Source organism: Mustela nivalis, assembly GCF_964662115.1.
Source record: "Mustela nivalis genome assembly, chromosome: 1".
Taxonomy (NCBI): domain Eukaryota; kingdom Metazoa; phylum Chordata; class Mammalia; order Carnivora; family Mustelidae; genus Mustela; species Mustela nivalis.
The window spans coordinates 84,700,251-84,844,429 of record NC_139020.1 but is presented as its reverse complement, the minus strand read 5'-3'; the positions used below and the strand labels follow the sequence as shown (position 1 = coordinate 84,844,429).

At 39.4% G+C, this 144,179-nt stretch overlaps 1 protein-coding gene across 1 annotated transcript; it reads right to left on the bottom strand.

Moving 5' to 3' along the window:
- Positions 1–51,756: 51,756 nt before the first annotated feature.
- Positions 51,757–122,751, bottom strand: OTOL1 (otolin 1; the record flags this gene model as incomplete). Its single annotated transcript, XM_082696672.1, has 5 exons — positions 122,497–122,751; positions 60,759–61,130; positions 56,813–56,902; positions 53,276–53,347; positions 51,757–52,655 (listed from the first exon to the last, which is right to left on the bottom strand). The coding sequence occupies exons 2-5, from the start codon at positions 61,120–61,122 to the stop codon at positions 51,757–51,759; spliced, it is 1,425 nt and encodes a 474-aa protein (XP_082552798.1). The 5' UTR covers positions 61,123–61,130; positions 122,497–122,751.
- Between the last annotated feature and the right edge of the window lie 21,428 nt (positions 122,752–144,179).

Below are 144,179 nucleotides of genomic sequence, written 5' to 3'. Positions count from 1 at the left end.
TTCCTTATTATGGAATATTACACCTCTACTTAAAAAGCATGAGTTAGAAGGAGGAGGAGTCAAGATGGCGGAGAAGTAGCAGGCCGAGACTACTTCAACTAGCCGGAATCAGCTAGATAGCTTATCTAAAGATTGCAAACACCTGCAAATCCATCAGCAGATCGAAGAGAAGAAGAACAGCAATTCTGGAAACAGAAAAACAACCACTTTCTGAAAGGTGTCTTCTTTTTTTAAAAAAATTCTTTTTTTTTTTTCTCTTTTTTCTTTTTTTTTTATTGTTTCCTTTTTGAACCACTTTTTATCCCCTTTCTCCCCCCTCACGATTTTAGATCTCTTCTAATTTGGTTAAAGCATATTTTCCTGGGGTTGTTGCCACCCTTTTAGTATTTTACTTGCCCCTTCATATACTCTTATCTGGACAAAATGACAAGACGGAAAAATTCAACACAAAAAAAAGAACAAGAGGCAGTACCGAAGGCTAGGGACCTAATCAATACAGACATTGGTAATATGTCAGACCTAGAGTTCAGAATGACAATTCTCAAGGTTCTAGCCGGGCTCGAAAAAGGCATGGAAGATATTAGAGAAACCCTCTCGAGAGATATAAAAGCCCTTTCTGGAGAAATAAAAGAACTAAAATCTAACCAAGTTGAAATCAAAAAGCTATTAATGAGGTGCAATCAAAAATGGAGGCTCTCACTGCTAGGATAAATGAGGCAGAAGAAAGAATTAGTGATATAGAAGACCAAATGACAGAGAATAAAGAAGCTGAGCAAAAGAGGGACAAACAGCTACTGGACCACGAAGGGAGAATTCGAGAGATAAGTGACACCATAAGACGAAACATTAGAATAATTGGGATTCCAGAAGAAGAAGAAAGAGAGAGGGGAGCAGAAGGTATACGGGAGAGAATTATTGGGGAGAATTTCCCCAATATGGCAAAGGGAACAAGCATCAAAATTCAGGAGGTTCAGAGAACGCCCCTCAAAATCAATAAGAATAGGCCCACACCCCGTCACCTAATAGTAAAATTTACAAGTCTCAGTGACAAAGAGAAAATCCTGAAAGCAGCCCGGGAAAAGAAGTCTGTAACATACAATGGTAAAAATATTAGATTGGCAGCTGACTTATCCACAGAGACCTGGCAGGCCAGAAAGAGCTGGCATGATATTTTCAGAGCACTAAATGAGAAAAACATGCAGCCCAGAATACTATATCCAGCTAGGCTATCATTGAAAATAGAAGGAGAGATTAAAAGCTTCCAGGACAAACAACAACTGAAAGAATTTGCAAACACCAAACCAGCTCTACAGGAAATCTTGAAAGGGGTCCTCTAAACAAAGAGAGATCCTACAAGTGGTAGATCAGAAAGGAACAGAGACCATATACAGTAACAGCCACCTTACAGGCAATACAATGGCCCTAAATTCATATCTCTCAATAGTTACCCTGAATGTTAATGGGCTAAATGCCCCTGTCAAAAGACACAGGGTATCAGAATGGATAAAAAAACAAAACCCATCTATATGTTGCCTCCAAGAAACACATTTTAAGCCCGAAGACACCTCCAGATTTAAAGTGAGGGGGTGGAAAACAATTTACCATGCTAATGGACATCAGAAGAAAGCAGGAGTGGCAATCCTTATATCAGATCAATTAGATTTTAAGCCAAAAACTATAATAAGAGATGAGGAAGGACACTATATCATACTCAAAGGGTCTGTCCAACAAGAAGATTTAACAATTTTAAATATCTATGCCCCCAACGTAGGAGCAGCCAACTATATAAACCAATTAATAACAAAATCAAAGAAACACATCAACAATAATACAATAATAGTAGGGGACTTTAACACTCCCCTCACTGAAATGGACAGATCATCCAAGCAAAAGATCAGCAAGGAAATAAAGGCCTTAAACGACACACTGGACCAGATGGACATCACAGATATATTCAGAACATTTCATCCCAAAGCAACAGAATACACATTCTTCTCTAGTGCACATGGAACATTCTCCAGAATAGATCACATCGTCGGTCCTAAATCAGGACTCAACCGGTATCAAAAGATTGGGATCATTCCCTGCATATTTTCAGACCACAATGCTCTAAAGCTAGAACTCAACCACAAAAGGAAGTTTGAAAAGAACCAAAATACATGGAGACTAAACAGCATCCTTCTAAAGAATGAATGGGTCAACCGGGAAATTAAAGAAGAATTGAAAAAAATCATGGAAACAAATGATAATGAAAATACAACTGTTCAAAATCTGTGGGACACAACAAAGGCAGTCCTGAGAGGAAAATATATAGCGGTACAAGCCTTTCTCAAGAAACAAGAAAGATCTCAGGTACACAATCTAACCCTACACCTAAAGGAGCTGGGAAAAGAACAAGAAAGAAACCCTAAGCCTAGCAGGAGAAGAGAAATCATAAAGATCAGAGCAGAAATCAATGAAATAGAAACCAAAAAAACAATAGAACAAATCAACGAAAGTAGGAGCTGGTTCTTTGAAAGAATTAATAAAATTGATAAACCCCTGGCCCGACTTATCAAAAAGAAAAGAGAAAGGACCCAAATAAATAAAATCATGAATGAAAGAGGAGAGATCACAACTAACACCAAAGAAATACAAACAGTTATCAGAACATACTATGAGCAACTCTACAGCAATAAATTTGACAATCTGGAAGAAATGGATGCATTCCTAGAAACATATAAACTACCACAACTGAACCAGGAAGAAATAGAAAGCCTGAACAGACCCATAACCAGTAAGGAGATTGAAACAGTCATTAAAAATCTCCAAACAAACAAAAGCCCAGGGCCAGACGGCTTCCCGGGGGAATTCTACCAAACATTTAAAGAAGAACTAATTCCTATTCTCCTGAAACTGTTCCAAAAAATAGAAATGGAAGGAAAACTTCCAAACTCATTTTATGAGGCCAGCATCACCTTGATCCCAAAACCAGACAAGGATCCCACCAAAAAAGAGAGCTATAGACCGATATCCTTGATGAACACAGATGCGAAAATACTCAACAAAATACTAGCCAATAGGATTCAACAGTACATTAAAAAGATTATTCACCACGACCAAGTGGGATTTATTCCAGGGCTGCAAGGTTGGTTCAACATCCGCAAATCAGTCAATGTGATACAACACATCAATAAAAGTAAGAACAAGAACCATATGATACTCTCAATAGATGCTGAAAAAGCATTTGACAAAGTACAGCATCCCTTCCTGATCAAAACTCTTCAAAGTGTAAGGATAGAGGGTACATACCTCAATATCATCAAAGCCATCTATGAAAAACCCACCGCAAATATCATTCTCAATGGAGAAAAACTGAAAGCTTTTCCGCTAAGGTCAGGAACACGGCAGGGATGTCCATTATCACCACTGCTATTCAACATAGTACTAGAGGTCCTAGCCTCAGCAATCAGACAACAAAAGGAAATTAAAGGCATCCAAATCGGCAAAGAAGAAGTCAAATTATCACTCTTTGCAGATGATATGATACTATATGTGGAAAACCCAAAAGACTCCACTCCAAAACTGCTAGAACTTATACAGGAATTCAGTAAAGTGTCAGGATATAAAATCAATGCACAGAAATCAGTTGCATTTCTCTACACCAACAGCAAGACAGAAGAAAGGGAAATTAAGGAGTCAATCCCATTTACAATTGCACCCAAAACCATAAGATACCTAGGAATAAACCTAACCAAAGAGACACAGAATCTATACTCAGAAAACTATAAAGTACTCATGAAAGAAATTGAGGAAGACACAAAGAAATGGAAAAATGTTCCATGCTCCTGGATTGGAAGAATAAATATTGTGAAAATGTCTATGTTACCTAAAGCAATCTACACATTTAATGCAATTCCTATCAAAGTACCATCCATCTTTTTCAAAGAAATGGAACAAATAATTCTAAAATTTATATGGAACCAGAAAAGACCTCGAATAGCCAAAGGGATATTGAAAAAGAAAGCCAACGTTGGTGGCATCACAATCCCGGACTTCAAGCTCTATTACAAAGCTGTCATCATCAAGACAGCATGGTACTGGCACAAAAACAGACCCATAGATCAATGGAACAGAATAGAGAGCCCAGAAATAGACCCTCAAATCTATGGTCAACTAATCTTCGACAAAGCAGGAAAGAATGTCCAATGGAAAAAAGACAGCCTCTTCAATAAATGGTGCTGGGAAAATTGGACAGCCACATGCAGAAAAATGAAATTGGACCATTTCCTTACACCACACACGAAAATAGACTCAAAATGGATGAAGGACCTCAATGTGCAAAAGGAATCCATCAAAATCCTTGAGGAGAACACAGGCAGCAACCTCTTCGACCTCAGCCGCAGCAACATCTTCCTAGGAACAACGCCAAAGGCAAGGGAAGCAAGGGCAAAAATGAACTATTGGGATTTCATCAAGATCAAAAGCTTTTGCACAGCAAAGGAAACAGTTAACAAAATCAAAAGACAACTGACAGAATGGGAGAAGATATTTGCAAACGACATATCAGATAAAGGATTAGTGTCCAGAATCTATAAAGAACTTAGCAAACTCAACACCCAAAGAACAAATAATCCAATCAAGAAATGGGCAGAGGACATGAACAGACATTTCTGCAAAGAAGACATCCAGATGGCCAACAGACACATGAAAAAGTGCTCCATATCACTCGGCATCAGGGAAATACAAATCAAAACCACAATGAGATATCACCTCACACCAGTCAGAATGGCTAAAATCAACAAGTCAGGAAATGACAGATGCTGGCGAGGATGTGGAGAAAGGGGAACCCTCCTACACTGTTGGTGGGAATGCAAGCTGGTGCAACCTCTCTGGAAAACAGCATGGAGGTTCCTCAAAATGTTGAAAATAGAACTGCCCTATGACCCAGCAATTGCACTATTGGGTATTTACCCTAAAGATACAAACGTAGTGATCCAAAGGGGCACGTGTACTCGAATGTTTATAGCAGCAATGTCCACAATAGCCAAACTATGGAAAGAACCTAGATGTCCATCAACAGATGAATGGATCAAGAAGATGTGGTATATATACACAATGGAATACTATGCAGCCATCAAAAGAAATGAAATCTTGCCATTTGCGACAACGTGGATGGAACTAGAGCGTATCATGCTTAGCGAAATAAGTCAAGTGGAGAAAGACAACTATCATATGATCTCCCTGATATGAGGACGTGGTGATGCAACATGGGGGCTTAAGTGGGTACGAGAAGAATAAATGAAAGAATCTGGGATTGGGAGGGAGGCAAACCATAAGTGACTCTTAATCTCACAAAACAAACTGAGGGTTGCTGGGGGGAGGGGGTTTGGGAGAAGGGGGTGGGATTATGGACATTGGGGAGGGTATGTGTTTTGGTGAGTGCTGTGAAGTGTGTAAACCTGGTGATTCACAGACCTGTACCCCTGGGGATAAAAATATATGTTTATAAAAAATAAAAAATTATATTAAAAAAAAAAAAAAAAAAGCATGAGTTAGATCTGTGTCTTCTGATTTCAAAGAGATTCATGATGCAGAAGAGATAGAATGGTGTATACCACTCTGCTTACATTGGTCACCTTAAAAAAAAGAAGAGAAAAAATTTTTTAAATAATAAAATATGAATAATGTGGAAAACAGTATGATGTTACATTAAGTAAAAATAAAGACTACAAAGTTCTATCTCTACTGTAACTGTAGAATGTAAAAAATTTTAAATCAATCAATAAAAATAACTTGGACACAGAACAATGTTGACTAGGTTTTTACAAGCAGTTTTTGTTTCCATTTTCTTGCTATTTTAATAGGTTTCAAAAATAAGTGACATTTTTAAAAGAAAATAAAGAAATCATGACCTATCATAGTTCTAAAAAACTTCTACAAAAAAGCATTTTCACTGATTTTTGAAGCAGGAAAGACTCCCTGCTTAATAAATCTTCTTCCGCATACAAATACATTCAGTGCTGGAACCAATCTCATTCAGTCTTTCCCAAGCATTATTAAGAAATGAATATTTCCCAAAATAAACCTCTAATAAGCGGCATAAATCTGTCACTTAAACCTGCTTAGCATTAGAAACAGTAAAAGTAAACTCACTGTTTTCTTTTCAATAATGTTATTATGCTACTTTACACAAGCAGGATACTTTATAATTACTTTTCAAATACCTTTCAAGTCATTTTCTCTTGTGATCGTTTAAAAAAAGAAGTGATAAGAAACTGGTGAAGGAGATATTCTTAGCCTGATTTTATAAATGAAAAGGAAAATGTTTGAATGACTACCCAAGGTCACTCGGTTAGTTAAGTAGGAACAGTGCCCAGTTACTCTGACTTGACTTCAGTGTTTTTCCATTTTTATCAGTAAAAATCTGGCAGTCACATTCTCACAGTAGTTTCTTAAAGTGCTAATGAAATATTTTATCAAGTCTCTCCTGTCTTCAGCTGAGGTGATCACTCACCAGTTGCTTTTCCTTTGGGATAGAAGAAAAATTGGATTCTATAACCACAGCTCATAGTTACCTCCCAAGAGTCACCAGGGAGAATAAAGATCAGATTATTTAGAATGGGATCTAAATCACTGCTTATAATTCATAACCATCAGGAGAAAGAAGTTTGATGGCAAACTAAGTAAAATACGTTAATAACATAGTATATGTTGTGAATAAGTGAGCCAAAATTAGTTCTTATGACATTAAGAAAAATTTTCACAAATGTAGGTTAAAGATGCCCAATTGCTTTTCCATTTATTTTTCAGTAGACAGAAACACATATAAATGTAAATTTTTCCATTTTTTTTTTTCCTAGAGAAAACTTAGGGAAAGAAGAGACCACTGGGAAAGGCTAGGAATAAAAAGATAGGAATACATGAAAAGAATGAACAAGTATGATTGGAAAATGTTTTACCCTTAGGGTTGTATTGTCCTGATCCAACTAACCCAGTTCTTTTGGGTCACTTTTCCCTCTGGACATGATTGACTTGCACTGAGGCGTTATACTTTCGCTTTCCACCAGTGAAGAGCGGCCCACATTTGTAAGACGGATGACTTGTCATAGAGCCATTCTTTGCGGCCAAGTAAAGAATGAAGAAGCCTCCTCTTCTTGTGGTGAAGCCTTCATTGTTGATTGGATTCATTACTACTGCATGCTCTTGTGCCCACATATTAGGAGAAGAAGGGAAATAGAGAAGGGAGAAGAGAGGAGAACCTTGGAGTAGAGAGGGTGGGTGTCGGTAGTACTCAGAATTTATCTTCTGATCTTCTCCTGAGACCAAATAGAAATGTAGCATGGGTCCCAGTGTACATGGATGACTTGTTACACTTTTGACAGCTCTATCTATCACATTTTCCTAAGCGACCTACAGCACCCTGCCTCACCACCAAAAGACAAACATTTCCTTCTGGGAAATTAGGTTAGGGGCATTTGTCATAAACCTATGGGGATAAAAGAGAGAGTTGTGGAAACGAGAGGACAGAAGACTCTAGTAAATCAAGAACAATGAACTGTCATATTTTAGCCCCAAGAAAAGGTTATAAAGGAACTCTTCCAAACTTAGACTTTTCAAAATGGCTAAAAAATGACAGGGCCCTGATCCCCACAACACATATACACACACACACACACACTCTCTCTCTCTCTCTCACTCTCTCTCTCTCTAACAATTGGTAGCTGCCTGTGGTGTGGTGGTGGTGATTGTTTAAGTCAAGTTGGTTTATTCTGGTTTTGCTTTCATCTTCTATCAAGAGCTGGAATTTTAAAACACCTTTAAGTTGCCTATATTATTACGAACAAGATATTTAGGTGCATACATTATAAATGTAACAAATATATTAAGTAGCTATGAGAAGTAAAACTGATGGATTCTTGGGATATCTTCTGGCACTGGTGAATGTTTTTGTACCACATGATTTTATGGTACCAACAAAATTTCTCCAAAAAGTAATTAGCAGAATAAAATAGGACATCCTGGGACGCCTGGGTGGCTCAGTTGGTTAAGCAGCTGCCTTCGGCTCAGGCCATGATCCCAGCGTCCTGGGATCGAGTCCCATATCGGGCTCCTTGCTCCGCAGGGAGCCTGCTTCTCCGTCTGACTCTGCCTTCCACTCTGTCTGCCTGTGCTCTCTCTCGCTCACTCTCTCTGACAAATAAATAAAATCTTTAAAAAAAAAAAAATAAAATAAAAATAAAATAGGACATCCTGTAGAGGTAGCCCCTATTAAAGGTTATTCTGACAATTACTCTGAATAAACAAACCTGAGATAAAAAGTTAAGATTAATAAGCTACTGTTACTTCTTTGGAAAATGACCACACTGAGACTTGGGAGACAGAGGATACCATTCCAGCCCAGGAAAAGCCTTGTCTGGCTCCATCCCTACAGGGCACATTGCTGTCCTGTCTAAAAGTTGGTATCTTTATTTGTCCAATGACAGAGTAACCAGATATTACCCCTGGGACTGCTGTAAGGTTAAAAATAAAACAGTTAAGTAAAAAGTGTCTAGAAATTATAAATTTGTAGGTTACCATTTATTATTTATTGAAATTATTAAAGATAAGGATCATTCTTAAGATCTGTAGGTTATTGAATACTGGGTGAGAAAATAAAATAGAGGAGCAAGGACTGTTATTAGAGATAAGTTTTTATCATATTATCACCTGTAAAAAAGCTAAGACAAAGCATTCTGGTAAACTTGAGTGTGTCAGGAAATACAGTAACAATAACAACAACAATAAGCTTGGCATCTGTCTGTATGCTAACTTGCAACTTAAAAATCCATTGAAACTTCCCAATGTGGATATTATTATTCCTGCTTTATAATTAAGAAAAACATTAAGTGACCTTCCCAAAGTAACCCAGCGCTAAACAACAGAGTTCTCAAATCCAGAGCCCTACCTTCTCCTCATATGTTTTCACAAAGTGTTACTCAGCTAGCAGCTTTGCTAATGAAGACAGGTGCTGACGTTCAATTACTGAATTCAAGTAAAAAGTTTTTAAGTAAAAATAACAGAAGAGGTGCCTGGGTAGCCCAGTCGGTTAAGCAACTGCCTTTGGCTTAGGTCATGATCTCAGGGTCCTAGAATCGAGCCCCGCATTTGGCTCCCAGCTCGGCAAGAAGTCTGCTTCTCCTTCTTCCTCTCCCCCCTGGTCTCTTGCTCTTTCTCACTATCAAATAAATAACTAAATAAAATCTAAAAAAAAAGAAAGAAAGAAAATACAGAAAATGGCACATGTTCGCAAGAATGTGGAGAAAATGGAAACCCCATGTACTGCTGGTAAGAATGTAAATTGGTACAGCCGCTGTGGAAAACAGTATGGAAGCTCTTCAAAATTTAAATGTAGAATTACAGGTAATGGGTAGTTTTGTCATAAACATCTTTGCCTCAAGCATTTTTGCCACAAGCCCTTTTACCACAAATATTTTCAACAGAAATATTTTCACCACCTAACTAATCAGACATAAGGTGATTTTGCCATAAAAGATAAAATTGTGAAAAATAAAAAGAGATAATGAAAGATGAGAATGAATTTAAAAATTAAAAAGATGATTACAAAACAAAAACTATTTGAACACATTCAAAATGTATAGTATAGATTCACAGCAGTACTAGAAATAATAACGGATTCATTTTGTGCATTGTACCTAAGCACCAGTCTTCAAAATCTATTGTTCATATTACACATTTTTGTTTGTTTTCTTGTTCATTCATCTCATTTGGCATTGCACTTTTTCTTTTTTCACTGAAGTTTCTTCTTTCATTAAGAGAGGTATCAGTTTCCATACACTAGGGTGCATATTTGTAACTGAGCTTTGTATCACACTATAAAAGCCTTCTACATTGTTCTTTGTTCTTGGCGTATTGTCACATTTGTTGACACATGTTCCCAAGTTCTACGGGAAATGTGGCCTCAAAACTGTCACTGTATAGGCCATTATGAGGCTAAGATTTATACAATATAAAAATGGGAGTACTGCATCAAAATGGAGAAATGAAACCAAACTGTTGATGAGTTATATTTTTATCTTTTATAGCAAAAGTGCCTTACAGACAATTAGTTCTGTGGCAAAAATGTTGTAAAAATGTTCATGGCAAAAATGCTTTCAGCAAAGATCTGCAGCAAAGATGTTCACAGTGAAAATACCAGACATGAGAATTACCATGTGATCCAATAATTTCACATCTGAATTGAAAGCAGAGATGTGAACAGGTACTTGCACACCCATACTCACAGGAGTGTTATTCACAATAGTCAAAGGTGAAAGCCACCTAAGTGTCCATCAACAGATGACTGGATAAACCAAATGTAGTCTACACATTCAACAGAGTAATATTCATTGCCCAAAAAAGGAAAGAAATCCTGACACATTCTACAACATGGGTAAACCTTGAAGGCATTACATTGAGTGAAATAAGCAAGTCACAAAAGACCAAATGCTGTGTGATTCCACTTCCATGAGTGGCCTAGAGTAGTCAAAATCATAGAGACAGAAAGAAGAGTGGTTGCTAGAGACAGGGGAGGAGAAATAGGGAGTTACTGTTTAATGGAATAGAATTTCAGTCTTATAAGACGAAAACAGTTCTGGAGTTAGATTATGGTGACAGTGATACAACAATGTGAATGTAGGAATGCCTGGCTGGTTTAATTGGTTAAGTAACTGCCTTCAGCTCAGGTCACATTCCTAGGGTCCTAGGAACAAGCCCCACATCTAGTTACTTGCTCTGCAGGGAGCCTGCTTCTCCTTCTCCCTCTACCTGCTACCCTGCCTGCTTGTGCTCTTTCTGTCAAATAAATTTAAAAAAAAATTCTTAAAAAATAATAATAATGTGAGTGTACTTACTCTCACTGTATACTTAAAAATGGTTAAAATGGTAAAATTTTATGTTCTATATATTTTCATATATATTCTATATATATATACTATATATTCATATATATTGTATATATTTTCACAGGCTGGGTGAGCTCAGAATGCAGCCAGAGATCAGGGAGATGGAAGTGATTGGGCAGTTTTCTCCGAGGGCACACTGTAGAGTGGGGCCCTGAGCTCTTGGCTCCTGTGAACCAGAGATTGGGAGGCTGTCGTTTTCAATCCCGTCCTCCAGAGCTCTACAGAAAGCATTCAGGGAACAAAAGCTCCTGAGAGCTAACCCAAGCCGATAACTTAGCCTGGCCACAGGCAAGGGGGCGCAATTCTGCCTCCGGCAAAGACATTTGAGAATCACTACAACAGGCCCCTCCCCCAGAAGATCTGCAAGAACATCCAGCCAAGAACAAGCTCAGTGATGAAGGAGAACAGCGGAACTCCAGAGGAGGGGAAAGCAAAGCACAGAATGCATGACTTTCTCCCCATGATTCTTTAGTCTTGCAAAGTTAATTAAATTTTTAAAAATTTTTTTTCTTATTCTAATTTTTTTCCCTTTCCACTTTTAACATTTTTTAACTAGTTTATTTTAATAATAACTTTCTATGAAAAAAAGTCTTTTTAAACCTTCATTATTATAGTCATAGTTAATCCTTCATTGTATCTAACTTTATTTTTTATATACATAGAGGGTTTTTTTCCTTCTAAAAACCTTTGGGATACAATTTCTTCTAATAGATCAAAATATACTCTAAATCTAGCACAGGGCTTTGTTCTAGTCTCCAGTCTGAACAAATTCTCTCCACTTTCTTTTTCTTTCTTTCTCCAACCAACTTATCAATTTCTTCTTTAGAATTTTTTTTAGATTTTCATCTATACAGTCATAGTCCATCCCTTCATTGTGTTTACCTTTATCTTTGTATATCTATATAATTTTTTCTTTCTTTAAAATTTTGGGAGCTAGTTCTTCTAAGAGACAAAAATACACCCAAAATTAAGTGGGTGGCTCTGTTCTATTCACCAGTCTAATATATATATATACATACATATACATATGTATATGTATGTATATATATATTCACCAGTCTAATATATATATATACATACATATACATATGTATATGTATGTATATATATATTCACCAGTCTAATATATATATATACATATGTGTATATATATTTTTTTAACTTTTTAAAAATTTTTTAAACTTCTTTTTATCCCCTTTATTCTCCCCCCAATTTGAGGTCTCTTCTGATTTAGTTAGTATACATTTTTCTGGGGTCTTTGCCACTGTTTTAGTATTTTAATCTCTCATTCATATCTTTTTATCTGGATAAAAAGACAAGGCAGAAAAACTCAACACAAAAAAAAGAACAAGAGGCAGTACCAAATGCTAGGGACCTAATCAATACAGACATTGGTAATATGTCAGATATAGAGTTTAGAATGACAATTCTCAAGGTTCTAGCCAGGCTCAAAAAAGCAATGGAGATAAAAGCCCTTTCTGGAGAAATAAAAGAATTAAAATCTAACCAAGTTGAAATCAAAAAAGTTATTAATGAGGTGCAATCAAAAATGGAGGCTCTTACTGCTAGGATAAATGAGGCAGAAGAAAGAATTAGTGATATAGAAGACCAAATGACAGAGAATAAAGAAGCTGAGCAAAAGAGGGACAAACAGCTACTGGACCACGAGGGGAGAATTCGAGAGATAAGTGACACCATAAGACGAAACAACATTAGAATAATTGAGATTCCAGAAGAAGGAGAAAGAGAGAGGGGAGCAGAAGGTATATTGGAGAAAATTATTGTAGAGAATTTCCCTAATATGGCAAAGGGAACAAGCATCAAAATCCAGGAGGCACAGATAATCCCCCCTCAAAATCAATAAACATAGGTCCACACCCCATCATCTGTAGTAAAACCTACAAGTCGTAGTGACAAAGAGAAAATCCTGAAAGCAGCCCGGGACAGCAAATCTGTAACATACCATGGTAAAAATATTAGATTGCCAGCAGATTTATCCAACAGAGAACTGGCAGGCCAAAAATAACTGGCATGATATATTCAGAGCACTAAATGAGAAAAACATGCAGCCAAGAATACTATATCCAGGTAGGCGATCACTGAAAATAGAAGGAGGGATAAACAGCTTCCAAGACAAACAAAAAATAAAAGAATTTGTAAGCACCAAACCAGCCCTACAGAAAATATTGAAAGAGGTCCTCTAAGCAAAGAGAGAGCCTAAAAGTAACAGACCAGAAAGAAACAGAGACAATATACAGTAACAGTCACTTTACAGGAAATACAATGGCACTAAATTCATATCACTCAATAGTTACCTTGAATGGAAATAAGCTAAATGCCCCAATCAAAAGACACAGACTGGTATCAGAATGGGTTAAAAAAAAAAAAAAACAAGACCCATCGATATGCTATCTACAAGAAACTCATTTTAGACCCAAAGTCATCTCCAGATTTAAAGTGAGAGGGTGGAAAACAATTTACCATACTAATGGACATCAAAAGAAAGCTGGGGTAGCAATCCTTATATCAGATAAATTAGATTTTAAGACAAAGACTATAATAAGACATGAGGAAGGACACTATATCATACTCAAAGGGGCAGTCTAACAAAAAGATCAATAACTTTAAATACCTATGCCCGTAACATGGGAGCAGCCAACTCTATAAACCAATTAATAACAAAATCAAAGAAACACACCAACAATAATACAATAAGAGTAGGGGACTTTAACACCCCCTTACTGAAATGGACAGATCATCTAAGCAAAAGATCAACAAGGAAATAAAGAGCTTAAATGACACACTAGACCAGATGCACATCACAGATACATTCAGAACACTCCATCCCAAGGCAACAGAATACACATTCTTCTCTAGTGCACATGGAACATTCTCCAGAATAGATCACACCCTGGATCACAAATCAGGTCTCAACTGGTAACAAAAGATTGGGATCATTCCCTGCATATTTTCAGACCACGATGCTTTGAAACTAGAACTCAACCACAAGAGGAAAGTTGGAAAGAACTCAAATACATGGAGGCTAAAGAGTAGCCTACTAAGGAATGAATGGGTCAACCAGGAAATTAAAGAGGATTTGAAAAAATTCATGGAAACAAATGAAAATGAAAAACATAATGGTTCAAAATCTGTGGGACAGACACAAAAAAGGCAGTCCTGAGAGGAAAATATAAAGCGATACAAGCCTTTCTCAAGAACCGAGAAAGGTCTCAAATACACAACCTAACCCTACACCCAAAGGAGCTGGAGAAAGGATGCAAAGAAAGCCTAAACCCAGCAGGAGAAGAGAAATAATAAAGATCAGAGCAGAAATCAATGAAATAGAAATCAAAAGAACAGTAGAACAGATCAACAAAATCAGGAGCTGGTTCTTTGAAAGCATTAAAAAGATTGATAAACCCCTGGCCAGAGTTATCAAAAAGAAAAGAGAAAGGACCCAAATTAATAAAATCATGAATGAAAGAGGAGAGAGCACAGTCAACACCTAAGAATTATAAATAATTATAAGAACATATTGTGAGCAACTATATACCAACAAATTTGACAATCTGGAAGAAATGGATGCATTCCTAGAGACTATAAACTACCAAAACTGAATCAGGAAGAAATAGAAAACCTGAACAGACCCATAACCAGTAAGGAGATTGAAGCAGTCACAAAAATCTCCCAACAAACAAGAGCCAAGGGCCAGGCAGCTTCCCAGGGAAATTCTACCAAACATTTAAAGAAGAATTAATACCTATTCTCCTGAAACTGTCAGGAAGGAAACTGTCAGGAAAAGTTCCAAACTCATTTTATGAGGCCAGCATTACCTTGATCCCAAAACCAGACAAAGAACCCATCAAAAAAAAAAAAGAATTGTAGACCAATATTCTTGATGAACACAGATGCAAAAATTCTCACCAAAATATTAGCCAATAGGATCTAACAGTACATTAGAAGGATTATTCATCACAAAAATGTAGGATTTATTCCTGGGCTGCAAGTTTGGTTCAACATCCACAGATCAATCAATGTGATACAATACATTAATAAAAGAAAGAATAAGAACCACGTGATTCTCTCAATATGAAAAGCATTTGTCAAAGTACAGCATCCTTTCTTTATCAAAACTCTTCACAGTGTAGGGATAGAGGTTACATACCTCAATATCATCAAAGCCATCTATGAAAAACCTACAGCAAATATCATTCTCAATGAAGAAAAACTGAGAGCTATTCTCTTAAGGTCAGGAATAGTTCTCAGTTTTTTCCTAAGGTCAGGAACACAGCAGGGATGTCCATTATCACCACTGCTATTCAAAATAGTACTAGACATCTTAGCCTCCGCAATCCGACAAAAAAGGAAATTAAAGGCATTCAAATCAGCAACGAAGTCAAACTATCACTTTTTGCAGATGATAGGATACTTTATGTGGAAAACCCAAAAGGTTCCACTCTAAATCTACTAGAACTCATAGAGGAATTCAGTAAAGTGTCAGGATATAAAATCAATGCACAGAAATCAGTTACATTTCTATACACCAACAACAAGACAGAAGAAAGAGAAATTAAGGAGTCAATCCCATTTACACTTGCACTCAAAACCATAAGATACCTAGGAATAAACCTAACCAAAGAGGCAAAGAATCTGTACTCATAAAACTATAAAGCACTTATGAAAGAAATGGAGAAAGACACAAAGAAATGGAAAAATGTTCCATGCTCATGGATTGGAAGAACAAATATCATGAAAATGTCCATGCTACCTCAAGCAATCTACACGTCTAATGCAGTCCCTATCAAAATGCCATCAATTTTTTTCAAAGAAATGCAACAAATAATCCTAAAATTTATATGGAACCAGAAAAGACCCCGAATAGCCAGAGGAATGTTGAAAAAGAAAGCCATAGTTCGTGGCATCACACAATTCCAGACTTCAAGCTCTATTACAAAGCTGTCATCATCAAGACAGTAATGTACTGGCACAAAAACAGACACATAGATCAATGGAACAGAAAAGACAGCCCAGATATGGACCCTCAATTCTATGGTCAACTAATCTTTGACAAAACAGGAAAGAATGTCCAGTGGGAAAAAGACAGTCTCTTCAACAAATGGTGTTGGGAAAACTGGAGCGCCCCATGCAGAAAATGAAACTGGACCATTTCCTTAGACCGCACACAAAAACAGACTCTAAATGGATGAAGGACCTCAATATTAAACAAGAATCAATCAAACCCCTTGAGGAGAACACAAGCAGCAACCTGGTCAACCTCAGCCTCAACAACTTCTTCCTAGAAACATCACAAAAGGCAAGGGAAGCAAGGGCAAAAATGAACTATTAGGAATTCATCAAGAACAAAAGCTTTTACATAGCAAAGGAAACAGTCAACAAAATCAAGAGACAACTGACAGAATGGGTGAAGATATTTGCAAATGACACATCAGATAAAGGGCTAGTACCCAAAATCTATAAAGAACTTATCAAACTCAACACCCACAGAACAAAAAATCCAATCAAGAAATAGGCAGAGGAAGTAAACAGACATTTCTGCAAAAAAGACATCCAGATGGCTAACAGACACATGAAAAAGTGCTCCACCTCACTTGGCATCAGGGAAATCCAAATCAAAACCACAGTGAGATACCACCTCACACCAGTCAGAATGGCCAAAATTAACAAATCAGGAAACAAAAGATGCTGGCAAGGATGTGGAGAAAGGGGAACCCTCCTACACAGTTGGTGGGAATGCAAGCTGGTGCAACCACTCTGGAAAACAGCATGGAGGTTCCTCAAAAAGTTGAAAATAGAGCTACACTACGACCCAGCAATGGCACTACTGGGTATTTACCCTAAAGATACAAATGTAGTGACCCAAGGTGGCACATGTACCTGAATGTTTATAGCAGCAATGTCTGCAGTAGCCAAACTATGGAAAGAACCTAGATGCCCATCAACAGATGAATGAAAAAAGATGTGGTATATATACACAATGGAATACTATGTAGCCACTAAAAGAAATGAAATCTTACCATTTGCAACGAAGTGGATGGAACTAGAGGGTATTACGCTGAGTGAAAGAAATCAATCAGAGAAAGATAATTATCATATGCTCTCCCTGATATGAGGAATTTGAGAGGCAGGTGAGGGGTTTGGGGGATAGGGAAGGAAAAAATGAAAAAAGATGGGATCAGGAAGGAGACAAATCACAAGAGACTCTTAATCTCACAAAACAAACTGAGGGTTGCTGGGTCGAGGAGGGTAGGGAGAGGGTGGTGGGTTTATGGACACTGGGGAGGGTATGTGCTATGGTGAGTGCTGTGATGATTCATAGACTTGTACCCCTGGGGCTAATAATACATTATATGTTAATTTTTTTAAAAAAGAAGAGTTGAGAAGCAAAGGAAACCAATGCACATATGAAGGCTGTGATGTTTGCTAGTCCTATGAGTAATAAAGTCCTTAATGTCTGGGGGGGTGGGGAAGAGTTTAACTCTTTATTTCTGCTCAGATCATGATCTCAGGGTCATGAGATCAAGGCCAGATAATGCTCCACACTTAGCAGAGGTCAGCTAGAGATGGTCTCTCTCCCTTTCCTTGTGCTTCTCTCCCCCACACTCTCAATCTCTCTTTCTCTCTTTCAAATAAATAAATCTTTAAAAGAGAGAGATTCTATTCATTCTGTTTCGCTGGAAATCTTTAATATTGTATCTAAAAATCTTAAAGAAAAATTGAGTCTTTAAAAAATACCTAGTGTGCTCAATATTATCAGCCAGTTGAAAACTTTAAGGTAAAACCACAATAAGACACCACTGTAGATGTATCATAATTACTAAAGTGAAAAATAGTAATACCAAATGCTGGAAAAGATGCAGAGAAACTGGTTCACTCATACATTGCTGGTGAAAATGTAAAATGGTACAATCACTCTGAAAAATAGTTGAGTAGTTCCTTTCAAAACTAAAAATGGACTAAAGCATTTATTTTCACAGAAGAACTTATACACTAACATTTATACCATATTCTTTCATATTAGTCAAAAATTGGAAACTCCCCAGATAGATGTCTTTCAAAGGATGAATGGTTCAACAAACTGTAATACGTCCATACCATGGAATACTATTCAGCAATAAAAACATATATATACTGCAGCAACAATGTGAATGAACCTCAAAAAAATTATGTTCAGTGAACAAAGTAAACCTCAAATCTTGAAAGATTCTACCTCTGTAACAATCTTGAAATGATGTAATTATAGAAATTATAGAAATGATGTAATTATATAAATAGAGAACAGATTAGTGGTTGCCAGGGAGTAGAAATAATAGAGGGATGGGTATGCTATAAAGAACAAAAGAACAAAAGAAGAAAAAGGAGTCTTGTGATGGTGCAATTGAGTATCAGTTGTTGTGGTGGTCAAACAGTTTACACTTAGAGCTACATATACACACACAATGCATGTATAACAAATGAAATCTGAATAAGCTTTATGGATTGTGCCAATGTCATATTCTTGGTTGTAATATTGTCCCATGGTTGTGTGGGATATTGGCATTGAAGATTTAGGAAGGAATGCATGGAACTGCTCTGCACATTTCTTTGTAATCTCCTATGAATCTATAATTATCTCAAAATAAAAATTAAACTAAATAACTTTATTTTTAAAATATTAATATAAACTTTATTTATGTAGGAAATTAGACCTTATTCTAAATAAATTCTTTTATTCCGGAATATTTTTTTAAGATTTTATTTATTTAGGGGTACCTGGGTGGCTCAGTAAGTTAAGCATCTGCCTTTGGCTCAGGTCATGATCCCAGAGTCCTGGGATTGAACCCCACATTGTGTTTCCAGCTCAGTGGGGGGTCTGCCTCTCCCTCTCCCTCTGCCTGCCACTCTCCCTGCTTGTACTCTCACTCTGTGTCAAACAAATAAATAAAATCTTTAAAAAAAAAAAAGATTTTTTTATAACCAACCTTTAATTTACAACCAAATTAAATAACTTTTGAGAAGACTCATTTTATTTATTTATTTGAGAGAGACAAAGATAGAACATGAGCATGGGGGAAGGGCAGAGGGAGAAGGAGAAACAGGCTCCCTGCTCAGCAGTGAGCTGGACTCAGGACTCTATCTCAGAACCCTGAGATTGTGATTGAGCCAAAGGCAGACACTTAACCACCTGAGGCACCCAGGTGTCTCTAGAATTTTTTTAATAAACGTGCATTTTTCCTGATCTACTCTAAGACCAATTTTTTGCCCATTTCATTTGCCAGTGATTTATTTCCCAAACAGTAAATGCTTATGTAATGAAATAAAATTAAGAGGCAAACTTTCATCTATTAAGACTGTTTACAGATTTGTGAAATGTAGCTACACAAAAGACATCAGACCTAATGAACAAAATAGCCATTTCCACTCTAATAAATAATGTGATTCTATTATTTTAACAGTTTATGGCCCCCTTTAAGAGAAATAAGCTTTGAGATTAGGAATGCCAAAGACTATTCCACCACAATATTTTTATCAAATGGGTTGCTGCCCTTTCAATACTAAATTGATGAGCAATCATGGAAGACAATCTTATTAAGCTAGTTTGCATATTTATGAAGACCCTGTAGCTTAATAAACTGTGATAGAGCAATGAAAGTTTATGGAGATCCCTAGAAGTGTCAGAATAGTACTCCAAAGACACAATAAAATGTAGTAATTCACTTTTAAATCCCAACCTGTCTAAAATAGAAACCGGTAGCTTTTTTATTACTAGCCCTGCCTCCCTCATAACCAAACCAAATTTTTTATGTAGTGTTCTGTTCACCAAATATTTAGTTGACCATATTGAAGTCCTGCCATGGTCTAGAGTGTATGCAATAAATTTAAAACATTTAGGTTTAATTTTATGAAAGCTGACTTCTATATTCTTTAGCTATACATGTAAAGGGGGAATGGATAGAGAAAAGGAGAATGGTAGCTAAGATGATAAGTAATACACTATACCAATAAAACAGCAACAGCACTACCCCTAAAGCTAAAATATTCTACTAGCACACTGTGATCTGGAACTAGAGAATGAATCACATGTTCTTGTTTTAAGCAGAACACTTACCAACTTAGAGTTTATCTCCACTGTGATGACAATTACTCTTCAAACTGGAATTAAAGGTAAGCATTTATGCATTATGTAAACTAAAAGCAACTGATAATTTTTTAGTGGCAATAGCCTTTAAAAGCAGGATTCAGTAAGTTAGTGGTCAAAATCCAATTCCAGTCCAGGGCCTTTTTTCCCAGCATCCACCAATGAATGAATCTGAATTCAATGAATGAATGAGTCTGGACTCATTCTCATGACTGGTTGAGAAAGGATAGAATCGTACCCAAAGCTATACTGTATATCCCAGCCCATCACAGTATAATTACAATGATTTCTACAAAAATCAAAGAAGTGTTTCTAAAAATGTATTTAATTTTAAGTAACTCACCGATTTTTCCTGAGAAACTCACAGAATTAAAATCTCTGGCAAACCAAGTTTAGATGGATAAGTTGTTTGTGTTTGTTTGTCTTTTTAACTAAGCTGAGTATTTTTTTCAAAAACATTCTCTGTATAGATCCAGCCAAAACTATCTATACTTTTAAGCCAAACTCCCTCAACTAGTATCTTTTCTACACATCTACCAATGTATGTCTGAGGTAAGTAAGAGTAGAGAGAAAAAATCTGGACCTAAACCAAACCAAAGGGAAAACAGGCACTAGATTTTGTGTCCTTTAATTTACAAACAAATTAAATAACCTTTGAGAAGACTCAGTTTACAGTTAATATTAGAGCAGAGGCTTTTCTTCTCCATATCAAGGTTTCTTCTGCAAACCATGAAATCACACCAAATTGGCTTTAAAAGAGATTGGCCACAAAAAGACCTTAACTTCACTTACTTCCTTGCTGATACAGTTATATGGGGCTTGGGGGTGGGATGTTTTTTGTTTTTGTTTTGTTTTTTACTTAACAGTGAATCATTTCAAATCAAGTAAACAAATTTAACACCTTATAAAGTTAAATGCATTGTTAAGAATAATAGTTCCCATGTACATTCTACCAAAACAAGTTGAGTCCTTTGGACTCCATTAAATCCCTTTAAAATAATTATTATATCAGCTTTATAGGCTACACAGAGCTGATACCATTGTCTTCATTTTACGATGAAGAAACTGAGTCTCATAGAGATTATTTCCCCAAATCATACAAATAATTAACAACAGAATTAACAATAAAATTTTCCTTCCACCTTCACTGTGCTTACTCAGAAGTAGTCACAATTTACAAATATATTTTTAAATAACACTTTAATTTGGAAAAAAAAATGTTTTGGACTAAAACACAGACATCCATAGCGTACATCACTTATTTTCCTTTTAAATTTCAATTGGATAACCCCATATGCTGTTATTACTGTCAGTAACTGCAATATAATCTTAAATTTATCTTCAATTAATTCAATGTAGGAAATCTTTGAACAGACACCTTTTTAATTACTTTAATTGATTCCGAAGCCAATTATGCCTTATTTTTAGTCTCCCACAGAGACCTATTCTTAATAATCTTCTTTTTGTGCAACTTAACCATTTGCATGAATCTTTGCTGCCTTTTTCAAAACTCAACATGCATGCTCAGGGGAGGGAGTTTAAATACATAGCTACAGAAGACACCACAATGATGGAGGTACCATTTACATACAGAAATGGGAGAGTTGTGTATTTATCAGAAAATGTTTCTACAAGATGGCACTCAAGTGGCTTACTCTAACAAAATCATTATGACTTGATGATTTTCTAACAGATGGAAGTAAAATGTTTTGCAGAAGGATGACTTTTTTATTTCACAAAAAGATGTCTTATGGGCTAGCAGTGGTCCTGCAGAAATCAAATTTCTATAAAATATTAGCCAGGCGAGGCAATCATATAAAAATCTTTAAATGTCTCTAAAATGGGAGCTTTCAAGACTAAAAGGAAAATGGGAAACAGGCAACAGATGTGACAAGGAGAGTTAATAGCTTCAATCTGTAAAAAGCACTTTTAAATGAATAAGAAAATAATTTTAAAAACAAAACAAAGAACATGAATGGAAAATCATAGAAAAAATTATTAAATGGCACATATGTTCAACTCAATTAGTGTTCAAAGAATGTGGGCAAGACCATGGTGAATGTATGATAGAGGTATGCTGCCAATGGCATTGTGAACTGAAAGGTCCTGCTGAAAAGGAATGTGAAAATACATAGTAAGGGGCACAAGAAAAAGCCATTGCACTCTGACCTAACCATCCCCCTTTTGGGAGTGTATGTCAGATGAGCAGACACTGTTGAGTCACTGACCCATCCTCAGCCCCTTTGTCTTATGGATCTTCTGGCCAGATGTGGCCATGTGTCATAGTAATTAATGGTCAAGGAGAATAAGAGTAGGTCTGCTGGTGCACCTTTTGTTTTTCTTTCTTCCTGCTTTAGATGGGAAAGTGGCAGTTGCTGGCATAGCAGCCATATTCTGAACATAAAAGACCAAAAATATTATAGAGACAAGGCCTTGAAATCAGTGAACCACCATATCAATGCCAACAGCAACCATATAACATCCATACTTGTTATGTAAGAAAAACAAACCCTGGTTTATTTGAGCCACTGGATGATACACAAAGGAATGAATTCAAAAGGAGAAAATAATGATATGCTTATGACAATTACAAGATTTTTCTACAAGAGTAAGCAAGGAAAGCAATCTGGTAACTACTAATGTTTAAGAATAGTGATGCAAATGAATCAGATTTAAATGACCAACCTGTAGACCAAGAGAGTGTGATATACTGCTTATATTAGTGACCCCAATTTTTTGAACCTTTTCTTAGATTCCACTCTTTACCATGAGACTTTGCCGTTATTCTCAACAGATGCAAGGCAATTTTTCTGCCCCTTGATTCTGAGTTCAGCCATAGAACTCAGACAATGAGATGTGAGCAAGCATGGCCCAATATTCTTGTCCCTACAATATTCTTGTCCCTACACTAGCACCATGGCCATCTCTATGAGAATAATTCTTGGCTAGAGGCCGAGACATGTGGAGTGGAACCAAGTATCCCCAGTGGTCTGAGATGAAGGTATTCTAAACTGACAGGCAGGCAACTCCCAGATACATGAGGGAGCCCAGCCAAGATCAGCAGAGCTGCCTAGATGTCCTAGATGACCCACAGCATCCACATGAGCATGCCCAGAGGAGATCCTAAGCCCACCCACCAAGAACAGCTGATCCCTACAAATTTGTGAAATAAATGTTTACTCTTGCTTGTCACAGAGGTTTTGTAGTTGTTACATAGTATTATGTGGCAAAAGATAACTGACCTAATGTAAAACATCAAATTTTGTTAAATATTTATTCACCCATTTAATAACCACTGCACATCTACATTTTATCAGGCATTATGTTCAGCAAAGAGAGGCAGAACACAGATCTGCATTACTCTGTGAGAACAAAGTTGTGAATAGGACCTATATAGGGAAAGACTCAGAAGAATGCTAATGCCATACGTGGTCTTTATTTGTGTGTGCATGTGAGTTTTTACTTTTTTTCCAATGGCCTTTCAAGCACGATTTTTGTAGTTTGCTGGCATGCGAAGGCTGGCGGAGTAAATGTGAATTGAAAGAGTAAAGAAGACAAGTGACCAGAATGAGGCAGAATTGGGTGAAGAGATGTTAGAGTAATGGGAAGAATACAAAAACATATTTGTAAGCTCAGAAAATATGGGAGAGAGGAAAAAATTGATACAGTCAGTGACAAGAGACAGGGGACACAGGATGCCCAGCACAGGTGGGGCTTAGCTGGGGCTCCAAGAGATGGTCTCACTCTCTCAAAATGTGGGGACAGGGCAGGGCAGTTTTATGTCCTTTCAAAGATTGTGGGCAGAAAAGCAATAAAACTGCAACCTCAAGATCTCTATTTTCTTAAGCCCTGATGGAGCAAAATTATGTATGAAGAATAGAGACTGTCAGGAGGAGGAAGCAAAGGGTTTGAAAGAAACAGTAAACGTCTGTGCAAGGGGGCTGAGTGTGGGTCATCCAAATGATGCCTTAATGATGTTCAGACTTACTGTTATCTGTCTCATAAGAGAAGTTAGGTCTCTGAGAAAAATTCTGAGAAGTATTTGGAAGTAACAGCAAAGAAAAACCCATATTAAAATAATGCCTTTTTTATTATCTTGACTGTTGGCACTTATGAAAATTTCATTTCTAAAATTCCTAGTTAATTTATTTAGGATTCTGCTTAGATTCAGCAAAACATGGAAATTTAAGTATAAAGAATTAAAATATAGAACAAAAAATGCCCAGATGAGAAAAAATTTCAAGTTATCTTCATGTACTCAATTTACAACTATAACTTTAATTAGAACTTTTTAATTGCTCCATTTCTTTTTTCTTTCTTCAATTCTATTTTTGCTGCCTTCATAGTGTCTGCCTTAAACTGTATTAAAAGATTTCATAGCTATAAATTTCTTGGGATTTTTGAAATCAAGTAACCAAAAAAAAGTGAATCTAATCAGAAATATATATATGAGATAATGATGTTTTTGGTGAAAAACATGATTTAATTCCCCTTTCCCCAACTGCTACCATATTACTTTCTTTTAAAGCATGTTGGAAGAAGCTGATTTAAATTATTTAAAAGCTAGCTTAACTCTGACAACCAGGAAATTGGAAGTTTTAAGTTTTGAGGAAAAGAACACAGTGAGATCCAAAGTTATTGACTTCACCAACTTGAGGAATAACCTGAGTAACCAACAAGATTACTTCTACACTCACAGGTGGCTGGATTCTCAGGGGGGGAAAAAAGGCATTTTATATGGACAGACTTTGCCCAAAGGTTCCTAATCTGGTTGGAGTCATAAACCCACCAAAAACACATGTCTGCATATAGACATTGAAACTTTGTGTATCATTTCAGGGGGCTACAGATCCCACAAGGCCCATTCAGGGGTCTTTGCTGAACCTCTTCTAAATCCAGATTTTGAAGGTTCCATCAGATTGAGGAGTACTAAACCAAACAAACGTTACTCTTGCCCTGTTCACTGCTGCAGCAGCCTTACCTAGAGTGTTAACAAACTGGTGTTTCACCCTAAGGCACCCACCTGTGATAGCAGATCAAAATGCAGAGTTTACAGAGAAAATTATGAAAAATGATCCCCTGAATCTTGGACCTCTCAGCCAGGCTAATTTTTTTTTTTTTTTAAGGATTTTGTTAAAGGATTCCTTGAACAAAACCAAAGCGTCGGCCCCAACTACCCCTCCTAAGAGAGTGCTCCCTCACCTCAAGCCCAGTAAGGAGGGACTTCCGTGAGCAACCCAGAGAACCCAATCTATGTGATTTACATCCCTCCTCTTGGGAGGCAGAGTGGCCTGGGAGCAGAGTCCTAGCCTGAGAAATCCAGAGTGACAGACAAGTGATTGACACGCACAGGGGAGAATTGCTGAGAAGAGCTGGAACCAACCTGTCCTCCCACAAATGATCAGAGGAAAGCACACACAAGTGTTCCCATATGCCTGCACTGACCAAACACAAGTAAGAGCCAGAGTGAGGTCAGCATCAGACCCATGCAACCCACAGGAAAAAAACTCAAGCAAGAAAAAGCTGAGGTGGAGTTCAGACACCCTATAGCTCACAGACGAAGCCTCAAACACCCACCAATACTGATTTGCATGCCCTCCTCCCTCCAAGACAACAGCAGGTGAGAAATCCCCAGCAATGGGAATCACAGAGGGAGCTGTAAAAGAACCCCAAAGAGAGAGACCAGTAAGTACCCGCCCCTGCCAGCTCACTCCAGCATATCTTGGGGAGGAGCTTTATTAGAATCTGTACCTACCCACCTCTCCTGTGCCCTCTCCTTTCTTCCCTGCTATGGATAACAGGAAGCTGTGAGTTGAGGGAAAACCTGAGGAAGAAAGAAAAGGACCATGATTCTGTCTCCCAAGGGGATAAGCTGAGGGAAAGGAGATGTGTGACAAATCAATTATGAAATATGGGTTATTAGAGAGGACCAAAGATTTTAATTTCCAAATTCTTGTGACTTGACTCCATTGAGGTCATGTCTTTTACCTAGGAAAAGTTCACTGCACTTGCTCACGTTTTTAGTGGGAAAGCCTCTTCCACCAAATAAAACTTGAGGGAGATAGAGGGAGACCAAGACAAGACTGCATTTTGATTGTCTCTCCAATCATTTATTCAATCTATGCATTCATTTAACCTAAAGCATGAAAATTTAACAGCATTTAGGAGGATGCAAACTCTTTGGTATGCCTGCCTGATAAGGCTAGGAGATAAGTTTGCTTCACTGCCAAAATGATTTTTTAAATTCAATGAGAATGACTTTAGGCAAAATAGACACTATCCGGTTCATCCTCCATGTGCCTTATACACCTCCCACCTACCCTTCAGAATAAGCTGTTTAATTTTTTGCCTAATAGGTGACGGCTTGTGAGTTCAAGATAGGAATGCCTCCGCCTTAGTATAACAGGGATGGATTTTATTTGGATTCAAGCAACTCTGAGTCAAAATTCCAGCTGCATCATATACTGGCTTAGTGACCATGGACAAGATATTTAATGTTTCTGAAAGTTCCTATCTATAAAATATATCAAACGTCTGTCTCCCAGGTTACTCCAAAGTTGAATAAGAAACTGCATGCAATGTGAGGCATCTAGACAGTGATGGCCCAGTGAATATTAGCTCCCTTCTTTCTCCCCCTTTATTTTTTATTGCTCAGTTCATTAGATGAGAAAATAGGGTTGTATAAATAACTGTTCATCACATATACTGCTAGCTTTTCTTTTAGCTGTTTTGAAGGCTTTAGCAAAATTACGTTAAGGGAAAATTCTACCTAATTATAAATAATAACCAAAAATTGATTTGGCCTCAATTAAAACAATTTCATCCAAGATTCTTCAAAACATTAAAGTTAAAATATGTGGCAACAGTGTAATTAAAAAGTCAAAAGTCTTGTAATTACCTTGTTTTTGCAGTGAGTAAAGGTAAATGCATGAAATTTTTTAATTCTCTACAAAGGACTGTGTTTACCTTTCACTTGGCCTCATCAATTTTTATTTGTTTTTTACTATCATTTTAAGTTCCTTTTCAATGACTGCTTCAATAACTGTAACTTCGGGGTGATTAAGCTTTGTCTTTGAGCGAGTAACTTTAACTGCTGGCTTTTCCAAGGAGTTATACATTCTGACTAGCATCGACGACTCACCAACTGAAGATTTGCAATGACTTAGTAATAGATCGAATTCTAAATGAAGGTTGTATTTATGTTGACAAGACCAGAAATTAAGACACAGTCAAAGCAGCTCAAAAACAAGTATAATCTAAGCAGTTACCCAGCCCAAACACGCATTCTGTATGAGAGCCTCTCCATCACATCTCTGATCAACGATTGTCCCCCTTCTGCTTGGAAACCTCCAGTAAAGCAACTCACCATGATCAGGGCATCTAGTTAAATTTTAAGACAGGTGCAATTTTTAGATGGTGTCATTTTATACTGAACTGAAATCAACTGGCTCATTAACAGAGATCCCTCCAGTCCCTACATCAGTCCCTACCTCCCTTCAAACTCTGTCTGCTCTGAGTCCTCAATTGAATGTCATCTAAGATGAATGTCTAATCAGTTGGCAATTGTCTCTAATGGCATCAAAACTGATCCTTTCAGGGGTACCTGAGTAGCTCAGTGGGTTAAGGGTCTGTCTTCAGCACAGGTCATGATCCCAGGGCCCTGAGATCGAGCCGCATGTCAGGCTCTCTGCTCAGCGGGAAGCCTGTTTCTCCCTCTCCCTCTCCCTCTGCCTCTCATTCCCCTGCTTGTACTCTCTTTCAAATAAATAAAATCTTTAAAAAAAAACTGATTTCTTTTAAAGGGGTATGTATATGTGTGTGTTTAACTTCTTTATGAATGAAATCTAGGATGAATGAATCTAGGGTGTGAATGTTCTTTTAAAAAAAAAAAAGATTTTATCTATTTATTTGACAGAAAGAGAGATCACAAGTAGGCAGAGAGGCAGGCAGAGAGAGAAAAGGGGAAGCAGATTCCCTGCTGAGCAGAGAGCCTGATGTGGGGCTCGATCCCAGGACCCTGGGATCATGACCTGAGCCAAAGGCGGAGGCTTGAACCCACTGAACAACACAGATGCCCCATCTGAATGTTCTTCAAAGTGAAGAAAAAACTAGAAAAGAAGTTAGGGATCCCACATGACCTGCAGTGACTTTTGTGATGTTCACTTTCCATGTATCAGATACTGTACTAAATGCCTTGTTCTTATTTAAACCTCCAGTGACTCACAGGTAGGTACTGTCATTGTTGTCTTTGATAGTGAGGAAACAGATGTTGAGAGAGAGCACTTGTCCAAATTCACACAACTTGGAGGCAAGATTTTTTCACTATCAGTTGGCTCCTAGAGACTAATATCTTCAGTTCTATGCAATCAATGGTTTTATCGGCATCTAGTTACCCAAACAATTTAATATCAAGTTCCTAATCTATATTCTGTGTTTTCTTCTTCAGAGACTACCTGTGCAATCATTGATCTTCTTAACTTCTTTCGTCCTGTTTTTCATAAGTTGTGCACATTTTAGGGTCTTGGTCAGGGACATGTTACATCCAGGAGAGTAGCTGAAGATGGTTTCCAGCAATATACATTGGTGTCAATGTCAGATAAAACTGCAAAATTCATCCCTTCTTCTCTCCATCTAGATAACACTCTCCACTTTACTCTCAGAAGTTGGGATAGTTAAAGCACTGGTGGGTAGTATGTTAGTTTGATGAGCTCTTAAACTATTTAGGCTGCTAGTCACTGATCTACTAGTGGAGATAATTTCTTTTATATTCCTGAAGCCCGGTGGCGACAGTTTTAACTAACCCTCAATTAACAAATCAAACAAGCTTTTCTCAGATACCAAAATCTAGAAGAAGGAGACCTTTGCCCACCCCACCCACATGTAACTTGGATCACCCTCCTCAACACCCACACACAAACACACATTCATTCACTTGTGTGAATAAACAAAAACTAAACATGCTAAATCTGAAATAACACCCAACATTTAGGCTATACAATCTAGCCCAGGCAATCTAAGAAGCAGAATGATCCCAGGATTATGTCGTAAGAGTGAGCTAATTTAGCCTACTCTTATTTTCTCAGACCACTATCTGTTATCTATGCCAATGAGAAGAGACATACTTCTACTGGATCTTGCTGAATCAACTATCCCTCCCATCTTCCTAATAGAAGCCCCAATAAGACCTAACCTCCAGTGACTCCATTAGGTTCCTGCTCCAGGAGTGGCTCCTGAATAATCTTAACCAATCACTGCAATCCTATCCCTCTTTGCCAATGATTAATTCAGCAACCCAGGTTTAAGTCAATTAAAACATAGGTTCCCCGTGGAGACCATTTCTGGGCCAGGGATGAGCACATGACCTAAAGGGATACAGAAGCCTGAAGAGTGAACTTCATTCCACTCCACTGTTGGTGAAGACATCAGTTCAGGAAACTTATTCACAAAAACTTGAAGTAAAACTAATAGTTTATTATTCTCCAATATAAAATTCAAGCCAATAATGTACCTTTCCACCAAAAAGCTGTCAAATATCCCAGCTCCTTTCTTCTACCCTACCACTCTGCATTTCTCCATAGAAGACCTCCATCTCAAGGACTAAGCCCACCAACAAGCCCTCATTCTGCTACATTTATGAGATTTATCATAGAAATTGACTTACATGGTTATGGAGGCCACAAAGTCCCATGATCTGCGATTTGCAAGCTGGAGAAAAATGGTTCAATTCAAAGGAATCCAGAGGCCTAACAACCAGGGAGGTCAATGGTGTAAGCCCCAGTATGAGTCCAAAAGTCCAAAAATGGAAGAAGTGCAAATGTGAAAGCCTGGTCTGAGTTTGTAGTCTCAAGAACGAGGAGTGCCAATGTCTTAGGGTAGTCAAGGCAGGCAAAGAGCGAATTTGCCCTTCCTCCTCCCTTTTATTCTCGTTAGGCCCTCAATAGATCGAATGATGTCCACCTGCATTGATGAGGACTTACTTTACCCAGTCTACAGAATCGATTCTAATCTCTTCCAGAAACACAGACACACCCTCACAGACACACCCAGAAACAATGTTTTACCAGCTATCTGAACATCTCCTGGCCTAGTCGAGTTGACACATAAAACTAACCACCACAGTGTGTAACAAGGAAGAATAGACACTGGGTAACAACTAAAGTGTCTGATATTGGGGGCATTATTTTCACTGGGACAGGATCAAGGTAGCATGTTTCCTTAGATGTTACTGGCAACCTATAATCACAATGAGACCTATAATCTCTCAAACAAGGTAGCATGTTTCCTTAGATGTTACTGGCAACCTATAATCACAAAGAACCAAGAAAACAACAGAAATACAGTGAGTATGCTGGCCTCTTCATGACTGGGGCCCACACTACCTCTTTACCACCTATTATGTGTGGTAATAAATTTCTTTATTGGATGAATTAGGCTTCCCTTCAGTAGCAGCTGAAAGGACCCAGCTACTATAATGGTCGAAAGATAAAAGGAGGAGGGAAGGAGACAAGCAACTGGACCCCAATTATCTTATAACAATTTAACGAGGGTTTTAAGTTCTCTCTTTAGATGTAAGGTCAAACTTCTTTACTGGTTTTTATTCTATCCCCTCAACACATTTTCAGTGGCTTCAAGAATATTACTGAGTAGGGGCATCTGGTGGGGCAGTCAGTTAAATGTCTGATGTTTGATTTCAGCTTAGGTCTTGATCTCAAGCTGTGAGTCCAAGCCCTGCATTGGATTCCATGCTGGGCATGGAGCCTACTTTAAATAAATAAATAAATAATACTAACAAGGTACGCCTGGGTGGCTCAGTGGACTAAAGCCTCTGCCTTCAGCTCAGGTCATGATCTTGGGGTTCTGAGATCGAGCCCTGCATCAGGCTCTCCGCTCAGCAGGGATCCTGCTTCTCCCTCTCTCTCTTTCTGCCTTTCTGCCTACTTGTGATCTCTGTCTGTTAAATAAATAAATAAAAACCTTAAAAAATAATAATACTAGCAAGTAGTTTTCTACAGGACCATTTAAGTCATCTGTATTTTTTAATTTTTTTAATTTTTATTTATTTTTTAATTTCTTTTCAGTGTTCCAGAATTCATTGTTTATGCACCACACCCATTGCTCCATGCAATATGTGGCCTCCACAATAACCACCACCAGGCTCACCCAACCTCTCACCTCCCCTCCCGTCCAAAACCCTCAGTTCCTCAAAGTCCACAGTCTCTCATGGTTCATCTCCCCCTCCAATTTCCCCAACTCCCTTCAGGGAGTGTCATCTGTATTTAAAAACAGAACTGATTTGATGCACATAACAGGAAGGGCTGCCTTGTGCAAAATTGCAAGTTACTCTAAGCATGGTACACAATAATATTTCTTAATTAGAGAGGTTTGTTCTGATCTCTACATGTATTGAAATTGCTCAATGGCTCAGCTTTAACTAGTAGTCACTGAAGCTGCATAAGTGTGAATAATAATCTAAAATCATCATTGCATGCTAAGGACAACACCTAATATCAGCATAAAATATAAAAGTACAAGAAAAAACAGAAAAGGTGATGTTTCCATCACACTACAAAATGATCTACAGTCACTTAAGTATCTGCACAAATACACTGCATTTAAGCTCTTCTATGCTTTAATCCATGATTCTATAACCAAGTTTAACACATAAGTTCATACCTCAGAAGATTTATAGTCCATTTACAAAAACTGATTTATGCTATTGCAACACACAGGGAAAATGACTATTTCTGTCACTTGTTGGAGCAGAAATCATGGCGATATACACCTGGTTTTGCAGGGGGAAATCAGTTGGAAGGCACACTCTTCAACTAAACAAAACATAAAGACTATCAGTAACATAGTAATTATATGCAGTTCAGTCTACACTATAAAACATTCACCGACTCTCCCACTCTATTCCAATCTCCTCCCTTAGAAAGAAAAAAAAAATTTGTTGCCATGTTTGAAGACCTATGGGTCATTCTAATCCTGTCTGAAGAACTAGTATTATCACATCAGTTCTAAATTGATGAATAACTGCACAGACATTTCTCACAAATGAGTACCTCCAAATTATGATAGCCTGCATTTGCATTTTTCCCACAAAATCTCACACCATGCCAAGCATTTCAAATCATTGCTATTCTAACACCAACTCTTCTACTGTAGCATGAAAGAAAATCTTAGAACATTTCCTTCGAAATGTATTTTCTAATAGTTTCTGATCACAACACTTCTAAGAGACATTTCAGTTTATCTGTAAAAATTATTTTATAAAACAGGTGCATAAATACATACATACACATATCATGGTAAGTCATTTTGAGCAGCAAACATTCACCTGCATTCTCTCACCTATGCTCTACAGGAAGAGTACCCTTCTCAGCCCAGTTATGGCTTTAGTTAGAAGACCTTCTTTGCAAATGGAACCTGAGTGATACAAGTTATGTCATGTCCTAGCAGAAACTTTAAGTGGAATTGCAAGTTTTCACTATTTGCTGAGTTTCAGCACTTCACCATTTAGAAAACTTTCCCTAAGTGTTTGTTACTGCTACTGACTTCCATAATGAAAGGATATATGGGACAGACTTAATCCCTGTCCACAACCTGAAGCCCAGACCAACAGAGCTACGCAGAGCTGAAGAAAGCTACAACCAACCTATAAACACATGAATGAGAAATAAATGTTGCAATCCATTAAAATTTGGGAATTGCTTGTTACTGAGAAAAAGCTCACTAATGTACATATGCAAAGCTTCTGAAAGACATTTAAAAGGATATAATAAATGTAGCCCTATACTGGCCCTTTTGGGGATGCTGAGTGGCTCTGTTGGTTAAGCATCCAACTCTTAATTTTGCCTCAGGTCATGATCTCAGGGTTGTGAGACTGAATTCTGAGTGAGGCTCCACACTCAGAACAGTGTCTGCTTGAGATTCTCTCTCTCTCTCTGCACCTCCACTTCTCTCTCTCTCTCTCTCTCTCATATAAATAAATAAATAAATAAATAAAATCTTTTAAAAACTTTTTAATTGGCCCTTTTGAACCTGATACTTACAAGTTATTTGACCAAAAAATGGTCATTAGAAGCCCAAAGGACTGTTTTCCTCTTGACACTTTAATAATAGATTTATCTTTTGTCTGCTCTGACATTTCTCAGTAGAGCTGAATAGCCCAAAATCACTACACACTTGAGGGTAAAGGAAGGGAAATCCCTACTAAGAAGTTCAAAAATTTTATCTTGATTATAATAGAATGAAACCAAACTAAACCATGAGCCTAATTTTTTCCATCTTAATCCACCTGTCTCTTTCACCTTGATATCATTTGTAAATGGCATCCCTATATTTGACTATAAGAATTTTTAAGGATAAGATAGGGACCCTGTCATATTCATCTCCAGATATATCCCCCAGCACTTTTAAGTACCATCCACAGAATGGATCTTACTTACATAGATAAGATGACAAAGAGACAGACAGACAGACAGACAGACTGATCTAGCTATCCCAGCCTGTGGTAGATTTTAGCTGCAACAGTTTTGGGAGAATCTGCTTCATTGGATTCTCATCAAATGCACTCCACTTGATTGTAGCCACATTCTGCCATTTGTAGTTCTCCAAATTCACAGACCTCTTTCTAAACTCTGCAATTCTATCTCTAGGAGCCTCTGCCAGGAATGGTCTCCTCCCTTGTTCACCAGACAAGTATTTCAAAACATAGTTTAGTGACATCTCTGCTGTCTTTCCTGCTGAGCTGCCAGCTCCATGAAGGCAAAGACTCCTCCTTCTTGTTGAAATCTGTATCCTTGGCATCTAGCATGATGCCTATCGTGAGGTAGAAGCTCAGTAAATACTTGCTACATGGAGAAATAAGTTACTTCAAAAGCTCCCCTAATCCTCACAGACTGTTTCCAGTTAATAAATTTTCTATTTCTTTTTTTTGTTCCAATTAACAAATACTTTTAAAAATTTACAAAATTGTATAATGATTATCAGAGCACGTGACACTAAGTGACCAATAAATAGTTGAGGAGTAAAATTTTAAGGCAGAAACAGACTGGATTCTCAAATCTGTGTCCCCATTCTGTTTTTAGCATACATAACTGAGAACTGGATCTACAGTGAGAGATTAAATAGTTCAGTTTGCTTAGGTTAAATATCTCAGAACTATGTTTTCTTTTCCAGCAGAGTCTCACCTTGAGGATGGGCAAAGACAGTTTGGGTCCACAAAGCAGACACACTTTTTTTTTTTTAATGTATTTCTTTTTTTTAGATAGAAAGAGAGAACACACATACAAGCATGGGGGTAGGGTGGGTCAGAGGGAGAGGGAAATAGAATCCTAAGAGACTCCACCCTGAGCATGGAGCCTGATGTGGGGCTCCATCTCACAAGCCAGAGTTCATGAGCTGAGCCAAAACCAAGAGTCTGATCCTTAATTGACTCTGTCAGTTAGGGAACCCCCAAACGACATCCCCCCCACACCCTTTTTTTAATTGCTTTTCACCACTTTTGGTCCTTCTTTCACATCACATAAATAGCCTTCATTGATATTTATTTTTTATTTTTTCTGGGTTTTTTACCCTTATTTTTAAGGTCATGTTAAATCATTCTCCTCCGTATAAGGTGTTAGACTCCACTTCCCAATCTAATGTCACCAACTTCATAAGCATGCTTTGTAATCTCCTGGAAAATCACGATTGCCATATTACCACTGGTTTCTAAGAAAACAGTCACCCTGGAACACCCTAAGGTTCCTAGATAAGCAGTCAGCCACTGATGGTCACAGGCCCGAAACTAGTGATCCAGCCCCATATATTTTAATTCTTTATTTTTTAATGAAGCAATTATATGTTGATAAATTTCTTTTTTCCTTTGTCCAACATTTCTTAAAGCTATTTGGCCCAAATTCAAAGAAAATGTTAGGAAATGATAGCGTTATTGGATTTTAGAAATAAGAGTCTCATTCATCATTCTCGTTCCCCAATCTCCCTCCAAAAATATTCCCCATCAACTTTCTAGTTTCTGAAATTCCGCTACTAGAAATTCTGTTGGTTGACTTCATTTGCTTTGAAGAAATCAATATCTAGGGGTAAAATAAACAAACAAAGAACTTTTAGATACAGGTTAGAAGATGGCAGAGGTATCAGAGACCTAAATATCATCAGGTCCAAGGAGTGCAGCTAGTTATCAAATAATTCTGAACACCTACAAACTCAACAGGAGATGGAAGAGAAGAAGAGCAGCAATTCCAGGAATGGAAAATCAACCACCTTCTGGAAGGTAGGACTTGAGGAGAAGTGGATCAGAGGGGATATACAGGAAGAGAGACCACAGTCAGAGGGGCTGACTCCTGGCAAGCAGTAGAGCAACAGAATACAAAACTGGAACTTTTAGAAGTCTGCTCCACGAGGGATGTCACTCCACAGGCTAAGTGAGGGGCAGAGCCCTCACGGGGACAGTGTGGTCTCAGGACCCTCAGGGAGACAGAAAGACCAGGAGTGTCTGAGTGTGGCAGAGCAGCCAGGTATCAGAGTGGGGAAGCCAGCTGCAGAGACGGAGCCGAGGAGTTAACTCTCAGCTCGGGGTTACCTTAAACCTTGATCCAAGGCATAGTCGGGCCACTGTTTTCAAGCAGGAACATCACAAGTGGCAGATCCGGGGAGAGCCCCTCGTTCCTCCCCCTGGGAATGCAGTGCAGGAGCACACTGCAGGAATCTGCTGGGTTTGGAGACTCCAAGAGGGGCCATACACCAGAGATAAAAATGCTCGGTCACAGGCCAGGTGAGCATGGAGTGTGCCAGAGACCAGTGAGATGGGAGAGATTAATGATTTTCTCTGAGGGTGTGCTGAGGAGTGGGGCCCTGAGCTCTTGGCTCCTCCCAGCCTGAGATTGGGAAGCCATCATTTTCATTCTCCTCCTCCAAAGCTCTACGGAAAGAGTTCAGGGGAAAAAAGCTTCCAAGAGCGAACCGGAGCAGATTACTTAGCCTGGCCCCGGGCAAGGGCGGTGCAATTCCGCACCGGGCAAAGACATTTGAGAATCACTGCAACAGACCTCTCCCCACAAAGATCAGCAAGAACATCCTACCAAGACCAAGCTCACTGTCAATGAGAACTGCAGAACTCCAGGGGAAAACAACACAAAGAATTCAAGTCTTTTTCCCCATATTCTTTTGTCTTTCAAAGTTAAATGTTTTTAATTTTATGATTTTAATTTTATTTTTTCTTATTCTGTATTTTTTTTAATTTTTCCTCTTTCCTATTTTAATGTTTTTTAACTATAGGTTTTTCTTTCTTTGAAATTTTGATATACAGTTTCCTCTAATAGATAAAAATTTACCCTATATCTGGTGCATGGTTTTGTTCTAGTCTCCAGCTTATTGCATTCTTTCCTCTTTTTTTTTCTTTTTTCAACCGTCTTATCTTATCAATTCCTTTTCTAGAGTCTTTTAAAACTTTCATCTTTACAGTCATATTCCATCCCTTCATTGTGTTTACCTTTATGTTTTTATATATATGTTTTTCTTTCTTTAAAAATTTGGGAGGTAGTTTCTTCTAACAGACCAAAACACACCCAGAATCAAGTGTGTGGCTCTGTTCTATTCACTAGTCTAATACATATATATATATTTTTTTTTCCTCCTCTCTTCTCCCCCAATTTTGGCTCTCTTCTAATATGGTTAGTGTATATCATTCTGGGGTCATTGCTACCTTTTAGTATTTTGTACTCTAATTCATCTATTCTTACCTGGATAAAATGACAAGGCAGAAAAACTCACCACACAAAAAAAAAAAAAAAAAAAAAAAAAAAAAAAAAAAGAGGCAGTACTGATGGCTAGGGACTTAATCAATACAGACATTAGTAATATGTCAGAACTAGAGTTCAGAGTGACAATTATCAAGGTGCTAGCTGGGCTTGAAAAAACCATGGAAGATACTAGAGAATCCCTTCCTGAAGAAATAAAATCCCTTTTTGGAGAAATAAAAGAACCAAAATCTAACCAAGTTGAAATCAAAAAGAGCTATTAATGAGGTGCAATCAAAAATGGAGACTCTTATTGCTAGGATAAACAAGGCAGAAGAGAGAATTAGTGATATAGAATACCAAATGACAGAGAATAAAGAAGCTGAGAAAAAGAGAGACAAACAACTGATAGGTCATGAGGGGAGAATTCGAGAGATAAGTGATACCATAAGATGAAACAATATTAGAATAATTAGGATCCCAGAAGAAGAAAGAGGGAAAGGGGGCAGAAGATATATTGAAAAAAAAAAATTATAGCAAAGAATTTCCCTATTATGGCCAAAGGAACAAGCATCAAATTCCAGGAGGCACAGAGAACCCTCCCCTCCAAAATCAATTAAAATAGGTCCCCAACCTGTCATCTAATGGTAAAACTTACAAGTCTCATTGACAAAAGGAAAATCCTGAAAGCAGCTCAGGACAAGAGGTCTATACCATACAATGGCAGAATATTAGATTGACAGCAGACCTATCCACAAAGACCTGGCCAGAAAGGACTGGCGTGATATATTCAGAGCACTAAACAAGAAAAATATGCAGCCAAAAGTACTATAACCACCTAGGCTGCCATTAAAAATAGAAAGAGAGATTGCTGCTACAAACATTCGGGTGCACGTGCCCCTTTGGATCACTACGTTTGTAGCTTTAGGGTAAATACCCAATAGTGCAATTGCTGGGTCATAGGGCAGTTCTATTTTCAACATTTTGAGGAACCTCCATGCTGTTTTCCAGAGTGGCTGCACCAGCTTGCATTCCCACCAACAGTGTAGGAGGGTTCCCCTTTCTCCACATCCTCGCCAGCATCTGTCATTTCCTGACGTGTTGATTTTAGCCATTCTGACTGGTGTGAGGTGATATCTCATTGTGGTTTTGATTTGTATTTCCCTGATGCCTAGTGATATGGAGCACTTTTTCAAGTGTCTGTTGGCCATCTGGATGTCTTCTTTGCAGAAATGTCTGTTCATGTCCTTTGCCCATTTCTTGATTGGATTATTTGTTCTTTGGGTGTCGAGTTTGCTAAGTTCTTTATAGATTCTGGACACTAATCCTTTATCTGATATGTCGTTTGCAAATATCTTCTCCCATTCTGTCAGTTGTCTTTTGATTTTGTTAACTGTTTCCTTTGCTGTGCAAAAGCTTTTGATCTTGATGAAATCCCAATAGTTCATTTTTGCCCTTGCTTCCCTTGCCTTTGGCGTTGTTCCTAGGAAGATGTTGCTGCAGATAGCAGCAATGTCCACAATAGCCAAACTATGGAAAGCACCTAGATGTCCATCAACAGATGAATGGATCAAGAAGATGTGGTATATATACACAATGGAATACTATGCAGCCATCAAAAGAAATGAAATCTTGCCATTTGCGACAACATGGATGGAACTAGAGCGTATCACGCTTAGCGAAATAAGTCAAGCAGAGAAAGACAACTATCATATGATCTCCCTGATATGAGGAAGTGGTGATGCAACATGGGGGCTTAAGTGGGTAGGAGAAGAATAAATGAAACAAGATGGGATTGGGAGGGAGACAAACCATAAGTGACTCTTAATCTCACAAAACAAACTGAGGGTTGCTGGGGGGAGGGGGTTTGGGAGAAGGGGGTGGGATTATGGACATTGGGGAGGGTATGTGCTTTGGTGAGTGCTGTGAAATGTGTAAACCTGGTGATTCACAGACCTGTACCCCTGGGGATAAAAATATATGTTTATAAAAAATAAAAAATTAAAAAATAAATAAATAAAATAAAATAAAATTGCCATTTTAATCCTAAAAAAAAAAAAAATAGAAAGAGAGATAAAAATCTTCCAGAACAGGGGCACCTGGGTGGCTCACTAGGTTTAGCTTCAGTCTTAAGCTCAGGTAATGATCTCAGGGTCCCAGGATCAAGCCCTGCATAGGGTTCTCTGTTCAGCGGGCAGCCTGCTTCCCCACCTCTCTCTGCCTGCCTGTCTGCCTCCTTGTGATCTCTGTCAAATAAATAAATAAAATCTTAAAAAAAAAAAAAAAGCTTCCAGGACAAACAAAATCTAAAAGAATTTGCAAACATCAAACCAGTCCTACAAGAAATATTAAAAGGGGTCCTCTAAGCAAAGAGAGAGCCTCAAGGTAACAGACCAGAAAGGAACAGAGACAATATATAGTAACAGTCACTTTACAGGCAATACAATGGCACTAAATTCATATCACTCAATAGTTACCCTGAATGGAAATAAGCTAAATGCCCCAATCAAAAGACACAGACTGGTATCAGAATGGATTAAAAAAAAAAAAACAAGACCTATTGATATGCTGTCTACAAGAAACTCATTTTAGACCCAAAGTCATCTCCAGATTTAAAGCGAGAAGGTGAAAAACAATTTACCATACTAATGGACATCAAAAGAGAGCTGGGGTGGCAATCCTTATATCAGATAAATTAGATTTTAAGACAAAGACTATAATAAGACATGAGGAAGGACACTCATACAAAGGGGCTGTCCAACAAGAAGATCAACAACTTTAAATACCTATGCCCCTAACATGGGAGCAGCCAACTCTATAAACCAATTAATAACAAAATCAAAGAAACACACCAACAATAATACAATAAGAGGAGGGGACTTTAACACCCCCTCACTGAAATGGATAGATCATCCAAGCAAAAGATCAACAAGGAAATAAAGAGCTTAAATGACACACCGGACCAGATGCACATTACAGATACATTCAGAACATTCCATCCCAAAGCAACAGAATACACATTCTTCTCTAGTGCACATGGAACATTCTCCAGAATAGATCACACCCTGGATCACAAATCAGGTCTCAACTGGTAACAAAAGATTGGGATCATTCCCAGCATATTTTCAGACCATGATGCTTTGAAACTAGAACTCAACCACAAGAGGAAAGTTGGAAAGAACTCAAATACATGGAGGCTAAAGAGTAGCCTACTAAAGGATGAATGGGTCAACCAGGAAATTAAAGAGGAATTGATAAAATTCATGAAAATGAAAAACACAATGGTTCAAAATCTGTGGGACACAGCAAAGGCAGTCCTGAGGGGAAAATACATAGTGACACAAGCCTTTCTCAAGAACTAAGAAAGGTCTCAAATATACAACCTAACCCTACATCTAAAGGAGCTGGAGAAAGGACAGCAAAGAAAGCCTAAACCCAGCAGGAGAAGAGAAATAATAAAGATCAGAGCAGAAATCAATGAAATAGAAATCAAAAGAACAGTAGAACAGATCAACAAAATCAGGAGCTGGTTCTTTGAAAGCATTAAAAAGATTGATAAACCCCTGGCCAGAGTTATCAAAAAGAAAAGAGAAAGGACCCAAATTAATAAAATCATGAATAAAAGAAGAGAAATCACATCCAACACAAAAGAAATACAAATAATTATAAGAACATATTATGAGCAATTATACACAAGCAAATCTGACAATCTGGAAGAAATGGATGCATTCTTAGAGACTATAAACTACTAAAACTGAATCAGGAAGAAATAGAAAACCTGAACAGACCATAACCAGTAAGGAGATTGAAGCAGTCATCAAAAATAACCCAACAAACAAGAACCCAGTGCCAGACAGCTTCCCAGGGAAATTCTACCAAATATTTGAAGAAGAATTAATACCTATTCTCCTGAAACTGTTCCAGAAAACAGAAATGGAAGGAAAACATCCAAACTCATTTTATGACGCCAGAATTACCTTGATCCCAAAACTAGACAAAGACACCCTCAAAAAGGAGAATTACAGACCAATATTCTTGATGAACACAGATGCAAAAATTCTCACCAAAATATTAGCCAATAGGATCTAACAGTACATTAAAAGAATTATTCATCACAAAAAAGTGGGATTTATTCCTGGGCTGCAAGTTTGGTTCAACATCCACAAATTAATCAATGTGATACAATACATTAATAAAAGAAAGAACGAGAACCATATGATACTCTCAATAGATGCTGAAAAGGCATTTGACAAAGTACAGGATCCCTTCCTGATCAAAACTCTTCAAAGTGTAGGGACAGAGGGCACATACCTCAATATCATCAGAGCCATCTATGAAAACCCACAGCAAATATCATTCTCAATGGAGAAAAACTGAGAACTATTCCCCTAAGGTCAGGAACATGGCAGGGATGTCCACTATCACCACTGCTATTCATATAGTACTAGAAGTCCTAGCCTCAGCAATAAGACCAAAAAAAAAGAAATTAAAGGCATTCAAATCAGCAAAGAAGTCAAGTTATCACCCTTTGCAGATGATATGATACTTTATGTGGAAAACCCAAAAGACCACTCCAAAACTGCTAGAACTCATACAGGAATTTAGTAAAGTGTCAGGATTTAAAATCAAGGCACAGAAATCAGTTGCATTTCTATACACCAACAGCAAGACAGAAGAAAGAGAAATTAAGGAGTCAATCCCATTTACACTTGCACCCAAACCATAAGATACCTAGAAACAAACCTAACCAAAGAGGCAAAGAATCCATACTCAGAAAACTATAAAGAAATGGAGAAAGAAAAACATGAAAGTATGAAAAAAACATGAAAGAAATAGAGAAAGGCACAACGAAATGGAAAAATATTCCATGCTCATGGATTGGAAGAGCAAATACTGTAAAATGTCTACAGATTGAATGCAACCCTATCCAAATACAGCCAATTTTTTTTCAAAGAAAAGGAACAAATAATCCTAACATTTATATGGAACCAGAAAAGACACCAAATCGCCTGAGGAATGTTGAAAAAGAAAACCAAAGTTGGTGGTATCACTATTTCAGATTTCAATTTCTATTATGAAGCTGTAATCATCAAGACAGTATGATACTGGTACAAAAACAGACACATACATCAGTGGAACAGAATAGAGAGCCCAGAAATGGACCCTCAATTCTATGGTCAACTAGTCTTCAACAAAACAGGAAAGAATGTCCAGTGGAAAAAAGACAGTCTCTTCAACAAATGGTGTTGGGAAATTGGACAGCCACATGCAGAAGAATGAATCTAGACCATTTCCTTATACCACCCACAAAAACAGATCAAAATTGATGAAAGACCTCAATGTGAGAAAGGAATCCACCAAAATCCTTGAGGAGAACACAGACAGGAACCTCTTCGACCTCAGCTGCAGCAACCTCTTCCTAGAAACAACACCAAAGGCAAGAGAAGCAAGGACAAAAATGAACTACTGGGACTTCATCAAGATCAAAAGCTTTTGCACAACAAAGGAAACAGTCAACAAAATCAAAAGACAACTGACAGAATGGGACTAAGATGTTTGCAAATGACATATCAGATAAAGGGCTAGTACCCAAAATCTATAAAACACTTATCAAACTCAACATCCAAAGAACAAATAATCCAATCAAGAAATGGGCAGAGGGGGGCACCTGGGTGGCTCAGTGGGTTAAGCTGCTGCCTTCGGCTCAGGTCATGATCTCAGGGTCCTGGGATCGGGTCCTGCATCGGGCTCTCTGCTTGGCAGGGAGCCTGCTTCCTCCTCTCTCTCTCTGCCTGCCTCTCCATCTACTTGTGATTTCTCTCTGTCAGGTAAATAAATAAAAATCTTTAAAAAAAAAAAAAAAAAGAAATGGGCAGAGGACATCAACATACATTTCTGCAAAGAAGATATCCAGATGGCCAACAGACACATGAAAAAGTGCTCCACATCACTTGGCATCAGGGAAATCCAAATCAAAACCATCTCAGTGAGATACCACCTCACACCAGTCAGAATGGCTAAAATTAACAAGTCAGGAAACGACAGATGTTGGCAAGGATGCAGGGAAAGGGGAACCCTCCTACACTGTTTGTGGGAATGCAAGCTGGTGCAGCCACTCTGGAAAACAGTATGGAGGTTCCTTAAAAAGTTAAAAATAGAGCAACCCTATGATCCAGCAATCATATTACTGGGTATTTACCCTAAAGATACAAATATAGTAATCTGAAGGGGCAAATGCACCTGAATATTTATAGCAGTAATATCTGCAATAGCCAAACTATGGAAAGAACCTAGATGTCCATCAACAGATGAATGGATAAAGAAGATGTGGTATATATATACAATGGAATACTATGCAGCCATCAAAATTGAAATCTTGCCATTTGCAACAATGTGGATAGAACTAGAGAGTATTATGCTAAGCAAAACAAGTCAATCAGAGAAAGACAATTATCATATGATCTCTCTGATATGAGGAATTTGAGAGGCAGGGTGGGGGTTCATGAGGGATAGGGAGGGGAAAAAAAGAAACAAGATGGGATCAGGAGGGAGACAAACCATAGGAGACTCTTAATCTTAGGAAACAAACTGAGCATTGCTGGGGGGTGGTGGGGGAGGGATAGGTTGGCTGGGTCATGGATACTGGGGAGTATATGTACTATTGAATGTGTGAATGCTGTGAATTTTATAAGACTGATGATTCACAGACCTGTACCCCCTGACGCAAATAATACATTATATGTTAATTTAAAAAAAAAAAAAAACCTTTTAGTCATTACACCTAAGCATTAATTTGCTTTTTTGGAGAAAATTTTAGTCCTACAAAGATAGAGAACCATCAGGGAAGCTTACTTTTGAGAGTTTGGGAAACCTAAGAGGAATGAATAAAACAGAGGAGGGGACACAGAAAACAAACTGACCTACTTATAGAAAAAAAGAAGTCAATTAAGACCCAAGTGTCTTGTTTGCAAACAGTCTAAAAAACTTCTACAGGGGCACCTGGGTGGCTCAGTCACTTAAGTGTCTGACTCTTGGTTTTGGCTCAAGTGATGATCTCAGGGTTGTAAGATCTAACCCTGCATCAGACTCCAGGCTGGTCATGGAGCTTGCTTAAGATTCTCTCTCTTCCTCTCTCCCTCTCCCTCTCTCTCCCAACAGAGTACATACAAATGGCCGGTCATCATATGAAAAGATGTTCAGCATTTTAGTTGTTACTGATACACACAGCAGCATGGATAATCTCCCAGACAGGATGTTGAGGGGGAAAAGCCAAACAGTTGACAAACTACATGATTCCATTTATACGTAGTCCAGGAGCATGCAAAATTAACCTATGGCAATAGAAATTAGGGTAGTGGTTATGTTGGTGCAGTGAGGTGATTTGATTAGAAGCAGGCACAAGGAAGCCTGCCAGGTGCTGGAAAATATTCCATATCATGCCATGGTGGTAGTTTCATAATTAGCCATCTGTTGATGCTCATCAGGCCATACATTCCACATGTGTGCACTTTTCTGCAGGCATAGCATATCCCAATTTTTTTTTTTTCTGTTTTAAATTGGAAGACTTTGGTTGGAATGTGAATGCTATAATCTATGGATTCTTGGGTCACACGTTTTGAGTTATGGAATCTAGACTTTGGACTCTTTCCCTCAAGAGAAGCTGGTGACATGATTATTGAGATTCCTTCTAAGTAAGCTCAAGTAAATTCCTCTGGTGTCTTTGTTTCATTTTGTTGTTGTTGTTGTTGTTTTTACTTTGCCAGGTCCACTTCTGATTTCCCCAGAGAGTTCTTTAGTCCTCTCTTGCTTGTCAATCCAATGACTTAGAAACAAGATTTAGGATTCCACATGGTAACACCCAATTGTGAAAATGTTGTTCTTGGATTTTTTTGTTGTTGTTTACATTTTTCTCCTGCTGAGGCTGAACCTTTTGAAATAAATTGCTTACCTAGTACTCCGTGGGGTAGTTAAATAAGAACATCAATCAACGAAATCGCTGGATTAAGTGTTTTCTCAATTTCCCCTATAATAGCCCTGGCATTTAGGTCCTTGGCCATTCCCAAGACAAAAAAGATGGAACATCAATTGTCCTCATTTAGTCTCCTCTTCTATTTGACTGTGACTTCCTTGAAGACAAGAAATTATCTCATTCATCTTCATATCCCTGGCATGGAGCCCAGTGCCTGGTACATAGTAGGTGCTCATTAATTTTTCCTGAATTAAAATGAATGAATAAGACCTTCACAGAACCTTTTGCCAGAGGTAATTTTAACTTGCATTCAACATCCAAGGAGAGTGGGCGTGCTGCTTTGGCAATAACTCTGACATTGAATAATCTGGATGTTCCAAATTTCTTGTTGCTCATTTATCCTCGGGGGGGAAAAAAGGAAACAGGGAAGGATCATGTTTTGTGGGCCTGGCAGACACATCTCAGACTCATCGCCCCGCAAGATGGATCAGATGAGGCAGCAGGAAGACCAAGGCCACCTGCCCTGCTGCTGTCTTCTGACTGCTGATGTTGCTTTAATCACTGAGCCAATGCAATTTTCTGCCACTAACCCTTGCTATGGTCCACTAGGAGGTCTCATCTGTCATTGTCATTACCTCTCAGATCAGCAAAACATCCGTCTTTAGTTGAGCCCTCCTTCCGTGTCTTGTTCAGGTGCATAGGAAGCTCATGGCCAATGTGACAATCTAAAACAATGGTCCTGGGTGCCTCAATATGAAGGCAAATCCATGCACTTTAGCGTGCTGACTCTCTTAACAGTGATTTTGAGGAAAGGGTGAACTTCACTCTATTTCAAAGGAAAAACATTTTATTGTTATGTATCCTTTTTAAAACAGACTCTTTTGGTATGTTTTTTAATAACTCAGATATTTCACCAGAAGGCCTTAATGAAATGTATAGCTCTGATTCAATTAACACTATCACCTCTGATATTACACGGAACCCAAACCAGCCCTGATTTCACCGGCCCTTCTACTCATAAGCCCATCAGCTGAAAAACCAATACATTTCAGACCAAAAAAAATGAGTCTGAACCCAGAACCATATACAAAATATGCCCTCTCACATTTGACTTTAATAAAGTTGGCTTTTTTACTCTGTGCCAGACACAATTCTAAGAGTTTTGCCACTATGAATTCATTAGTAATCTCAAAATCCCATTTTAGAGATGAGAAAACCAAGGCACAGACTAAGTGCCTTGCCTTGCTTCTTGTAACCTAGTACCTCCAGTTCCTGAGCCCATGCACTGAACCACTTCAATCAGCCAGCAGAGGTTCTTTGAACCCAAATGTCAGGCCTGAAGCTTTCAAATAGTACTCCACAATGTTAATTAACTAATTCATTCTGCAGCCCTGGCCCAGAACAAAGGGGAAAAGTGCACAGGTGAGTGTTAGCTCACGTGCGAGTGCACAATGACCAAGTGGCCCACAGAACTCTGTCCTACCACTTATCAATGTTTCGTTCTTTCTCATCATAAGATCTATGAAGACAGAGGGCTCCCTGTTGTAATCACTGACTTCTCCTCAGTACCTCAGCCAGGCACACAGAAACCCTAAACAAATGAATGACTACACAGAGAGCATGTGAGCCTACTGCCTCGTCAGCTCTTTGCACAAGCTCAGTACCAGAGAGGCTTCCATGCATTTTCCTGCCTCAGACGGAAGGACCCTGAATACACAAATCTATCATACCCATCTCTATTAGATGCAACACCATTCTTATAATTCAATCCACAATAAGTATGCTTTAATCCTAAGCTCCCAGAACAATCAAGCACTCCTACTAAGTTTTTCCACCAAATTCACATGGATGGTACAGTAGGCTAATCAGAACATCCCACTATAGTCTCGATTATCAGTAAAGCCCTTGGTGGCACCAGCAGTTTTACAAGAAGCCCACTCTTGCATTCCCTGCTGAGATGTCAGTGGACTCCTGTCCCCCTTCTCATTCCCTTTTCTGCTTGAGTTGCTAGCCTCGAGAAACTAGGCTACTACCATTCTTTTTCCCATTATACCAGGTGTCACTGGCCAAGCCTTTTAGAAAACTGCCCTGCTCCATCGATTAAGAATGGCTTCATGGATCCCACCCCTAACAGATGGGTGTCCTTTAGGACATGGCCTAATCGGCCCATGCTTGGTCTCCTTGTGTGGTACATGTCACTTAAGACACTGTAGACACATAAAGCTCTGTGCTTGGCACATTGGTAGGACCCAGGAAAGTAGTTATTATGGCTCCATAATTCCCAACATTTCTCTCTCCTGCCTGGCCCCACATCATTGTCATTGGCAGCTACACTGCTCTCGATTTTTCCTTCTCACTATGTCCTTCTTCCAGGTCTTACAGCATTCTTAAACCTTTTAGTTTAGGGTGCCTGGGTGACTCGGTCATTTAAGTGTCTGACTCTTGATTCTGGCTCAGGTCACAATCTCAGGGTCCTGAGATCAAGCCCTATGTCAGGCTCCATGCTCGGCGGGGAGTCTGCTTGAGACTTTCTTCCTCTCCCTCTGTCCCTCCCCCTGCCTGGAAGCTGTATCTCTCCAAAACAAAGAAATCTTCTTTTAAAAATAAATAAATAAATAAGTCCTTCGCGTTTATAGTCTCCTTGCCTCATTTAAAACCTTTGTGTAAATGGCTATCAGACACATGAAAAAATGTTCATCATCATTAGCCCTCAGGGAGATTCAAATTAAAACCACATTGAGATATCACCTTACACCAGTTAGAATGGCCAAAATTAACAAAACAGGAAACAACATGTGTTGGAGAGGATATGGAGAAAGGGGAACCCTCTTACACTGTTGGTGGGAATGCAAGTTGGTGCAGCCTCTTTGGAGAACGGTGTGGAGATTCCTCAAGAAATGAAAAATAGAGCTTCCCTATGACCCTGCAATTGCACTCCTGGGTATTTACCCCAAAGATACAGATGTAGTGAAAAGAAGGGCCATCTGTACCCCAATGTTTATAGCAGCAATGGCCACGGTCGCCAAACTATGGAAAGAACCAAGATGCCCTTCAACGGACGAATGGATAAGGAAGATGTGGTCCATATACACTATGGAGTATTATGCCTCCATCAGAAAGGATGAATACCCAACTTTTGTAGCAACATGGACGGGACTGGAAGAGATTATGCTGAGTGAAGTAAGTCAAGCAGAGAGAGTCAATTATCATATGGTTTCACTTATTTGTGGAGCATAACAAATATCATGGAGGACAAGGGGTGTTAGGAGAAGGTAGTTGGGGGAAATTGGAAGGGGAGGTGAATCACGAGAGACTATGGACTCTGAAAAACAATCTGAGGGGTTTGAAGTGGCAGGGGGGTGGGAGGTTGGGGTACCAGGTGGTGGGTATTATAGAGGGCACAGATTGCATGGAGCACTGGGTGTGGTGAAAAAATAATGAATATTGTTTTTCTGAAAATAAATTGATAGCTGTAATAAAACAAACAAACAAACAAAAAAAAAAAAAACCTTTGTGTAAGTAAGTTTACAACTATAAAATGTATTAATGCCCAGGGCTCAACATGGAGTCCTGTTGGGCTGGAGTGGGAGATAAAAATGGATTGGATCTCCACTTAGAAGGACTGCCACATGCAGGTGACAGGAGACATGTGCCCCCTCCACTGTTCTAAGTCTCTCACTGCCGCCCCAGCAAACAGCCCAGAGTTCCTGCGCCCCAACAGGGAAAGGAAATGCATAACTCCCTGAAACATAAAACAAGGTATTTTAGGAAGCCAGTTTCTTTATTATGAAATCTGAGTCTCCATTTTATTTATTTTGCAACTGCTTGATTTTTTTTTTTTTTTAAGTTTCCATCCAAAAGCAAAAATAATCTGTGAGCACCACCTTGTGGAAAGATCTACAACAACCACATCAATCTTTATTCACTGTGAAGGCTTATTTACGGTGCTGGTGCTGGGAGAGAGCAGTAAACAGACAAAAGTCCCGGGCCTCGTGGAGCTTACACTCTAGTGGGAAGACAGAAAATAAACAAGATCAGTAAGTGATCTTACTGAAAGACATGATATATTAGAGGGTGCTGCATGCTGTGGAGAAAAACAAAGCGGGGAAGAAGGTCAGGGTATGAGGACTGCAATTTAAAATCTCATGGCCCAAGAAGGCCTTACTGAAACGGTGATGTATGAACAAAGGCTTGAGAGGAAAGGAAGGGGCCCAATATACAGTTAGCTGGGAGAAGACCCATGTAGATAGAAAGGCACAGGCAAGCCCTAAGTGCAAAAATGCTTGGCAAATTTGAAGAATTAGCATTGAAGGCAACACCCAGAGCAAGTGTGGAGTAGATGGCAGGAAAGTTCAAGAGGAAGTGAGGGCCATGTCACTTGAGACCTCTCTGTTCAGAGCAAGGATTCAGCTTTGACTCCAGAGGAGAAAGGAGCCTCAAGAGGCTGTGAGCAGAGGAGTAAGATGATCCCACTTTTTTTTTTTTTTTTTTAAACAGGATTTCTCTGCTAGAAGGAGTCAAGGACAAAAAAAGGGAAAACTGCCTTTAGACCCAAGCAAGTGTGGCCCCTGCCCCAGGCACCATGCTTTAGAGCTTTCTGCATGAAAGAGACACACGACATGTAAATTTACGATAGTGCACAAGGCACTATTTTTAGAGATCAAGGCTCAATTCCAGCACAGCGCAGCCAGCAGTCTTAAATATGTATTCCTATTACTACCACTTACAGGCCGTGGGGAAACTCTTCTCCGCACCTGTGGCCTAACGTGCATCAAATAAAAGATGACTATCTCCAAATGCCATCAAGGCTAATGGGTTGTACTGCTGCGAACACAGGAGATGGACACCGCCTTGGGGTGTGGGGAGTGTTTGAGCAATGAATGTGCTTAATTAAGAGAAGTGCAACTTAATTTACCAATTTCCTGAGATTATATCTCAGCTGAGCTGAGTTTCCATTTCCTTGTTCTCTTTGTGTTCCAGCTTCTCATTCTTGAGAATTGCCTGGTGCTTGCAACCGTTGTGTGCTTAGGGGCTGGAAATATTAAACAATTCCTCTCTCCCTAAATTTGAAATTTATGCGCGTCCAGATAGAAAATTCTTGATGGATCTAGATTTAGAATATTGTGTTAAGAGATGGCAAAAATGGTAATAGAAGTGATTGCCGTTTGTATTATAAAATCTAAATATTTGCAACACTGTTTACAATAACGCATTATGCACAACCCCAATTACAATTTCTGAACCTGATATGTACAATTCATGGTTCATTTCCAGAGCTTCTGGCCAAGTGGAATAAACAAACGTTCTCCAAATTGAAATTAACTTTTAAAAATTAATTTTTTAAATACAGTGATTCAACAAAAGTGGTCTAATTTGGTCAAAGTATCAATAGAACCTGAATTAGGTGTAGATATTGATCATGAAAGCATGCATTTTGCTAAAATTGGGTTCTAAAAATAACACCTGGAGAAAAGAGATATAGTAATTTCTGAACTAACATCTTTCTCTCATTACTCATCCAAATATCACCTGCCCATTAATAGAAAAGCCAGACACACACAATAGTAAGGTAGGCATCGTTGATGTTTAACTGTCAGTCATAAAAGCTACGGCTTTTTCTTTTACTTTTTCAACATAAAAATATACATTAAAGCAAGAGGATAGAAGATATTTTAAATAGATATATTTTCAATGTACATAGAAATCTCAAAAGGGAATCATGTTTTTCAAAGTTTGTCTGCCAGAGCAAGCCCATCACCCACTTGCTTGCCAATTTGACTCACTAAGGCTTGCAAATCTATGTAACGATATGCCTTCACCGAACCAAGTTCAATTTGGAGTCAATAAACTAGTTTCTTTTAAAAATGAGGCCGCTAAATTATTATATATTCACAATTATTAAATATTCATATTGCAAGTGAATTCCCAAATTCTCACCTGTTCACTGAATAGCCAGAATTAATTATTAGAGACATGATAATAATGAAGCCAAAGAATTTATCCAAATTAAATGTCCTTCCATGAAGAAAGGAAGGCTGAAATTTTAGCTGAATAGTGATTTAATTTTACTCTTGTATCTTTGGGGGACATTTAGCTTTCCTAAGTACAATAATTTGATGAGTGCCTGGATCATTGCTATGACCGAGCAATATCTTTATCAACTTACAAGTCCATCTAATACAGGTTTTGTATTTTTTTTAATGGGTAAACCTTTACACTGATTCATTTTAAAGACAGTTTAGCTAGTCTTGAGCATGTGTACTCTCCCTGAATAAACCTAACACAGGAACAGCTCCATTTTGTTGGAAAGCAATCCTAACAGTTTCTAAACTTTTGAGAGAAACCCATTCATCACGTGTCACCCGTTAGCCTTATGCTCACACAGAAAAGAGTTGTACACATTTATATGAGATATAGAAGATATTTAGTAAGAATACATTTATTAATTACAGATATCAATCATATTTTGTATACAGATATTATCTAAATGGCATGACAAATGCCATTATAATGCTAAATGAGGAAAAAGCTAGCTATAAAGTTAATAGACATATGCTTCCAAATACATATAAATATATTCTTTTAAAAAGGTGATGTCTTAAGGGGCGCTTGGGTGGCTCAGTCAGTTAAACATCCAACTCTTGATTTCCACTCAGGTCATGATCTCAGGGTCGTGAGATCAATTCCCACCCAGGGCTCTGGGCTGAGGATGGAACCTGCTTAAGATTCTTCCTCTCTCCCTCTCCCGCTGCCCCTTCCCCATTCTCCTTCTCTTGCTGTCTAAAAAATTTTTTTTAATTTTTAAGAAAAGGTGATGTCTTAAAATACTCATAGTAATTGACTCTATGTGATACAATTTTTTCTTACTTTTTTTGCATTTTTTTATAATTATGAAAAAAGTAATAAAAGTTATTCTTTTTAATTGCATTACCTTATATTGCCTGACTTATTCCACTGAACCCAAACTACAGTGTCCAAGACACAAGTTTATGGTGAAATTCCAGAATTTTCCTCTGGGTACAAAAGGAACCCAGTAAAAATGCTGTCATCCTCAGGGCTGACATATACACCATTCCAATCTTTTGAAACTTCCAACCAGACTTGGTCCCCTGCGCTTAATTTCAGGATGATGAGGAGAGAGGCCTGGTCTATTTCATGACCATAGAGCGTTTCTCGGGACTTGAAGCGCTTCTTATTCCAGGCCACCAGGCTGATGCGAGCAGGTCGGCCCCTCACAGTGACGTGATAGGAAAAAACATATGCCCCAGGAATACTACAGTTAAATTTGCCAGTGATGGGGCTGTAATTCCCTTGGTCATTATAGAGAACCTTGTCAAACTTGATCGGGATGTTGGGAGGAGGGAAAGGCTTGGATAAGGCAGCACTGAAAGCTGACCGCATGGCTCTGGCCACCTCCCCCTTAGAGCCTTTGAGGCCCCGAGAGCCCTTCTTGCCGATAGATCCCCGGACCCCTTTGCTCCCAAGCTCACCTTTTGGCCCCGCAGGTCCCACAGGACCAGGCAGACCCAACTCTCCCTTTTCTCCTTTAACCCCTGGATCCCCTGGGGCCCCAGGCAGGCCATCTGGGCCGCCTTTACCTTCTGTTCCAGTATCTCCTTTGCTACCTTTTTCTCCTTTCAGACCGTCCTCACCTTTTTCCCCTTTTGCTCCCCTCTCCCCGGACTCTCCACAGTAGCCCTTATCCCCCATCTCGCCCTTCTCCCCCTTGGCCCCAGGCTCTCCGCTCGAGCCTGGTGAGCCCACAGCCCCCTGGTCTCCTTTATCTCCTTGGGTACCATTTGCACACGTGTCCCCCTTGGAGCCTTTTTGTCCTTTCAGTCCCGCTGGTCCAATGTTTCCTCTATCCCCTTTAGGACCAAGGCCACCTGAAACGGAAAATTAAAATAATGTGTAAGGATCACGTAGGCTATGAACAGAACACTCCCGTCACGGAGCTCACGGAGAAGAAACGACACCGCGTGACTGGTACTGGAAACCTGGCTCTTGTCCCAGCCACGACTGTGCCATTCAGATCACACCGCTCTCTCACGCGGGGAAGAGTTAATGCCACCAAGAAGCCAGAACCTACATTTAGATCATATAGATCCAGTTCTATTTTCTTCTACTTTTAAGCCAATAAAGAGTTTAGAACTATAGTGGCTCATTATAGTCCATTACACTTAGCATTTTGGCCCCACCCAAGTAGTCTCCTCAATCTCCATTATATCCCTCCAAACCCAAAATCTTCCCAGCAAAGAAACTGAAACCCACAAAGATTCAGGGACATTTTCCCCAAGGACAGCTAGACTGATGAAACGAGTTCAGATGCTTCTATCTAGTCTCCAAACTACCAGACCAGCACTTGCAATCAGTACACTGAATTATTAGATTAACAGCAATTTCATATTCCATCTTACCTCCCGATAACTTTAAGCACAAACAGGAAGGAAGCTAGGAGCTATGCTGTGCGTGGGACTGTACACGGTAGATACAGTTTATGCTCTACCTGGTTCTCCAGGCTTTCCGGGGTATCCTGGAACTCCGCTTGTTCCTGGGTCCCCACGTTCTCCCTTTAGTCCTGAAACGATACCAAGATTACCTTTCCTCCAACTATAGTAGCTATGATGTAAGTAACATCCATTTCCCAACCACGTCACATTCCACTGCTTCCCTTACCAAAAGGCATAAAGGGAAAACAACATGGAAAAATAACATATTGAGCATCATTAGAAATAATTTGTTCTAATCGATGGTAAACCATTTAAATGAGGACAGTGCCAATCTCTTCAAACAAACTCAGCTTTTCCACCCACCCCCCCACACACACACACTTTTCCATACCTCTTGAAATCTCTATTAAACTCATGACATTTTGCCTTGTGTTATTTATGCATATGTTTCTGGTTTTCCTCTTACAAACTCTCAATGACACTGAAAATGTCCCCTTCTTTATATTCTCCACAATCCCTAAAAAGAGTGTCACCACCATATAAGTTTAAACACAGAGCACAACATTCTAGTTAGCTAAAACTAATCACATCAAAAACCCTTCCAGGAAAGTAAATATAAATACAGATATAAAAATAAAGTCTTTGACGTAGAGCGTAAGTGAGAAACTAATTTTCATTTTGTTTGGAAAATGTTTCATACACACTTTGGACAAATCATAAAACTGTGAGAATTCATGTTCAAAAAGAAATCTAAAGATGCAGATTTTTAGGTATTTGCCAGAGTACCACAAAGTGGATTTTTATATTGGGTCTGGCTAAAGACCCATCCTGTTAGAGTATAGCTACACTAAATGTATTTTAATTATAAATAATCGTAGTAATAATAGCTAACTCTTATTGAGCATTTCCTTTTTACCAGGTAATGTTCCAAGCTCTTAACATGATTTTTTAAAATTTAATCCAGACTTCTAAATTCAAAATTAATTCTTATTTGATATTAATGCAGCCTCTTGTATAACAGGGAGGTTCGTGTAACAGAGCACCTGTCATTAATTGGAATATTTTTTACTTACAAAAGTTTATAGCATCTCCAAGGTAGAACAGATTTTTTTATAGATTTTATTTATTTATTTGTCACAGAAAGAGAGACAGACAGACAGACAAACAGAGAGGGCACAAGCAGGGGGAGCAGCAGGCAGAGGAAGAAGCAAACTTCCCACTGAGTAAGGAGCCCCATGTGGTACTCAATCCCAGGACCTTGGGGGTCATGACCTGAGCCAAAGGCAGACACTTAACCAAACTGAGCCACCTAGGCATCCCGTGCAGATATTTTTATCACCACTTTTTATCACAGAAAAAAAAACAAACAACTATGAACATTTACAAATTTGCATAGAGTCAGACACGTCTGCATATAACATTGGTTGGCATCAATTTGTCAAACATGTTATTTATGATAGAACTAACTTTTTTCATTTTATTTTTGCTAAAAAAAAAGAACTTCAAAGTCAAATTACAAGTCATGAGAAGAGACTCCCCCAGATTTCACAAGACCAACAGAGAAATTTCACCATAAGCTGCTCAGTCGTTTTTTGAGTAGCTAACCTCCTCCCATTACCATTCCTCATAAAATTGACAATTTGGAAATTAACCCATAGGCCATCAGGAAACTGTCTGAGTTCCTTTGGAGAGAACCCAACTCTGAACAGAAGTGAGCGACCAGTTCTATTCCCCATCCTTGCTAATACTCATATGCCAACCATCACCGCACAGTTACTCCTGGTTCTCAAGTTCATTTAAGGAATTTAGCTTCTCACACTGGATATACTTAATCAGGTTGTGGCTAACCAGAATTGCAGTCATTCAACTCATTTATTTTTCTTTTTTTTTTTTTAATGTATTTATTTGACAGATAGAGATCACAAGTAGGCAGAGAGGCAGGCAGAGAGAGGGGGCGGGGGAGCTGAGCAGAGAGCCAGTTGTGGGGCTCGATCCTAGGACCCTGGGACCATGACCTGAGCCGAAGGCAGAGGCCCCAACCCACTGAGCCACCCAAGTGCCCCTCGACTCATTTATTTTTCTAACTTTCAATCTTAACCAAGAGTCCAAGCTAAGTCTGGAGGTAAAAGGAAAGTAAAGTTGCCACTTTATAGAGACTGACTGAATGAATTTCTACTTTTGATCTTTCATCAAAGCATATTCTTAAGAAACTTATCTTGTGGTACTTCCTTGTTTTTTCTTCTACTTCCAGAAGTCTAGCTTCCAAAATGTATGAATCACTGGGGTTTCATCACTCATCTTTATTTCACAGGGTTTTCTGCTAACATAATTCAGCCACAAAAGGATTAAATGTTTCTGAGAATGAAAATCGCGTAACTGACAAGTGTGAAGTACCTCTCTCACCTTAGCATCTTTTTTGAGTAATTACTTCACTGAATGTTCTACCAGAAACGAGTTAGACAGTTCCTGAGCCATGTGGAGGGTGATGTATAGATGGTATTAGGTCTTTTGACATGTGACACGGAGGCTAAAACATTTAACTTGATGGATAGATGGTATTTCTACAGGCTGGCAGTATTCACTGAGGAATTTCTAAATGTCCCAGTGAGTCTGTAACCTTCCCTCAACATCTTGAAGCACTTAGAGAACCACGGATTTCCCAGGGCAGGACACCCTTCTGGCTGATACATCTGCAGAATTAGAGAACTTCTGAACTGGAAAAGATCTATGAAAGCACACATAACCACAAATCTTCTTCGATAGTAAATAGGGTATAAATAAATATCCAGTCTATTCCCCTTGGTTTCCAGAGAAGGTAAAGTGACTGGTTCAAGGTCATTGATACAAGTTCGATGTCTTTCATTTTAATTCAGTGCTCTTCCCACCATAGGTATTGCCCAGAGTTGAGTGAGCCAAAGGCCATGTCCTATTCTTTTTAGCAGAGATGCTATGCACCTAAACAGAATATTCTATAGGATTACCTACTCTATTTAGTTCTATCTAATACAAAATTAATTTGTCTCATAAGGAAAAGAACACTCAGTAGTATGTAAGAAATGACACTCCCCTCAGAGACTATGTCTTGTGGCTCCCAGTCACTAGGTCAGCTATGTGGCCAATGAGAGATAGAAAAGATGTGTGAGAGCCTCTGTGTGTACGGGGGGGCGGGGGGGAATGGAGAGAAAGAGAGAAATGTTGCCAGGAAAGTGTAAAATTTTTCAGTGGGCTATTTAGAAAGTTAACATTTTTATATCAAATATAACTTACAACATGCTTTACCAAATTATTACATTTTTAAAAATGGTTTTACCTATGGGACATCTGGGTGGTTCAGCTGGTTAAAGGTTTGCCTTTGTCTCAGGTCATGATCTCAGGGTCCTGGGATCCTGCTCAAATGGCAGTCAGCTTCTCCCTCTCCCTCTGCCCCTCCCCCCTGCTCATGCTTTCTCTCTCTCTCTCTCAAATAAATAAATAATCTTTTTAAAAAGTTATTCCACCTGCAAGAATATGGCATTTACTTAGCAAGTTGCTCTCCTGAAAAATGATGCAGAACACACCTTGAGTTTTGACATGAAATCAATATAATTACTTACCCTTCTCTCCTTTCTGGCCTTTTGGACCTTGGGGTCCGACAACTCCTGGTGGCCCTGGGATCCCCAAATCACCAGCCTCTCCCTTAAGACCTGGAAATGAGATTTAAAAACCATCACGATTTTTTTAAAAATCTCTTTTGAAATGCATTACTTCTAAAAAAAAAAATTTTTTTTTAAGCAACCATTTTATTGAGACCAATGACTGTTAGTGTTCTAATAATAAAATATGGGTAACAATAAACTACTACATAACCCTCAGGACAATATTTTTGCCTGATTTGTAATTTTGTACTACCTGGATAGATAAATTGAGTCCATTAGTACTTGTCACTAGATTCGTGGCAGCAATCAAGTGATTCAGGAAAGCAGCACAATATTGAACAACAAGAACAAAATGATTATCTGGCTCTTCACCTGATGTGGACCACACTTTCAAATTGGAAGTAAAACCACAATACCTAGCACTTTTGGTTTTCCCATTAGCTCACTTTTGCAATTCTTCAGGATCTACTGCTGAGACTCCTACACACCAGCTCCTGCCAGCGTCAGCCCTCAACATCCCAGCATCCTTTCCCTCATAGAGCTGAGATAAACATTGAAAAACCACCACACAAATAAGTAGACGTTATCACACTGTAGTTAGTGATTGAAGGAAAATAGGAAGGCCCTAGTATAGTACAGTAAATCTAATTTATGGGAGCAGAGGAGACATCCCTGAGAAAATGTCAATAAGCTAAGATCCACTGAATACATTAGGATTTTCTGAGGAAAAAGGAAAAAAAAAGTATTTCAGGAAAAACAAGGTGGAAAAGAACACGGAGTTTTTTAGAAACTGAAAGAATAGCGGAATAGGTAGAGCTAATAATTGGATGAAGGAGGCTAAGAGGGAGGCAAGGGTGAGATGGTACAGGGCTCAAATGTCACTGGGTGTCCTGTCTCGTCCAGGCAGTGCAGGTCCTGCCACTTACCTCGGCCACACAGGGACCCTGAATCTAGAATAACTACACTTCCTGCATGCCCAGACTTGTTTGAGCCTTCGGAATTCTCTCACAACCCCTGACTGGAGTCATTTATGGCCAGGTTCAATGAAATTGTACTACTCATCTTAACTTCCCCTTAATTTTTGTAACTAAGGCTGATGGAATGGAGAAAATTATATTCAACAGAACTTTTCTTTGAAAAAAAAAAACCACATTTGTTTGGAAGACAGTACTCATAATAGAGGTTAAAGCCAAAGGCAAACTCAAATAACCAAAGGTGGTGATTAAGTTCTGTCTAGAAAAAAAAAAGGAGAGCAGAGAGGAAAGGAGTGGAGAAGGAACAGGCAGGGTGGACAGAAGCAAGCAAGATGGCCAGTTGCAGTCCGCTGTGCAATGTCTCCCTTCCTCATGAGCCCCAAATACCCATTGTGGTTATACTATTCAAGGAAATGATAAAGGGCAGTGGCCAGGTTGCCACAGGGAGCACACAGAAACTGCATGGGAGGGCACAAGAGGCAGCGAGGCTCGCCCATCCATCCAGGTGACACATACATGTGGGCGAGATGGGTATAAGTACTAAAAGGCTAGACATAATGGGAAGAGCAGGTACACAAACCAAATCTGACTCCACATTCTGCATTTAGAGGCAGTATAACCTCCAAAATTACCTAAAACTCTTGGAAATGTGATTAAATCATCCATTGAAATGTAATAATATTTTTAACAGCTTGTATGAAGATTAGACATGGTAAAAAGTGTTTAACGGTTCTTGGCACATAGTAGGTAACTATAATTACAACTACTAAATGAGAGAAGTTGGAGATAAAATTTCATGTAGACTCTTACCTTTGCTAACTATTAGTTACATTTGTACACTTTAAGGCATTTTCATTCAGAAACTATAAAATTAGGCTTGTGACTTTTAAAGTCCACATTTAGTATCCACATTACAGTGGATAATGTAAATGTCATGTGTGCAGTGTGTTTGTGTGCGTGTGTGTGTGTTTGTGTGGTCAAGAAAAGAAAGATAATGAAGAAAAATTAAAATAGTTGTGTTTGTGTTGGCTCATTTTCATTTTCAAGCTTGATTAATGTCCCTCTTATGCTAGATTTCTAATTTTTTAACAAAATGGTATTTTTGAAACACTCTAGAACAAATGTCTATGAATCTCAGAAGCAAGACCCTATGGGGCTGACTATTTCCCAAGATAAGAAAAGACTCCTACTACAACTACCTGGAAAAAGAAACACAGTTTTCTGAGCATTTATCCATCCCAGGTACCGCACTGAGCCTCTCTTGATGACCCCATGAAGTTGGTTTTATTCTTATCCCATTTTACTACTTTGAAAACTGAAACAGAGGTAATGAAGCTTCCCCAAGGCTGGACCGTGAGAGACAAGACATTCTGAGCTCCTAAACACTCTGTGCAGAACCAGTCAGACTAAAATATATGAGCACCCCAGGCAGGCAAAGTATTTGGCACATCTCCAAAATATTTGTCCTATGTATTTAAAGGAGAGGCTGAGCTCTGAGAACAGCCCAGCTAACCCACCACTGGGTAAAACCAAAGCTCCTACATGACAGAACCACAGCCTTAGAAGACAGTTCAGCAGCCAGCTGTGTTTGCTTGACCATGCCTTTGGAGGTCTTCACCCCCTTGTGCAGCTCACCAGCCAGAGATGATACTAAAGAGAAATTTGGGTAAATGTAATTTTCTCAGTATCATTGCATTTCCAATAATGTTTCCACAACCCAGAAATCTCCATGCCCTGACCACTGCCCAGCAACTGTCCCTTTTCATTCCAGCTCTGCATGAATATTGATCACATTTCCCAAAAGGTTCCTGTTAGAAGACAAAATGAATGAAAAGCTTAATGAGAATGCACAATTCCTGATTTTATAACTTGACGTTCCTCAGGCAAGACACAACAAATATGTCTATATGGTCTTTTTCCAGGGGATAGCAAATTTGAAATTGACATTTTGATCTCAGTTTTACCTGATTTCTCTGCTATAAGACATGTAAAAGCTGAAATGTATTACAGTAAAATCCAGCATGTGCATCATGTGTATATTAAAGGTATCTGGAATTTTGAAACATGTTACCATGGTCTTCAATGGAGAAAACTGTGGGACAAGGATACAGTGCTGCCTGGGAATTTCAAAGAAGAGCAAACTGAATCCTGCTCCTTATTCTCCACCTCACAGACATGCCATTTCTAATCTGAACTACAAAAAGCACTCCAGAAACCCATCAGGCAAGCACACACTCTAACCAGACAGCAGAATTTTCACTTACCCTTTTTACATCAGCCATTAATGAAAAGACTACACCGGAAACATGTAATTTGAAGAACCACGTAGCAGTGCTGGGTTTGGGAGCCCAGTTTCTGCTCTAACCAGCACTGTCCAATAGAACTTTCTGCAATGATAGAAATTTGGGTATCGGGACGCCTGGGTGGCTCAGTTGGTTAAGCAGCTGCCTTCGGCTCAGGTCATGATCCCGGCGTCCTGGGATCGAGTCCCACATCGGGCTCCTTGCTCCACGGGGAGCCTGCTTCTCCCTCTGACTCTGCCTGCCACTCTGTCTGCCTGTGCTCGCTCTCGCTCTCTCTCTCTCTCTGACTAAATAAATTAAAATAAAATTAAAAAAAAGAAATTTGGGTATCTGTCCAGCACAATACAGCAGTCATTGACCCATGCGGCTACTAAGCATTTGTAATGTGGCTAGTACGACTGAGGAACTGAATATTTAGTATTAATCTTTATGTTTATTTTTATTCATAGCCGCACATGTGGCTTCCGGGCAGCACAGCACCCATTTGCATTTGTTCCCATGTTACTCCTAGGTCTGTCACCATTCGCAGGACAACATAGAAACCCTCCTGGCAATTCTGCCCCCAATCCACCTCTCAACTCCAAGGTTACCCAGGTAACAAATACCGCTTTGGGTATGTTCAATTACCTGGCTTTCCAGTCTGTCCAGGTTCTCCTTTTGGCCCTGGTACAAATGAACAACAATCACAGCAGTTCAAAAAGATATCAGCCGTGTCAAGAGTGAAGTTTTCGAAGGGGAAGAGAGTGGCAGCATCGAAGGCAGACTCTGGGGCTGAAGGGCTTGGGGTTGCTTCTGTCAGTTCAGCAGCTTCCATGAAAGGAACTTCCTTTTCTTCTGGAGCTGGGCCACTGGACGGCTTGAGACCCTTCAGCATCTCTTTTCCCTCAGATTTCTTCGTAAATTTAGTATGTGGTGTGGTCTTTGCTACTGTGTCCATACCAGCAATCGCCAAAATAATTAAAATGGCACAAAGCCAAGAAAACATCCACATATTTGAGGCTGGAAAAAAAGATATAATGGCAATATATATACCTATTACATGAGATCCCAATGTAATTAAGAAGTGATATAAATATATAAGAAGGAAATATAGGTTCATATATGAACTATAAGAATAAACAGTATGATAATATTGAACAATATTTTAATGTATTTTAATGCAAATATATGCTTGAATCACAACAGGATATTTTATTTACTTAAAGTATTCATTATAAGGAACATTTTGTTTCAATTCTCTTTTCTGGTACTTTTCCTAGTGTTACATGTTCTAAAATATTGTTCTCAATCATTCAAATTATCTTGCCAACTAGCAAACATGATCTATAATAAATGCAACATGACTTAATAGCTTATACACCCTGTGGAAAACAAATATGTATAATTTCCTGACTGACCTCAGTCAGATTTATAGGAATCAAATACATTTGTATTAGAAGGAGATGAAAAATATTGAGCTGAGTAGTGTATTCCAGCAAACTCAATTATTTCGAGAAAAATACTGGAGAAAGAGTCCTTAAATCTACTAGGGCTAATGGTCCTGTTGTGAGAGCAATTTTTTAGAATCTATTGTAATAAATGGAGGGAGAGAGGGAATAAAAAATCATAAACGTGAATATATGCTATGTCCTTAGATTCTTCACATGTCATTTAACTCTCCAGTACTTTGCTTTATAATTTGAGGAGTTTTTCTGAAAAGTCACATCTATCCTTGTATTATTTTAATGGGGCAAAGAGTGACTATTCTTATTAAGGCTTTTATTAAACAGAGTGATATGACATAAAGTTTCCAATGAAGTAAAATTGTGAAGTTCTTAGTGGTGTGATGCCCAGCAACTCACAACAGTCCAGAGCCTGCTAACAGATGGCCAGGATTAGAAATACATGCTTTCTGGAGCGCCTGGGTGGCTCAGTGGGCTAAAGCCTCTGCCTTTGGCTTCGGTCATGATCCCAGGGTCCTGGGATGGAGCCTTGCATCAGGCTCTCTCTGCTCAGCAGGGAGCCTGCTTCCTCCTCCCTCTCTGCCTGCCTCTCTGCCTACTTATAACCTCTGTCAGTCAAATGAATAAATAAAATCTTTAAAAAAAAAAAAAGAAAGAAATACATGCTTTCTGGTTGGAAAAAGGAGGAGTATGAGGATAAAGAGAATGGAAATAAGGACAGTGATAACATCTAGTATTTATAAAGTTCGTACTGTGAGTAGGTGCCTTATATTCATCAATCCAATCAGTTCTCAAAACAGCTCTGCCATGTAGAAGACACACCACTGATCACCTTCACGGATAAGGACACAGGGACCAAGAGGTTAAATGCCTCACTCAAGATCACACAATCAGGAAGTTGTGAATTCAGAACTGAAATCCAGGTCTGTTTAACTTCAAAGCCTCAACCCTTTCCCACAAATCACGTGGCATTTGTAAGGAGGAGATTTAAGAACAATAAATCCAAGCATAGAATCAATGCGAGAGCTAGAAAGGAGACAGAATAATTCAGAACAGATGAGAATGGACAATGATAGGATGCTACATTTCTAAAATCTTACAAAAACCCAAATAAGTTAACTTTCCTTCATGTGGTCTTTGCTACCATATTCATCTACTCAAACAGTATTTACTGAATATCAACAAAGTCACAAGCACTGAGAAAGCAAACATAAGCCATAGTCTCTGTCCTCAGGAAGTGTACAGTCTACCAGGAAAGATGAAAAACAACAAAAGCAGAAAGGGAAGTATGAAGGGCAAATGATCAAACTGCATTTCCCCAAATATAGATCCCACGCCCCTTTCCTCCCCCGGACCCTGCAAGAGTGAGCATATAAACCACGGTTGCCAAGCATCTCTAAAAGAAAAAGAAAGAAAGAAAGAAAGAAAGAAAGAAAGAAAGAAAGAAAGAAAGAACCACTTTCTTAGAGCAATCTCAAAATCTCCAAAGAGAATAAAGACCTAAATGTCATACCTGAAACCATAAAAATCCTAGAGGAGAACACAGGTAGCAATTTTTTTGACGCTGGCCACAGCAACTTCTTTCTAATATGCCTCTTGAGGCAAGGGAAACAAAAGCAAAAATAAACTATTAAGACTACATCAAAATAAAAAGCTTCTGCCTGGTAAAGGAAACAATCAACAAAACTAAAAGGCAACCTACAGAATGGGAGAAGATATTTGCATAATGACATATTTGACAAAGCATTAGTATACAAAATATACAGTACACACCCATAAAAAAAAACAAATAATCTAGTTAAAAATGGGCAGAAGACTAGAATAGACATTTTTCCAAAGAAAGCATACAGATAGCCAACAGACCAAAGATGTTCAATATCACTCATCATCAAGGAAATGCAAATCAAAACTACAAGATACAACATCACACCTGTCAGAATGGCTAAAATTAACAACACAAGAAACAGCAAGTGCTGGCAAGGATGTGGAGAAAAGGAAACACTCTTGCACTGTTGGTGGCAATGCAAACTGGTACAGACACTCTGGAGAACAGAATGGAGGCTCCTCAAAAAGTTAAGAATGGAACTACCCTAGGATCCAGCAACTGCACTACTAGGTATTTACCCAAAGGATATAAAAATACCAATTCAAAAGCATACATGCACTTCAATGTTTATTGCAGTATTACCCACAATAGACATATTATGGAAATAGCCCAAGTGTCCACTGATAGATGAATGGGTAAAGAAGATGTGAGATAGATGATTGATAGATAGATAGATGGATGAATGATAGACATAATGGAATATTATTCACTCATAAAAAAGAATGAAATCTTGCCATTTGTAACAACATGGATGGAGGTAAAGAGTATTATGCTAAACAAATTAAGCTAGTCAGAGAAAGACAAATACCATATGATTTCACTCATGTCAAATTTAAGAAACAAAACAAATGAGCAAAGGGGGAAAAAGAGAGAGAGAGACCAAGAAAGAGATTCTTAACTATAGAGAACAAACTGCTGGTTACCAGAGGGGAGGTGGGTGGCAGATGGGTGAAATAGGTGGTGGGGATTAAGGAGTGCACTTGTGATGAGCACTGGGTGTTGCATGAAGTGAATCACTGTATTGTACACCTGAAGCTAATATACTGGATGTTAACTTACTGGAATTTAAATGAAAGTTTAAAAACTTAGGTACAGAGAAGTTAAGTAGCTTGCCCAAGATCACAGTGTTAATAAGCAATAGAGCTAGGATTAAAATCTAGGCCCATTTGACTCTAAAATCAACCCACATAACTTTCAGTGTGCCATGCTGCCTAGGGATTAATGTGTGATCATTGAGACTGCAGAAGGAAGTAAGTCAAACCATCATGGAGCTCAGCTCTAGTCCCTTCAGTTGAAGAAAGTGGCTTCCCACAGAGAAGAAACAGGAACTTAATGGGAGACATGAAAAAAGAGGTATTAGAAGTCTGGTTCAGGCAGTGGAATGTATCACTGTGGAGCAAACAAAGTTACAGAGGGAAACAAAGCACATCCAACCGGAAACCAAAGAGCTACAGAAAAAAATAAGCAGAGCAACTAATATAAGGAAGGTGCTCGGTGTCCCTATTTGGGAGTGTGAATTGTCCTCATACATGTTTTCCTTGCATTGTGGCTTCCTGCTTCCCAGTTTAAATATAGATGTTAAAGGATAATATAGTTGGTACTTTAAGACTATGATGAAGCTTCCCAGGAATCAGAGATGAGGAAAAACATAAAACCCTTTGAAAAACAGCAACGCAAGAGTCGATAACAAGCTGACGGTGCATATATATAATATCTTTTTAATTGGAATTTTTTCATGTTTATGCAAAAACATAAAAACCTAACCAAAGGAAACTTCCACAGTGAGTTAAGCAAGTAAGGGCTTCAGACCAAATTTTAAGTCACTAAAACAATAAAACATAGCTCAAATGCAAAGTCTGACTTTAATGGAGGCATAAATCTTAACAGATGGATAAGAAGTAAGATTTAAAAGGAGGTTGAAGTCCCCAGTAAACACAAAGACAGTAGGCCTTTTTACTCATCCTGAAGACTGCCTGGGCTATCAGCATTTCAAGAGCAGGAAGTTGGGTTTCTCTCTCTCTCTCTCTTTTTCTGTGTTTTCCATGCCTAGCATAATGTTTGCAAATAATATGTATCCCGTAAATCTCTGTTGAACCAAAATGCAGTAAATGTAGTAAATTGCATTGTATTCTCCAATTTTCTACTCCTCCCCATATTCACACTCTTTGATACATGGAGTTTGCATCATCTGCCACAAAAGAAACGAGGTCTATATTCCAAACTCTTGACTTTGAGTTCAGTTATGATAGGACTTTAGCCTGTAGAATGAGGTGGAAGTGACAGGGTGCCATTTCCAAGACTAGGTGTCAAGAGACGTTATATGTTTCTGCTTGCTCTCTTGCACTTTTTGGTCATTTCCATGAGAAGGATGTACATGGCCAAGCTTGCTAGCCACAGAGAAGGATGAGAGACATATGGAGCAGAGCCACTCCAGGTAAGTTGCCCTAGCCAAGCACAATCTGGATAACAGCCCCCATCTGATCCATAAAGACATTATGAGCCCAGGTGAGACAAACTGAGGTCAATCTAGATAACACAGTCCTCACGAATCCCACAGATACATAACAGTTATCTATTGTTGTGCAACTAACTATCTCAGACTAAGTGGCTGAAAATAAACATTTTATCAGAGCTCATAGTTTCGTGGGTCAGGACTGTGGGCCTGGATCGGCTAGGTGATTCTTCTGCTCCATAAGACATCAACTTAGGATCACGTAGCAATGCTCAGCTAGTGCATGGGCTAGTCTGGAAAGGCTTCACTGCCAAGTCCAGTGCCTTGATAGAAATGGGACAAAAACTGGGCTCTTCAACCACCTAGTCCCTCTAGCATGCCAATCTCAAGATTGTCAAGTTTCTTCAGTCATGCCTTAGAGCTTCCAAAAAGAGTATTCCAAGAACACGGAAGTGGTCAATCCATTTAGACTATACCTGAGAAGGGCACAACACCACTACTGTTAAGTTCTATTAGTCACAGCAGGCACAGAGGCCAGCCAGACTCAAAAGGAAGGGCCACAGACTCTCATTCTCAATGGGAGGAGTTTCAAAACAGTCTCTGGTCATCTTGAATCCACCACAGACACTCAAACTGTAATTTGTAAGCCATAGAGTTTTGACAAGGTTGGCAGCAAAAGCTAACTAATACCAACAGTTCCAGCCTCTGGCTTAACACCATATTTGCTGTCATTGAGACAAACTGACTCAGCAGGCTCCAGGCACACCATTTTATCTTTACCCAGCAGCAGACCTCTCGTGTGCTCCTCCTTCCCATCCATCAGCCCCCACAGTCCTGGAAGTTGCACCCATTCCCAATTCCTGAACAGAAGCTGGGCCAGCCCTTGTTGAGTTGCTCTCAGAAGGAATTGTGAAGATGCTCAACCGTGAATGCCCCTTCTAACCTTGAGATTCTATGATGTGATTTGATAACAGTAGATATTTCATCAGTAAGTAAAAATTTGCTCATAGCATAAAATTTCACTCGAAATATGGGCAACATTACATTTCTTTTACTGATATGCCTTTGTCTCTCATTAAGATAATGCCCATGCTTGAGAGGACATTCTTTGATGATCTGTTAGTTTTTTTCTCAGTAAAGTTCTTTTCTCAGTATTTACACTGACTTAAGAGTCTACATTTGTAAAATGACTTGGCAAGTTTAATATTGAGGCTAGCGCCATGGATTACCAAAAAATGTAATAACTGACTAGCAAGTACTATACTATAAGAACTAAAAGCCACTGGCTTTGTAGACAGTCAGCCGTAAGGTTCAGCTCTTCTACTTACTAGTTGTTTCATTTGGAGCAGGTTACTGTACGTCTCTAAGTCTTGGTTCCTCGGTTCCAAAAGGGAGGTAATAGTAGCTTCATTTTGTGTGGTTGTGAAACTTAATGAGATAATGCATGAATAGGTCTTAACACAGTGCCCTTAGCAACTGTGAGCTATTATTTTTAGTGAGGATAAGAACTCATGAATTTAACTAGCCAGAAATAGTATTTCAAAGCCGTGACAAGTATCTCCTAGTCTCATATTATGTCAGTGGCCTTTGGCCCCCTTTCCATCTCCTTTTATGTACTCCTCTCTATCTCAAGGACTCAAAGCCTAAAAATTACTTTTCCCAGAATCTCTGTCATCAGGGTTCCAGTTCTGCTTCTGCCAGCGAGAGATACTTGCATAGCACAAGAAGACAAAAAAATAGCAGAAGGCATTATTTTCGGCTGGCTGCAGCTGGAATGCATGGACTTGAGCAGAACTAAAACACACCGACATCATTTCCTGTCTTGGTTCTGTGGGTGGCTGTGACCACTGGCAGCAGTTTTCTTCAGTTTCTGCCATGGGCATCAATAGCAAAGTCCCAATACTCTGAAAGCTAGAGACAAACCTGGCAGCTAGTAGCAGCCCTGTGCCCCTCCCAACCAGCCCCCACCCCCGTTTCAATGACTGCATTAGTGCCCAGTTACCTATATTAAATCCAGATTTAACTCTCTACTTAATCCTGAATCCTGTATTACTCTTCTTCTCCATTTACTTTATCTCTACTTCCTTTATTATAAACTCTCAGCCTGTCTTAGCCTATCTCATATTCAATCCTATATTCTCTTTTCTCTTACCCCAACCACTCCTGGCCACCCATAACCTCTTAATCTGTTACATCCCCAAAAGTTTTGTCAAAAGATCCTCCCACAGGGCCACCTGGGAGGCTCAGTGGGCTAAGCGTCTCCCTCTTGATTTTGCCTCACATCTCAGGATCATGAGATGGAGCCCTGCATAAGGCTCCATGCTCATGGGGAGTCTGCTTGAGATTCTCTCTCTCCCTCTGCCCTCCCACCTTAAATTAAAAAATGAAGTCTTTTTTAAAAAGATCTTCCCACAATCTTCTGGGCATACAAATATATAATCCCCACCAATGTTGTCTTTCAGATGCATTTTTGAATGCTGATTGAAGTATAAATGTAAAGACTTTGAAATAATCTGAGGCACATGGATATGTGTGGATCAGTTGTCAGGTGACAAAATGATGATCTTTTCTGACTTTATACAGAGCAATCTTCCCCCTCTGACCCCTATATAGTTACATAAGATTCTAAGATGGATCTTTATGCATATAGCATTCTTTTCCTACCTTAAGTTACTTTTAATTTCTCACATTTCATTATGGCTGATATTCCATGCTGTGCTCCTTCCCATACCCAAGCTTCACATTATTCTTTCCTTCTTTCCATCAACAAAAGTTTATTAAATACCTACTCTGAGTCAGACATCGTATTACACGCAGGAGTTAGAGCAAAAAATATCTGCTGTCATAGAGCTTACATTCTAACGGCAGTGACAAATACCAGACGGTAAAAACAATCAATATTTCAGACTGTAATAAGCACGATGGAGGAAATAAATAGGGGTATTTGATAAAGAGTGACAAAGAAGAATGGTTTCAGATAGGTTCTTAGAGAAAGCCTATGGGAGGAAGGAGCACTTAAGCTGATAGGAAGGCCTGAGGAAAGAGCACTGACGAATCAGAGGGAGTTCACCACAGGAGGAGCAAGAAGGGCTTTCCAAGCAGCAGGAGCCCCATGTGCTCCGTCACAGAGAGAGCGGGAAGGCCCAGCCTCTGCATGTCTGGGGGGAGAGAGAGAGAGAGAGAGAGAGAGCGCCTGGCATGGTTTTCCTGGAACACATGGAGTAGCTGCTATAATCCATAAGGATTTGGGCTTTGCCCCGCAGGCTGTAAGACATCACTGAATGTTCAAGCAGGGGAGAGACCCGGCTGCTGTGTGGAGGGTGGTTGCAGACGAGACAAAACAGGAAGCAGTAAAAGCAGTGGGAGTCAGGGTAGTCCAGGTAGTAAGAGACAGGGAGGCTCACACATTTGTTGCCATTATTTTATAAATTAAAAGATCAAGCCACTCTGGAAAATAATCATTATTGTATTTAATATCTGTCTGAAAAGTGAGTTTGTAACTTAATTAATTTGGAACTTAACTTTACAGTTTGAGTCTAGATGGGTCCTGAGAATTGTGGTGTTAATATAGATCACCTCGAGAAAATGAAGATGAGAGAGCAAAGTAGGAGTCTACATGTGGGAAAATTCTTGATGACTATGATTAATAATTATTTTCCCTTAGGAATATGAGATGAGGTTTAGTCATTGATCAAGGTTTAAGTTCAAAATACACAATGAATCAGAGATAATTTTGCACTAGGCAGTGCAACCTAGACACACAAATGTTTGCCTAGAAATGATGCTCATTAACTTTTGTCTCCCTAAGACCAGAGTTAATGAATCCCTAGCTTCTCTGAGTGGATTTTAGGAGTAAAAGGAGTTCTTAGCCCCAGCTGCTGATAGAACAGCTTGAGTGGGACAAACTGGGTTGGGCTGAGAGGCTTCCCTGCGCTCAGGGAGGGAAGGAAAAGAGACAGGGTTGTAAGACGTCTGAGCTCTGGTCAAAACACAGGGATGACTCTGCGCTTGTTCTACAGGGATGTCGGTCTCCCCCGTAACTTTCCCGCTTCAGAAAATAAGGGAAAGCAGAATGGAGAGTTAGGGGCAGCAGCTGCAAGGGATCACTACCGTCACACCCACTTCCTGCCAGGTCACCCTCAGGACGAAAGTCCCACTACAGGAGGAAAAGGAAAATGGGGAAGGACAGTTGGCACCGCGACCTCCTTCTTTCCTGCAGAGCTACATCCATCCACTGATCCATCCTACCCTCCTTTCTTTCCTAACGTGCCTAGTGTTGAGCTCTCGACACTAGGCCACCTCTAGAGAGAATTTCCAATCCGTTCTTTTCCTTCCGCCCCGTTCTTCCAGCGAATTCAGACGAGCCTTCTAAAGCCCAGATTTTCAATTCCTTCGCAAATGTAATGCCATCCAAGGGAAGAAGGAGAAATTTTATAACCGCAGATTATTTCTCACTTGACTGTTTAAGGGCAATTCCAGAGTGATTGTAATCAGCTCTGATAAGCTTTGCTCATCCCTTTGTATTGATAGATGCGGCAAAAGCACCATAATTTCTATAATCCAGTGGGAGACTAGTTCTCCCAGAGTGTCTAAATAAGTGAACCCATTGCGATTTTATTAAAGACATTGAATATCATACGACATCCCACCAAGTTACGTGTTTCTTGTATTTAACAAGGGTGCAGTAAAATAGAAATGTTCTCAGCATTTTTCTGTTCGATAAAAGGGATTGGCTTTGGCTCAGAATCTAATTCTTAAAAAAGAAGAAGAAGAAGAAGAAGTCCAGCAGCAAACATACTTTTTTTTTTCCTCAGTGCATGTCACCACTTTCTCAGTTACTCCTCTTTTCCTCCCACCCTGTCTTAAATCAAGGCGGTATGACAGGAAGCAGAATGTTCCAAATGGCAAGTGAAGCCGGTGGCCCAGGATGGGGCGGGGAAAAACGACATGCACTCTGCAGAGCTGGGAGGAATCAAAACAGGGCAGGGCAAAGTCATAATTCAGGTGGAAAAGCGAACTCCCTCAACATGGGTGAGGAGACAGGTTAAAAATATACATTAAATGGAGACATAAAAATAAGCCCTCATTGCACATCTCCAAAACCTAAAAGAAACCTTTTAAGGATGGGATTCGGCAAAGCCAAGAACAAAACTATTACAACTCCATTTCATCTTTTTTTCTTTTCCTTCGCAGGAATTCCGAGTGTCTGCCAAAGTGGTTTTCCTGCTGTAGAGATAAGGAGGAAGGAGTTGGGGAAAGCACAGTGTGAATATCTGTGTGTGCGGCTGGAGAATTGTTTGGCTGATGGAGTCCGCTAATTGTAAGACAGCCGGGGAGCTGAGTGTGAAAGGTGGGCGACGTGGAGGAAAGGCCAGTTGGCTGTACTTCCTGCTCCTTTTTTCTGTAAACCTACAACTAGTCTAAACAATAAAATCCATTAATTGGAAAAAAGGAAAAAGCAATGGAGTCTGAACATGATTGATTTCTTCACTTATTTGTTTATTAGTTGGTCCCAATAACAGTTAATAATCTAACAGAGCTACTGTTGAAAAACTGAATTTAAAATTGACATGTACTCACAATACTTTTTTGCTAATAAAGGTATTATGGCCTGTCACTAAAAATCTCAGATGAAGCCAAACTGAGTTCCATGTTAGAAACTTCATCCACGAAGCAGAGATTTCACTCTTTCCTACTTCCTTGATACAAATGATTTATATGCCCATTAAATAAGTATATGCAAACCTCAGCAAACCACTTTACCTTTCTGGAGACCATGCAGAGTGCTTGCTGTAGGACATTCCTGTGTAGGGAATCACTATGGAAAAAGAGGAGGAGGTCCTCTCTCCTGCTCCATCAGGTCCATCAACAAGTAGCCAGAGGTTCCCTGATGGGGGATGTTCTGGGGAAGCTTCAGGATACAGAATCTAACAGATTGGAGGGTTTCAAAGAAAAGGAGTTCGTCTTTGAAGGAAAAGGTGGTTTTTGAGTGACATGCTAGATACAGAATTTTCATCACTAGCAACTTTCCTTCCATTGATAGCCTTGCTCCTTGGTGCTGAAAGGTGTGTGTTGCTCCTTTTATTGGCCTATTCACATACTCAGATGTAGGGAACTCAAATGTGAAAGAAAACTACTAAAGATATGGCATGAAAGAAGTGCTTTATTATAAAAATATTTCTAATTTTTCCACTTGTCTTTCCATTTGTCTTCCACTTCCACTTGTCTTTAATTTCTGCAATATTTAAGATCCTTCCCCCTTTTTTTCAGCCCAGGGTTCTGAACCTACTCCAGTCCTCTGACTATCTCATAAACAGACATTTGGAAAGTCAGAAGTTTGCCAACAGACATGGTCTACATCCCGAAATAATATCAGTCCCTATCCCTCCCATTGGAATCTGAACTAGTTTTGGAGTCATTAACTTAAATCAAGCTTAGAGAAGGCAGCATAGAAAAATTTTAATCAGAAGTTGACAAGAGAAATTAATCCAGGCCAATAGGTATTGGAGTTAGTTCCTGCCCTGTCTCTAGTTCTCAAAAAAATTATTGAAAAACTCTTTATTGCTCCACACCACTCAAAAGGCCATTATCAGCACACTGTACCATCATTTTAAAAAGGCAGAAACCTGGAAGGGTATGGGCCACACTGTATTTATCCAGGTTGTGCTAATCTGCTGATCCTAGCATTGTCCTGATTTCTCAGACTCTGTAATTTAGCATTAGGCTCCAAGACTTCATTGTGGATCTGGGTTCTATTAACTCCAGGAGAGGGAGCCCTGAGCCTGGGTCACTAGGAACTGTGGGGGGGATTAGGGGGGCAGGGTGGGTGTGAGGAGTAAGTGGCTTTGCCACTACGAATCAGTGTCCTATATTAAAAACAGTAAGTTTGGACTAGAGGAGCCAGAAATAAAGTCTTCACTAGTTCTAAAATAGTGAGACTCTTTAACCAACAAATTCTGCCTAATCAAAGCACTCAATAATTAAATAGTATTTTATCTTCATTTTGTCACCTGCTCTGGGGCCTATTCTAGGACTTCAGAATCAGGTCATGGGAAGCTCTACCTATAGCAGTGGCTCCGGAAGACACTTTAGAGATCAAGGGCTCTCCCAGGGAGAACTGAGAATCCCAGAATAACGGTATCTCTGATAAGCATCAGGTTTGGTATCAGCCCAGAGAAGAACAGAAGGGAAACTGTCCCCGAAAAAGCTTCCAAGACATTAATGCTTCGCATCAAAACCAGCAGTCACTTTCTCTTTCAGGACAGCCTTGCTATTTAATACCACAAAAGACCAAGGACAAAGAATGGCATTGTATAAGCTCTGTAACTCAAGCAATTAGCCAGGTAATGGTCTGTGGGGTTCATTATAGCAGAATGTCAATTAAAACACTTGGAAGGAAATTATGCAAAGCCCTTAGATTTCAAATCTTATAAACCACCCAGTAAGACTAAATTATAGTAAATGTCATATCACTATAGTAGGTATCCCATAAATGAAAGTAAAGTTTTTCTAATATGGACTCTTGCTTAATATCTCATAAATCTAAGAAATTAAAAAGAGCGGCCAAGTGTCTAGTCTTGATTCAACAATAAAGGAAATGAGATCAAGGATGTCATGTTTGAATTGAATATCTTCTTCCCTACCTTTGGTCTAATTAAGTAATACTTTATGTACCTCTAGTTAATTGTTTTTTAAAGATTAAAAAATGTAACTACTAATTTGGATTTCTGCCAATGGAACTTAAGCAGGAAGATAAGAGGAGGAATGGGTAAAATGTGAATTTCAGAAAGCAAATTATTTCTCAGAAAGATCTTTAGATAAGATTTCTCTGTTTAAGAACTTGTCTGACTTCATTCCCACAGAAGCACAGTACTTCTTTTTTTGTGTATGTGTAGATACGTCATCAGAAAAACTGACTTCTTCAAAATAGAAAATAAATGATAGAGCTCTTTATGAATTTTCAAAAAGTGCAAATAGCATTTTGCATCCAACAGTGATTTTTCCTAAACGCTGGTAGAAAGAACATGATATACAAAAATTAGTTTCTGTCCTGAAAACACTCAAGTCAAGTTTAAGCCAGCAGTTAATTTTTATTCATGAATTATAGATGCTTTAGAGAAGGGAGGGAAAATAAAATGACTAATAGATCTAGAAATGTAATGTTCCACTAATTCCATCATCAAAAACTAAATGCATGTTGAATTGGTATTTTTATTCATAATTGTTCTGTAAAAAAAAAAAAAAAAAAACCCACAGGCATAACACATAACATAGAAAACAAAATGTCTTTTTTCCTTACCAGATCATTGTTATGAGAGAAACCATATTTTTCATGTGACTGCCTACATCATCTCAACTGAAGATAGACCACAATATTATAACCTAAACAAAAGCTGATTTTTAAGACCTTCATTGCACATCAGCTGTGAAAGGGGATTAAATATTGCATGGAACCAAAAATACGTAGTTCTATCCCAGTAATCTCAATATATTACCATCTCCCTTTAGAATTTATTCATTCTGCTTATCTCACAGATATTCATAAACTTAGTGACTTCAAAATTAAAAATGATTCTATACCCCATACCACAATCTACACATTTCAAAAATCAATACAAAAAATAGATTTAATACCATAGAGGAAAGACTGCCTTCTATCATTTGCATGCTTTGATCATTTCTATTCATATTCTTATTTCCTTGGGGCAAATTATATCAACAGGACTTTTTTAAGCCTAGGATATTATTGCAAAAGGCCTGATGGAAGATAAAATAAATCAATGTTTATAATCATCACCTACCTTATGGATGTTTCCTTATCAGTAATCCCTCTCCTAGAAGGCACATTGGAAAATTCAATCTCATTTATCATTAGACAGGGGTCTGTTTTATTTCTTTCAAGATTTGCCCCTACCCAATGAGAGGTGAGTGCCCTTGGTGAGGGGAGTGGTGACTTTTTCTGACTCTGAAGAAAGGCTCTGAAATCCGATGAAAGGCAAATGCCTTGGGAATACTGAAGTCTTAGCTCTTCACTGGCCTGACCTTGTCTTGAGAGATTATCTTTCACCCTAATACTTTAAGGTCGTGACATCGTAATGTCCAACAATTCTCCTGTTTAGTAAATATATTTTTCTCAAGGATCTCCCCTTGAATCTGTTATTCGGGCAGCATTTGGGTATTCGGAAGCCTCTGCTTCCATTGCTGAGTGAGCCCTCAGTGCAGGAGAACAACCACTTGCATGACATTTCTGAACACACACACCCCACCATCCCCCGCACCCCCCCCCCACCGCTGCCTTTTATTGCATGGACCTGCCAGCCATTGACAATTGACCAGGACTTGTAGATTCCTGGCCAGGTCCAGGAATATCTAGGAAAGTATCCTTGCCATCTTGTTCAGGACTATAACAAGAGGTCCCCAAGAATTCATAAATTACAAAAGCACTATTGGCCTCTTGATAGATCACTCATTCAGCAAGCAAGCATGCAAGCAAGCCAGCATTCACGGGAGCCTGACAAGCATCTGCTCACAGAGCAAGAGAAAGACCAACAGGGTTCCTACTCTCATGGAGTTTATATACTAATGGGAGAGGCATTTAAAGCAAAAATATGCAAATAGTAAATATCAGGGACTAATAAGCTAGTAAGCATTATGTACAAACTAAAATAAAATGAAGTAATGGAGAGTGACCAACTACTTCTTTAAACTGGATGCTCAGGGAAGACCTTTCTGACAAGCTGGCACTGAAACTGCTGCAGTCTGAATGAAAAAGAACCATGGAGATGGAGGAAACCAGAGAATGGGCAAGACCACCCCAAAGAGAGAGAGGCTGAGATGGCAACAAGCTTCAGACCATCAGAGTGACCCAAAATGGATCAGAACTCAGATCCGAAGAAAACCAAATTAAGTCCCAGACAAGCAAAATGATTGAGTACCTTGCTGTACTATGATTAAGTACATTAACATATCTAAGACTAGACCTATAGGCGAGGACTGCTCCATCATCAAAACATAGAAAATGGAGTCTGTGAGGCACAAAAAGAATTAGAACCCATCCAGACATTCCCAAGGAGCCTAAGCCAATGGGATTTAAGTATCACAGTCCCATTAGTAAGTTGATCCCCATTATGAACTGGATGCAGCTGATTAGCTTAAGCAGAAGCCATGAAATATTTGATTAATGTAAATCCTCTCATTCTGATTCCACACTTACCAAGCGCTTCCTGATTCTGCCCTCAGGGGGGATATGCTGTCATAAGACTTCGAATAATTCGACACAGTGATTGCTTAGGGTAACATACAAAGTGGGTTTCTAATTATCATCTGGCTTTCCCTGTAACTTGTTGGCTTGGAGAAAATGCTACGGACAAACGTACAAGTAGAGCAGCCCACGTGGTTCTAGCTCTCCTTGTAAATTACTGGGCATCATGAAAGCTATCTGCTTCCTCCTCATTTTAGTGTTTCTGGGGTCCTGATCACTGATGGACCCCAAAAGTGCACATTTAATCAAGCCTCCACCTAAAGTATCCCAGCCAAGCTCTAGCTGCCTTTTCTTTAGCAGCCACTGCCTCCAGTGCTGAGGATACATACATGTCTGGGGCTACCGCATCCTCAGTGAGCCTAGTGGTGGGTATCATGAGCACTGGGTGTGGTGCATAAACACAATGGATGCTGGAACACTGAAAAGAAATAAAATAAAATAAAATAAAATAAAATAAAATAAAATAAAATAAAATAAAATAAAATAAAATGGAAAACAAAAACCTGAAAACTTCAACTGGGCTTGATGAAGAAAGTTCATGCTCTGGAACATGCAATCAAGTTTAATGAAGTCCATCTTTGAGTTTATCATACTATCTGAGATCCTTGGCAAGCAAATATTAGTTTCCTCATCTATAAAATTGAGGAATTGGGTTAGGTCTTTTTTCATAGATTCTTAATGACCCAAGTAATATATTAGTGTATTTTTTTCTGTAAGCACATAAAACAGTAGAGAGAACAATCCCCCCCAGTTGTTGTCTCCTGCTTCTGCTGCCCCAAGATGAGCATAGTTATTGCATATGACTCCTTCCAAACCTTCAAGCATTTATATATGTCTACATACATATAGCTATTTAGAAAATACAGTGTTGTTCTCTTTATGTTTAATAAATGACTCCACATTGCACATCTTGTTTTGTAATTTGTTTTTACTAAACGTTATATCTTAGAGATTTTTCCGTAGTGGGACTTACAGCTCTCCCTTAGTCTCGTTAATTGTTGCATAATATTCCATTATATGACTACATTCTACATTTATTTGTTACTCATCAAGTGGAGGTTAGACTTTTTCTAATATTTATCCTCTGCAAAATGTTGCAGTGAATATCCTTGCCCATACTTTATTGTGCATATAAAAGAGAGTAGCTAGAACAGCTTCCAGGAACAGGAACTACCAAATGATGGCATCTGAGTCTAGACTCAAGTTCTAGTCCCTAGACCACCTGAATCATGGAGTGCTTATTAAAAATAGAGAAAGAAATACATATGAGGAAAGAAGGCGGCAGCTTTCTTGGTCCCATCTCAGACCTTCTGAGCCAGAACTCATGGATGTAGGAGCCAGGAGCAATACCTTAAATACTTTAGGAAGTTTGCACCAGAAAGTGGGAGAACTCCTAGACCACTCTGCTCTGGTGCTATCTATCTCTAAAAATGTACTAACATGCTCACCTGCAAACCGCTTCCAGGTGCAAGGCACTGCCTTAGGAGCTTTACACATATTTCCTATTGAATTGGAACTCCCACCATCCAGGACCAGAAGTGGGTTGGTTGCGATTATATCTGGATCCCAGTCCAAAGTTAGGTCTAAAAAAAACATATGAGAGCCCATGGACACAGTGCTTCCCACCCAAGCACACCCCCAAAAGAGTTATCTTTCACCTCCACATTCCACCCCTGTGACTGTCCCTTCCATCCACGTTTGTTTCCACCATGGCTCCCTCCCAGCATGTGCCCTGATGAGCTCTGGGTCCCTAATGCCTGCTGCTTCCTGCTGGAGGGAGATTGGCCTGTGGCCCCAACAGTTCTGTTTTATTTTCCCTTTGTCACTATCAAATCTGCCAGAAAAGCCTTTCTCCTTAGACAACATGTGAGGAAAGAGAAGCTAAATGAGCAAAAACCCATGTCCATTGTGCTTAGAAGATTACAGAGCAGAGAAAGCCATAAATGTTAATATATTAGTAATTGTATTTGGTGAAGACTTTCCAAATGAAACATTGAAAGGTAGGTACTATTATCTGCATTTTATAGATAAGAAAACTGAGCACAGAAATGTGATGAAATTTACCCAACCAGGGACAGGTAGACCCAGGATTCAAACCCAGGTCTGACTGCTACCAAAACACAGCTCACAAGTCTGCTTTATACTGTCTTTCATCTCTACTCCACGTGTCTATGATTTTTTATCCTTCCCCTTTCCGGACACTTCTGGAGGACTTCATTCCCGAAGTATAAGAAACAACCTTGAGCATGAAGTTTAAAGGAGTGTAGCCCACAGAAATCTTCATCAATTCATTTGGAAGTGTTCAGCAGGCATCACACATTATGCTGAGTCACATCCAGAATTCATGCCAGCCTCTAACTCCTTACACTCTCTGGCATGCTAGCATCAGATGAATTTATGTACCACTAAAGTTAGATAGCTTAAAACACCTCATTGCCTAAGCCCTCGGTAATGCTGATGAAATACATATAGCTGCACTTATAAATCATTATCTTGACTTACATTTTAGAAATTGAAAATAATGTTTTCCAAGAAGTTGTTGGACAGTTGCAACTCACTAAAATGGAAGGGCTATCATTGCCCTCTATGCCCTGTATTTCTATACTAGATCACCTTTCACACAGTTACCATGAGCTAAATTGTGCCCTCCCCCGACCAAATTCAGATGTTGAAGCCCTAAACCCAATCTGGAAACTTTGCGAGATAATTAGTCTCAGATGAGTTCAAAAGGGTGGGGCCCTTGTGAGGGGACCAGGGAGATCTCTGTCCATCATGGGAAGACATTGCAAGAAGGCAGTGTCTGCAAACCAGGAAGAGCTCTCACCAGAACCCTGGCACGCTCTGCACCCTAATCTCAGTCTGCCAACCTCCAAAATGTTAAGAAAATACATTTCTGTTGTTTAAACCACGCAGGCTATAACATTTTGTCATGGCAGCCCAAGTTGACTTGGCAACACTATTAGATCACTTTGTTTTGGTCATTTTTATGCATTTCTTTTAAGACAAAATTAACACAAAGGTTTCTTTGTGGTTTTGTTTTGTTTTGTTTTTTTACTTATAACTTAATTCAAATTTAGTTAAACAGAAGAATGTCCTTATTCTTAGAGTGAAAAGCTAAAGTACTTAGCTCTAGTGAAAAGTATTTAGCTTTTCACTGGTCCCCAAAGAACTTATAAAGAGAGAGAGATAAAAATTACAAAATGTTGACAATTGTTGAATTTAAGTGAAGAGCATACAGGTACTTATTCCATTCTTTTTTCATTTTTCTGTAGACTTCAAAGTTTGAAAAATGAAAAGTTGGAAGTGTATTAGTCAGATTCTGCTGTGACATTGTTGCATAACAAACATCTCCAGAATTTCGGCAGTTTACAACAAAAGGCTTTCATTGATTTCTCATTCACAGGTTTACAGATTGGCTGGGCAGCTCAGCTTTAAGATGTAGGTCAGGTTTATTTCTGTTCTACATACTCCTTTAGTGAGACAGGTAGCTACCCAGCATATGCTCATCTTAAAGCTGATGAAAGAGTCCAAGCAGTTAAGAGAAAGATATAATGTCTCCTCAGAGTGGAATCCCAATAGTCATTTCTTCCCATATTCTAGTAATCATATCAAGACATGGTAAAGCCCAACATCAATAGGTCTAGAAAGCATATTATACTCACACGAACATAACAAGTATGGGGAGAAATGAGAGAATTGACAAGTAATACATTCTATCACAAAGGAGACATTTCTTAAATATCAAAAGGCTCAATGGGGCCAAACACCAGAGAAGAAAAGGAAGAGGGTATTTATTCCTAATACAACGTAATTTTTTTTTTTAAAGTCAATTTTGAATGATCAAAGGATGCCTCACTGAAGAAGTCATGTTACAAAGCACATGGAGTCATAAAGGTGGATAAACACTTTTTTTCATTTTTCTTGGTAATGGGGTATCTGAAGTGAGGTAAGTAATTTTAACAAGGAGGGGTGCTTTTTGAATACCACCCATCTTCCAGCCATTCAGGACCCCAGAGAATACGGGCCCTAGGCATCTGCCCTGATTCACTGTCCCTTCAGCCAGTTATCCATGAGGAACTCTGGGACAAAATTCAAGCTGTGCTTTGGACTTCTCACTTCTTTCACAATAAAGTGTGCTTTCCCTGACACTGAGCAAATTACCCTGAAAATCAGCATTTCTTGTACTAATGCAATCTCTAAATACTAACTTTTCCATAATGGTCATCACAATCATTGAATGGAGTCTTTTCTGTATATTAAATTTTGAAACAGCTATTTTCAAGGTGTCCAGGTAAAATTATGAGCAATATAAAATCAAATATATATATATATATATATATATATATATATATATATTGCTGTCAATATATACTTACAAATTATATATGTCACAATATATATTTCATAAGTAAATTTAATATATTTATAAATACATATTAAAAACCAAACAAATTCATAAAATATTTTGTGCTCCCCTTCAGGATAGCATTTGTAATCAAAATAACTTATGAGGAAAAAAACAATGAAGTCCCAGAATAAAGCTCCTGTTATAAAACAGCTACATCATCAAGCAGATTATATTCCTGACTCTGAATTGAAGGAGTCTGTCAGCTTGCTTTCTTTGCCCGTATATCAGCCCTGTTGGGCTTCAGTCCAGAAAGCCTCTCTGCTTTAGCTCACTTCATCTCCTACTGACCTTTACTCCCCAGATGTGTATCTCATGTAACAGGTCTGTTCACTTGACTCTGACCACTTTGATCAAACACAGACGAGAAAGGAATTAAAAGAGAAAGCTTCCTTTACACTAAGCAAACAGCAGAAAATCCTCATATTTTGGAGTCTTTTGTCTTCAATAATATAATTTTTCTCTCAAACTTACCTATTTAAAAATTATTTTTACCAGTAGCATGGAGTTCTAAAAGTTCCAGTTTGAAATTAATTTTATACTTTATAAGATTTTAATTGCTATAACATTTTGTTTCATCCTTCGTCTTATTGAAAATCTTATTGCAAAAATACTCATTTGTTTTCAGCTCTGGTAAAACTATAAACCTTATAGTGTAAAATTTAAATGGCAGAGAGCTTCCTTCTATTTTGTAATTTAATGTGTAAATAAAGTAAATTTTAGCAACTAGACATTTCACTACTTGTTCATCATTCAAATTGACTACCAGAAGAAAAGAAAGATTATCTTTTTGGTTGCTTCAAACCTTTTTCTAAAACCATTTAGCTTTGTTCCCATTGATTCAAGCAATAAGAGACCTAATGTTCCTTGAACAACTTATATTTGAAAATGCTTTTTGCTTCCTGAAAATATTCAAGTTTTATAACACTGGGATTTTTTTCAATAAAGTAGAGTACAAGAATATAGGCAAATCTCTCACCGGGGACCTTTGAAATATTGCAATATATCAGCAATTCAATTTAAACACTAAAAATAGTTTTTTTTATATCATACATTTTCTTAAGGTCTGGTAGATTTATACTTCCCTCTATAAAACCAATTAACACTTGCTAATGGGCATCCATCACTAATATACACTAACATCTAAGTGTTTGTTTTAAATACATGATAATGTACCAATTAGAATGAAATCCTTTTTCACTTACTTGAATTCTGTCAAAGCAGTGACTCCATGCATACGGTAACAGTCCTAGTTAGCCAAAAAACAACCCCAATAATATATTGATAAATTAAAACTGAAATATCTGTATGACCTGATTTTCCTCCAAGTTCCAGTTCACTTAAAAAGTAATTACTCAAATTGTACTGATTTTTTCATCTAAGACCCTCTCCTAAGTATTTCTAGGATTCCCTATGGGTGTTTTGCTAGATAGCCCCACAAGCTCTGCATGGTCCGCTGCACCCCACATGGTCCACTGTGCCCCACTTCTCCTCCAGCCTCTACTGGACTCTACCTCTGCTCCTCCTCCAGCAACAGAGGGTGACAGTACATTGTGAAGTTGGGGGATACCTCTCCTCACTGTATGCACCCATCTGGATGTTTGCTTAGTCTCTTGATGTCTTAGAGAAACTTAAGTGAAATCATTTCCTGCTTCTCCGGGTCCACACAGAACTCACACATGAGACCAAAGAGCCTGTGAGATACTTCTCAATAACACAGACAGGTTGCATTAGAATACTGCTTTCTAAGGGGCAACCTATATGGCAAGAATGAATTCCTCTCCTGGGAGAGTTCTTAGTCCTTTTGCTTACCAGCTTCCCATCCCTTAGGGCTAAACCAACACTTTCTAAATGACTCCAGAAATATCTGGATCCCACTATAAATCTAAGACCCCTACTCCAAGTGATTATCTGAATCTGAAGTAATATGTAAGGGCACCTGACTGGTTCAGTTAGTACAGCATGCAACTCTTAATCGTAAGTTGGAGCCCCACGTTAGGTGTAGAGATGACTTAAAAACAAAATCTTTTAAAAATAAATAAATAAGGTTTTATGTAAATATGACTAAAACATTTTCAAAATCACTATTTGCATATTAAAATACAAACTTCCCACTCTCATACAATCTCAACTTTCGAGATGCATGTTGTATTGGACGTTTGTGGGTTTTCTGACTGAAAAGCTCCTTTTGGGCCAAGGTTTTAAGCTTCAGAGTCCTGCATCTTCAAGGTAGAAGCCAGGAAACTCACCCTCCCTTGGAGCTATGGCTTAAACATGTGACCTAGACTTTACCAATATGGTGTTCACAATGAGGCTTCAATGTGGAAGCAAGCAACTTGAGAAAGGAGGCTCGGCACACAACCCAGTGTGTTGGTAAAGCTTACAGCAGAACTGTACAGCTTTCTCAGAGACTTCATCTATGCAGAGATCAAAGCGAGAGACAGTCTCTTTTTTCTGTTTGCCGTTGTTCACAGGTTTCCAGAGCACTCCTAGGAGCAGCCTCAATATTTTACAAAACTTACGCTGAAACAGCTTTTCCTATGTTTCTCACAGCCTTTCTGAGTTATGCAGGATTCAAACATGAACCCAATAGCGACTATATTCAGAGTATGTCTTCCTGACTGATAACTAAGTTTCTTTCACTGGGTATTTTTAACAAAACTGGCCTATTCTTTCTTCCCCAGATAAGATCCCTCACAGCTCCTACACATAGGTATGTGGTGGGCCTACCCCATAATTTCACTCTAGTCATACCCAAACCCCACTTAGACTCAAGCCAGAGTCCCTACTTTATTAATATCTTAGATGACTAACTTACCAAAGAATGAGCATATTCTAACAAACTTAAACATGTTTAAGTAAATAATTAAATAATCAAAGCATTCCATTTCAACATTTTACGGTCACAAAAAAGGTCTTTTCACTACTAGTACAATTCTGTCTCATCCTATAATTGTAAGAGGCTCCCCATCTTTCCCCCAGGTTTCCACTGAGATTCCCAAGGACCTCCAGTATTGTTTACTTAAAGAGTTAATTCCCATTTATAATTATCTGAGCCTCATCAGACATCCCAGACATCTGGGTGGTCAGAACCACCCAGAAAAATGACCCATTTGCTGTTACTTTTGTAATTCTGTCGGTGCTGGGCAAGAGACCTTCAAGTATGAGCCACATTTTGTACCCAGATTCAGCCTCTCAGGATTGCTCTAAGCCTGGCCAGACTCGCTTTGTTGACTTTTCAGAAGGATAGGTAAAAAGCAAACTCCATGCTCCGGAAGAGACCATCTCAAATTCTTAGTTATTCAATCCTTAACAAATCCGATCGAGTACACTAATAGTCCTGACTGAATATCTTTTAGGAAAACAATTTCCATCCCCTCTTTTAGAAGTTAAACATGTACATCTAGTTAACATTTACTAAACAGAACACAATGTGTGCATTCTCAAACTCAGGGTAACCTCATACCTTTATCTGAGAGCAATGGGTGGGTGTTTCCTGATCTTGCTGACCCAGAATGAAAGAGCCTATTCTGAAGAACTTCCTTAACAAAAGTAGTCCGTTCCAAAGTTAAAGACATTTTTACCTCCGTAAAGCTAAATTACTAGCCATCCTGAGAAGAATAGTTTCCTCAGTAAATCTTTTAAACGTTCTTCTGTTTAGTTTTTTAATCTAAAAACAACTGAAAACAATGCTTCCTTACCTTAAAAAAAATCATTTTTAAAGCTTCTTTAAATTAAATTTTATACATGTATTTTTTAAAAGTACTACCTGCAGATGGTCCAGAATTTAAAATATACAAAGTAGATGTCTCCCTCACCCCATTTGCCTTTTCAAAAACAACCATTCTTTGTAATATTTTATAATTCCTTCTAGAGGTTGTGGGAGAATCAATGCCAGCATCATAGTTCTTTGGAAGCTTCTTGAGTCAACTTCTTCTGTTTCATTTGCAACTTTCCATATGTTGAGATTCTAAGGTGGGGCAGTTTCTGTATTTTTGTCTGGTCCTTATAATTATTTTAATCTGCTACCTTACTGTCAAGTAGGGTCTTGCACTTTCCTTGCTCTTCCCCAATGCAAAACAGTGGCTATTTTAGCCCTTACAAGTAGCTTTGTTTTGCAGAGTAAAGGAAGTTTTGTTTTTTGTTAGATTTTGCTTTACCCGGTATAGTTTTCTTTTTAGTTTTCTTTTTTTTCTTTTTAATTTTCTTAGGTTTTTTTTTTTATAGGTTTTCTTTACCCAGTATAGTTGGCTGCTTATTCTGATTTCTTAAGTTGTCCTGATATTATGCTCCTTATTGCAAAAAACATGCATAGCATGTCAAAAACTGTGAAGGGTCTGATATTTTTAACTGACTTGCAAATAACACTTAGCCTCCCACTGTCTGAGGGATGCTGACAGAAGAGATAAGACTCCTGGGTCAAAGACAAGAGATGGTTTATTACTTGTAGCAATAGCCAGAGTACCACCATTTGTGCCAGTTCCTCAAACCTCAGTTCCTGCAGTGTGACGTCAAGGAGATGAAAACATGCCTGCCTATGAAGTACAGTGTGTTACAGGAGAGGAAATAGCATAAGGATCCCAAGTCATTTATAATGGGAAGTAAGGTTATCAGAGCTTTGCCCCAAAAAGAGACATCTATATTATCTGGTCCATTTATGATACTCCCTCCACTGCTCTGGAGGGAAACACTATCTCTATCTTCCAAGGTTATTTACTACAGGAAAAGACAGTGTGTAATAAATATAATCAGCACCACTGTTCACAAGAAGTGCAGATAAGAGAGATTAGAATTACCTCAAAAAAGGCAGTGCCTCCAATCTGCTAGATACTGGTAGGAATTCAATCCATTCATTCTGTAAGTTTTTATTGAACACTTCCTTTGTTTCAGGGGCCATGACTGGTGTCCATTAAAGGAAATAATGTAGGTAGAGGATTCTTTTTAAATTGTGGAGAGACAAGTGTTAGCTATTTTTCCTATTACCATAGTTGATCTACCTTTTTAGTCTTTGTCAATAGAAGAGATGAAATGTATGTCCATTTCTTTTGCAGGTTATCTTCCAACATCTGTATGGATCTTTAACTCCACTGCAGGGGTTTAGCTGAAGAGACAGATTCCCAAAATGCCAGAGCCCTGGTTTCCTCTGCATGGAACATGCTTTTCTCTGCTCATAGACAGTTTTCCTGGGGCTTTCAGTCCCCTCCTTTCGTAAAGGGATGAAGAGAGAAACTGATTAGCCTAGAACTCAAAAATGTAAAAATTCTCAGTTGTAAAATCACACAATATTTAAGCACATTTAAAAATGTTAAGCCAAAGATTGCTCCATTGGAGTGCTTTCTAATTTAAGTTAATTCATTTTGCTTATTCAGAATTTGGCATGGTTTATACTTAATTATGGTGTGTTATATAATGAATAAAAAAGTACTGGTAACTCTGAACATTTTTAAGATATATTCATGAAACAAAATTTTCAAGATGAAGAAATCAACTATTTGCAAATCAGTATATAATATATAGCTTGTGTAATTTAAAAAAAAAAAAAAAACCTTAGGTAAGAGAATGTAAATTAATTTCAGGGGGTTTTGTTTTGTTTTTGTTTTTGTTTCTTTTTTCTTTTTTTTTTTTTAACAACTCACTGAAATATAATTGGCATGCAGCAAACTGCATATATTTAAAGTGTACAAGAGTTTAACATACAGATACATCCATAAAATCATAACCACACTCAAGATAACATTCACCCCAAATTATCCATGTGCCCTTGTGTAATTCCTCCCACCAACAGAGTGAAAAAAGCAACCATGGAATTGGAGAAAATACTTGCAAGACATATATCAACAAAGACTTAAGAGACAAAACATACAAGGAACTCCTAAAACACAATAGCAAAGATAAATAATTTTATTATATGTGCTGCTGAAGTAAGAATGTAAAAATAAATAAAGAAAGAACCCAGTTTAAAAGTGGGCAAAGGACTCAAATAGATATTTTTCCAAAGAAGATATAAAGTGGTCAACAAGTATATGAAAAGATGCTCAACTTCACTAGTCACAAAGGAAATGCAAATCAAAACACCACAAGATATCACCTCATGTGGAGAGCCATGCAGCAGAAGCTGGGAGTCACGTACTAGGCGAGGCTTGAGGAGAAGGGCAGGTGAATGTTTATGTGGGAGCGCTCCAGGGAACGCACAACCTGTACTGAAGTATCGGGACTAGTATAAGATTAACCAGGGACCATGGGAACGGCACAAAAACAGAGTGAACAATAAGTTTCGGGGGCTCACGTCAGTAGGCACGAGCTCCCCGCATGATCTGGATTGAAGTCATCTGTATCCCTTCTGATTGGATGTCATAGTAGTTGTGTTATGTGGTGATTGGTTGCTTTCTATCCACTGTGTTCTATAACTTGGGGCTATAATCGGTGTACAGGGTCCCGGGGCTGAAGATTGTCAATAAAGAAGTTTGCCACTCACCTCGTCTGCGGGTCGTTCTTGCGGGTCGAGAGCGACAACCTCATATCTGTGAGGATGGCCATTATTAAAAAAAAAAAAATCAAAATAGCAAGTAATGCAGAGGATGTGGAAAAACTGGAATCCTTGTGCACCATTAGTGGGAATACAAAATGGAGCAATTGCTGTAGAAAACAGCATGCAAGTTTCTCAAAAAATTATAAAATAGAACCACCATATGAGCCAGCACTCCCAGTTCTGAGTATTTATCCTAAAGAACTGAAATTTAGATCTCAAAGAGATATTTGCATACCCATGTTCATGACAGCATTACTCACAATAGCCAAGAGGTGGAAGCAAGCTAAGTGTGCATCAACATTAATAAACAAAGCAAATGTGGTACATACACACACACACACACACACACACACACACACACACGGGAATACTATTCAGCCACAAAAAAAAAGAAAGAAAACCTGTTATATACTACAAAAATGAACCATGAGGATACAATTTTATTATGCTAAATGAAATAACTCAGTAACAAAAAGACAAAGGTAGTATGATTCCAGTTATATGAGGTACCTAAAATTATAATCAAACTCATAGAAACAATGTAGAAGAGTGGTTGTCAGGAGCTGGAGGGAGGGGGAAAAGGAGAGGTGTCATTCAATGTATATAGAGCTACATTCATGCAGGATTAAAAAGTTCTAGAGATCTGCTATACAACAGTGAGCTTCTCGTTATCAATACTATGCTGTACACTTAAAATTTTTGAAGAAGAGAGGTTTCATGTGATTTTTTTACCACAGTAAGAAAGATTTAGTTAGAAAAGACAATTATCAAATAAATATCTGAAATGTCAGGCAAAGATGAATGTTGTGAAGAAAAATAAAAACCAGGGGAAAAGAATATAGAGAAAACATCCAGTTGTACATGTGTGGGTAGATCTATTTCTGAACTCTGTGGTCTGTTCCATTGATCTAGATGTGTATCTATCATTATGCCAAATGACACCATCCATCTTTGTAACTATTTTATTGAAGGAGATATGATTGATATATGAAACTCTGTGTGTATTTTACTTAAATATCTTATAGTTTATTTGCCAATCTTCAGATTTCTTTTTCTGCCTTTCTCCCATCTCTTTTTCCCTTATGAGACTCCAAAGGCATGCATGTGCAGATACTGAAGGTCTCCCACACTTGACTAGTGTTCTGTTCGTTGTTCTGTCTTCTTTTTTTCTCTCAGTGTTTCATTTAGGATAGTTTCTATTACTGTTTCTTCAAATTCTCTAATTTTTCCTCCTATAATGTATAACCACCTTTTAAATTGCATTCAAACATAATATGTTCCATCTCTAGAAATTCAGGTTCGGTGTTATTTGTATCTTTCATTTCTCTCTTCATCGTGCTCATGACTTTCTATGCCTTTTTCGATATTCGGAGTGTAGTACTTGATTTATCGTCCTTTTCTACTCATTCTATCATCCACCTAATTTCCATCATTTGTGTTTCTACTAATTGACTTTTTTCTTCATTATGGATATTTTACTATCTCTGTGAATGCCTAGTAATTTTTTATTAGATGTCAGACATTGTGGTTTATACATTGTTGGATACTGGGTGCTTTGTACTTCTTTAAATATTTCTGGATGTTTTTCAGGGACTCAGAAAGTTTCTTGGAAATGAATATTAGTTTTTTTCTCTTTACATATTTTTAGGCTCTATTCCAAATGTGATTAATTTACTTGGAAACAGATATTTTTGAGATTTGCTTCTAAGCTTTATTAGTCAGGTTTCAACAGCCATTGGTTTAGGACAGAGTTTAGCAAACTTTTTGTAAAGTTAATAGTTAATAGCTAGGATTTGTGGGCCACATATAACCTGTTACATACTCTCCTTTACTCGCCTTCAATAACCCTTCAAAAAAGTAAAACCAGGGGCACCTGGGTAGCTCAGTGGATTAAGCCTCTGCCTTTGGCTCAGGTCATGATCTCAGGGTCCTGGGATCAAGCTCTCTGCTCAGCAGGGAGCCTGCTGGCTTCCCCCCCCCCCTCTCTGCCTGCCTCTCTGCCTACTTGTGATCTCTCTCTGCATGTCAAATTTAAAAAAAAGAAAAGAAAAGTAAAGCCAGTGAGTTGGGTGCGGGGATGGGTTAAATCAGTGATGGGGATTAAGGAGGGCACTTATGAGGAGCACCAGGTGTTATATGTAAGTATTGAGTCACTAAATTGTACACCTGAAACTAGTATTACACTATAAACTAACTGGAATTTAAATAAATACTGTTAAAAATAAAAAAGTAAAAACCACCTCTAGTTGTACAAAAAAGGCCAGGTTTGACCTGCATGCCGTAGTTTTCTAGCCTTCATCCAGGGCTAATTTGACTCTTTACTCAATTACTTGGGAATAAAGGGGTCTTTACACTCTGACCAACAGAAACACAAACTATCCCTGGCACCATGTGAGCTCCATGAGCTATTGTGCCTTATCCTTTCTGAATAAATATCTGAAAGCCATGTCTCTAGAACTCTCTCTCTAGGCACTGTCTTCACTCCAGTGCTCTGCCTTTTCCATTTTAAGTGTCTTGGCCTTCATGAATTCTGCACTCTATCTCCTCAACCAAGGGAGAGTGCCAAGTTCTGGTCAGGCTCTTCTCCCTGTATTGAAGCCTAGAAATTCCCATTATCTTGTAGCTTGGACAATCACTGGGCTCACCTGGTTTGTGCCCTTCTCTCAAAGATCACTTTTCTGTACTGTCTGTTGTCCAATATGTGAAAACCATTATTTCATATCTTTTGTCTGGTTATTTAGTTGCTTAAAATAAATCTCATCTGTAGTTAATTCATAATGAACAAAAATGTCAGTCAAGAATATAATTTTTAACTATTTACATGAAATTAAATAATAAGCTCAAGCAAAAGCATCATGGGTTTTTTTTCTACAACTTATATAATTAAAATTATGTTCATATATTACATAATAAACCACAAGAAGAAAATATTTTCTCCTATGACTCAGTAATTGCACCACTAGGTATTTACCCAAAGAAAACAAGCATAGTGATGTGAAGGGGCACCTGCACCCTAATGTTTATAGCAGCAATGTCCACAATAGCCAAATTATGGGAAGAGCCCAGATGTCCACTGACAGATGAATGGATAAAGAAGATGTCACATAGATAGATAGATACACACACACACACACACACACACACACACACACACACAAATGGAATATTACTCAGCCCTCAAAAAAATTTTATCTTACCATTTGCAATGACGTGGATGGAACGTAGAGTATTATGCTAAGCAAAATAAGTCAATCAGAGAAAGACAATTATCATATGATTTCACTCATATGTGGAATTCAAGAAACAAAACAGGATCATATGGGAAGGGAGGGAAAAATAAAATAAGATGAAATCAGAGAGGGAGGCAAACCATAAGAGACTCTAAACTCTAGGAAACAAACCAAGGGTTGCTGGAGGGTAAGTAGGGGTGGGGGAAGGGGAAGTACCTGGGTGATGGGCATTAAGGAGAGCATGTGATGTAATGAGCTCTGGGTATTCTATACAACTGATGAATCACTGAACTCTACCTCTGAAATTAATAATATACTATATGTTAATTTAAATGTAAGTAAAACTAAGGAAATATTAAGATGACAAATTTTTAACTTTTTTCTAAAGATTTATTTATTCATTTTTTAGAGAGAGTGCACACAAACAGCAGCAGAGGGAAGAGACAGAAGGAGAGGGAGGGAGGAAGCAGACTCCCAGAGCCCAACATGGGGCTCAGTCTTATGACCCTGAGAGCATGACCTGAGCCAAAACCAAGACGCTTAACCCATTGAACTACTTAGGTGCCCTGACAAATTTTTTATTTAGTTGTACTATTTCCTGAGAATGAAGTAGTTGTAAAAATCATCATTAGCCAAAAAGAGGAAGCTATAGGATATGTGTCACCTAGACATTGTAACTAAAACATGTTCTTATTTTTAAAATTTTGGAAAATGGACCTGATACCATATTTGATAAGTAGGCTTTATTTTCAAAACAGCAATAGATATATTTTAAGGTTCTAAACAATTTGGTTTTGAAAAAGGGGTTTCACTTACTTATTTAAAAACTAGGACAGCAGTTTTAGGGTTATATATTTAAAGCCTTTAAATGTATAGAATAAATAAATTCAACTTACATGGGTCTTTTAAGAATCATCAGCTAATTGCTCTGAATACCTCTAATGACTTCTTTCAGATTTTGATTAGAATGCCAATTATTCTAAATGGCACGTTTATTCATGTTCACTATAATTTTAAGTCTTCCCTATTTTAAAACTATTTCAACTTGTGGTAATACTGCTTTCCGGCAATTAAGCTAAAAATGTGCTTTAAATATTCAACATTAGACCTAAATTACATGGGCCATAACATCTCATCCATGAATTTCCAAGAAAAACTTTTTTTAGAAATTAACTGACTAACCATACTTCTTCCACTAATTGAAAAAATAATACTCCTCAGAAGAGCTTACACTAAAATGCCACTTCTAACATGAGATAAGTTGACCAAAAACAAGTCTACCTTCATTAGAAGATACTAAGGTCATTCTAGTGCGATACTCAAATAATTCAATTTCATGTTCTTATTTACCAGTGAAGTATATGTTTTTTACAGAAATTACTTAGTTCATGCTAGACTATCTGGAAAGCAAGGAAATATAATATGCATGTTTCCTGCCTCCAGGTAACTGACGATCTTGTTGTAAGAGAAGGCATATAAACAGGAAATTAAATAATGCAGGAGATTTAATAAGCAATTTGCTATTTAGTAAAAATAATGCCATGTATTAAAATTCTAAAAAGTCATCAATTTTACACATATTATGTCTAATCCTCTCAAAAATTATTTAAGAAAAGGGGGCCCTGGCTGGCTCAATTGATTAAGTGTCTGACTCTTGATTTACACTCAAGTCGTGGACACAGGGTCATGAAATCGAGCCCTGCTTTGGGCTCAGGGCTCAGTATAGAATCTGCTTGGGATCTCTCTCCCTCTCCCTCTGCCCCTCTTCATGCTGACTCTCTAAATAAATAAATAAATAAATAAGTCTTCAAAAAATTATTTAAGATGAGCGTATTAAACAGAACTCAAGTAACATCTCTCCCTCCTCCTCTTTTCTCTGTCTCTGCCTTTCTCTCTTCCACTCACTCATTCACATTTTTTCCCCTTTCACATTGGCTTCATTCTCTAAACATCAATGGCAAATCTGAAACTCTGACTATTATCATCCTTATACTCCCACACCAGACAGAAAAGATAGCCTTTCTCTCCCAGCTTTATCAGGAAAAAAAAAAAAAAATCTGAGGAGAAAAATTCTAACTGGTCTGCCTTCGATCAAATGTTCATATCTTGGAGTGATGATTGTTGCCATAGGGATGGAGAACAATAATGGGTCCAAACAGAAGGTTCCTTTACCACTAAGAGAAGGGGAAGCACAGTAAAGTCCCTGGAAGGGGAGCCTGGGTGGCTCTTCCCATTGAGCATCTGCCTGTAGCTCAGGTCATGATATCAGGGTCTTGGAATCCCTTGGAGTCCCACATCAGGCTCCCTGCTCAGTGGGCAATCTGCTTTCCCCTCCGCCTCTGCCCCTACCTCCTCTTCTGCCTGTGGGTGCACTCGCGCTCTCTCTGTGTCAAATAAATAAAATGTTTTAAAAAAAAAAAAATTCTGGAAGACACATCATAATTCCAGAGTGCTCTTTTCAATACAACCAGGCTTCCTTTTTATCACTCACTCAAGAAACATGCAGCAGAAGATTAAAAAGAAAGTATTTATGGGAAAAGTAGGACATGAGCCTTCTTCGAGCTATTCAGTTTTTTGCAATAACTTGATCACTTGTCTTGCTTTCTGGGTTTGGGTGATTTAGTTTCTGTGTTTACCGGGTAAAAATCTTAAAAATCTGTAAAAATCTTAAACAAGGATTTGCACAGTGTAGCTTGTGGGCCAAATGTGACCTGCTACTTGCATTGTAAAAAAGTTTTACTGGAACAAAGTCATATTGTTTATTTACATATTGTCATCACCTTTTGTGCTACAAAAAGTTGAGAAGTATATCCACAGACTAGAATATTTACTGCCTGGCCCTTTACAGAAAAAGTTTAAAGACTCCTGATCTAGGTGCTTGATTATATTCAGATTCAGTTGTTTCAACGAGAATACTTTATAGATATGCTGTGTAATTATTTTGCATTCACATTATGAGGCACATAATACTTGCTTATCCTACTCTCAGTGATAACATGTAATCACTTCAAAAAGTTAAATATTAGCTACCATATGACCTACCAATTTCATTCCTAGGTGTATAACCAAGAAAACTGAAAGCATACATTCCAAGACTTGTGCACAAATGCTCTTAGCAGCATTATTCACGATAGCCAAAAATAGAAACAGCCCAATGTTCATCAACTAATGAATGCATAAACAAAATGTCAAAATGTGGTATGTCCATATAATAGAATATTATTCAACCATTAAAAGAGTGAATGCTGTTGCATGCTACCAAGTAGATGACCATAAAAACATTATGGTAAATGAAAGAAGCCATATTATATTATTCTGTTTAAATGTAATGTCCAGAATAAGCAAATCCATAGAAAGAAAGAGTAGTTCGTGGTTGCCAAAGCCTGGTGTGAGGGAGAAATGGGGAATTACTGCTAATAGCCATGGGGCTGCTTTTAAATTGTTCTGGAATTAGATCGTGATGATGGCTGCACCACTCTGTGACTATACGAAGAACCACTGAATTATACACTTTAAGGGTGAACTTTATCATATGTAAATTATTTCCTCGGGTTGTATCAGCCCAATCCCCAACAGCATTTTAACTTATGCTTCAATCATTTATGCATAATTGTTGCCTAGCAGCATTATTTTGTTACAAGTTGCAAAACAGCTATTTTCTAATTCTACCATTCTTTCTGCATCTAAAATGTACTTCTTTTATAAGGAAGAATTTCCCCTCATCAGCTACGTGGTTACATAAATATACAATTCATACAGGCAAGACAGGATGTGCTTGGTTCTTTTCCTTTTTCAGATTTTCAGAGAAATGATTGGTGCTCTGGCAACCTCCAGTGGTGAATGGTGAGATGTCTTGTTGTCATAAAAACTCACTGGTTTTTATATATATGTTGTGTTTCAATTCAGTGTAGTCAGTCTTTTTCATGTTGAACTGTCCCATGCCCTGGGAGCTCCTCTCTGGTTGGCTCCTATGACCCGCTGGCATGATTTCATAATAGACTTTTTTTAAAAAAACAAATCTATTAAAATATAACTCACATATTCTACAATTTGTCATTTTAAGGTATACCATTCAATTTTTATTGTATTCACAGAATTGGGCAATCATCACCACAATGAATCTTAGAATGTTTTTATCCCCTATGTCAGGCTGTCTGTTCAGTGAGGAATCTGCTTCTCCCTCTCCCTCAACCCCTCCCCCTGCCCCTGCTCTCTCTGGCTCACTCTCCCAAATAAATAAATAAATTCTTTTTTTTTTTTAAATGCACATTTTAAAATGCACATTTTAAAGGAAATGTGCATTTATATTATCTTTTATAATTATGTGTTTGCCTTTCCTACAGCTTCATGTTTTCTAATGTACAATTGAATTAAGGTCTGGGATCATTTGCTTTCAGCCTGAAGTACTTCCTTTAGTTTTTCAGGTAAGCTGGATCTCCTAGTAATGAACTGTCTCAGTTTTTGTTTATCCGGAAATGTCTTAACTTCACCTTTTTTGCAGAATGTAAAATTCCTAGTTGGCATTTTTTTCTTTCAGCTTTGAATATGGCATCCCACTATGTTCCAGCCTACATTGTTTCTGATTAGAAGTCATCTATTAATCATACTGGAGTTTCCATGTATGTGAAAAGTCATTTTTCTCTCACTTGTTTCAAGATTTTTCTCTCTGTTTTGGCTTTCATCATTTTTACTAAGATGTGTCTGGATGTGGACCTCTTTGTGTTTATCCTACTTGAATAGGATAAAATCCATTTCACGAGGAAGGAGCAGTCAAAATACTGTGCTCTAAAGTGTCGTTTAATAATTCATTTCTGGAGTGCCAGGTTAGCTCAGTTAGTTAAGTATCTAGATCTTGATTTTGGCTCCAGTCATGATCTCAGTGTTGTGGGTCAAGCCCGGGTCAGACTCTGTGCTATGCAAGGAGCCTGCTTGGAGTTGTCTCTCTCCTTCTCCCTCTTCCCTTCCTCCCCCTAAAAAAATTCACTCATTCATTCACTCATTAATGCACTCATTCCTTCGTGTGACAATGCTACCAGATTAATATGCATGCAGATAGATTTATTCATTTCTATTAGTTTTTAATGTTTAAGGGTTCTTTTTTCATTATTTTTGTTCTTAATTATGTAAACCAACATAGCAAAGTCAAAAAATATAAGAAGGTATATTCACAAAAGACTATCATCAGTCCTGTCTCCTCCTCCTTGCCCCCCAAAGTTCTTTCTAAGTAACCATTTTTGCTTATTGTGGTTATTCATCCTGACATTTTTTAAAATATAAGAATTGGCATGTAAATACTCATATTCCCCTCTTCTCATACAAAAGATAGCACATGGACAAAACATTCCTCACCTGTATCTTCTTTATTCCTTTTTAAACTAAATAATACTCCATTGTGTGGATGTACCCTGGTCTATTCAATCTGTAGTATTTTATCAATGTATTAGTTTTCCATTACTTCATAACAAATTATCACAAATTCAGTAACCTAATTTAAAAAAATCTATTATCTCACAGTTTCAGTGGGTCAAGAGTATGAACACAGGGTATCTGTGTCCACTGCTCTGCATCACATCAGGCTAAAATCAGAGTATTGGCCAAGTCTGTGATGGCATGTGAAGCTTGGAGTCCTCTTCCATGTTTACTAGCTGTTAGCAGAATTCAGTTATTTGTGGTTTTAAAATGAAGTTCCCATTTTCTTGCTAGGTGTTAGCTAAGATAACATTACCCAGGACCCTCTCCAGAGGTCCTCTCACATATGGGAGTTTACTTCTCCAAAGCCCTCAAGACAACCTCTTTTTTTAAGGACTCACCTGATTAGGTCAGACCCACTCAGGATGATCATAAGACTAGCCCTAAGTCAACTGATTAGCCACCTCAATTATGGCTGAAGGACTCCTTTACCTTTGCCGTATAATGCAGTCTAATCCTGAGATTGCTATTCTATCATATTCACAAATTCTGCTTGCACTCAAGCAGAGGGGATTATACAAGGTATATATGGGGTGGGAGTGAGAATCTTGGGTCTATCTTACAATTCGGTCTACCACATTTAGCATTACAAATAATGCCTAGCTGGCTCAATCAGGGGAGCATGTGACTCTTGTGGTGGTGAGTATTGGTGACTACTGGGGTGGTGAGTTCAAGCCTCATGTGGGTGTAGAGATTACTTAAATAAATTAATGAAACTTTAGAAACAAAACAAAACAAAAAACAATGCTACAATGAAAGCTCTGTGTATATATTATTTTATTTTATATTTTTGCTAGTTATCTTTGAGATAAATTCCTACAAGGAATTATTATGCATGTGTAATTTTGCTATGTATTGCCACAAAGTTTCCTCCACAGAGGTCACACAATTTTGTATTGCCATTAGCAATGTTAGAAAGAGCCAGTTTCCAAACATCTTCACTAACAGACTATACATCAAACTTATAGGTTTTGTCAATCTGGTTGGCAATAAGTGGTATTTTACTGTAATTTAAATTTGTATTTTTTATTATGAGAGAATTTAAGCATACTTCTCATATATTTAAGGGACATTTGAAGTTAGAGCATGATACATTCAAGCTTTTCAGATGATGGAGATGAAAAAGAAAATTTGGCACTGGGGAAAAGTATGAGAAGACATTGACTTTTTGAAAAGGTCATAAAACCTATGGATCTGCTTCAAAAAAAAAAATGTTATTTAAAAATACCTGAGTCTTGGGGCCCCTGGGTGGCCCAGTGGGTTAAAGCCTCTGCCTTCAGCTCAGGTCATGATCCCAGGGTCCTGGGATCGAGTCCCGCATCAGGTTCTCTGCCCAGCAGGGAGCCTGCTTCCTCCTCTCTCTCTCTCTCTCTGCCTACCTCTCTGCCTACTTGTGATCTCTGTCAAATAAATAAATAAAATATTTAAAAAAAAAAAAGAAAAACTAGAAATAGAAATACCATACAACTCAGTAATTCCACTTCTGGGTATTTACCCAAACAGAATAAGAACATTAATTCAAAAAGATATATGCTCTCCTATGTTTATTGCAGCATTATTTACAATAGCCAAGATATGGAAGCAACCTGTGTCCATTGTAGATGAATAAAGAAGAAGTTGTATATATGGTAGGTGCTTAAACAACACAGGGGTGTTGGGAGACCAACATTCATACACAGTCTAAAATCCACCTGTAATTTTTGACTCTGGAAAAACTTAACTACTAATAGCCTACTCTTCACCAGAAAACTTAGTGATAACATAGTCGATTAACACATATTTAGAATGTCATATGTATTATATACAATATTCTTACAATAAAGTAAGCCAGAGAAAAGAAAATGGTATTAAGAAAGTCATAAAAAGAGAAAATATTGTATTCACTGAAGAAAATTAACTTATAAGTGAACACATGCAGTTCAAACACATGTTGCTCAAGGATCAACTCTATATACAATGGAATATTTCTCAGCTATAAAAAAGACTGAAATCTTGGGCGCCTGGGTGGCTCAGTGGGATAAGCCACTGCCTTCAGCTCAGGTTGTGATCTCAGGGTCCTGGGATCAAGTCCTACATCAGGCTCTCTGCTCAGCAGGGAGCCTGCTTCCCTCTCTCTCTCTGCCTGCCTCTCTGCCTACTTGTGTGATCTCTCTCTGTCAAACAAATAAATAAAAATCTTTTAAAAAAGACTGAAATCTTGCCATTTGAGACAACATGAACAGAACTAGAGGGTCTTATGCCAAGTGAAATAAGCTAGACAGAAAAAGACAAATACCATGTGATTTCATTTATATGTATAATCTGAGAAACAAAAGAAACAAACACAGTAGAAATAGACTCACTAATACAGAGGGAAAAAATGGTTGAGAAGAAAGAGGGTGGGAGGAAGGGCAAAACGAGGGAAGCAGATTAAGAGGTACAAACCTGCAGTTATAAAATAAGTCACAGGGATGAAAAGTACAGCACAGGGAATATAGTTAATAATATCATAATAATTTTGTAGAGTGACAGATGGTAACTACACTTACCTGGTGAGCTCTGAGTCATATACTCAGTTGTCAAATCACTATGTTGTAAACCTGAAATAGATACAACTTCGTATGTCAACTCTACTTCAATTAAAAAACAACCCTGAGTACACTCTTATAGGCACTTTATACTATTGCTTTGAACATTTCCTGCTTTCACATAGACAATATAGAAAAAGAAACAATTTTTATTTAAAAAAAAATCATTTCTCTCAGGACACCCAGCTGGCTCAGTCAATAGAGTATACAACTCTTGATTTCAAGGTTATGGGTTCAACCCTCACATTAGGTGTAGAAATTCCTTAAAAATAATTTTTTTTAAGATTTTTTTTTTTTAAATAGGCTCCACACCCAACACAGGGAATGATCTCACAACACTGAGATCAAGAGTGATGTGCTCTACCAACGGAGCCAGCCAGGAGCCCTCCCTAAAAATAAAATCTTAAAAAAAAAAAAAAAAACATTTCTCGGGGCACCTGGGTGGCTCAGTGTGTTAAGGCCTTTGCCTTCGGCTCAGGTCATGATCTCAGGGTACTGGGATCAAGCCCCAAATTGGGCTTTCTGCTTGGCAGGGAGCCTGCTTCCCCCTCTCTCTCTGCCTGCCTCTCTGCCTGCTTGTGATCTCTGCATGTCAAATAAATAAATAAAATCTTCTAAAAAAAAATTTTCTCTCAGTATTGCATGATTGTCATTTCCATTTTTCTTTTGTCTTCCTGGCCTATTAACCTGATTCCCTCCTCAAACTTACTTCCCACAAAGGGTTTTGGGAGCCGCAAAACCCAGAAGCTGGTTCCCCACCTCCTCTGTCAGTTAGAGCATGGACTCCTGGCACAGATTTGGTTCATTAATTTCAGCAGCCTGACATTCTCAATTTGGACAAAGAAGGGGGAACAGTAGCAAATCCTGTACCGTGTTGAAGACAGTGGCCACCGAGTGTACCGTTCAGTGCCTTCTGTGATGGTGATAAAAACTGGGACATCCGGGGCCTCGTAACAGCAGCAATGGTCCTCCCTGAGCTTGGTTCTGTGGTGCCATCTTGGCCACGGCTCTGACTCCTATTCTCCTAGTCTGACTCCTAGTCTCCAGGCTCCTTCACCAGCCCTGCTGGAAACTCTGGGAGCAATCCCATGGCCTTTCTAAAAAAATCCTTTTCTGACTTATCAGCTCTGATTGGTGCACTTTCCTTTTTTTTTTTTTTTTTTTTCTTGCAGAAATTCATGGCAACTTCCTGAAAATGTGAAAAAAAAATTAAAATTGTCCAAATGAAATGATAATGAGCTTGATGACTCCTCAGAAATGAGAATTTTGAAGTTATCTGGCAAGAATAAGAAGTTCATATGACTGTGCTCTTTGACCTAACACATTCGTCAGCTTTAATATACACCTTCTTTCCATTGTCGGTTCCTAATAAGTGCTTAGTCACAAAGATGTGAATCATTATAACCCTCAAGGCAGCTGGAGGCCTCACTGCTGCTCCCTTGATCTTGAGGTAAAATTTCCTTATAGTCAATAATTCTACAGCTCATGAAATCCAAAGCTCTGTCTCAAGATTTCTGCTAATCCTGCACCAACTGGCATCGTCCGGCCTCAGTCCTAAGCCCTGAAGAGCTTACATTCTGCCTTATCGCATCCAACACTGACTTCATCTTAGGCTCTTCTCACACACAAGCTTTTGTGACATTAATAGATTTGACTGCATCTTTCTTCAGGGAAGTGGGGTGCAGAAAGGTCATATCAAACAATGTTTTACTAACTCTAAGTGTTTATCTTGATATTAGACAAAGCAGTTATAGCCATTCTCTGAAGCTTTGAGACCCACTGATGTTCAGCCCCAAAGGGGCTCCCCTTTAACCCAGTGATAATCTCTGTACCTTGTTTTTGTTAGTCTTATACCAGTTCTTTGCACTGACCCAGTCAGTAAGGGGCAGCCATGTTGCCTTGAAAAAGAATTAGAGTCATGAAAACAGCCATACAAAAAGCAAACAACCAACGGTTTCACTTTTTTTTTGCTGGATTTCTGATTTTGTTCACCTTTTGATTTCTGGCTTATATCTGCAGTGGGCTGTTAAGTGGAGAAGAGGAAAGCCTTGAGGGAAACAGAGCATGAAATCTATAATAATTTATTAGAAAGAAAACTGAAGGAGACCATTCTACCGTCAAAGTTCCATGGGAAGGAAGTGAGGGTCCCTTGCGTAGAAGGTAGCAGGGACAGGAGTGTATACTGAAGCATCCCTGGAGAGAAGGCGAGAGGAAGGGTTGAATCACAAAGCAGAGTGGGAAGACAGCAAGTGAAAGAACAAAGTCACCATCAAGAGCAGCTAGATCTCCAAAGTGCCCTCTGCAGGGAGCCTGACAGAAGCTACGTTGATGCCCACCCACCGTTGGGCTGACAATCACAGTCAGCTCAGTAACTACCCCACAGGGGTATGTTAGCAATCCTCCCATTGCTGCTGGTGTAAGACATGTTACCCAAGGATCATCCATCAGCAGGACATGCTTCTAGACTCCCCCCACATCCAAAATGTGTCATATAGATTCTTCATTTTTCTTTTCTTTTTTTTTTAAGATTTTATTTATTTATGACTAAGACATATGGCAAGAGAGGGAACACAAGCACAGGGGTGCTGGAGAGGGAGAAGCAGGCTCCCCGCGGAACAGGAAGCCCAATATGGGGCTCGATCCCAGGGCACTGGGATCATGACGTGAGCCAAAGGCAGACGCTTAACAACTGAGCCACCCAGGCACCCCTAGATTCTTCATTTTTCAAAAGCCCAGGACTTGCCAAGATATGGAGGTATAAATCACCAGTTCTAGCACCTAGGCAAAATTTAGTACTGACAGAATCCACCCCAGTTACACATTTATCAAAGTCTGATTCCCAACAAAGACAGTTCTAAGAGGAATTTGGGGGCAGCCCTTAATGTTACAGTATTTTCTCTTCAGTAAATGGAATCAAAACTACCATCATCTGATTGGCCAAATCAAACTTGTGTCTAGCAACACCAGGATTCTCTAGGACTCTAAAGTGATTATAAGTCAAATTATCTCTTTTATTCTCACATCAATAAAGGTACCCATGTTAGTCAATTTCTCCAGAGAAACAACATCAAAAGGATATAGACATAGAAATAGACACAGAGAAAGAGAAAGAGAGAGATAGTAAGAAATTGGCTCACATTATTGTCCCAGGTGGTCCAATGGTATAGTTCCAATTCAAAGGCTAAAGGGTTTGACACCCTGGAAGTAATGTTTCCTTTGAGTCCAAAGGCAGGAAAAGACCAGTATCCCAGTTAAAAGGCAGTAGGCAGGAAGAATTTTGTTTTACTCAAGGGAAGGTCAACCTCTTTGCTCCTTTCAGACTTTCAACTGATTAAATGAGGCGCACCTACATTAGGAAGGGCAATCTGTTTTACTTATTCTACCAACTTAAAGTTAAACTCATCCAGAAACACCCTCACAGAAGCACCCAGAATGATATCTGGCTAAATACCTGGGCACACCACGGTCCAGTCAAACTCACACATAAAATTAACTATCATAGTATCTTCAGCAAAGTCTGAATCACGGATGCTATCTTTGTCAGCAGGGAAGGCATTTCAAATCCAAATTCCTATTTAAGCTTATCTTAGCAAAATAACTTTCATATAAACTCTACCATATTGCCAGGAACCTGTACAATGCTACTTCCTCAGCACACCCATTTCCAGACATCTTTATCTAACATCAAAAAATTCACATGTATACTTGGCCAACTCCAGCAGCAGTTTGGCCAAAGAGCTTGTAATTTTCCAATAGCACCCCCAACTGTCATTGCAGAACCTTGAATCAAAAGACTTACTCAGGTATGTGACTAAAAATATCTGCCAGGTAAGTCAGGCCACAATCAAGCTACTCCCACGTCAAAACTATCCTAAGAATAGATGTACTTTCTTTTTGTCTCAACAAAGGGAAACTTCCAATGGCTATCCAACCGCTGGTTTTAAGATTTGCTTTTGGAAAACCAGTATATTGTGGAAGAGAGAACTTTGTATCCAGCTCCCATTTTCTTGGCAAAACCTCTCGAAAAGATGCTCGTTGTGAACTTAACACTTTCCATAGCAGTAAGCACGACTTCTGTCAGAATTCTTGACAGGGTTTTGATGCCAACCCATGCCCGTGTCAAAAACAGTGAGTCACTCTGACATGTTACCAGGCAGTAAGGCCCAATGTGGTGCCAAGCTTCTAGAGACCCCATCTGTACACAGAGTATCACAATTTTTCTTTCAGGCAAAGTTTTGCTTGGCTAAGAAGCACAGCATCATTTTGAAGCTGCTGACAACCTTTCCAGTTTCCAAAAAAGAAATGGGACTTTTTCTTTGATGGCATCAGCAAGCACATACCCGGCAAAACACAGGAGCTGGCAGCACTGAAAAACATCATTAGTTTTATTGAAGAAACTGGTGTGTCAGCTCCATGATCAGCTGTGAAATATCAGAAATGTCAGCAGCTATGTAGTGAGTCACATCATGTAGGAAAGACACCACGTCCATTACCTTCCCTGCCTCCAAGCGACTCCCAACTTGACCATTCCCAGGGTAGACACTTTCATCAAGACCTCTCTGGACATGTGTGGCTTCTTTCCTTTTCCAGTATAAATCTAGAAGGATTTAAGGGGTTTGTCTGAGGTCAAATCCTAACTTTTTCAAATCACGATTTCTTCCTGAAAACTTCCAATGAGTTTCCGAATGGACAAACACGAAGCATCCCCCAGTTTTACTCGATTTGGGATCTCGCTGGCAAGAATGCAGCGGCACAGGACGCACAACAACTTTTGTGTTGGTGATAAAAGGGAAAGCAAATGCAATATGCATCTCATCACTTTACCCATGTGAGGGTCTCAATTACAAAATATGGGCCTCTCCTTCTCGTTCCTGCTTAACTAATAGAGTGAGTTGAGTGTTTGGTTGGGGAGCAGGGATGGCTTCCACCTCCCCCGGTTTCCACCACCGCTCACTGAGCAGCAGACATGCCCAGTTCCCCAGACAGTCTGGAGGCTCCCATGCATTCCCCTCACTTTTTTCCTCCAATATGGAGGGAAGATAATGAAAAACTGGCCATTGGCCCACATTTTATTAGCAGACGAGGCTGCTTTCTCTTAAAAGGTTGTAGCCACGTTCCAATGCTTCTCTTCCATTTTGATTCTCTTATCTAATTAGTCTATGTATGTGACCCTGGTTCTCTGGAGCTACTCCACAACAGTCTCTCTGTTCCAGCAGCTCCTCCTGAGACTGGAAAGGTAAATCTGGCCAAAATCTTCTCCTCAGATCCACCCATTTTAGTCTCAAAAAAAGTTTGTTGAGCCCTTCAGGCCTTGGTAATTCTGCCATCCTCCACAAGAACTTGCTAGAAGAGCCTTAAATGGTGGGGAGCAGTCAGGATTCAGGCAGAAAAGCAGAAGGCACTCTAGTTACTTAGAAAAGAAAAGAATACAGGGAATGGAGCTGTAACATTGTTGGAAGGCTTAGAGGACATCCGAAGGGAAGGTGGTATTACCACATCAGGAACCCCAAGGGGCCATGCTGTTCTGCCCAAAGCAGTGGGACAACATTTGCAGCAGCTGCTGGCTCTGACGCTGACGCTGACACCCTGCAGGCAGCCACACTGTGCGTCACTGCTGCTGGTGGAGTCAGAAGTCAAAGGGCTTCTGCTGACACCTACCCTCTCATCTCCCATTAGAAGATCCCACTGAAAACCAGCTATGAGGGAGTCTGAGAATTGTAGCTCCCAAGCTTCCCACTCAGGGAGACAGGACAGGTATGGGGCTGAGGACTCCCAGATAATAAGACATGCATCATGTGGATCAAAGATAAAGGACTTCGTTACTTAGAACACAGCAGGCAGCAAGAGGTTCATGTTCACATCAGTTCTCCTTACCGCCCCCTCAAGTGCCAATGTTAGACACTCCACACACTGTGGGTTTGTATCCCAGCTTAGGAGCCCCACACTTTTGGAAATCCCAAAGTTTAAAGGAGACTGCTCACAAACCTTTCAACGTTTGTTCCAGAGGGAGAGATTATCTTTATCGTCCTGAAGAGCGAACAAATCTGCCCCCTGCCTTAAGACAGACACCATCACTATCTTCCAAGACTTTGCCATACAAACATCCTTGAAAAATTAGATGGGAACAAAAACTCATATAAAACATCCAGAAACACAAGAAACAGATGAAGAATTGTCTCCCACAAAGTCAGTCATTCGATTTTTTTAACAATGCTAGGAAAATATTAGGGAAGCATTACCTGAACCAAAGAAAGACTTCCCTTCAACTGTGAAAGTTGCCCCTTTATTGAGCACACTATCCTCCCTTCCAGCCACATCAAAAGGTCAATGCTAATGATCACTGGGGTAGCAGATGTTAAAACATACCACTTTCTTTTCTCAGTTGAATTACCCTACAGTACAGCATCTTTTTAAAATCATTAGCAAATAGTCAAGAAGGAAGGGCAATTAAAAAAATGTCTGGACATAAATAAGATTTCTCCGTAATCGATTCATTTGACAAGGGAGTACACCAGAAGAAAGACTTCAGAATCTCTCCAACAATTTTGTCTTAAGAGGTAGGTTTTGTGGAAATTTTTTGTATAGTTAACACACAATGTTACATTAGTTTAATGTGTACAACATAATTATTTAACCTTCATACATCATGCTATACTCGCCATAAATGTAGCTATCATCTATCACCATACAATGCTATTACAGTATCATTGATTATATTCCCTAAGTTGTACCTTCTGTGACTTGTTCATTCCATAACTAGAAACCTGTATTTTCCACTCCCTTTCATTCCTTTTGCTTATCCTCACACCCCATTTCCCTCTGGCAATCATCCGTTTGTTCTCTCTATTTATAGATCTGAGTCTACTGTTTGCTTATTCACTTGCTTTGTTTTTTAGAGTCCATGTAGGAGTGAAACCATATGGCATTTGTTTTTCTCAGTCTGACTTTTTCACTTAGTGTAAAGTCCATCCATGTTGTTGCAAATGGCAAGATCACATCCTTTTGTATGGCTGTGTAATATCCCATTGTTCACATATACTACATCTTCTTTATCTATTAATGAGCACAGGTGCTTCCATATCCTGGCTATTGTGAATCACAATGCAATAAATATAGGGGAGTAAGGTTTTTTTGAATTGTTTTTTATTTTGGTATTTGGGCAAATACCCAGTAGTGGAATTACTGGATCATATGGTATTTCTATTTCTAATTTTTTGAGAAACCTCCATACCATTTTCCACAGTACCTGTACCAATTGACATTTCCACCAATAGTGCAGAAGAGTTCCATTTTCTCTACCTCCTCATCAACACTTATTTCTTGTCTTTTTTATTTTGCCATTCTGACAGGTATAGGGTAATATCTCACTATGGTCTTGATTTATATCTCCCTGATGATGACTGATATTGAACATCTGTATGTCTTCTTTAGAAAAATGCCTCTTCAGGTAAGAGGTGGGTTTCTTGAAAACCAGTGAGATGCTACCTTTCCAAAAATTTCCTGCCAACACTTACAACACAACTAAATGTGTAAATGCATCAGACTTATGTTTGTTCATCAATTAACAATTTTTCTTTTTCCACATGCTAAGCATTGTGCTAAGTAGTAAAAAGACCAAAAGTAAGCAAAACAGACAAGATCCTTGCCCTCAAGAATATTATTATTCAATGAGATAGACAGGAAGAAAAGAAATACTGAGATACAATAATTACAGATATGGAGAAGTGCTGAAAGAGAGACAAACAGGAGAACAACAACAGAGGCAAAGATTTTAATCAGATAAGGTAGTTAAGGAGATACTGTCTGACGATATACCATTTATATCATCATAATGGATGAAAAAGAGTCAGTTCTGCCAAGTGGGGGGGAAGTGTTCCAAGTGGGGCAAACATCCTGAGCAAAAACCTTGAGGCAAGAAAGTTATAGGAACTGACCAAAGGCCTATATCACTACAGCCTAATTTGTAAGACGAGATTAAAGTAAAATTTAAATTTAAAAAAGTTGCCACTATTTCATTTAGTAAAGAATCCGTTGTTTCCAATTATAAAACAACTAACAGAGTTTGATCATTAGACTCACAATCTCTCTCTAGCACTGCCCCCCACCTTTCACCCTTACTAATGTCACAGAAGAGTTTGCACTGATCCTTGCCCCTCCAGATGTCAGCAGGGTTACTAGAATATTTACTGTTGGTGACATCACCTGTTGTCCTCTCCAGACTTTCCCCACACCATGGGACAGTGTGACACTGACTGCTATGGCTTTGGGGTGGGCTCGGCTTGGTTCTTGTGATTCTCTACCCACTGTCACAAAACTCTGACATAATCCCCTGGAAAGGTTAAAGCCCTCTCCTCCCTGGAGACTGATGGTGGTTGGATGGACAGACCTCCCCTCCCTTTTACCACCATTCGGTGGCCCAGGACCAGCTCACCAGACAGGGCAGACATGTCCAGACACTTCAGAAAGCAATCCACATGAAGGGGGGGAGATGATAACATTTAGCTGGTGCAGATTGCTTCTTCAAGCCTCTTCATTCCAAATAGCTTCCTTCCCACAGGAAAAATTCTCATCTCCTAGGTTGTCCTTCCGCCCCAAATCAGGGAAGTCATGGTCTTGAGTACTTTCCACCTCAACCAAGGAGATGGTTATCCATCTTACCTCCCAAGACCTTAGATGAGGATGAGTTTCAATCCCACAGGTAAATGAGCATCCATCTTCTAACTCAAGGTCTCTTTTTAAGTCTCGCGGGTGAGGACTATGGTCCTGCTTTTTCTTTTCACAGTTTACCTACATAATAGCCTGCCCACTGCCTTTTTGGCAAGACTGACAAACAAGGTGCCTTGGGACTTTGCTCAGTCCATATCCAACTCCTTAGAGCAGCCTCATCTTCCCCATCCCAGATCCTGGTAAGCCCTCCGGTGAAGAATGTGGACTTCAGACTCCCAAGGACAAGCAGGAACCATGGTACCAAATACCCTTGTTACAATGCTCTAAGAGGCATAAAAGGAAAAAGAAAAAGCCTGCTTAATAAAACCCATCTCAAACTCCTCTTGATGAGTACATAATCTATATGCATTCAAAAGAATAGACAGTGTGTCTAAACCCCATAAGGCTCAGTTAGCTATCTTCTTGGGAAAAAAAAAATCACTAAAAATTCTATAAAATTCCCAATATACTCCTAATGCCTAAATATACTCCACTCACAGTTTTATAGACCAAACTTGGGAACAAATGTGATTAATGATCTGATAACCCCTATTAACAGAAAACAAAAACGAGATGAGAAATTCTTCTTCGTTAATTCTGTCAGGGAACAAGAGTTCCTGTCCCCCTAAGGGTCTCTCCAGGTGGACTAAGAATCAAATTGACATGAGACATTAACAGGTGAAAATCCAATGTACTAGTGTACACACAGTACATCCAGAGGATCCACCCAGACATGGAAATTTCGAAGACAGTCAGGTGAAATAAGGCATATATGTCATTCTGAACCAAGGAGAAGGGAACAGGGGTCTAGGATTTCAGAGGAAAAAAAAAAAATTATTTCCCAGGGTGATAAGAAGGGAGATGTTTGGTAGTTAGATGTTTGCCCTGCGATACAGAGGGGTTACTCAGATAAAACCTATCTCTGCTAGTAACCCTTATTCTGGGAAAGATCCAAATGTAAAATTATGTAGTTAAAAGAGTGAGAAAGTTTGTCTTGAGCCCACAGGGTCTTAATGGTCCCCAACCTAAACTCTAACCCTTGAACCTACAGGATCTTTTTTTTTTTTTTAAGTTGTTGTTGTTGTTGTTGTTTTTTAATTTATTTGACAGAGATCACAAGTAGGCAGAGAGGCAGGCAGAGAGAGTGGTGGAAACAGGCTCCCTGCTGAGGAGAGAGCCTCATGTAGGGCTTGATCCCAGGACCCTGGAATCATGATCTGAGCCAAAGACAGAGGTGTTAACCCACTGAGCCACCCAGGTGCCCGGAGCCTACAGGGTCTTGATGGCTCAGGATCATCGTTACTCCAGAGTGGTCCCTCTTGCGGTGGCCTGCCCTTGGCCTCTACCACTCCATAGTGACTTCTCTCCTGCAGAGACTGAAACTTCTCATGGCAAAGACACTGGACACAGATACTTCAGCCCAGAAGGGTCCTTTGAGTTAGTTTACCAAAAACCTGTGTTCACGTTCAAGGTTTCTGGGCACAGCTTTTACCATCAGCAGTAGGAAACACAGAAATCTTTCATATAGTTAATCATTTCTTTCCCAGTTTCTATTTTTATGGAAGTACACAATTCAATCATAGTAACCTGCTTTAAAAAAAAAAAAAAAAAAAGCTGGGAGTTAGGCAATACATGAAGACCATCTAAAGAGAAGAGGATCTTCTGGTTTTTCTCCTGGTTTTTTTTCCTATTTTCAGACACAGTATGGTTTAGTGGTGTTACTAAAATACAAGCAAACTGATAGCTCAATACAGTGCCTTTGTTAGAACCAGCCAGCTGAATCATTAGAAAACAGATTTCTTCTGTTCTGTTTCATGTTTCTCTAAAATGGCACCCATTTTGTGGTGGTAAATTGCTTTTAAATGATAGGTTCTCTGAGACCAATAATGCATGAATCCTCCTCTTGAAGATTAATATTATTTTCCACTCCATCTATCTCACTGTGGAAAATGGCGGCAGTGGTGGAAGTTACAGCAGGCTGGGAGGCTGGTGAGACCGGGCCATCTGGCCTGGATCAGTTTCAGAGCTCTTTTAAAGCGAGTCTGGGTGAACAGAGGAGATTTGTTTAAAACACTTTGTCATGCTGCAAGGCCAGTAACTAGTTGGGGAAGCCAAAGATGGGACAGGGTTATAGGTCCCTAGACAGTTCATCAGAGTACTTGTATTAGTAAATCAGAAATCACACACCTGAAACAAACAAACAAGCAAACAAAAAAACAGAAACGGGGCAAAAAATGCTATTGTAAAAGAGATTCAAAGAAACTCTCTACTCCCCAGAGGAAAGGCTTTCAATGGCATCTCATTTTTTTCACATATGCTATTATGTAACAAAAAATAAAGAAAAAATAATGCTCGGATTTTGTCTTTGGGGCAAAAACACTTCACAAATCTCTCAAAATATGTGAGAGAAGATTGTGAGTAAATACACTGCTGTTATGGGGTGTTCTATAATTTGCAAGACTTTGATGTATATAGAAGTGAAAAAAGTTTACATAAAGAAACATAAAGAATCTGTGTCTTTTTTTTTTTTTTTAACTTTACTAACTACCCACAAATAAGGGAAAGGCTCCAATCAATTTCTAAAATTGATTTAGAAAGTGTAACAGAAGATGAAAGTAAATGAGATTTCATTTCATATTTAAAATAACAATGTTTTGCATTTAAATGAAACTCTACCTATGAACACAGCATATGTTATGAAAAGAAAAGCAAGGGGTGCCTGGGTGGCTCAGTGGGTTCAAGCCTCTGCCTTCTGCTCAGGTCATGATCCCAGGGTGCTGGGATGGAGCCCCACATCCGGGCTGTCTGCTCAGCAGGGAGCCTGCTTCCCCCTTTCTCTCTGCCTGCCTCTCTGCCTGCTTGTGATCTCTGTCTGTCAAACAAATAAATCTTTAAAAAAAAAAACAAGTTTTCTCTTACCTTGTGGAGAGGGTGCAGATGTGCCCAGACGGAGAACTATTTATTGTACTCCTCATACAAGTATTGTACTCCTCATACATAAGTATTAAAATTAATAGATCATTTTCACATAGTCAAATGTCATAGATGGATTTGATTAATTATAAGTATCAACATTATGTAAGAATTTCATGGGAAAGTTGCAGGGTTTCAATTTGATTGCTACCTTAAAATTTTTAGCGATTTCAAGTAATCCAACGATTCTGTACAAGTGAATGGAAAGTCCACTTGATCTGATAAATCGACTTCGGGTTACAAAATCACCGGATATCTGAGGCTGTCCTCAAGTAAAACCATCCCTCCATCCTTAAAATGGAGAAAAATAGATGATTATATTCTTCAGTCTCACAAAAAAAAAAAAATCAGCTTTATTAGAGATACTTCTCCCTGTTACTACAATTAACTACTATTACCATCCACTGCGTGCGCACACGCACACAATCAACATCACCTTTGTCAAGGTTTTAAAGACTGGACCATGGATCAACCTGCCCCCAGTGCCATCTTTGCCACCCCACAGTTTAAAACAATAGGTAGATCCTGCGTACTTAACAATAAAGTTGAAATAAGCATCTCAAAATTACAGTTGATGAATTTACAGTCTAGCAATTCTGAATCTGACAATGTCTATCAAATCCAGGGCCAAATCTTGGGCTCATGACTTACAGCCTCTGCCACCTCAGGAGTCATCCCTTATTCCTTTGAGGCTCAGTTTCCTTGTCTGAAAACAGAATTGTATCAACTTTGAGCTTTGATGAGAGAATTACAGATAATCAAAGTAAGGTGCATAGCACCAGGTGGGCTGCACGGTACTGCTCAGTCACTGAACACTTGTTAAGCTCTGGATGCTTTGCGAACGGGATTCTCTCATTTTTGCTATTTGCACAGAGTGTTTTGTACCATGAAAAAAAAAAGTATAAACTTTAAAATGAGGGGCTGATTTGACCACTCTAAAGTGGTCTGCTTTCTCCTTTCCAGGTTTATTTCACTGTTAGATTCCATTTAGATTGGAAGGGATATTGGTGTGCTAGGGTCGCGCCAAAGGGGTACCACAAATGGCTTAAACAGATGCTTGACTGTCTCCCAGTTCTGGAAGCTAGAAGTCCAAGAGCAAAGCGTGGGCAGACTTGGGTCCTTCTGAGGACTGTGCAGAAGAGTCTGCCCTAGCTCTCTTCCCCAACTTCTGGCATTTTGCTGGCCATCTTTGGCATTCCTTTGCTCCTTAACACATCACCCCAATCTCTGCCTTCACATGGTGTTCTTTCCAACCACGTGTCTCTGTCCAAATTTCCCCTTTTTACAAGGACACTAGTAATACTGGACTAGAGACCACACTTCTCCAGTATGACTTCATCTTTGATGAAGGGCACTTAGGACCTCAACATATGACTTTGGCGGGGGAGAGGGGGCGAGTTGTACAATTCAACTCTGAACAAGGTTATAAGACTCTCCTCATTTCCATGAGCTTTCTGGACCATAAACTCCAAAGGAAATAAGCAGGACCTAATTATAACTCTGGTCGTCAGCCTTTTTCCATTGCAAGTGTTTGTGCTGGACTATGAATGTGTAACATCATATATATAACAGAAAGGATCTGACCTTCCTACAGAAGAGATCTCTCTAGAATTCTACCCTTTAAAAAAAAAAAAAAGACACAATTAGTGTCTTAAATGTATGACTTTCATCTCTTGCAATTCATAGTTCAGCTAATCATCGCTTCATTGACAAGACGGGATTTCAGAAACCCTACAATAGGAAATTTAAAAAACATGACACAGCTCAACCCAAAGCCTAACAAAAGAGCTTCACCTAAATATGTGAACATTTTTAAGGTTGCTCAAAATAAGGGAACCAAAATTCTGAGTCTGGGAAGTACTTTTTCTTAAACAAAATTTTCTTTGGGTAGATTTTTCTTATTGTGGTTTTCTGTTATTAGAAATGATCCATATATGGAATTCTTTTCCATATATGGAATTCTTGTAATGGAGGAGAGCTGCAGGCACAAAAGGTTTGCAGGAATACTAAAAGAAAGCCTCCCTCTGTGCCTCTCATCTTCCCAATTCCCCTCCTGGAGGTAACCCCTGCTGCCAGGGTCTTTAGTCTCCACAATTAGAAACAAAGAGGTCTGTAAACTCATACCAGAGGTAGAGCTGTGGGCTGCCCTGACCCTGGCGTGTTTTCTCTTTACCTTGTATCTTGAAGATCCTGCTCTATCAGTAGCTGTTTCTTTAGTTCTAACAGCTGCACTCATTGTGTTCCAGAGTCAGGATTCCTACTGAGCAGGAATTTTATCTACACAAGTAATGCAGTGTTCCCAGGGTACTATAATGGGCCCCCTCCCTGCCCCCTGCCGTCCCACACCCTCAAAGACTGAGAAGGCAAGTTTGTGCCCAACACACAGTATCAAATGGAAAGATGGACAAACTTAGTCAAGACTTTCAATGGCACCATTGTACTGGAAGAGTTCTGTTTGATAACTTGAAGTTTAAAAAAAAAAAAAAAAAAAACACTAAAAATCAGGTTCAGCAATTAGCGCTTCTCTACCCAGCCTCCTTTCCTAGTTCCTTTACTAATGAAATTTGCAAGAGAAAGAATCGTTAATTCTACACCACCATCACTAACTAACCGCCATAGTAACTCCACCCTAGGGCTGGAATCGGATTTATGTGAAATTCCCTGAATGCTGAATGTTTAGGTGGTTGGTACTTGTTAAGCATTCAAAACAATGCTGGAATGCCCATGACCTTTGGAAGGGGGGGGACACAAATTGCCAATGTGACCCCCCAAAATAAACATTGTTTTTAACATTTGAGTGGATGAGTCCCCTTGAGAATTGGAACCATCGGATGGAACCTCTCCTCAGAAAAAAAAAAAAAAAGGCAAATACACATAAAAATTTTCACACAGTTTTAGGGAAACTCTCCCCCACAAAATGACCCTAGGTTAAGAACCTAGCATCAAATTATGCTCCTACCAACATGCGATTGCCTCTTTGCCCTCACCTCCACTTTCTTCTCCAACTTTTTACTGTTTTGATAGATGAAAAAAGTATACCACTCTTAATTCTTGGATTGCTGATGAAATGTGAACACTTTTTTAAAAAGTTGATTTGGTTATGTATAGTTTTTATATATTACTTATTCAAGTATTTTATATAAGGACTCAGTTTTAAAAATTAAATAAAAAATTTTTAACTCAACACTATAAAAGCAGATGAACTTGGAAACAGCCAAGCCCTAGGCATCACCTGGATAATGATATCTTTGCTCTAAGAGTATCAGATTCCAATAGTGCATGTTTCATGATTTCCACTAGAGGGCAATATTAGATTGTCTATTATTCTCTGACTTCCACAGCCCTCAAGACTGCTCCATTTACATTCCCTAAAAAGCCTTTTTCTAAAAAAGTATTTAGAGTAAAGAGTTATAAATACTCCATTATGCATATAACATTATATAAAAATAACATCTTAAATATTTTATCTAATTTGTGACAATACAAGAAAATGTACAAATAGGATTTTTAATTATCATAATCGGTGCTTCATATGAAAACTATGTCTTCATTAGTATTTACTATTACATAAATGGAGTGAAATCACCATTACTTACAGACTGGTGCTTACAGCACGATTTTATTAATCATTAGTATTAAAAAAAAAAAAAGGAAGAAAAACAATGGACTCCTGAAAAGGCAACCAGATTAATTCTTGATCCCAAATATTTATTATAACTGCTGGGCCATGTACTATCAGATATAGCCTGATTTGTTCTTTTCATTCAATAAATACTTAATGATCACCTGCGTTTGCAGGGCATTCTCCTGGGACCAACAAATACAGTCCTGAGTACCAAAATCCCTGACCTCCAGGATTTTTTTCCAACTAGAAGGATAGGGCAGAGAGGATATCCAAATACCATGTCTCACAGACACACTTGCAGGTGTTAACAAAAGTTCCTTTTTTAATTTGGGTGCATTTGAAGATCTAAATAGCTTTATTAAGCAATCAACTTACGCAGTAGCACACCTGGCAAATACAAAGTAGAAGGGTTTTATAGGAAGGAGGGTGGGGCAAGGAAGTTTGTAACAAAAGAAAAGAAAGGATTGCTTGCCTCAGGCAAGGTCACTTTCCGCCAGCAGTCTTATCATGCAGAGTATCTCATCTTCCTTAGAGTGATGGAGAGACCCTCACAGTGGATTACCTCACCAGTGCTGGCCTTAAAATTCCTGACTGACCTGTTAAAACTTCATTTTTGGAAAGGCCGAAATGGCAATGAGGTTAGGTAGGAAGCCCCCATCTGGTGACTTGGGCCTGGTTTTCCTCTTGACAAAGGTTGTAGGGCCAAAGAGGAAAATAAGGCTGGGAAGGCAGTTAGACCACACCAGGGAAAGGGGAGGTGGCCAGTGCAAGCTTCACACACATTTGACACCTGAGCAGACAGCTTAAGGAGCTCAGCCGTGTGGATCTGAGAAAAGATCATTCCATGAAGAGAAGGGACATCAGGCGCAAGGGTGTTGAGGTGTAAGTGGATCCAATCCGGCTAGTGAGAAAAAGCAAGAAAGCCAGTGACCCCGGGAGGGGGAGAAGGCCTTGGCAGCAGCATCAGAACTGGGACTTTTACTCTGAGATGAAGAAAAGCTGGGATTTTTAACACAGCTGTGATATAATCTACATGCATGTAAAGAATCACTGACTACTATTGTAAGTCACTTTAGGTCCCCAACCACCTGTGATGTATGCCTGACAGGCACTACTTGCCCAAGGCAGTAGTGATTTCTTGCAGAACTTCCTTGGATATGTAAAAATTATAAAAGAATAGACCCCTGTAGATATTGATTCCAAGGGAACTAAGGAATGTAAGAATAACCACTATCAGCCTGGGAGATAGCTTAAGCATATCAGGGACAAGAGATGAATCATAAATCTCTTACTGCTGGCTGAAAAGTAGAGGCGAAAGCGACACACACTCTTGAGTTTTCTTCGAGGGTCTAAACCCCTTTGAGCGTTCAGATACAAGGCCAGCTAGAACCAGAGGTCTGATGATGTTGACCCTTGCTTAGCCCTTGGGACTGGGACCTGGTCTCTTTCACCTTAAGATGACTCACCCCAATCCCATGAAAGCTGGAAGCCCTTTCATGAATATGCATGAACCCTAAACTTGAAATTTCCCCACTTTTGTTGTTTGAGGAGACCCCGCTTTGGGAAATATCCCGGGTGCTCTGGACTTGTTGCTAGTATGATCCTTCTTTTCTTACTCTTTGGCTTGGTTGTGTCTTTTGGCTCAACACCCACCAAGAGATGAACCCAGTTCCAGGTAACATTACTTTGAGAATAGATTGTAGAGGGGACAGAGTTGAAATAGGAAAACTACTTAGGAAGCTGCTGCCATTAAGTAGGTGAGAAACATGGTGATTTGGACCAGCCTGATAGCCACAGCGGAAGGCTGGGGGCAGATGATGGTCAATGTGCCTATGAGCTACTGTCCAGGGAGCTGCACACAGAAGACTGGCATTCAAAGCAGAAGTCTGCACTGGAAATAGAAATTTGAGAGACATCGGTGTAGAGATAGAACGAGATCATAAAAGAGCAAGTGTAGAAAGAGCAGAAAAGTAGCCTAAAAACCAAACCCCAGGATATCCAGTGTTTAGAAGTTGAGACAGAGGACATGAGCAAAGAAGGTTGAGAAAGAGAGTCAAGGGAGGTAGGAGAAAAACCAAGAATGAGGGGCTCAGAAGCCAGTAGCCTCCAGGAGCAGAAAGTAAGCCATTATTAAAAGCTGAGGGCAAAGACTGACCAGTGATGTTAGCAGGGCTGATTGTGGGGGCCCTGACAGCAGCAGTGTTCCTGGGGTGTAATGGGGCCCAAAGTCACAGCAGAGAGGATTACAGAGATACAGCGCGACACAGGAGAGAGCAAGTATCATAGTTATTTCAAGGAATCTTAATAAAAAGGGAACCTAGAAATGAACTGTTAGCTGGAGAGGAATTCAAGGTCAAGAGAAGGTTTTCAAAAGATGGGAGAAATGATAGCATGATTTTCTGCTATTCGAGAGAGGGAAAACTGGAGATTGCAAGAAAGAGATGACACTTTCCACAGTGATGCCCTTGAGTAGACAAAGGGGATGAGATCTAATGCAAAAAAGTGGGGGCTACCCACTTTTAATATGTGGCCAAGTATAGGGCCCAGACACTAGGAGGATTTTTGAATAAGAAAATGAGGTCCCTGATTCCCATGGCCCTTTACGCTGCCTTTTTATTAGGAAATGTGTCTTACAGGAACCATTTATAAGGCTATTATCTTTATCTATACTATAGCTAATTGAGTTTACAAGGCACCTGCTGATTTGTCTCTCCATTGTTCAGAGTGGTACGTTCCACAGTTGCCTTGACTTCGGTGTCTGAAGGGAGGAGTGCCAATGGGTTGAGAGAGCCTACTCCAGAAGGCACTGCTCTCATCCAGAAAAACAAAAACAAAAACAAAAACCTCCCCACAAGAAACAGCGGGGTCAATGTCATCAGGGGGAGGCAGGATATGGTAGGAAGAAGTCCTAGTGAAATTAGGGGCAGGTGGGTAGCCTTGAAGTAATTACTTGCGAAGTAATTACCATCTCAAAAAATTGATGCCCTCATTTTGCCCAGAACCAAGAAAGAAGTCAGTTCTTGCTTTTTTTTGAAGAAAGATACATGATTCTATGGACAGGATTTATTCACCCACACAATGAGTCTTTCAGTCCAGCTGTACCTGAGGGATTTCTCTCCATCATTTTCATAACCACCTCACCCTAATTTAAGATCACAATTTCATGAACTTATAGTATTTACTATATATTCTATTGTTGTCCTCTGCAACATATTTTGTTATTCAAAAAAAAAAAAAAATATATATATATATATATGTATGTATATATTCCCAATACCATCAGTTCTCTTGGCAAATATTAGTGATTCTTTCCTCCTTGAGTTTTCAAGGCATTTTTCAACAAGTCTGCTTTTTTCTTATCTGGGTCTTTGTTATCTGTTCAATTAGCAACATTTAGTTACCACTGGATTACTTCAGGCAGTACCAAACCCCAACTCCAGACCCAGTGTCTTTCCTGGGGAAATAAGAGGGTGTGACTTTTGAGTAGCATAAATTCATTAGTGTTCTCCCACGAGATTAATCTAGTCTGAAATCTGTCACTGAAGGACTGTAATTTTGGTCTCAAACATGACAGTGAAGATGATTAAGGTTTATTTTAAAAACTCACTTAAAAGAAGATTTATCTGAGAGGTCCTTGTTCTGGGGTCACTGGGCCCCACCTGCCCATCAGTTTATGAATCCCATTCATAGGCTCCAAGGTATACAGCAGCCTTGCAAATTTTATCATTCTGCATAAATTTGTACACAGAAACCCCTCTGCTTATTTATTTCCTGTAATTCTTGATATTCCTTATGGGATCCTTTCCCACTAAGAAAAACACAAACACAGTCCAACTGGTAAACTTCATTAAATATAGAGTGGTCCTTGAGTAACTTGGGCTTCCTGAGGAGAAGGCTGAGCACTTGAAGTTTCTTCCACTTCCTTCGTTCTTCTCCAAGATGGCAGTTCAGCAGTGGGGGAGGGCCCTAGACACAACCCCGCCCTTCTTCACCTTCCATCTCCCAATGCTGGTCACTGGAGCCCCCACCTGCCAGCTAGTCTTCAAACCTGGGCTTGAGGAACTGTCAGATCTTTCTCAGCTGGGTCTGACGAGGTCTGATCTTCGATTTCCAGTCTACCTCCAGCCCAGCTGGGCCACCCGACCCTTGTTTCGAGTCACTTTGCCCCAACCTTGTTTACACGCCTCCCCTTAAGTTCACGTACCACCATCCACACTCCACCTACCTGACCCTGCAGTTGCCCACATTGTTTTGGGAAGAATCACTTTGAAATTTCCTCCTCTCCGGTAAGAAATAGGGCAAAGACCATTCTTCTTTCACCTCTGCCCTCCCTATCTAATATGTCTCCACATTCAACACTTTGGTCTAGACTGAGTCACTCAGACATGCTTGGTCTCACCACCTGCTCCCTCGGCCTCTATTACCTCTTTCCTCCCACAAGGATGGGCTCCCTTCTTTCTCTACCTGGCAGAATATGGCTCATGCACTCAATCCAAAGAGTTCCCCAGATGGGACCTACTCTACTCTATGCTTCCTGGAAGCTTCTGAGTTCACAGTTCAAGCCTGAAGATGAAGGAAGAGGGGAGAAAATTATTGTAGGACAAAACAAACATACTGCCAAATACTTCAACATTTTCCAAAACGGGATTACCTCCCCTCTATTTTCTCAGAAGCAGAATGTTTTAACTCCTTCACCAGCCTTTAGCTCCCTAAGTTGCCAGTGTACCTTCAGCATTCCAAAGACAACCCATTATCTCATTTAAACAAAACAAAACAAACCCACCTAACCAGTCCTCTGAGCTTTGATGTCAGGTCAAAGTGGCAAGCAGTAAAGGGCAGAAAAGCCACATGTGAGAACATAATACAGTATTCAATTGAGAAAGAAAATGACTCACAGAACTTAGGGCACATGAAAGTATGTTTGGAAAATCAAGGCCAGCATTATTAATGAAGCCAACTCGTTTCATATGATAGTGAATGCACACCCATTATTATTTTAATGATCTTCAACATCACATCGGGAGAACATAACCTACCAGATTTAAAAGGTGAGCACTGCCCTATGAAACTCATCATATAAAACCAGCTTTATCTAGCTGCTTTCACAAATTAATCTTCTAATGTGATTGCCCAATTGAATAAAAGCTTTAGGATGACTCAATCTTATTTGAATTTAGGAATTCAGTCCAAATACTGAGGTAATGGTTGGCACAAATAGTCATTTGCAAGGTCAGGGTGGGGGGGTGGTTTTTCAATCAAAAGGACTAAATTTCTCATTATTTGTCCTTTCCAGATAGTGTATGTCTATTTGAATATGGAATGGGTCTCAGGGGAAAATTGAAGATCATTTTTAGAGCATTATTAAAGTCTCAAATAGATGCCAAGTAAAGAAATTTACATAGTGACTAATACAGGCATTATTTTAAAAAGTCATTCCTAAGCAAGATAAAATTTATTCAATTAAATGGATAAAATACCCATTACCTAAGCAGGTCCTCTCCAATATTTACATAACAGTTTCATTGTCTTCCATATGTGACTTAGATCCACAATCAAAAAGAGTAAGTCTCAAAAAAAATTAACTTAATTAAAAATAAAAGACTAAGTCTCTGCTTTGGTGTCACTATCCTTTTAAAGGGGAAAAACAGAAAGAGTTGTGGAAAAGTGATGAGAGGTGTTGAAAAATGTAGCTGCGAAAAAACTCTTGGAAAAACAGTATACATAGGGTGATAAGCTGAGAATGTCAAGTCTACTTAAGCTCCCTAAACTTCCCTGAAATATAATATAATAATTAACCAGAATATAGAATGTCACAGAATCACAGCTTTTTAGGAACGGGAGCCTCTTCAGTTCTTTTGCTTTGCTTTTTTCCCAATTTCAAAATCCACTTTTCTATAACAACAAAGAAATGAATATTTATGAACTCTTTATGGTACACATATTAATATGTGTATTATATGTACACATGTATATGACATTAATATACTGATCATCAACAAGCTACTGTTTATGCTTGTCCACCTCTTCACACACACACACACACCCCAGATTATAAACTAGAGCAAGGATTATGTCCTAATCTTCTTTAATCTTCCACAATTCTTATCCTAGTTCTTGCAGATAGTAGGGACTTAGTAAACGTTTATCAAACTGAACTGGAGTTTGCGTTAATGGTTTAACCAATAAATGGTGAACCTGCCATAGTCAAAAGCTTTAAAAAAGGAGAGAAAATTTCTAAATAAGATATTTTTAAAACTCCATCATTTTACAATATACTGGCATGGTGTGCAGACTAACATATTTTTTCATCAGTTCTATTATACTTGGGTTCAGCAGAAATTTTGCAGGCAAGTCAATATGGTAAATTTCCAGGGTTTTAGATTGTGGGTTCAAAACTGAAAGCTGTGTTGACAAAAGATATATCATAGAGACCGAGTCCCCTGGCTTCTGATTAAATTAGTGCTGGATGAACTTTACTGCCTGCCTTGTTACTATCTCATCACTAGAGACTCAGTGCAGAAGAGTTGAATTTAATTGTTATATCAGGTTTCAGAAAGTATGGCTGTCCTTCCGATTCTACCCACTTTTCCCTCTAGGACAATTTCCTTTAATTAAAGAGATAAGTGTCTGCTTTTTCAGCATGTGTATCAAGAGTGGCTCCAGATTAAAGTCCTAGGACAAGCAATGCACACACGTGGATAAGGAAAAATACACCTTTGATGAAACAGAATAACTAGGAGAGAAGGAAGGAGGGGAGGGAGAGAGGGAGGAAGGGAGAGAGGGAAAGGGAACAAAGAAGTGAAAGATACTTCAGTGAACATGAAAAACAAATATAGAGAAGTGAGATGTTGTAGATTTAAAGACGCTACCTAGGCAGGGCCACGATGCTGTGTCTTCTTGACTTGGTAACTCCAAGTCCTTAAATCACACTGCCATGCCCTCTGTAGTTTTTAGAGAATGTTAGTCCTGCTTTTCAAAATAGATGCAGATTGTAAATTCGTGTGTCTGGAGTTGGTTCTGAGAGTCTGTATTTCTTACAAATGTACAGGTGATGCTGATGTCACCCGGGAACCAGGCCTTGACTAGTAAGCTGTCAGGTGACGTGCTAAGCAAGAAACTGGTTTCCTTGGTTTAAAATTTAGAGTGCAGTTTCTCAGCTTCAGTCTTTTTGCCATTTGGGGCTGGATGATTTCTTGTTGTGGGGTGCCTTCCTGTCAGCTGTCCAATGTCCCCACTGCAGGATGTTTACCAGCATCCCTGTCCCTTACTGACCAGATGCCAGCAGCATATCTCACAAAAATACCACAGAATACCACTAAAAGTCCCCTGCCAGGCAAATCACCCTCACCAAGATCCACGGAAATCAATGACGTGTAGGCAGTCAGAGGGAAAAGGCCACTAGGTAAAATGCATGTAGTTTTTGCAAAAGCAGCCTGGTCTTTCAGTTCTTCGCCAGCGCTGACCCTTAGCCAACCTTGGCCTTCCTTTAGAAATGACAGGGGAGGAAACAGCGGTAGAAGCCATCACGCCAACACCTCGGATGAAAACATTACAACTTGGCCAGCTGCAGCCTGGCCTCCCTCCAGGGAGCTCTGCCATCCAAGAACCACCCCCTCCATTTGCTGCAGAGCTGGCAAGATCTGAGAATATTCCTAACATTTAGAAGAAGTAAAATCCTTTGGACCTATTTTTAGGGTTTAGATAAATGTTAAACTAGTAGAAATGTTCACTATCTCAGACACATTAAAAGTGTAATTTTAATATCATCTACACAATGCATCTCAGAGAGTCATTCCTTCTTTGCATTTAAGGAAGAAAATGGCAAATATTTTCTAGACTGTTGGAGAAACATAGGAGAAGTTAGCACAGCCTTTCAGGTGAATTTTAGTTTTCCCTCCTGTGAAAAAGCCAATAAAATAAATAACCTCTCTCATCATTTCAATGTGGTCATTTTCTTCTCCACTTAACTCCCAAATCGCTCAAATTCTACTTCAAAGTCTTTTCCTTTACCTTCTTTATTTATTCTGTGTTGTTCAATTATATTGAATACATTCAATAGAATATTTATTGGGCTCTACTAAATTATAAAATGTGTGGATGGCAAAAAAAAAAAAACAAGACAGTGTTTCTAAACTCAGAGTTAACTAGCAACTTAGTTAAGGTAGCACTAACACAAAGAAACAGACTACAAATACAAACAATTCTAAGACTCCCTGCCTCCCAGCACACAGGAGACTCCCAACTAATCTTTGTGGAGGGAGTGAATGAACCACTAATATTTCAGTTTCCAAAAATGTCATCAAAGTTGACAGACGAATTATATTGGTCAGAGAAGCCTTCATGGTGAGAACTGCAGAACTCGGCACTAAGAAGAGACCAAACTCTAGCATGGCTTTTAGCAGTGTAAGGCTGTGTCCCTAGGATGACCGCAGCCCTCCCCACCCCATATAAAAACACCTACCTGAGAGAGCTCACCTACCAGAAAAGTCGGCTGCTTTTCTAACCACCTGAGGACAAGCCCAACCTCCCTTTCTTAGAACATCTGCTAAGAAGAACGTCAGCTGTGAATCCTCCTTCTGTCCCTTTGAGGAGTATATGTATCCCCTACAGCTCTGGAGTGTCCATCTCAAGGACCGGAGGGCCTTGGAAATGTAACCACCTGAAGTACAGAGCCTCTGCCTCCCTGCCGGTGCGAGAGGCTAGAACCCTCACTTCAGTCACCACCAGGAAGCACACGCAGGTGCCCTCAATATAGCTATTCTGACCAGCTCTTTGTCCTTCTCCACCTGAGCCCCGCTCTCTTCCTCTACACTTCCCCCTGCTAAAACGCCAGGTCACCCCCACCCAAATCAGGATGTCGCTCAGCTCTCTGCCCGACAGTCCATAGTGACTGAATACAATCTATTTTCACTGCTTTAACTCTGTCCGCCTTTGTTTGTCTTTAAAACTGGTGAAGCTGGGACTAGGACGATGGGCAGAATGCCCTCGCTGTCAGCCTCTTCTGGGGCCTTCTTCCAGCCCACTTGATAGACACTGACTGTGTCCCCTTAAGCCCACCTCCCTTCACCCCTGTTGCCGCCCACCGCCAGCTCCCATTTACCTGTTCCGTCTTTCCGCAACCAGTGACAGCATCTGGGGAGTGTGGTCCTGGGCCAGATGGACTGTATACCTCTGGAGGGGGGCTAGTCGCTGAAGTAGCCTCCACAGCCTGTAACGCCACAAAGTCCTCTGAAACCGTGGCCCACACCAGGAGCTCCTCCTGGCACATTAACTGAAACTCCTGCTCCTCCTACGTGTGTGGTAGGGGGACTGTCGCAGGTGGACAGAAATGAAAACTGCTCCTCACACTGCCTCCTTTCCCTTTTATCCTGCATGTCTAGATAGGCTCAGAGATGTTCAAATTCTACAGAGCTCCTTTACTACAATCTCCTCATGTAATAATAGAAAACCCAGGCACCACTATTTGACTTTTGCACGCATACTCTGCAGCAGGAATTGTGTTGAAATCTTCACAAATTGCACCCTTCTCCCCACTTTGGAAGAGGAAGACAGTGAGGCTTGAGAAAATGAAGTCTTAGCCTGATTTTCTGCAGCTAACAAAAGGGACAGGGCGAGATTGCAAACCCTCTTTAAAAAAAAAAAAATGTTTCACAAATATGAAACTTAAAAGTTAGCCACTCTCTTATCCTCCAGATTTAGTAAAATAGTAAGACCACCACCCCATTTTGTTAGATGCATTTTTAAAAAAGAGATGTGTATGAAACAATCAGCCCTCAGGGTACAGGTGAAGGGGGCTGTGACATATGGTTACAAATTTGTACAAAGTCTTCTGTACTTATCCCAATCACATTTTCCTTAAATTGGGCAAAGTTTCAGTAGCAATTGATTTAAATATGAAAATGATAAGATAACGTGTTATCCTGTGAGAAGTTCATGCTTACCAATGTTTTATTTGTCTCAGTTTAATAAAAGACTAGTCAGTAAAGAATTTTGCAAATATTGAAAGTTCCATTAGGGGGCAACATGGGGCCATCACATAGGTGAGACACTATTTCACATGCGCACACGCCCGCGCACACACACACAATCTTGATTCCTCTCTTTAACCTCAAACATTTCCAGAGCCCAAGCTTACTCCAAAAATAATATTCTAGGAACTGATTTTAAGAATTACTTCCAGGAATTCAAAGCTCCGTGACACCTTCTCAATGGTAATAGAGTTAAATATCAGAATTTAGGAGTTTAAGAACTGACGTTAGACCTTGGGTGAGTTCCTTGCCCACTCTGGATCTCCAAGTTCACCTTTGTCAAGCAGGGCTAAAATCGCCTCCATTGCCTCCTGCAGAGGGCAGATGCTAATTTGCAGGGAAACACTATGCTTGCACAGGTAAGATTTGATTAAAAACACACGGTTAATTCAAATAATGGCTTTCTTACCTTTCTTACCGAAGACAACATATGCCCGGAAGCATAAAGCTGGAGAAAACCTCTTGCCACCTGAATCCCTAAAACCCTGATGTAGAAGGAAATCAAGGCCTCGGGTAAAATCCCTTCCTCGACTGCAGCCTTTCACCAGCAACAATTAGGCACCACATGGAGATGTCACTCAAAACCAGTGGGGCCTAGGTGGGCAAGCTCCATCAGGGATGGGAAAGTTTCCAATGGGTCTCAAGAAACTGGTAGTCTGGTGCCATACCTGGGGTCCATGACTGTAGATACATCAGTTAAATATCAGCCTTTTTAAATGTCTCTGCCATAATTACTGCAAAAATGATTGTACGGGCTTTTATGAAAATGATGTGCCAAGAGGTTACCTCATGACTTCTTTGATCTTTCCTTTAAAGAAACTTTAGGTATTTTTAAATCATTGCCCTCCCTGATGATACCGATTAAAGTTAACAATTCAACTATGTGTACCTAGTTCTGCTTTGTTCACATTTAGGAACAACTATATATATACTGCCTTATAGTTTAACTATTTACAGTTCAGGATTTTATGCACGTGTTTATCTCCAGAACTAATCCTGAACATTTAGAAATTCTATCATTCAAGGTTCTTTGTTTATAAGCAGGTAGATTTTTCACCAGTCTCAAAATGAGAATACTAAAAATCAAATGAACAGCACAACTCTGCCATGCCCATCCAATGCCCTAGTGACCTGATGTCAGTCACAAGCAGGGGTCAATAAAGAAGTGGCAGGGAAGACCAGGTATTCAGCCTAAACCATAAAATGAATTTTCAGCGGGAGACCCTGGGGGGTAAAAATCCATTTCGCATGTTCCATAGATGTTGTATAGTCTGGGTGGAAAACGATCCTGTTGTAGAAAATTCATCAGTTGGGGAGGAAAAACATAATCCCTAGTCACAGTCATAATGGGCCCAACCCTTGAGAGAAAAAAATAGAACATGTCCAACCATGGGCTCCTCCATCTATGGAGTCAATGGTTGCACATTCCAAACTTGTAGGTATCAAATATACATATTTGTTTGGAAAAGAAATTTGGGAGCCAGAGAATAGTCTACCTTTAGTGACTTCTGTGCTACCATACATGACCATGTCTCAAGAGAAACTTCAATTCTTACGACCTTAAAGGTTCTTCAATTGTGCCGAAAAACCCATAGCTAGAGACAAAAGTACTGTCTCTGGGTTCCACACTCCTCCACAAAGTTCCAGTGCAGGCTGGATTCCGAAGACTGAGCCTCTTGCAAAGTGCAAAAATGTCTGTAAGAAGCAATGGAAGAAGGTGAAGCAGAAGAGGGAAAATAAGAGAAGGCATGGGAAAATGTTTTATTTGTATTCAAAGAGATTCCATGACCGTGGCATTGAGATAGAAAAGAGCTGTGTTTGGACACCAGAAGTAAAGGCATAGAGTATGATAAATATGCTGCTATTTAGGAAGAGTTAACAGAACGTGTGAAATCAGAGTTGTCCCAGATCCAGGTTCTGTAAGGAGTTAACAGACCTTTCACAAGCTTTCTTGGTATAGAGCTCCAGGAAGACCTCGTGTCATCCACAGTCTTCTTGCTTTGCCAACACACACACACACACACACACACACACACACACACACACACCCTGGCCAACTTACTGCAAACACTCGAGCATCTGAACTTCATGCATATCAAAATTTTCAGACCAGATTTGACATATAGACAAGGCTTAGCTGTCTGCAATCCCCACTAAGCCTATCCTTGCCCTACAGAAACAGACTTGTCCCCAATCTGGGAAAGCTGGTCACCAGCCTGCTTCATACCTCCCAGTTCCCAACCTAGAGACCCATGTCTAGTTTCCACAGGGGTTTCTACCCACCAGATCCCTCTCCCTGACATTAATGTGAGTCCTTTTCTGTGTATTTCTTTCTCATCCCACGCCAGACCACCGCTTCCCCATACCAGTGAACATCAGGATTGCCCACAATGATCCAACACTTCCAGGAAGTTTAAGAAGATAAACCACGCCTCCAGCACCGGCTCTCCCATCTTACCCACCACTTTCAGTCCTTCACTCACTCTTTAATGTGCCCTCACCTGTGCCCCCGCATCAGGGACCTCCGTGTGCCAGGCCCGCACGCTGCACCGCTCCTGTCATAGGACTCCATGGAGAAGCGGAAATTGTGGTCTCTTAGGGGCACTGCCACATTGGACCGCTGTGTTAGAAGGTGAAATTAAAGATGTACATAACCCCATCCTCAGACTGATACCATCAAGGGTCAGAGGTCACCTCACAATTCAGCTGAATTTTCTCAGGCCTGAGGAAATGTTGTAAACCTTTGTAAAATAATTAGGTGGTCAAGAATGTAGGTTTTATGTCAGTAGCTTTGTAGATAAGTCCCAAAAGTTAGGTTAGGTGAGAGCAGAAAGGTTTTCAAAGCTCAAGAAAGAAGTTCCACTGGATTTGATGCATTATAGGCCCTTGATAAAGGTTTGGGGGCAGGGGTAAACACAGAGGATGCGTGAGTTATAATACTCCCCTGCGGACAACCTACCAGGATATCTGGAGGGCAAGTGTCTAAAAGCAGAAAAGCCAGCTGGAAACCTACTAAAATTCTTCAGCAGGGAAAACATCAGTGCCTGAGCCAGGGAAGGGCAGAGGGCATCAAGAAATATGGACGACCTTGAAAAGGAAGAAGCCCCAGGAAACTAGCACAGAACAGTCAAATGCAGTAAAGACAAGACTTCCACTCCTGGTTCCAGGGAAAGGAGTGGTACCAGAGCAGAAATCTTTTTTGAGTTAATATAAATCTCTTCCTAAGGCGCTGAGACCCTCTGGAATAAGAAATCACTGTGACCAGAGATGTGAACCTACTTTCTCCAGTTGTTCATACAACAAGCCTAGATTTAGTACTTTTGTGCTAGGCATTATAAAGTCAGAAATCATTAAATGAGGTCCAGAACCCCAAGGAATTCACCGACCAGTTCTTTGACTTACAGGTAAGTCATCTCTCAAATAGAGATGTTTCCTTATCTCTCAAATAGAGAATGGCCACTGCATTTTTCCACTCAAGATTTCCCCCATAACCAATTATTAAATCACAGTGATCATCATTTAAATGCAGATTCCCTTGGAGGTGCCCTGAGCCACTGCAAAGGTGTGAATAATTTATTATGCTCTCCTTTCCAGTTGCATTATCAAGGAGAACACAGAGCTTAAAGAACAGCAATCCAAATGGAATTGCAAACATCACAGAGGACCAGAGACAATGGTCCTTCACAGATTTTAGCAAAAAGCCTTCTTCTCTGTTATTTCCCTGACGGAATTTTGTGCTCCACTAGGAATATGGGCAGTACCCTAGGCTGTACTCGGAGCCAAGGCTAGCAGTTAGCTACTAACTAACTAGCTAACATTACTTTGGAGCATTGACTTTACTAAAAAATTGGGGGTAATTTTATGGATTTGAAGTAGCTTATATCAGAACACAGCAAAACATGATGCAGTTCAATATAAGTTCGGTACAGATTTTTCATTTTTTTACATTTTTTAAAGGTTTTATTTATTTATTTATTTCAGAGAGAGAGAGAGAGAGGAAGCAGAAGACAGAGAGAGAGAATCAGGCTCCCTGCTGAGCAAGGCGCAGACCTGGGCCCGGATCCAGGACCCTGGGATCATGACCTGAGCTGAAGGCAGACGCTTAACCACCCAGTCATCCCCAGATTATTCATTTTAAATAGGAAATTTAAAAGAAGTTCAATTCTGGGCCCTTGGGGGGCATGTAAAGGAGACCTAGGGGAAGGGAGAAGAAGGTAAATAAATCGACTTTTGGATGCACTTCAGGGTAAAGTTTGGGAACCCTGGCTCATATGCCGTGGGATGAAAAAAGCAATCCAGGACCACTCAGTGAGACCCAAAACTCAGTACATTACTAAAATATCTTTCCTTTTTTCCCTAGATTTACTTTCAGTGGAAAGTAAATATATATATATATATTATTAGTAATATATATTACTAGTATATACTTACTAATATACTATACTTACTAATGTACTATAATATACTATCACTTATTAGTAAGTATATATATTACTTACATGTTCTTTATAATTCTGAGCCTCCTGGCTATAAGTTAAAAGCTCAGTAACTGAAATGAGAGAGCAAGCTGTGAAGAGAAAGACCTTTGGAGCTGACACTGGCACGTCTGAGGTGAAAGCAATTGTGAAGGTGGACACCATTATCTGCAGAACATACCAGCTCCCTCACAAACCAGTGACCGTTCACTGCACGTCTCAACCAAAATGTCAAATTCAAGGTTTGTACACACACGGCCTGCTTTGGTCTCCCCCACCTCACAAGGCCTTTAAAGAACTCAGGAGCCCAAATTCTTTGCCCATCTAGGCTGTCTGTATAAATCTTGACACAAAGACAGCCATCTCCATGGTAACCATAGATAAATCTAGACATGAGAGTGGCTTTGTATCACTTAAACAGAAACGAGAGAATCGGGTTCAACCTGTCTGACTTTTGATGCTAACGATGTTGGATTCAAAAGAGAAAGTTATTTTAAATCTGTCCTCCATGGCATTTAAATCAAGCGGACATATGATTTTCCCAGAGTTGAGTAGCTCTTGCGACTGATTGTGGGGACTTTCTGCTGCTGGTGGTGCTTGGGTACAGCAGGAGCGGTGTGTTCAGCAGGCAACAGCTAAAACCCCACACAGCTCAGGAAGGCCTCCTAGTGAGGTCCAGAGCAGAGTAAGCCTCAGTGCCCCATTTAGAAATATTTGCAGGGTAGAGAAGGGAGCAGAGCATTGGCAAAAGTAGGGGTCTAGGCCGACTCATTTTCCCAGACAACTGTGCTCCCTCCCACCCCTCGGCTAGAAGGCCAAATTTTTGGAGCTGTTTTAACTGCCTGGAAATCACAAGTTAGAGGTGCAAGGAAAACAGCAGGTCAAGCCCAGCCCTTGGCTCCCTGGGGAGCTCAATCTAGGTAGCCGTGGTGCAGGAGGCACCCATAGTTCCAGCCTCGGCCAGGAGGCTCAGGCCCCTTCCCTGACTCCACCCTGCGTTCCCTGACAGATCCTGGCAGCCATTCGGATAAGGCTGGTCTTTAGGAGTGCAAAGCTCCTTCTGCTCCAGAAAAAGAGGGACCGTCGGCGGGAATGGCAGGCTGACTGTGGACGTAGCTTAGTTTTTCACTTTAAAATATTGAGATACGTGATGCACGGCCTGCTCTCATACTGCTAAACCTGATCCAGTGTCAATAATCAATTTCTGAGAAACACCAAGTCAGCGACACATGTTCACCAAAGTCCAGTGACTTTGAAATTTTTGCAAGCAGCAAAAATTCAGAATACGGAAACTCTACAGGACAAGTAAAAAATAAATTACCGGGGGGGGGGGGGGAGGCAGTACAAACAATAGATTAAAAGAGGCTTGAGAACCTCTTCAACCAACCATAGGGTTCAGCCCTTGCTTGGAATGGAGTGAGCTGACTAGGACAGTCACTCATGAGACATTCGGGTGATTTTAATACTGATTGGATATTTGGCAGATCTAAGGAATTATTGTTAATTTCTTTAAATACGTGGTAGCGATATTAAGGTTACATTTAAAAAATTATCTTTTAGAAATATATACTGAAATATGAATGTATGACATGATACGATGTGTGGGATTTGCTGAAATCCTCTGGTGGCAGGGAGAGGAGGAGGTGGGGGGATGGAGACGAACTAAGAATGGCCGGAATTGACCCCCAGTGTAGCTGGACCATGAGATATGAGGGCTCCTGATACCACTCTCTCCAGTCTTACATAGATTTCCCTTCTTCCCTCCTTCCTTCCTGCCTTTCCTCCCTCCATACACTATCCCAAAAGAAAAACAGGAGTAAGTTCCTTCAAATAAATGCAATGTGTTCAGATATTTGAGGAACTTAATCTTTTGGGTCAGATGCTTTTCCCATGTTAAATAGAGGTATTACCTATTTCAAAACATTTACTATATCAAGACAGTGTCTGAGAGAAAGCAACTCTGAATCCAGAACGTGCTTTAATTTAAATATCACCTTACCAGCTGGGCGACCTTGAGCAAATCATTAAACCTTGTAGCCCTTCCCTGGCAGTTTTCTCACTTGTCAACCTGTAATAAAACCACTTGGTGTGCTTTATTGTGAAGATCAGCAAGAATGTTTGAATGTGATAGGCTCTTAGCACACAGAATTTACAACAATTGGTTAGGCACTGTTATTCCAATTATTTTGGCAAAGATTTAAATTCTTTGCCACAGAAGACCTAATTCTTGATTTTCAAACTTTCACGTTTCACCATTTTATTAAAGGTTTTGTTGTGTTTATTTTGACGGCTAACTCCTCCTTTTAGTCTGAGGTAACAGCTACAGAAAATAGTAAACAGTTTAAAGTTCAATATTAAATGTTGGTCCGAGAATGAAATCGCCTTTGACTCTTAAATTTTACTTTATTCTTATGCCAACCTGTGACTGAATATTTCCTTCATATACATTTGTCCATTAGAGTAAACTGACATCAGTTGCCATAAGAAAAATCAGTCAGCTCCGGGAGTTTAAAGAATGAATGTAAAGGAGAAATATTTATCATCAACACCCCACACCCTGCCTGCCCTGCAGGAAAGTGGCAGAAGTGTCTCTGCTCTGTGGAAGCCCCACCCCTCTGTTGGCGCTTGGCTTCCCTTTCTTGACCTCCTCAAGGACACCACTCAGCCATTCTCCCAGGCCTCTTCAACACCTTCATTCCCTTGAGTATAAAATACAAATACCATTTTCTACTTGAAAAACCCAGCTCTTCCGTGACCCCATGACTCCGTTCAGCCCCTGCCTCATTCCTCAGTATTCTTTGCACCAAAACTCGAAAGTCTTCCCTTTCTACTCTCTCACTCACCCCTCTAATCATCTTTCATTCCCACCACGCCCGAGAACCAAGTCTTGTCAAGGATCTTCAGCCACACCAAACCCCCAAAAGCCAGTTAATGGTCTCCATCCAACCTGACCTCTCAGTGCAGTTTGACCTGGCTATCCACACACATCTTCCCAATGTTTTCTCTTCTTTCCCACTGTTTTCTCTAAGCATCTGAGGCTCCTCACTCCTTGTTTTCTTATTTCAACTCCCTTTTCCTTCTTCTGAACCCAGTTGCCAACCATGGAAGCCCAGGGCTAGGTCTTCAGCCCTTTTTTCTTCCAGTCCTTCTGTTCCCACCTGTCCCCACACCCACCGTAGATCTCTTCTAGGCCCATGAATTCAAATGCTACCATTCCCTCATGACAACCTTATTTTTAACTCCAGCCCTGCCTTCTCCTCCAAGCTCTGGTCGCATAAATACATTTTTTTAAAATTCAAGTATAATTGACATAGTGTTATATTAGTTTCAGGTGTATAATATAATGATTTAACAAGTCTATACATTTCTTAGTGCTCCTCACAATCAGTACTCTTAATCCCCTTCACCTGTTTCATGCATTCCACCCCCCCCCCACCACCACCTCCCCTCAGGCAACCACCTCCTGTCTGTATTTAAGAGTTTAGGTTTTTTAAAGTCAGGATGCTATAGGTTAGCAAGGATGTGGAGAAAGGGGAAACATCCTACAGTGTTGGTGGGTATGCAAGCTGGTGCAGCTATTCTGGAAAACAGTATGGAGGTTCCTCAAAAAATTGAAAATAGAACTACCTTATGACCCAGCAGTTGCACTACTGGGTATTTATCCCAAAGATACAAATGTAGTGATCCAAACGGGCACGAATGTTTATAGCAGCAATGTCCACAATAGCCAAGCTATGGAAAGAACCTAGATGTCCATCAACAGATGAATTCATGAAGATGTGGTGTGTGTGTGTGTGTGTGTGTGTGTATAAAAAACACACGATGAAATAATATGCAGCCATCAAAAAACCTGAAATTTGCCATTTGCAATGACGTGGATGGAACCAGAGGGTATTATGGTAAATGAAATAAGTCAATCAGAGAAAGATAATTATCACATGATTTCACTGACATGAAAAATTTGAGAAACAAGACAGAGGATCATAGGGGAAGGGAGGGAAAAATGAAACAAGACAAAATGAGGGAAACTCAATCTCAGGAAACAAATTGAGGGTTGCTGGAATGGAAGAGCAGGGGAGGGATGAGGTGGCTGGGTGCTGGACATTGGGGAGGGTATGTGCTATGGTGAGAGCTGTGATTGTGTAAGACTGATGATTCACAGACCTGTACCCCTGAAACAAATAATACATGTTTTTTAAAAAAAGAGTCTAGGTTTTTTTTTTCTCTTTTTTCCTTTGTTCGTTCATAAATACAATTATTTAATTAACATCCACATTTGGGTATCCAATTGGCATCTCAAAGCTAACATTTCCAAGAGATTCCACATTTTTCCTCAATAAGCCCCACCTCTTGATTATGTGCATGAAGGGGAAAAAGATCTAAGGACACCAATAGTTTTGCAAAAATCACTTTAAAATATTTGGGTTCTGTAAATCATTCAACAAACAGTATAATACAGATGCTGAGTTAAGTGCGGAAGATCCATGAGAGATGAGACAGGACCACCACTGTCAACAAACTCAGTATAGTATATAGCCATTACTACTTACAGTTGTCCAAACTTGGCATCTTGTTGCTTTGTGTTTCCTCATTTGAAACATAATAAAAATAATTATATTTTTCTCATACGATCATTATGTGAATCAAATAAAGTACTATATATAAAACTATTCCAGTGCCTGGCACATAGAACCCACTGAATTACTTTTAATTTTTTTTAAGGTTTTATTTATTCATTTATCAGAGAGAGAGAGAGCACGCACACAACAGGGGGAGTAGCAGACTGAGGGAGAAGCAGGCTCCCTGCCAAGCAAGATGCCTTATGGGGGACTCAATTCCAGGACCCTGGGATCATGACCTGAGCTGAAGGCAGACCCTTAACCGACTGAGCCACCCAGGCATCCCAATAAGTGGTTAAAATCGTATCCTGTTGTCTCCTGAAATTCCAAGTGTCATTTTCTTTATGCCTCAAAGGGAGACAGAAATATAAATAAATATGGAAATTATGCAAGACACTTGAGAGTCATACATAAATTAGTGTAAGTTCTGAAAGAAAATGTTCTCCAACAAAAAGCCCAAACCAAACAATTGCTACATAAACATCCGCTGCAGAGGACATCTTTTTCTCCAGTCTATGCTTATTGCCTTTATCTTATTCATCTTTGTCTTCTGGTCCTCTCTTGCCTCTCAAGTATCCTTCATTAAAAAAGGCACTCCACGTCGAGAGGCATCCTCATTCTTTCTTCCTCCTACACACGAAGGATCTGCTACCTTAAAAAGCTGAGCCAGCAGAGTGATGGTGTCTAAATGCCAATTATGGAAAGTCATAAAGGAAGCCTATCATTTTGCCAAATACTTGGCAGGCACTCTGATTTCCAGACAGTAGGATTGTTTTGCCTCCCCGGCCACAAGCGCAGAGTCCTTACAAGTCTGTCCTTCCCCTAGGAAGGCTGAGGGACCCAGGAAAGGAAATTGCCTTGAAGCAGGGCTGTTCTGCAGGGTTTCAGGTACCTGTGGAGCTCAGCTGTTTTCAATCGTGGTTCAGAAAAGCTCAGTCATGTCATGAGTTGTTTGAAAATTCCCTTAGAAGCTCTTACTGACCAAGCTAATCTCCACCTGTAGTTTCTTCTAAGACTCATCCCCCTTTTTGCTAATTTTAATGTATCCTACTATGAAGTCATCCACATAGCAATCTTATAGATTGTTTAAGGGATTTTGGAAGCACACTGAACCTTATGTTACAGAGTACTGACGTAAGTACTTTTTTTTTTTTTTTTTTACCAAAATCTTTGCATGCCTGTAAATTATTAGAAAACTGAACTCAAATTTCACATCAAATCCCAAAGTGTGTGGCCAAGAGTGCTATTCTTATTTTACAGGTAGAAAAACTGAAACCGGAGACATTACTAAATCGGTAACATGGCAGGAATGGGGTGATGGAAGCCTGATATAAAATGCTTTCTCTTGTTTTTCCTGTGGGCCTTCTTTAAGCATGAGGTCTCATCAGCATCCTGAACAAGGGGCATCCTCTTGAAGAGGTTTGCATTTTTCCTGACAAGGGATGACAAGAGTATCTTCAAAGGACACATTTAGCTTCATGCCTTCTCCCAGCCCTCTTAAAGCAAGTGAGTCCCTTTGTGCCCCTCCTCTGATTTATTTTTGTGAGGCCCTCACTGACAAGTAAACTTTCTTGCCTCTGTTCAGAGTCTATAAATAATGAATTACTGTCTCCCAAGATAAAAGGGAGGATTAGCTCTTCCACACAGTGCAAATCCCACAGAAGGTCAACAGCACATTGTAATGCTCCCTTCAGCCCACCCAGAGCACACAAAGGGCAGGTCTTTTGTCAGGAACTTCTTCATCAGGACCAAAGAGAAAAGCCTTAAACTGACTCCTTACAGATGGAAACAGACTCAGGGAGACAGAGTTGGGTGAGCTCTCGCAGCGAGTGCCTGGCAGAGCTGGAAGAAAACAGAGGTCTGTTCCATTCTGTGTCCGTCCTACTTCCCTTTTGTACCATGGAAGACAAGGCTGCTCAAGCATCTCCAGGACGTCTAAAGATCTGTAATCTAACCCATCTAGACCCCCTGCTCTGGTTCAACCCTTGGGCCAGCCCCAGAAATCCATTTACCACCCCTAAGAAACTAGGGCTTTGCCAACAACTACTCCAGACTGGGCTGAATTCCTGAATTAGGATGTGTGAGTCTTTCTCCACCAAATATGAGTCAGGGGAAAATCAAGGCTGACTGGTCTTAGAAAATGGGAGGGAAGTAGAGGCCCTGGGACCAGACCAGGTTGTCTGCCTGGAATCATCACTTGCTGGCAGTGAAAGTGAAAAGACATTGCCCCACTTCCTCGGAGCCCCAGCTTCCTAACCCAGAAAATGGAGACAGTAGAAACTTCTGCTGATCCAACCGCATTACGCCAGGAATCAAAACAAGTAATGGAAATAGCCCAGGTGTCCCTCACCAAGAAATCAGATAAACAAACTGTGGGTACCCACACAATAGAGTATTACTCATTAACAAAAGGAAACAAATCACTGATACAGACAACAACACAAATGACTCTCAAAGGCATTACATGAAGGGAAAAGAGACACAAAAGACTGCAAAGATCCAATTTACATGAAGTTTCCTAGCAAGAAAAGCTAAGCATTGATGATAGCAGGAGAGTGGTTGCATGGGGTTGGGGTGGGAGGAATTGACTGAGAAGGGTAATGAGGAGACTTCCTGAGGTGATAGAAATGTTCTGTGCCTTGATAGAAGTGCATGCATTTGTTAAGACCGATAGAACACACATTTAAGACCTATGCATTTCAGGGGCGCCTGGGTGGCTCAGTGGGTTAAAGCTTCTGCCTTCAGCTCAGGTCATGATCCCAGGGTCCTGGGAGCCCCACATCAGGCTCTCTGCTCTCTGCTTCCTCCTCTTTCTCTCTCTGCCTTCCTCTCTGCCTACTTGTGATCTCTGTCTGTCAAATAAATTAATAAAATCTTTAAAAAAAAAAAAAAGACCTATGCATTTCACCATAAGTAAACTGTGCCTCAATAAAAAGGGCGATAACATGTAAAACCTTTGTAAATAGAAGAGCTGTGTACAAATGTAAAAGGCCACGGTCCTCCTTCCATCACTTCTTGGTCAGACAACCTCATACAAGTGTCTTCGGGTGGCTCCCACCAAAAATCCACTTAACCGAAGTTGCCTTCTTTTAATAGCCAACGTTTGTGATTGGATCCGAACATAGGGAGTTCTGAGAAAAGCAAATAGCAGACAAGTAGAGGAACACTAAGTTTAGAGATAATGATTCATATTCTAATAGCAAAGTGGCATATGGGCCATTCCACAGCGTCTGCGCATTTCCTCTAAATCAGACTCCTAGATTTCCATAAGAAAGGGAAGTTGCCATTTAAGATGTAGCCAAGATAGCAAGCAGCAATAAAAAGAATAATAGCCACTTGTATTGAATATACCAGCCTCTTTCAAAATGTTTCTGCTCACAACAGCCCTGCAAAACAAACAGCATTATCTCCATTTCACAGCTAAGAAAACAGAGGCTCAGGAGTGGCTAAGTTACTTGACCTACCATATGAAACAAGAAGTCAAACTTAGCGTGTCTAACTCCATTGCTTCTTCACTCTACCCTGGTAGATACGGAGAGATCCGGTCTCACCTTCTAATTAGTTATCTTCACAGTTGTAGGTAATTTTATATCGTTACAGAACATCATAACAGTGATAGCTAATATTTACTGTACATTTATTATGTGTCGGGAATTCACCATGTATTAATTCACTAAATGCTTAAAATTCAGTAAGAGGTAGATATTATTAGTAGCTTGATTTTACAAATGAAAAAACTGGCCATGAGAAATAAAAGAACTTTTCCAAGGTCACATATGTAGCAAGCAGCAGAGCCAGGATTTGTGCCCAGGTTGGCAGGGCAGAAGCCACACGAGCATTCCAGTCCTTGCATTATCTCTTGTCAATGCCGGGTAAGGGGTGGCTCACCTCCAAGAAACCCAAAGTGCGAGGCATAACAGAGTAAGTTAAATCTCTCATTTTGGAAAAGAGTAGAAAACTTTTCAAGTTTCCTAGGAACAATCTGCAACCAGAAGTTAGTCCGAGATTGCAAAATGATTGCATATCTCCTCCTATTTCTGTCCAACTCATAAGACTAGGTGGGGCGATCAGTACTTCTGCAGCAGACGCAACAACAACAGAATTTAACAAATCTTCACTAACAAGTATCCTAAAAAGCTCATCAAAACTGACCATCTTGTAGAATTTCATTTACCTACCTAATGGATCATCGCAACACCTCCAAAAGATGTGTTCAGACTCTCAAGGAATGGCTCACTGTGCCACAAGGGAGAAGGAAGCGTGTTAGAAAAGGAAGCAAGACAAGAAACCCAGGTGTTTCTGATACTCTCCTTCTTCTTCCTCCTCCTAGAGAATTACTGAGCTCAGGCTCCTACTCCTTTCACAGGGCTCCCAGATGTTAGCGGGCACACAACCACCCGGAGCAAGGGCAAGTTCTAACAAGTCCCCAGGTGAGGTGAGTGCTGCTGGCCTGAAGACCACACATGGAGAACAACTGCCCTATAATATTTATTGCTAAGAAGCCTCTGTTTAAATATCTGCAACCACAGGGGGCAAGGAGGTGAAATTAACTACCCACTCAGGGCACCTTAGTGGCTCAGTTGGTTGGGTGGCTGCCTAGGCTCAGATCATGATCCTGGAGTCTCGGGATAGAGTCCCCCATCCATCTCCTTGCTTGGCAGGGAGTCTGCTTCTCCCTCTGGCCCTCCCCCTTCTCATGCTCTCTCTCTCTCTCTCTCTCTCTCAAATAAATAAATAAAATCTTAAAAAAAAAAAAAAAAAAAAAAAAACCACTACCCACTCCCGCAAAGCAAGAAGTTACAATTTCACTTACCAGCAATAAGAAGGCACACTTTAATTTTGTTCAGAAACAGCAAAAAAAAGCCCAGCTCCAAACTGTCTGGGACAATGTTTGCACCTGGTCAGAAAAACAAAACAAAATAAAACACCCTGCAGACCCAGCAGCTGATGTGCTCGTTCTCCATAAACATGGGCGGCCTGAGTCTCAGTTGAGCTCATTTAGCTTAACAAGTCTCTAGCTCCAGTTCACAGTCAGCAGCAGAGATCAATAAAGCTCCATAATGCTTTTCCATTCGTCTCTGGACTTTCTTTGCACAAAATAATAAAAGATGAGCAAGGGTCAAGAGTGTAATAGACATAACCCACACCTGCAGGCTCATTAGATCTCATTATAGTTATATAGTCAAGCAGCATTTTTTAAGAAAGTTTCTGTGTTTTTCTGTGGTCATTTTGAAGAAACCCCCCTCATGCACACACACCTCAGTTTGTTACAATTCACCGTATCCTAGATATGAAAGGGGCCTTAGAAATCTTTTGGCTTCTCTTCCCATTGTTAGGGTACGGAGTCGACCACCCTTAATTAGACAGAGAACACTCTCGATAATGCAAGTCACACAGTGAGGTTTATTTGACAAGCTTAAGCTTGGGCTCAAGTATACCCGACAAGCAGAGTAGGGACTCGGACCCAGAGGCTAGTTAAGGCAGGGGTTTTTATGGGTCATTACAAGAGGCTTGGTGCGACGGGGAGGAGAAGAAGTTTCAGACTTTTCTGCCGTAGGCTGATTAGCTGTTGCCGGGCTGGTTACAGGGTTAGGTACTTTCTTGGAAGTGTTTCCAGGGTTAGGTTTTCCTGTTACTAAAGCAGGGTGGGGGTCCTCTGGAACTAAAGTAGAGTAGGGGAAAGTTCAGCCCTTGGGCTGAATAGCTGCCCAAGCTAAGATGGCTGTACTTAACGCTAACCCACTCTTACACCATCAGTCTATGGTGCAAGAAACTCTCCTACAATATTTTTAGGAGATGTAAATATGACAGCCTTCAAAAAGGTGAAGGCAGACCTACCAGAGTAATTTGCAGAGTAACTTTACCTGGATCCCTGACCTATTCACATGATATGATTGCTTTTTATAAAATAAATCCTTCAGGGGTGCCTGAGTGGCTCAGTCCATTAAGTATCTGTCTTTGGCTCAGGTCATGATCCTGTGGTCCTGGCATCAAGTTCTGCATTGGGCTCCCTGCTGGCGGGGACTTTGCTTCTCCCTCTCCCTCTCCCTCTGCTTCTCCCTCTTCCTCTGCCCTTCCCCCTACTCATGCTCTCGCTCTCTCTCTCAAATAAATAAATAAAATCTTTTAAAAAATCTTTCATAAACTTCACTATTAAGGAAGTAAGACAACTAATAACCACTGAGTATCTGCTCTGTGCAAGGCAATGAGAAACTCCTTTTACAACATCATCTTACTCATCCCATCAATAGGCAGCTAACTTTCAGCCCAAGTAATCTGCATATCCAAATGCACACTGAAACCAGCTTCAAGCCAGTCAGGCAACTTTTGTGTCAAATTCAAATGATCCAACAGCTAAGTTGAAAAGTAAATTTCTAACACCTTCCATGTGTTAAATGACTAGCCTTGGCGAAAAGAAACATTAGCTTTAGTAATTAAGAGTAGGAAAGCTATTTCCCAGTCAGGTCAGGAATGCTATTTGGTATCATGGAGAGGACAGGCATTTCAAAGGACATTGATTATTTCCTCTTGAACAACAACAAAAAGTCAACCAAAAGGGCTGCAAGTGATACCTTTAAAAGGATACAGGGAGAGATACAGGGAGGATAGTGATCCTGTCCTTTGCAAGAGGCACAGAAGGTCAAAAACCTTCCCTAAGTAAAGGAGGGCTCAAATACAAGGGTATTATTTATTAGGATGGTTAAAAAAAAAAAAAAAAAAGCCCTGTCTCCAGAGTGCATCTATCACTACACCCTTCCTCCCGTCTCTCATTCTCTGTCAATCTCTCTAGCTGAGCCACCCTTCATTCTCTTTTCATTCTAGGGGAGAACTGTCTGTGTGCAACCCCCCCCCCCTTTCCAACACCCCATCATCATTGTCCTCTCTCCCTCTCCCTGCCTTCTAGTGGCCATACTATAGAATTGAAGTCTTCAATTTCATAGTCCTTGATTAGAAATTTTTATAGTTCTCCCTTAAGAATGCCTCAGCTTTTTTTTTTTTAATGAGCTCCACTCTTATTTAAAACTTCAAGGTTTATAATTACTAAAATTGTCTTGAAATCTGCTAAATCCAGAAAACCATGTTCTACGCCTCCGTGAAAGATAATTTTAAGATGAAATTGGGAAAAGCATGATTTCTGCAGATCTGGAGGAGTACACACCGCAGGAGGGTATGCGTCTAGGAATGCCTGACCTCTTGCAAAGCCAATCACTGAATTAAAAACAAAAAATAAAAGTCTAGATAAAAGAAAAATTCCAGTAGAGAAGACTTGGGGCAAATAAAATGTACCATCTCTGAGATACAGTGACTCAAACTATTACATTGTTTCGATGTAAAGAATGAAAACCTGAAACAGAAAAAAAAAATGTTTTTAAGAGAAAAACAGTTTGTCTTAATATAAGATATTTTTCAAAAGTACAGGGAAATTCCTAGTGCTCATTTTGTTTCAAGTATTGATCTACCTCTTAATTGCTTCTTTCTTTGCTATTATTGATTTCAAAATCAGAAGGAAGGCTTTAGCATTTATTCATTTATTTATTCCTCAAATGCCTGGGGGGAGAAAGGGCTTCTGGCAGAAAGGATAGTATCTTCTTGCCCCTGCAGCTTCTAAACTTAAGAAACAGTCTCTGAGCCAAATGCCTCAAAAGGGAGGACACCAATGTTGATATATTGCTGACTAAAATAACTTGTCCAGCTTATGAACATCAAGTACCAGAAATCTGTGCTCCAAGATTCCTTGCAGCTTCCGAGCTACTGCTGGGTTCTACCCTGGGTCCAAACTCACAGTTCCTTAAAATCAGATCTTTGGTTGCTAAGACCAATGAGCCTGAGTCTGGCTCTCTTCTCCTGGGACTTGAAATATCCTTAGTTCTTAGAAGGACTTAAGTTTGAGTTCATAGTTTCCAAAGACCTGTCAAAGAGACTTCTGAGTAAACCCTCCACAAAATTGTGCCCCATCCAAACAGCGACTGCAGTAGAAATAACTTGACCCTTATAACCTGGAATTGATCGTCTATTATTCACACAATAGTTGGAGGAGAATTCCTAGGGACTCGATTTCTCAAAACCAATTATTCTATTACTCAAAAATCTATTACTCAGCTTTCCTGAGAAACAACACTAATATGATTCGTTTCTTTTTAAGAAACCATAAGCCTCCTTGAAACTAAGATGAAAAAATAAACTCTTCCAGTTTTTCTTTAATATTCTCCTCAATTAAACTTGGATATTAGTGTGGAAGTGCAGCTTTATGACAAAAGCTTCGCCTTCCTACGATTTGCTATATCTAAGAAATGTCTAAATAGAAATGTGGAACTGCTTGATTTCCTCAAGAAAACCCCTCTATTATTTAGGTAATAAAATATTGGGGTAATGTGAAATAAAATTCAGGGAATGCAGGTATTTTACCGTAAATATTCATGTTACCTCCTACTGGGTTTTTACCAGACCTGATGGCAAGTTAAAAGTGAAAACAAAATAAAACAAAACAGCTTTTTAAAGATTACCTCTTGCTCCCTAGCTAGGTCACTTCCTCTCTAAGGCACTTGCTCTCTCGTTCTAACCTCAAATTCAGAGTTCAAGCCTATGTCTCAGCAAAAGCATGAATTTTATGGACCTCTAAAATAATTTGAATATAGTGGCATTAAAAATATTACACCCACATAGACCCAGGGTCTAGTTCATGGTATTCATTAAAATATTTCCCCTTCCTTTATTTCATTGGTTAGATTCTCAAACAACTGATAAGATAATAACAATGTGGCCAAGAGCAGTTCCACTCGCATCTTCATCTGCAAGTTCTTTTGTGTTTCACTCCCATCTCAGAAGCCCCCTATCCCTCTACCTACATTTTCCTGCAAAGAAGAAATCACAGATTTTAACCTGGCTTCCTTGAGGAATTCTTCCTCATTTATTTTTTAACCATTTACAATTGAAAATTTCTTCATCTTGGGTCCAGTGCCATCGTCATTCCTCAAGCTCAGTCAATTGTGGTGATTCCTCCTAGGCCACCTTGTCTCATACCCTTGTTGACAGGCATTGCTCTTATTTATTTACTTACTTACTCACTTACATATTTATTTTATGTAGGCTCTACCCCCAGCACAGAACCCAACGCTGGGCTCGAGCTATGACCATGAGATCAAAACTTGAGCCAAGGTCAAGAGTTGGACATCTAACAAACCGAGCCACCCAGGTGCCCCTGACAGGCATTTCTCTTAATGCATCTCCTGTTTCTTCCATCAAAACTCTCAGTAGACCTCCTTTCCCCTCTCTTTCTTTCTTTTTAAAATTTATTTGAGAGAGACAGAGACAGAAAAACAGAGAGAACATGAGTGGGGAAAGTGGCAGAGGGAGAGGAAAAGTGGGCTCCCCACTGAGCAGGGAGCCCCCCCATGGGGCTTCATCCCAGGATCCTGAGATCATGACCTCCACCAAGGCAGATGCTTAGCACCCCACTTTCTGATGAGAGTTGTGTGATCAATAATATCTAACCAGGTCTAGCTCTCTCCTCTTGGTTCATTTGGTTGCCTCACCTTGAAAATGTCTTCCTGGTTTGTACGTGTTCTCTGTGAATGCTAGATAACCTGCTCTCCTTTCAGTTGCAGTAATTTATTTTTTTATTATTAATTTTAATTTTTTTGTTTCAAGTTTTTGTTGGAATCCCAGTTAGTTAACACATAGTTCAAAGTTAGTTTCAAGAGTAGAATTTAGTGATTCAATACTTACATGTAACATTCAGTCATTATCACAAATGTCCTCCTTAATATCCATCACCCACTTAGTTGCAGTAACTTAATACCTGTTTTATCTCATCATGCCCTCCTCTATTAGCTGCTCAACTGAATGCTTAATTGGGTGCACAGGTCTAAAGCATGAGGAGACACAACTTTCTAGGAGGGGTCAACTTGTAAAAGAGAGACCGGTATACCTCTGAAACACAAATAGAAAAGAGAGTCTAGAAGGTTTCCTATATGTTTAACTCCATCTCTGGTAGTCAGACTTTAACTTCTATTAAGTCAAGAGTCTTGTATTTTCACATCAATGAGTCACTGAAATGTGACATGGAGATAACTATAAGCCTTTTCTCACTTTTCTAATTTAGAAGCTCAAAAAAGAAATACATCATCTGAGTGAAACCCTGCTTTTAGCCCTAAAGGAGCTAGATGATATGACAATATGCATTTTTAAATGTAATTCAATAAAAATCATGTAGTGCCACCCTCCTTTTCCCCCCAATCTTCTCCATGTGCTTCTGGGTTTAAAAGCTTTCAGAATTAATACAATACTAGTGGGAAATGTTGAATTGTGGCCTCATTTTATGTTTGACACAGACTGAGTATCTTCAGCCATGCCAGTTAACTTTCTTGACCTCCATATATTACCCATTAGTTAACTTTCTTGTAGTAAGTCAGGAGGAGTTACCTCTTATTTAGCATTTTTGTTGTCTTTGGGTCTTTAACTTACTAGATGAGGCCCAGCCACTTTGGGGAGGAAAATCTGCTTTACTCAGTCGACAGATTGTAATACTAATCTCAAGTAGAAACACTCTCAAGGACACATTCAGAATACTGTTGGGACACATTTCTGGGGAACCTTTGGCCCCGTCAAGTTGACACATAACATTTATCATCAGAGTGGCCAAAATTTTCGAATGATCCAACCATTTTACTTTGGATTTTGACATGTAACCAAATCTTTGCCCAGAACAAACTTACTTTGCCTTTCTTTTCTAAGGCATTCACTGACATTTTTTTTTTTTTTTAGGGCTTTTGATTTAGCAACAGTCTTCTCTGACTTATTTTCTTATCCTTAATTAGTTGGAGTAAGACTCCTCAGCTATAATTAATAGCTGTGTAATGAGAAAAGGAGAACTCCAGCCCCATCATTACCCATTCCCCACTAAGTGAATTGTCACCCATCTTCAACAAAACATCTTCCTCTCTCTTTTATGTACTATGAAAATTCATAGCTGCTCTAGCATTGTGGCATTTTTCTGTGGAGAATTTGACATTCGTTGTAAAGGTGTTATTTTAATTACAATCAAATATAAATTTTGAGTCAGGTGGCTGTTCAGAATAAAAAGAACAAACAAACCCAGAGTAAAAATAAGAAATAAGAAAATAAAGCAACAAGAAAAACCAGATGTCAAGAGTAATAAACAACAGGCAAAGAATCTCATGGAAACACAATGGCAAATGGAAAGTAGCCAGGGTCCTTCTTTGGGCAGTCTGTCTCAGTCTTTAACATTTGATCTAATGACCTAGTGACCTGTATTTTAAATTTATATGATAGCTTAATGGGAGGCATCGGGGGAAATTGGTGAAGCATCTCACAAACCACAGAGTAATCACCTAAGAAATTCTTCCCAGCAACACTAGACTTCTTAAAATCAGGCAGGTCACAACACGCCTGTGTAAATGAAAACAGAGTCTCACCACAAATAGCAACCAAAACTGATATTGATCTCCAACATTTTATTTTTTAAATGGCTGTCACATGCTTTTACCTATCATTTTTTAAAAGCAGCATTATGGAGATAAAATTTACACACCATACAACTTGCTCGTTTATAAAATACAGTTCAGTGATTTTTAGTATGTTCATAGACTTGTGCAACCATCATCATTATCTAATTCCAGAATATTTTTATGGCCCCCAAAA